The sequence below is a fragment of the Leptonychotes weddellii genome, chromosome 3, assembly GCF_054177405.1.
Source record: "Leptonychotes weddellii isolate Sample4059 chromosome 3, ASM5417740v2, whole genome shotgun sequence".
Lineage (NCBI taxonomy): Eukaryota > Metazoa > Chordata > Mammalia > Carnivora > Phocidae > Leptonychotes > Leptonychotes weddellii.
The window spans coordinates 151,096,520-151,240,698 of NC_138371.1; the positions used below are offsets into that span (position 1 = coordinate 151,096,520).

The following is a 144,179-nucleotide window of genomic DNA, read 5'->3' on the forward strand; positions in this document are numbered from 1 at the left end:
CAATTGGGAGCATGAAGTTTGGCTGAGTTGGGGAAAGGGAAGTGGCAGGAAAGAATATCTGAAGAAATAATGATAGAAAAATTTCCAGATTGATTAAACTATGCAAAAAAATTTTTTTTTAAAGATTTTATTTATTTGACAGAGAGAGACACAGCGAGAGAAGGAACACAAGCAGGGGGAGTGGGAGAGGGAGAGGCAGGCTTCCCGCAGAGTGGGGAGCCCAATGTGGGGCTCGATCCCAGGACCCTGGGATCATGACCTGAGCTGAATGCAGACGCTTAACGACTGAGCCACCCAGGCGCCCCATAAACTATCCAAAAATTTTAACAGTTCCAAAATCTCTACTAACTCCAAGCACATTACAGAAATACAGTCCAGCTAAGTGAAACATTGAAGCATCAATTACTAAATCATCTTAGCACCATTAATTAATGATTTGAACACTGAGTGCTTCAGATATTAAACTTTATCCTAATAGTTTCTAAGGAGCAGTTAAAAGCATTACAATAAGTAGGCAGTAATGTTAAGATTAGAATTAACATTTCAGGGACACAATTATATCTGTAAAAATGTCATCAGTCTTTATTACAAGTAGAACATTTGATTTAGGATGCTTCAGAACAAGTGTTGAATATATAATTTCAAAAATCAAGGTAAATGTGATAAAGAGAAAATCTTAAAAGTAAACAGAGGGAAAAATGCATTATGTTTAGGAGAACAAAGATAGTTTGCTGGAAACATTGCAAAAAATAAAACAGTTGGGAAGGGAAGATGGCAGTGGAATAGGAGGACCCCAGGTTACCTTGTCCCAAAAATACAACTAGACAACGATCAAATCATCTGAGATACCCCAGAAATCTATCTGAAGAATGGCAGAACAAACTCTGCAACTAAAGGTAGGGAAGAGGCCATATGGAAGAAGGTAGGAAGTGCAGAGATGCAGTTTGGGAGAGTAACAGATCATGGCCCCTGTGGTAGCAAGAGAGCCACAGTCACAGAGAAGGGTGAGAGACAAACTTGTACACAGGGGAGCTCATGGAGAAAACAAATCCTCATAACAGTTGGCTTGGAAAGTGAGAGAGGGTCCGAATTTTGTGAGTTCTTGCAACCAGTGAGGCTTAAAGCCTGGAGTTTTAAAAAATCAACCTGCTTGGCTCTGGGAGAACTCAGAGGACTTTGGGGCTGCTCTTGGAGAAAAGGCAGGGCAAATAGCATGCAGACATACAGTGTGGAAACAGTGAGCTGAAGATCACTGGGGCACACAGTGAGGAGGTTGGTTGATCATTATGTAGCATGTCCCAGAAAGGCAGAGTTCATAGAGAGACCCCTCTAGGAACAATGGAAATGGCAGCAGCGCCATTTCCCTCCCCCAACCCCTCAGCATAAGCACAGAGCCACCTGCAAGGACCAGTGCAGCACTGACACTCGCTACCTAATTGCTTACACCATTCCCCCCACTCCCACTGTACTCCAGAAAAACTGCCCTTCCCAGTTATATTTGCTTCAGCCCCAGCGCAGTGGGCCCCCTCCCCTGGAAGACTGGCCCAAACCCCTGCCAACTTTGCATCTCCCCACCTGGGAGTTTTGTGAGGCCTCACTTCCAGTGGCAGCAGTGACAGGTCTCATTTCACAAGCAGATCTGAGTATACCTAGTTAAAACTTGCCATATTCAGGCCAGAAACCAAACACTCCCCACAATAGGCAAAGAGAGCCTCTGTAGATGACTGGCCTGAAGGAAAGGGCTAGGACAAAATAGTAAAGCACATGCAACACACACTGGGGACACTCCCAGAAGCGCCAGGCCCTGGAGAACAGGGGACACTACATTGCAGGGCACTACAGGACCTCTTCATCATAAAGCCATTACCCTCAAGAATGGGAGATGTAGCTGATTTTCCTAACACATGGAAACAGGCCAAAGGCCACAGCCAGAGATATAAGCAAAACAGATATAAGTAACATGCCTGATGGAGAATTTAAAGCAATGATCATAAGGATACTCACTAGATTTGAGAAAAGAGTGGAGGACATCAGTGAGACCATTAACACAGAGATAAGGAATTACATGGCAGAGATAAAGGGCTCAGTATACAAAATGAGAAACATACCTGATATAATGAAGAGCAGGGCAGAAGAAGAAGAGGAATGAGTTAGAAGAAAGAGTAATGGAAAGTAATCAAACTGAACAAAAGACAGAAAAAATAATTACACAAAACAAGAATGGACTTAGGGAACTCAGTGACTCCATCAAACATAGTAACATTCATATTATAGGAGAAGAGGGGGTAGAGAATTCATTTGAAGAGATAATATCTGAAAACTTTCATAATCTGGGGAAAGAATCAGATATGCAGATCTAGGAGGCACAGAGAACCCCCAGCAAAATCAACAAAAGCAGATGCACACCAAGACATATTGTAATTAAAATCGCAAAATATAGTGATAAAGAAAAAGTATTAAAAGCAGCAAGACAAAAGAAGAGAGTTACATACAATGGAAAGCCCCATAAAGATATCAGCAGATTTTTCAGCAGAAACTTTCCAAGCCAGAAAGGAGTGACATGATACATTCAAAATGCTGAAGGGGAAAAACCTGCAGCCACAAAAACTCTATCCAGCAAGGCTATCATTCAGAATAGAAAGAGAGATAGAGTTTCCCAGACAAACAAAAACTAAAGAAGTTCATGACCACTAAACCAGCCTTGTAAGAAATATTGAAGGGGACTCTCTGAGTAGAAAGGAAAGACAAAAAATGACAGTATGAAGCTAGGACACACAAAAGCAATAAAGATGAATATTTCTGTAAAAAATTCATCAAGGAACTCACAAAATAAAAGGATGTAAAATATGACACCAAATACCTAAAATGTGGTGAAGAAGAGAGGAGTAAACAATGGGCTTAAACTTAAATGACCATCAACTTAATACAGATTGTTTTATGCAGAAGATGTTATATACAAACCTACTGGTAACCACAAAGCAATAAAATAGTTGAATAGCATCTTTAAAGCAATGGGAAAAAACCCAGAAAACCTCTCAGCCTAGAAACTATATACCTAGAAAAATATCTTTAATAATAAAGCCAAAATAAAGACAACAAAGACGAAAAGATGTTTAAAAACTTTGTCACCAGTAGGCCTGAATTACAAGAAATGTTAAAGAAGTTTTTTTTTAGGAAAATAAGAAATTTTCTTCTTATTTAAGTTCATTTTAAAGATATTGAATGATTAAAGGAAACATAGTAGCACAGTATTGTGAAGATTATGAAAAATATAGAAGTAAACATATGACAACAATAGTGTAAGGGTCAGGAGGGGAAAGACAGAATTAAATTATTGTAATTTTTTTTTTAAAGATTTTTTATTTCTTTATCTGAGAGAGAGAATGGGAGACAGAGAGCATGAGAGGGGGAGGATCAGAGGGAGAAGCAGACTCCCTGCCGAGCAGGGAGCCTGATGCGGGACTCGATCCCGGGACTCCAGGATCATGACCTGAGCCGAAGGCAGTTGCTTAACCAACTGAGCCACCCAGGCGCCCCAATTGTAATTTTTTTATAACATACATGAAGTATGTTATAAAGTCAAAGACATATAAAATAAACTGTAACAGAACCACTAGAGTAGCACAACAGTTCCAGTATATAGAAGATATAAAATAAAATTAACCATGAAAAATATTAAACTAAAAGAAAGCAGTACAAAAAAGGGGGGGGTGGTTAAAAAAGCTAAAGAGGAGGAATAAGGAACAGATGGGACAAACAGAAAATAAACAAGAAATTTTAGATTTAAATCTAACCATATAAGCATTATGTTAAATGTAAATGGGATAAAAATAACATATATTGCCAGACTAGGTAAAAAAGCAAGACCCAATTATATGTGCTTATGAGAAATCTGTGTTAAATAATAAGATACACACATGTGAATACTAAAAAGGATTAAAAATTACATATCGTGCTAACAGTAATCAAAGGAAAGCTGGAGTGGCTATGTTGATATCAAACATAGTATATTGCAGACTAAAGAATATTACCAGGGATTAAAGAAATTCATTTCAGCGTGATAATGGAACGACCTAACAAACCTAAATGTTTATGTAACTTGTTATAGAGCTTCAAAATACATGATACTAAAATTGAAGAATGTCCAGGAGAAATGGAAAAATCTACAACTATAAGTCAGAGAGTTTAATATCTGCATCTCAATAATAGAAAAGTAGATGGAAAATCAGTAATCACATATAGGACTTGAGCAATAGTATTAAACCTATTAATTTACACAAAAGAATATTCTGTCCAAAAGCAGGAAAACACACATTCTATTTATGTTCTCATAGAAAATTTACAAGATAACCTATATCCTGGTCTATAAAACAAGTTTCAGTAGATTTAAAGGGATTCAAGTTAGATATTCTCTGAACAAAATGAAATTAGGAATCATTAACAAAAATTTCTGGAAAATTACAGATATTTGGAAACTATATAACATACTTGTAAATTATTCATGTCTCCAATCTATTTTAAACTAAATAGTTTTAAAAAGCATATCAAAACTTATGGAATATTGCATATTCAGCACTTAAAGGAAAATTTATGGCACTAAATACTGTATTATTAGAAAAAAATTGCCTCAAATTGATGATCACAGCTTCCACCTTAAGAGTGTAGAAAATAAAGCACAAATGATGCCCAATGGAAGCAGGGGAAAGGAAATAATAGACACCAGAGCAAAAAATCAATAGAATAAGAAACAATTTTAATAACAGAGAAAATATGAAAATGAAAGATAGTTCTTTGTAAAAATTTAAAAAATAAAAAAATAAATTTCTAGCCAGAGTAGTCAGAAAAAAAGATAGAAGAAACAAAGTGCTCTTAGCAGAAATGAGAAAAATAACAGTACTAGAGATTCCATGAATATCCAAAGCATAATCAGGGATATTATAAACAACTTTATGCAAAGAAATTTGACAAAAACAATGAAGTGAATAACATCTTGAAAACAGGAAGAAATATATTGCTTGTATAGCCTATGTCTATTAAAGAAACTTAATTTGTAGTTAAGACATTCCAATAAATAAAACTCCTGAATTGAATACCTTTACTGGTGAATTAAAACAAAAAACTAAGGAAGATATAATTCTAATTTTGCACACTTTTCCAGAAAATTGAAGAGAAAGAAATACTTCCCAACTCATTACATGAGGCTAGCATTACACTGCTATCAAGCCCAAAGATGGCAAGAACACAAAATGCTGACTAATATCCCTTATAAACATGATACAAAAATTCCTAACAAAATTTTAGAGAACAAATCCATAAATATATAAAGTGTAGTTTATCCCAAGAATCCATAAATAATTTACCATTCAATAATCAAATAATATTATTCACTATATTAACAAACTAAAAATTGAGACTTTTGGTATATAAACCATTTCCTCTAGGTTTGGAATTCTACTTTTCTCCCGGAGAAGGTTGGAGTTGGATTCTAGTTATAGGTCTGGAAGTAATGAGGGGTGGTAAAAATGGGACACAAGCAAAATTGCCTTGTCTTTGTAGGGTAAATGCCTTAGGCATTCATTACAGAGACCTCAAACAAGGCAAGAAGAAACAAGTTGCTTCCTCAGATGAGAGAATCTCCATCGGATTTAGTGGTTCAGAGTGAACTGTTTTATGTAACCTAATTTTATGAGTTTATTCTAATTCTCTGTTTACTGCTCCCCAACCTGTTTCCTAAGACCAATGGATATGTTTGCAAGTATGAATAATATATATATATTTTTTTGCTAACTCACTTTGCTTCCTCAAGCTTCTGCTACAAGTGATAAAGACTTATTCAATGGGATCTTGAAGAATTAGGGCTTTGATCTTTTTGTTCTCATTCTTTAGGCCCCACAAGTCAGTTACAAAAAGGAAAGCTGACACCACAGTTCTAGAATTTCATAATCAACATTTTATTTAATAATAGCAGCTATTTAATCAAGACTTAAACTCCTGAGCACAGGAGAACCCTGGTAATAAGGCACTGTCGTGCCACTGCGTGTCAGGGACTGTTAGAGAACTGTTGTCTGATTGTGGTTGTTTTCTCACTGTGTTCTGATCCATGTATAGCAAATATCCCATCTGGGATTCTTATCACTGAATGTCTACTACCTTCAACCATTCCCAGGGCCAATATTCTTTCAGTCATTTTTATAGTTAAAAAAATGGAAATGTGCTGGCCAGTTTAAGAAAAATAGCATTCATTAAAGAATATTAGAATTTAACATGATCAGTAGGATAATTAGAGAAAACAAAATTTGAGCTTAAACTTGTAGATGAATATCTAAAAATATGCTGCAAAATTTAGCTCATAGGAAAACCTATTCTGGGCTTCCTCTCAAAATGAAATGGCAAAAAAAAAAAAAAAGAAATCAACTTTACTGCAATGCTTATTGTCTGTTATTACTCCCAAAACTGATGCCACCTCTCCATGAGAAATATAATCTTGCTACTACTACCATTCCTCAAGCCTAGAATTCAAAATTTCAGTTTTACTGAGTAGAACATGACTCACGATGTGCTGATTTTTTAAAAATACAAGCAAGTTATACAAAGATGGTTGGTGCCCAGGAATATGCCATATTTTCCTGACAGTTTGCTTCACCTATTTCTCCATGTATAAGTAGGGTTTCTTTATCATATTTATATTCCTAAGTTAGTACATATACTGTAGGATATAGGATCATGACAAAAATAGAGGACTGGTTGTCACCTACAGATCCTGTAGTTTGAGCTAGAGATAATATGTGATTGGACTCTGTTGCTTCACTTTTGACAGTGTGAGAAGATATTTTCAACTGTCTGAAACTTGAAAATATTATATGAGAGTCTTTACAGTAAAATGACTATGAAAGCTAGAGGCATGTACCTATTGAGTAATCAAAAAGATGGGATCTAGTCAGGATGTCTGTCATGTTTTGGCCACCTAGTTCTGAACTACCATCCTATTTAGGGAAAACTCTTTATTATGTGAGTTTTGGTGAATGGGGAGCAGATAATCTCTCACTCCCTGCAGCTAAGCTTTTAGACACATAACTTAGGCTAACTCAATCATATATTCCCAGAGGGACATTGAAATTTGAGAGTGCTGCAAAGAGAGGGAGATTTAGAATTTATTCACAGTGGCAGAGATGGAGTTGAGATTTTGTTGATCACAGCAGGGAATGTCATCTTTGGGTTTTTATGAAGATTTAATAAGTTGATGTAAATAAACTGGCTTGAATAATTCACAGAGCATATCCTAGGTGTTTATTATTAATAAGTGAGGGGCCACTTCAGGCATTGCCAAAATTGGACTTAAGAGCATTTTACTAGTCCAGGAATTCAGAATTAAAAATCACCCCTTGCTATAGTAGTTTTCAGGCTTTTGTAATTTAGTTTGTACTTCCTTAGATGTGAAATAAATATTTTATTAAATTGGATATATATATGAATCAAATGACTCAATGTATGACCTCCAATCAGTATAACTCATTTACTCTTGCAAAAGTTATCATGTGATCACTTTTTGTGTTTTGGGAGTAGACTTGCAAAAAGGGATGCAGAACCAGTGCAACAGATAGACAATTTCACTACATTAATCCTCTTATGGGAAGAAAAGGAGAACTAGTGTGTGGTATTGCCTAAGCACAAAGCCATACGCAGTAAGTGGAAGGGCTGGCTATCCAATGTAGCAGATCTGCTCATTTCACCATATCCAGCTTTTGTGCTAGTTGGAGACAGTCCTGGAGTATCGTGTAATGTTTCAGAAAGTCCAGTATGGGGAGTGCTGTTTGCATAGTATATACCATCTACTGCTTTGCATTTTGTTCTTAGAATTTCTGGAATTAGTGTTCTTGAGTACTGCCAAACTGCAGCCTCAGTGAAGGTAAATATATTTTATTCTCTGTCTTTGGAAGTATGAGAATTGTAAGTGTTGTTTGTTTTTACTTTTTCTTATATTTATGATAGAAAAAATAGTATAATATAATTGGACAAATTCTAAAATTCATCTCAATTTTTATACTAATAGTCTTCATTTTATACATAAGGAAGCTGAAATCTAGCAATTCTAATGATTTGTCCAAGGTCATACATATAATAAATGACAGAAGTGGATGAAATCTGGGTTTTGATGACCAGAGGTAATGTGCTTTTCACAACAGTCACTCATTAAGCTTCCTCCTAACAGAGAACACTTTATAGCTGACTAATGGTCATCACAAATGTAGATGGTCTTAGACAATTAAGAGTCAAATAACGTGAGTTTATTTTACATATAGAAAATGCATAATTTAATTGAAACATAAATCTGGTTTTGTTTTGTTTTGTTTTTATGTGTTATTTTGGTAAGTATGAAAAGATAATAGTAATCTGTAATATGTGCTACAGTGGCACAGTGTAAGACTGGAATCAAGATCTTTTAATTTTAAGGCAATTATTCACAATGCAGATGATATTTAAAAAATCATAAATATATATATGTAAATAAATTTAAAATTACACAAACATTATTATTTCAAAAACATTTTGCCCATCCTCTATCCTCTTCCCTCTGGCAACCAAAAGTTTGTTTTCTTTATTTATGAGCCTATTTCCACTTCTTGTTTGTTTATTTGTTTGTTTTGTTTCTTAAATTCCACATATGAGTGAAATTATATGGTATTTGTCTTTTTCTGACTGGCTTATTTCATTTAGCATAATATTCTCTAGGTCCATCCATGTGGTTGTAAATGGCAATACGCCATTCTCTTTTATGGCTGAGTAACGTTCCATTGTATATATATATCATACCTTCTTTTTTTTTTAAGATTTTATTTATTTATTTGACAGAGAGAGACACAGCGAGAGAAGGAACACAAGCAGGGGGAGTGGGAGAGGGAGAGGCAGGTTCCCTTCTGAGCAGGGAGTCCTATGCGGGGCTCAATCCCAAGGCCCTGGGACCATGACCTGAGCTGAAGGCAGACGCTTAACACCTGAGCCACCCAGGTGCCCCTATACCACACCTTCTTTATCCATTCATAATCATTATGGCTGAGATTAAAATCCTTTACACCACCATTCCTAATCCCAACTTCCTCTCTGCCTTCCCTTTGGGTAGTCATCTCTTAAAAGGTATTTTTCAATCCACATGATTTTCTAAGCATTTCTATACATATAACTTTGTCCAAAAATGAAGGTTGGGATAATTCGTTAAAGACCCTAAACTCTACATATTCCTATTTAATTTGCTGTGTTTACAAAATCATAATAATATCAATGGATATAATTAACTAATTCAGCAAAGCATTACATAATATAGATTTTATTTGGCCATTTTCATTCTGAAGTAATTTTAAATAATCCACTTTTCAATTGTATCAGTAATATTTCATAAATATTGTCCTTATACATAATTTGATTATCTTTGTGATTAATTAGAGAAGGGAGGTAATTGTTTTGTAAATTTCATCTCTGGAGATTATTAGAAGAAATATTGAACAGATTTTCAAATTCATGTGACTTTAAGAGTGGTTTTGTTTTGAATCAGAGTTAACAAATGACTAATATCTTTTCTGTTTTATAATTCTGTATCTTTTTTTTAAATAAACTTCAGAAAAAATAATAGAGAGAATAGGAGAGTCTTAAAACTCTCAACACTTTTCAAAAAGTTGTTTTTATAAGAGTAAATCAAAAGGTAAATCAAAAAAATATTTTCAGACAAATGAAAATTTAAACACAACATATCAAAACTTATGAGATGCAACAAAGGAAGTTCAGAGAGAAAAGCTTATGGCTATTAACACATACATTAAGAAAAAAGAAACATCTCAATTTACTACCCAACATTACACCTCAAAATCTAGAAAATGAACAAATTAAGCCCAAAGTTAAGAGAAGGAAGGAAATAATAAAGACTAAAGCAGAAATAAATGGAACAGAGAACAGGAAAGATTAGTGAAACTAAGAGTTGGTTCTTTGAAAAGATAAAGTTGGCAAACGTTTAGCCAGACTAACCAAGGAAAAAAAAAAAAAGAGAGGCTGAATTGGGAAGAAATAGAAAATCTGAACAGACCAATAACAAGAAAGGAGATCAAATCAATAATCAAAAACCTCTCACCAAAGAAAAACCCATGATCAGATGGTTTCTTAGATTAATTCTACTGAACATTTAAGGAAGAGTAAATACTAATTCTCAAACTCTTCCCAAAATGTGCAGAGGGAAAAACACTCCTAAACTCATTTTACAAGCCTAGCATTATCCTGATACCAAAGCCAGACAGGGACACTCCAAGAAAAGAAAACTACAAGTCAATATCCCTGATGATTATAGATGAAAAAGTTCTCAATAAAATACTAGCTAACTGAATTCAACAGCTATTAGAAGGATCATACTTTATGATCAAGTGGAATTCACCCTGGGATACAAGGATGATTCAACCAAAGAAAATCAATAAATACATCACAGTAATAGAATGAAAGATAAAATATGTATAATCATCTGATGGATGCAGACAAAGCATTTGAACAATACAACATCTTTTCATGATAAAAACTTGCAACAACTTGGGTATAGAAAGAATGTACCTTGACATAATAAAGGTCACATATGACAAACCCACAGCTAGTGTCATACTCAACCCTGAAGGGTTAAAAGCTTTTCTTATAAGATGAGGAACAAGACAAGGGTACCCACTCTCACCAATTTTATTCAGTACAGTAATGGAAGTCCTAGCCAGAGCAATGAAGCAAGAAAAAGAAATAAAAGGCATCCATATTGGAAAGGAAAAAGTAAAATGGTCTGTTTTCAGATGACGTGATTTTATATATGGAAAGTCCTAGACTCCACCAAAAATTTAGAACTAATTAATAATATCCAGTAAAGTTGTGGGATATAAAATCAATATATTTAGAAATCAGTTGCATTTCTATAAATTATAGCCAAATTTCTAAAAAAGAAATTAAGGGATTCATAATAGTCTTTCTGCTTGCATTGTTCAGCTTTCTCTGCTGCTTCACCTTGCATACCTTCAGGTAACCTTAAGTGACACCTTTTCACTAGCTTTCCAGACTAATTAAGTCTCAATGCTATCTAAAATTTTACTGCATATTTTACTCCCCTTTCTGATATTGGTAACACTTGTATTAATTGCTCAGTGTGTATCTTCATATTAGACTGTTCAGGAACTATTCTGTCATGCTCACTGCTGTGTGCCTAGATCTGTCACAGAGTAGAGGTCAATGATTAATTGTTGCTGATTTAATATCTTCACTATTTCAAACTTGGGTGACTTGGAATATGAAATAATTTATTTTATTTTATTTTTTTAAGAGATTTATTTTTTTTAAGATTTTATTTTATTTATTTGACAGAGAGAGAGACAGACAGCTAGAGAGGGAACACAAGCAGGGGGAGTGGGAGAGGGAGAAGCAGGCTCCTGGCTGAGCAGGGAGCCCGATGCGGGGCTCGATCCCAGGACCCTGGGATCATGACCTGAGCAGAAGGCAGACGCTTAATGGCTGAGCCACCCAGGCGCCCCTGAAATAATTATTGATAGAAATAAGGATCTAAAACGAAAAGCTAATTTTTCCAGGAAATAAGATAAATGTATGTTTTCATGCTCAATTTTAATTTAGATAGGACTTCCAGGTATAGTCATTTAGAGCCAATTATAAGCACGAAGCTTAAAAAAAGTACAAAAGGAAACACTAAAATGAATAAAAAACTTAAAATACAAATAGTCGTATATTGATAAGGAGAAAAAAGGAAACATGTGGCAGAGAACACAAAATTGCCTAAGCATGAGCATCCACTATGAGAATCTAATCATTAAGGCTATGAGAATTAATATGATTGCTCAGGAAAAAATACAGGAATAAAACCAAGGACTGAACTTTGAAGAATGGCTTAATTTTGGGAATAGAGTGAACAATAATAGCATGTAAAGGATAGAGAGAAAGAAGAGAGCAATGTTTGTATGAAGTTACAGAAACCAGAGAAGGGAGTGCATGAGTCAGAACAAGTGCTACAAAAGAGTCTGAGGCTGGAGACTGAGGAAATGATGGTGTTCAGTACATAGGAGTAGGAGTTCAACAGTGCTTTTCAAGGAACAGTTGGAGTAGGGTAGGGGAGTTACATTAAAGAGTTTTAAGAACTATTTGGAAAAGACAAAATGGGAGCTAGGACACAAATATTTTTCAAGGATTCAGGTCAAAAGTTTGAAAAATGAGGGGCACCTGTGTGGATCAGTTGGTTAAGCGTCTGCCTTTCGGCTCAGGTCATGATCCCAGGGTCCTGGGATTGAGCCTCCCATGGGCTCCCTGCTTAGCGGGGAGTCTGCTTCTCCTTCTTCCTCTGCTGTTCCCCATGCTTGTGCTCTCTCACTCTCTCTGTCAAATAAGTAAATAAAATCTTTAAAATAAAAGTGTGAAAAATGGGGTTTTAGCTTGAAAGGAGGGCAGGTTTTTTATTTTTCTTTCAAAGGAAAAGGAAGATTTGACCATGTATAAGGTAGAAAGAAATATCCAGTGAACTGGGTTGAGTTAGAGAATTAAGAAAGAAAAGAGATTAACTGAGGAAGAAACTTATTAGAAAAGGCATAGAGATTATTATTTACCTTTATCATCATCGTCATTATTATCATTGCCATCTTTATTAGGATAGATTCAAGAATGTAGGTTGAGAGCTTCAGCTTTTCAAATAATAATAATAGCCGCAATTTGTTAAATGTTTACAATCTGCCAAAATTCTGTTAATTACTCCTTATCCCCTGTAAGGTAGAAAATTGTACATCTATTTTGGAGATGATGACATTGAGGTTGTGAAGCTGGAAAACTGGTCAGGGTCACTCCATGCAAACAAAGAGTATTTAACTTTGACTCCAAACCCAAAGCACTCCACCACAGCATGATGCTGTTTCCCTGCAAAGGGAATGATTTCCTCAAAACAATGCAAAAGCAAAGAGGGAGAGATGCACGGATTTTTTGAGTGGAAACGAAGGCAATTGGGTAAGCTTAGGTTGGGATGGTTTCAATTTTCCCAGTAGGAGGTGAGGTTATGTGCTTAGAGGGGAGGGGGGAGCACTGGGATTAGGGACTTGAGTGCAGCGGAAACATTTGGAACAGCTGCGGCGAGGAATGCACTAGGGAGTCAACAAATGATAAATAAAAGATTTGCTGAGATACAGTGAGAGCCCAGTTGAGGTTACTTGACTTGGTCACTATTGTCTAGTGACTTGCTTCAGTTTACAAACATGGGAAGAGAAATTGGGCAGTAAGGGTTATTGAAATGTGGGGATTGGTAAGGTGGAAATAGCTGGAGAACAAAGAGGGGGGAGAAGTAAGTGGGCTGTAAGTGCATTATGACCTGATTGATTGTGTGGGTGTTGGCAGAGTAGAGAGGAAGGGTGTGGCTCACTGCCAGGAAGAAGTGTGCATGATGAAGCTACTAGACTGCATGATGAAGATGAAGACAGAAGAGAAGACATGAGAGAGGCAGACGGATAGCAATCCATCTGTAGTTTAATAATGATAAAATAATTTTAAAAAGAATTGCTAACATTTAATGATTGCTCATCTTGGGCTAAAACCAATACCTGTGTTACTGTGTTGAATTCTCATAGTAACACCATCAGTTTGATATCATTATCTCCACTCTATATGTGAAGAAACCAAAAGCTGGATAAATTAAGTAACTTGAAGAGGATTTTAATCCTCCTGGAAATGGAAGAGAAGGGATTCAAGGACAGATTGTTGGGCAGCAGAGCCCAGTGAACTTATCCAAGAAGGAATCTTTGATGAGGGTTGAGGCGCCCCTTTGTAACATATACACATGGTTGAATAACTCCAGTTCTTTGAGATCCTTTAGTAAAAAAAAGATATATATATGCTTATATGTAATTCTTATAAAATCCAAGTATACTACTTCATACATTTCATGTCATAGGAAAACTTTCTGGGGAAGGTACACACCTGCTAATTGTTACTAACACCCTCAGACATATTTTATTGGTCAGGCTGTAGTGCTCTTGCAAAGTTTTAGTTCTTGCAGCTGGATGAAGCTGCACGTTTTGAATGCCTGAAATTTGACCTAAATGGTGTTGACATTACAGTGACTGTGAGTGATGGAAAAGGAAACAAAAAATCTTGGATTTTTTTCCTCTACAGAGACCTCTTCTCCTCAAATTAATAACAACAACAGACTTAGAAAATATCTCATGAACCGTAGACTGCAGCCAGAAGTACAGCTGCGGAGTTCCAAGAGGCCTACAGAGACGCCTGCCTTTCAGGCTAAATCTTTCCACTCATAAAACTCCCCCTGTTGTGTTGTGAAAGTGTCCTCTCTGCTTGTTATTTTATTTATTTATTTTTGTTTTATTCTATTTTATTGACATTTAAGTGTCAGTGGAAAAGATCTCCAATGCTTGACATGGATAACTTTGGCAATCTATATTTATTGTGCTATGATTTCACAGAAACAGAAAGAGGGAAAGACAACTGAATTCAATAAGTGTATACTGACAAGTACACTAATGAGTGAAGTTCTAGATTCCTAGGGAGCTTACAAGGTGATTGAAGCATGATCTCTGTCCTCAGAAGCGATATGGTTTAGAGAGACAGGTGGGCAATACTGAGCAATGATTATAATATGAATCACAAGGTCACTTTATTTTGAAAAGTTTTGGAAGTGAGTTTTGGTAATATAGATGAGGAGATATTACATATGGTTAGTGGACCTGAAAAGTGATTGAGGCATTAATAGCAAGTAAAGCAAAGATTTTGATAGGTGTATGTAAGATTAAAACTCAAGCCAGGTAGAGAGTATCTCAGTATCACAGGCAGCAAGGCAAGACGGTGAAGGTAATTTTCATGAAACAATGTGGACCTGCTCTGTGTAGTAGCTCCAACTGTATGCATGAGAAACATGCACTGAGGCCATTTTTGAGATTTTTTTTAAAAAGATTTATTTATTTATTTGAGGGAGAGAAATAGAGAGATAGCAGGGGGAGGGGCAGAGAGAGAGGGAGAGAGAGAATCCTCAAGCAGACTCTCTGCTGAGTGTGGAGCTGGACGAGGGGCTTAATCCCAGGACTCTGAGATCATGACCTGAGCCGAAATCAAGAGTTGGCCATTTAACTGACTGAGCCACCCAGGCGCCCTGAGAATTTTTTAATGTATGGTTGACGAGTACAAGCAGCATTGTTTTCTGAGACTGTGAGCAGTGAAAGATTTATGAACAATTAAGTCATATAATCTGATATATTCTTTAGGCAACACATTCACTTAAAGATATGAATGAGGCAATTACCTGGAACATCACACTTAATTACTTTTTCATTGTTTACTTATGCATTTTGCTAAAAGTAATATGCAAACTTTAATTACATTGATATATGTGATAAGGGAGTTAAATAATTGACCCTATATAATGACAGAAACTTTGAATGAAGGAGCGTTAAGAGAGGTGTTCTAGATGCCCTTTGTCACTTCTCTTTCTGACAGTAAAGTAGACTTCAAACTCTGACTTTGCCACTTGAAATAGCTGAAAAGCTGGAGTGTGTGTGGCAGGAAGACTAAACATGTTTATACCTGCATTGCTGAAGTGGCAAGATAACAAAGAATCCCACAGAGAATAACAATGAGAAGAACATCCAGAAAGTAACCAATCATCAAAACCTACTTTGACCTTACTGAAAAACTTGGATACCTTGAATTTTCTGCTCTGATGGTTGTATGGGAATTAGCCTAAGGAGACAGTCTAGCCTAGAGTTAGGAGCCCATATAAGGGACTCCCACTATAAAGCTGGAAAAAAAGGGATTTTGTTGGCATTGTAAGGATAAGAGGGAAATGAAACTGTCAAACAGAAAGTGACCGAAAAACAAAAGAAAAACTAACAAGGCAACCAAAATCTGTCTCAACTTGGCATCTGGAGGAGAGGAAGAACAACCAACCCTCATTTCAGGTTGTGTTCATACAGGCTATCTGTATGCTCAGAAAAAAGTAACGAAAGTGATTTTAGGTTGGTAGTACATCCATGAAATAAAGAGACCCAACTTCAATGAAATAATACCAATGTATATGAAAAAAAGAGAAATTTTAAGAAACATTTTACTCCCAAATTAATTTTTTTTTGAGAGTGGCATAACTTTGATACTAAAACAGACTAGAATAGAAATTCATGAGAATTTCTCTTATGAAAAAAATGTCTTAAATCAAACAGTAATAAACCAAATCAGCACTGTTAAAAAGTATGATTCAGCATGAGCTAACTGCATTTATCACAGAAACACAACCTTGGATTAATGTTAGGAAATTGATTCCTATAGGTAACCATATGTATCAAGACTAGTTATTGTCCCAATATTTATTTTCTCCTTCTTCCGTATAAATGGAAGTTTTGCCGAGAAATACGAGTTTCTAGAAATACAGCGGGGTTTTTAAAAATTTATTTTGAATTTTTTTAGTGTGAGCATGTATTTTCCCAGAATAGCACACTAATTTCCCAGGCTTCTTTGCAAATACATGCTGTCTTGGGTCTAAATTCTGGCCAAAAGAATGCCAGATGGTGTGATGCATTTAACTTCCATTCAGTTCTCTTAAATAAAAAGGAGCAGGAGCATATCTGATTTCAACTTTTTTTCCTTTTTTGCTTGCAAAATGTTGATATCAATACAATACCCTTGTAAACACATTGAAGAATGGAGGCAAAAGGCAGAAAGAATCTGGAACAGATTCTATATCATACTTGAAGTCTTCATGCCTCGTCTACTAAATACGAAAGAAAGAAACTTTTATTAAGCAATTCTTACTTGAGATTCATTAACAGTTACTGAATCTATATACTGAGTAATACACCACATTAATATAAAGAAGAAAAACCATATGATCATCTCAGTACATAAGGAAAATGTATTTAAAAATGTTCAACATCAATTCATTAAATATCAAATTAGGGTTGGAAGAAAATTTCATTAAGCTAGTAAAAGGCATAAAATCATCTACAATATCTACAGTAAATATTATAATTACGATGAAATGATGTTAGCATTCTCACTAACAATGTGGTAGATTAAAGAGGGTCATAAATTGTTTGACACCCTTGCTGGGTTCTATGTCTCCTAGCCTTGAATCTTGGTAGGCTCTGTGAAGAATACGGTAGAAGTGAGGATACACCAGTTTCTGGGCGCAGGCTTTAAGAAACCAGCAGCTTCCATTTCCACCCCTGTGCAGTCTTCTCTCTGGGTGCCTTGGTCACCATGTAAGAAGTTGAACTACACTGAGAACAGCTTGCTGGGAAGGCCATATATCCCCATTCAGATGGGTAGTCCCACATAAGCTCAGCTGCTAATTCATTCTTGCCAAGACTCCAGACATATAAACGAAGCCATTTTGGACATTGCAATCAGTTCATGTGCCAGCAGAACATTAATTCAGGGCCACAGTTAAAATATATGGAGGAAAGAACTGCTCAGCCAAGTTCTTAACATAGTCTTAAGAATAATAGAAAAGGTGGTTTTATTCTCCAGTTACTTTAAAAAAAAAAAAAAAACAGACTTTAGTTTCTAGGACAGTTTTAGGTTAACCAAAAACCTGAGCAGACAGTATGTAGAGTTCCCATATACCACCTCCCCCCATATAGTTTCCCCTATTAGTAACATTATGCTTTAGTGTGGTGTTTGTTACAATTAATTAATGAGCCCCTCATTAACTAATGTTCATAGTTTATATTAAGGCTCACTCTTGGTGTTGTACAGTTTATAGATCTTGACAGATGCTTAATGCCATGTATACACTGTTAAAATATCATAGTTTCACAGCCCTAAAAACCTCCTGTATTTTTTCTATTTATCCTGTCACCCTCCAATCCCGGGAAACCACTGTTCTTATTCCTGCCTCTATGGTTTTGCCTTTTCCAGAATGTCATATCATTGGAGTAATATAGTACGTGGTATTTTCAGACTGGCTTCTTTTATTTAGCAATATGCATTTAAGGTCTTTTCATGGATTAATAGCTCATTTCTTTTAATCACTGAATATTTCATTGTACGGCTATACCGTAATTTTCCATTCACCTATTGAAGGACATTTTCTTTGATTCTAGATTTTGGTGATTATAAATAAATCTGCTATAAACATTATGTGAAAGCTGTTGTGTAGACATAAGCTTTCAATTCAAGACATCCTAAGATGTAATTGTTGATACATACAGTATGACTATGTTTAGTTTTGAAAGAAACTGCCAAGGTATGAGTTGTAAGACTGAACCATTGTGAATTCTCACCACTAATGAATGATAGTTCCTGTTGGTCTGTATCTGCACCAAAATTTGGAGGTGTTAGTGTTTTTTGTTCTTGTCAGTGTCTTGCATTTTAGCCATTCTAATAGGTGTGTACTGATATCTCATTTTTTTAAATTTAAAATTCCCTAATGACATTTAATGTTGAGTATCTTTTCATTGGTCTATTTGCCATCTGTATTGTGTATCTTCTTTGATGAGGTGTTTCTTTTGCCCATATTTAAATTGGGTTGCTTATTTTCTTATTCTTAAATTGTAAGAATTATTTATATATTTTGAAGGCATGGCTTTTATTAGATATGTTTTGCAAAACATTTTTCGCAGTCTGCAGTTTGCCTTCTTATTCTCTGAGTAGTATCTTCCTCTATGGGAGAAAAATTAATTTTTAAAGTTCAATTTGTTAATTTACATTTCAGTCCATTCAATGGTCCATTCTGCATTAATTTTTGTGAAAGGTACAAAATCTGTGTCTAGATTCTTTTTTCTCCTATTCTTCTTTTTTCATGTAGATGTCCCATTGTTCTATCACCATTTGGTAAAAAGACAATTCTTTCTCCATTGAATTGTCTTTGCTTACTTATAAAAATCAGGCTACTTTGGAGTCTTGCAGCTCAAAACTGGGGACTCATAGATGGAAAGTACAGGCTGCATCAAGCTAAACTCAGGAGGGCATAATTTTTTTCAATCAACACATGGCACTGAACATCTATATGTCGAATCCTGTGGAAATGAAACATTTTTTGCTCTCAGAGAACATCCAAGGTAGGATCATTTTGGCTGCTGTGCTGAGAATATACTGACAGACAGTATGGGAGGAATAATGAAAAAATTATGAAGTTATTGCAAAATTTGTCCATGTCATCTAAAATGCCTAATTTAGGCTCAAGACAAGCTTGATGTAGGAAGACTGTGAATTCATCTCCACCATGGAACACACCAAAAAACACCTATTAATAGAACAACTTCTGAAGAACTGAGGGCTGACTGAACAGCTACTGAACAACCAAAGATAGAGAGAATGGCAAGAGAACAGTCAGAGAGATGGAGACATGCCATGGTTTAAAAGAGTAACAAGCATATGCAATCACAGCTCCAGACAGCGACCAAAGGCACCAAGTACATACAGTCTGCATAGGGGACACCATACATGAGGCCACTCCTTCAACCTTAGGAGAGGGAGCCATTTCACCTAATCCATAGAAAAACACAAAGTCAAGCAAAATGGAGAGACTGAGGAATATGCTCCAAAAGAAAGAACAACAACAACAAAATGCAGAAAAAGAACTAAATGAAACAGAAATAAGCAATATGCCTGATAAAGAATTTAAAGGAATTATCATAGAGATATTTACTAGGCTGGAGAAAAGAATAGAAGAACTCAGTAAGACCTTCAATAATGAGATAGAAAATATTAAAAAGAACCAATCAGAGACAAAGAATACCATAACTGAAATAAAGAAACACACTAGATGGAATCAACAGTAGATTTGAGCATTTGGAAGAATGTATCAGCAATCTGGAAGATAAGATAATGGAAAGCACACAAGCTGAAGAGCAAAAAGAGAAAAAAACTAAAAAAATGAGAATAGATTAAGAGATCTCTTGGACAACATCAGATGAACAAATATTCACATTATAGGGGTCCTAGAAGAAGAAGGGAGAGAAAGGTGGAGTAAACTTATTTCAAGAAATAATAACTGAAAACTTCCTGAACCCAGGTACGGAAATAGATATCCAAGTCCAAGAGTCAGAGAGTTCCAAATAAGATGAACCCAAGGAGGTCCACATCATGGCACATAATAATTAAAATATCAAATGTTAAAGATAAAGAGAGAATCTTAAAAGCAGCAAGAGAAACAAAAAGTTACCTGCAAGAGAAAACCTAGAAAGCTATCAGCTAATTTTTCAGCAGAAACTTTGTGACTCAGAAGAGAGTGGCATGATATAATCAAAGTGCTGAAAGGGAAAAAAAAGCCTACAACCAAGAATACTTTACCTGGCAAGGATATCATTCAGATTTGAAGGAGAGATAAGCAGTTTCCCAGACAAACAAAAGATAAAAGAGTTCATCATCATTAAACCAGCCTTACAATAAATGTTAAAGGGACTTCTTATATGGAAAAGGAATGGCCATAAGAAAAATAATAATAAAAAGATGTAAAATAGGGGCACCTGGGTGGCTCAGTCATTAAGTGTCTGCCTTTGGCTCAGGTCATGATCCCAGGATCCTGGGATCGAGTCCCGCATCAGGCTCCCTGCTTGACGGGAAGCCTGCTTCTCCTCCTTCCACTCCCCCTGCTTGTGTTCCCCTCTCTCGCTGTGTCTCTCTCTGTCCAATAAATAAAATCTTAAAAAAAAAAAAAGATGTAAAATATAACAACACATACATAAAATATGGAGAAGGGAGTAAAAAAGGAAGAGATGGGGAAAGAAGTGAAAAAAAGATTTCTTTCTTCTTCTGTTTTTTTTTGTTGTTGTTTTTAAGAATGTGTTTGCACTTAAATGACTGTCATATTAACATGGACTGCTGTTTACTTAGGATGTTATATATTGACCAAATGGTAACCACACACCCAAAACCTATGATAGATACACAAAAGAGAAAGAGAAAGAAAGCCAAACAAGACACTATAAATGCTCACTGATCACAAAGAAAGAGAGCCAGAGAAGAAGAAAGGAACAAAGAACTACAAAATAACCAGAAAACAAATCTTTAAAATGACAATCAGTACATACCTACCAATAATTACTTTAAATGTAAATGACCTAAATGCTCCAATCAAAAGACATAGACCTGTGGAATGGATAAAACAAAACAAAAAACAAGACCCATCTGTATGCTGCCTATAAGAGACTCAACTCAGACTTAGAGCCATATACAGACTGAAAGTGAAGGGATGGAAAAATATTCACCATGCAAATGGATGCAAAAAAGAAAGAAAGAAAGAAAGAAAAAGCCAAGGTAGCAATTAATATCAGACAAAATAGACTTTAAAACAAGAGACAAAGAAGGGCATTGCATAATGATAAAGGGGTCAGTCCAACAAGAGGATATAACAGTTGTAATTATTTTTGCATTCAACATGGTAGCACCCAAATATTTAAAGCAGTTAATAACAAACATAAAAAAGTAATCAGCAGTAATACAATAACAGTAGGGGGCTTTAACCTTTCACTTACCTTAATGGATGGATCATCCAGGCAGAAAAATCAATAAGGAAACAATATCTTTGAATGACACCTTGGATCAAATGGACATAACAGATATATACAGAACATTTCATCCCAAACAACAGAATACACATTCTTTTCAAGTGCACATGGAACACTTTTTAGAATAGATCACATATTAGACCATAAAATAAGCCTCAATATATTTAAGAAGCTAGAAATTATACCATACATCCTTTTGACAACAGTATGAAACTAGAAATAAATTGCACACACACACACACACACACTTGAAAAAACACAGATATGTGGAGACTAAACAATATTATACTAAACAACCAATGGGTCAATGAAGCAATCAAAAACAAAATGAAAAAATACATGGAGACAAATGAAGAAGAAAAAGCAACAGACCAAAATCATGGGACACAGCAAAAGCACTTATAAGAGGAAAGTATATAGCAATACAGGCCTACCTTAAGAAATGAGAAAAACTCAAATAAACAATCTAACCTTACACCTAAAGAACTAGAGAAAGAACAAACAAAACCCAGTGTGAGTACAAGAAAGGAAATAATAAAGATCAGAGCAGATAAAAAATGACATAGATACTAAAAAGCAATAGGAAAAAAAAACAGTGAAGGCAAAAGGTGGTCCTTTGAAAAGATCAACAAAATACAGACCTTAGCCAGATGCATCAATAAAAAAAGAGAAAGGACCTAATATATAAAATAGAAATGAGAGAGGAGAAGTAATAAATTACAGCACAGAAATACAAAAGATTATATGAGCGCACTATGAAAAATTATATGCCAACAAACTGGACAAACTAGAATACATGGATAAATTCCTAGAAACATACAATCTTCCAAAACTGAACCAGGAAGAAATAGAAAATCTGAACAGACTGATTACAAGTAACAAGATTAAACTGGTAATAAAAAAAAAAAACCCAAAAAATAAAAGTCCAGGACTGGATGGATTCATAAGTGAATTCTACCAGACAATTAAAAGAGCTAAAACCTATTTTCCTCAAACTATTTCCCCCCCGCAAAAAAAATAGAAGAGGAAGGAAAGCTTCCAAATACATTCTATGAGGCCAGCATTACCCTGATACCAAAACCAAAGACTCCACAAAAAAAAGAAAACTACAGGCCAATGTCCCTGATAAACATAATGCAAAAGTCCTCAACAAAATAGTAGCAAACTACATGCAACAATACATTAAAAAGATTATTCACCATGATCAGGAGGGATTTATTCCTGGGATGCAAGGATGGTTGAATATTTGTCAATCAATGTCATACACCACATCAACAAAACAAAGGATAAAAAACATATGATCATCTCAAGATGCAGAAAAAACATTTGACAAGATTAAACATCCTTCATGATAAAAACTCAACAAAATGGGTTTAGAGGGAACATACCTCAACATAATAAAGGCCATATATGAAAAATCCACAGCTTAACATCATCCTTAATGGTGAAAAACTGAAAAAGAACAGAAATATTAAAAAAAGTCATTCATATTGGTAAGATGACTTTAAACTGTTACTATTTATAGATGGTATTATACATGGAAAATCCGAAAAACTCCACCAAAAAAATTAAAAAAACAAACTAGTAAAAGTAATAATTTCAGTAAAGTGGCAGGATACAAAATTAATACCCAGAAATTGGTAGTGTTTTTATACACTAACAACAATAATGCAGAAAGAGAAATTTTAAAAACCCTGCACAATTTATAATTGCACCAAAAGTCATAAAATACCTAGGAATAAACTTTACCAAAGAGGTGAAAGACCTGTACTCTGAAAACTATAAAACACTGATGAAAGAAATTAAAGATGGCACAAACAAATGGAATTTATTCCATGCTCATGGACTTGAAGAATTAATACTGTTAAAATGTCCATATTACCTAAAGCAATCTACAGATTCAATGCAATCCCTATCAAAATACTAAAAGCATTTTTCATAAAACTAAAACAAATAATACCAAAATTTATATGGAACCACAAAGACCCAAAATAATCAGAGCAATCTGGAGAAAGAAGAATAGCTGGAGGTACCACAATTCTGGATTTCAAGATATACTACCAAGCTACAGTAATCAAAGCAGTATGGCACTGGCACAAAAATAGAACATAGATCAATGCAACATAGTAGAAACCCCAGAAATAAACCCACATTTATCTGATTAATTAATCTATGACGAAGGAGGATTAATTAATCTATGACAAAGGAGAAAAGAATATACAATGGGGAAAGAGTCTTTTTAACAATAATTGGTGTTGGAAAAACTGGACAGCTATAAGCAAAAGAATGGAAATGGACTACTTTGTAACACCATACACAAATATAAACTGAAAATGGATTAAAGACCTAAATATGAGACCTGGAACTATAAAAATTCCAGAATAAAACACAGGAAGTAATTTCTCTGACATCAGTCATAGCAGCATTTTTCTAGATACGTCTCACAAGGCAAGGAAAACAAAAAGAAAAAAGAAAACTATTGAGTCTATATAAAAATAAAAAGGTTTTGCACAGAAAAGGAAACCATCAAGAAAAAAAGACAACTTACTGAATGGGAGGAAATATTTGCAAATGATATATCCATTAAGGGGTTAATATCCAAAATATATAAACAACTGACATAACTCAACACCAAAAAAACACAAATAATCCAATTAAAAATGGGCAGAGGACCTGAACAGATATTTCTCCAAAGAATGCATACAGATGGCCTACAGACACATGAAAAGATGTTCAACATCACTAATCATCGGGGAAATGCAAATCAAAACACAATGAGATATCACTTCATACCTGTCAAAATGGTTAGTATCAAAACCACAAGAAACAAGTGTTGGCGAGGATGTGGAGAAAAAGGAACACTTGTGCACTGTTGGTGGGAATGTAAACTGTTGCAGTCACTATGAGAAACACTATAGATGTTCCTCAAAAAACTAAAAATAGAAATAATAATTCCACAATTGGGATTTTATCCAGGGAAAATGAAAACACTAACTCAAAAAATACATGCACTCCTATTTTTATTGCAGTGTTATTTACAAAGTCAGGACACGGAGGCAACTTAAGTGTCCATCAATACACAAATCGATAAAGAAACTATGGCATATATACACAATGCAATATTACACAGCCATGAAAAAGGAGGAGATTGTGCCATTTGAGACAACATGGATGGATCTAGAGGGTATTATGCTAAGTGAAATAAATCAGATTGAGAAAGACAAATACCATATGATTCCACTCATAAATAAAATCTAAGAAAATGAATAAACAAACAAAAAGCAGAATCAGAATTATATAGAGAGAGAACAAACTGATGTCTGCTAGAGAGGAGAGGGCGAAAGGGTTGGGCAAAACTGGTTAAAGGGAGGACAGTTACTGATACAGTAGTAGTGATGTAATGGGACAAATAAATAGTAGCTACACTTGTGCTGAACATAGCATAATGTATAAACTTGTCAAATCACTAAAATGTATACCTGAAACTAATGTAACATTGTGTGTCAATAATACTCAAAAAAAAAAATAAAAATCAGGCTACTTTGAGTAATACCAAAGAGCATGATTGCTGGATTATATGGTAAGAGTATTTTCAGTTATGTAAGAAAGTGCCAAACTGTCTTACAACTGGTTGTAACATTTTGCATTACCACCAGCAATGAATGAGAGTTCCTGTTGCTCTACATCCTTTCCAGCATTTGCTACTGTTAGCCTTCTTTGGTTATAACTTTTATATGATTCCATTTTCTTTCATCTCTTAGTCTATCAATTATACTTCTTTTAAAATTTTTAAGCAGTTGCTCTAGATTTTTCCATATATACTTATAACTAATCTAACCCCAACTACTGCAAACTAATTACTTTATAATATAGTATTCCCAATTCCTCTCTCTGGTCTCTTAACACATTGCTGTTATTTAATTTATACATACACTGTAATCACCTAATAGAATTGCTATTATTTGTCTGAACAGATTTCTGGCAGATCATTAAGAATAAGAAACATAAACATTTTAATTTTATTTATTCCTTCTCTGATGCTCTCCTTTACATGGATCCAAGTTTCTGACTTATGTAATTTTCCTTCTCCCTGAAGAATTTATTTTACTATTTCTTGCAAGACAGTTCTGCTGGTGGAAAATTCTCTTAGTTGTTCCTTGAGAAAGTTTTTACTTCTCCTTCACTTTTGAAGAATAATTTCACTGGATGCAGAATTCTGGATTCACATTTTTTTCTTTCAGCATTATATTTTACTCCACCCTCTTCTTGCTGGCATCATATCTGATGAGAAGGCTGATATATTTCTTTTCTAAGTTAAGTATCCCCCCTAGCCCACCTCTGACTCCTTTCAGGATTTTTTTCACTTTGAATGTATGTGTCTAGATGCAGATTTTTTGGTATTTATTGTGCTTGGTGTTCTTAGGAGTCCCAGATCTGTGATTTAATGACTGTCATTAGTTTTGAAAAATTCTCATCCATTATTGCTTCAAATATTTTTTGTGCTCCTTCTCTCTTTCTTTTCCTTCTGCCACTTCTATATATAAGTATATTATACCTTTGTAATTGTCACATAGTTCTTGGATATTATATTCTTTTTTTTTCATTTTTTTATATACATGTCAGTTTGGAAAGTTTCTATGGACAGACATATCGTTCAGCAAATTGATTCTTTATTCATCTGTGCCCAGTCTACTGACAAGACTATCAAAGGTATTTTTTGTTACTGTTATAACAATTTTTTATGTCTAGCTTTTATTTTTGATTCTTCCTTCTGCTTTAATTAAATCTCTTCTTACATGCAGCATAACTTTTCTTGAGGGTTTTTAATATGTTAATCATAGTTATTTTAAAATGCCTATCTGAGAATTCAAAACCATTTTAACAGATTCAGAGATGTTTGCTTTGTCTCCACAGACTGTTTTTACTTGACTTTTAACATGTCATGTACATTTTTGTTGAAAGCCGGACACGAAGTATTGAGTAATAGGACCTGGAGTAATTAGGGCTTTTTGTCAGGCTTTATGTGACTATGGCTGGGAATTAAACTGTGTTTCATACATGATACTGCCATAGGTGCCAGAGGCTTTGGTTTCTTATGGTTTCTTTGTTTTGTTTTGCTTTTCCTCCCCTGTTGTCCTTGGGTTTCCTTAAGAACTCCTTCTAATATAGGGACTGTGTTTTATACACTCTAAGTTGTAATCCACTGTTATTATTCTATAGTCCAATTACGGTCTCCAATGTGCTCGCCTTTTGGTAAGCCAGTCTTAGTTCTGACTACACATATTTACCTCTCCAGATCTTGAGGTTGTAGTTTGCCTTGTGACCTCAATTCTCTGAGGGACCTATGAAAAATCATTGATTTTTACTTTGTTCATTTTTTTCCTTGTTGTGACAGTGAGAATTATGACTTCCAAGCTCTTTACATGTTGGAGCTGATACTAGAAATCTCCCCAATGAGCATTTTTGAAGTCAGTATAATTTTGACATCAAAACAGACTAGCAGAGTATGAGGAAGGAAACCTGTAAGTCAAAGTGGCCCACAAAATTGTGAGATATAATAAGATAATTATTGTTTTAAGCCACTATGTTTTAGAGGAGTTTGTTATAAAGCAATAAGCAACCAAAATACCAATATATAAAGGTGTTATTAGAATTATAAAAAGAATTTGGTAAAATTGCTGGATACCATCAATTCAGAAAATCAACTGAAGTTCTTATACATCAACTGTAATAAGAAAATGCGACTAGGGGCACCTGGGTGGCTCAGTCAGTTAAGTGTCTGCCTTCGGCTCAGGTCATGATCCCAGCATCCTGGGATCGAGCCTCGCATTGGGCTCTCTGTTCAGTGAGGAGCCTGCTTCTCCCTCTCCCTCTACCCGTCGCTCTGCCTACTTGTGCTCTCTCTCTCTCTGTCAAATAAATAAATAAAATCTTTAAAAAAAGAAAAGAAAATGTGACTAGAAAATATTATTTAAAATAGTAACAAAACAAAGAGCATTCAGATAAATGTGACAAAAGATAGATAAGCCTTTTAATAAAAAACATTAAAACTTTACTGAAAGTTAATAATGAAGACGATGGAGAAATATATTACTAACTATGAAAACTCAGTATTCTAAAGATATCAATCTTTTCAACCTATAGAATTACTAAAATCCCCATCAAAATACTTAAAGTTTTTAGTGGAAATTGCTTAGTAAATTCTATAATAAAAATGAAAGAACAAGAAGAAATAAAAAAGGGGGCAGCTGGGTGGCTCAGTCGATTGAGCTTCTGACTCTTGGTTTCAGCTGAGATGGTAATCTCAGGGTCGTGGGATCAAGCCCCAAGTCAGGCTCTGCACTAAGAGCGGAGTCTGCTCGTTTCTCTGTCCCTCCTCCCCTGCATGCTCTCTCTCTCTCAAATAAATAAATCAACTTTTTTTTTTAAACTAACTCATTCCTGAGAAAGAAGGAAAAGTTTTGGAGGTCTTCTCGCTTGACTTGGAAATAAAAAAAAAAAATCAAAGAAACTGTAGAATTGAGGAAGGAAGATCTAGGACAGAATTGGTAGAGTACACTTAAAACACGTTTGTCCCAGGTGTTCAATTCAGCCACTAAATCTCTCCTGCCCCTGATTCACACTCTGCTATCATTTAATTTCTCATAGAAACCTAAATTTCTATTACTTGTTTTTCAAGACAAGAGTGTTTTGGCTACCAATTTACTGCAGTGAATACTGAAGGGCATTGAGAGGTACACATAGCTATTATGAACAAGATAGAAGAAAAACATTTTTTTTTATTTTGAACATGTGAGGTCACAATAGTGACTACTTCCAAGCTCGAAGTAGAGATCTTGGCTTCTGCCCCAATGGTACAATGTTCTAACTTAGCCTTTATAGAAATGTTCCTATCAGAAAACTGGGAGAGAAGAATCACCGCTTCCTGTTCTCAATTTATTGTTTACTCCATTGTGTAGAAAATGAGTATACTCAGAGGCACAGGTATATTCCATGTAACACTGAATTAAGAGGGGAGGAGGTGGTAGAAGGTGGAAAACAGGTTTGGTTTTTCTTAGAGTATTTTAGTATTAAAGACTTCTTTTCCCCATTAAATCATATTGATTCAATTTTAAAGAAGTAACCACTAAAGTTAACTGATATAAGTCAGAATTCAAGGCTATATATATTTTTTTAATATTTAAAATAGTATAAATACTATTTGTATTCAAAGTTTCAATGTTTGGTCACAAATGAAGAATCTGAATGGTCACATCTGAAAATCCAACATTTTGAAATCATTTTGAAGATATTTGATTACTTATAAGAAAGGCCAATAAAATTCCAACCCCTTCTTTTTCTCTGATAATAGAGGAATTAGTTGATGCCCTGAAAGGAAATGAGATGCAGTACAACATAGATTTCCTAGTAGATTACATGTTTTTTGTTTATTTTCTTATTGGTTTAAATTAAGTTCAACTATTTGTAGGCATTGTCTACAACTCCCCCCCCCCCCCCCCAGTTTTTGGCAGGTCATCATATTGACACTTGTAGAAACGTGCTATGTTCATTGGTACCTATCAATGTAGCACACATCACAAAACACAAAGGGTTTTTATAATCCTGAGATGGTACTGTAGTTGAATTCAGTAAATTTCACTTGAAACATTTTTAAGTATATATATATTTTTTTTCATAATTTGTAATTGCATAATTTTGGAATTCACAAATAGTTGGCAAAGACACTTGCATTTGTTAAAGTTGCCCCATTCCCATGCATACCTAACCAAGACTGAACAAATATTCCAAGTGTCTTCATAGCTGGTCACTGGGGTCATTCCAATTGGAAAACAAAACTTCAGATGCTATTTCCTTTACCTAAGCTAATTGCAAACAAATGTTCCTTTTGTCAGAAAGGGAAAAAAAATGTTATGCCCAGTGGAAAAGCTCTTTCTGTGTTTGGTGCTAGTTTCTGGCAGCCAAGGTAGGCCGACGATCTCACTTTTCCTTTTGGTTCTTCTCAGTCAGGATTGCCTATGCATAATTATTTTACTACTAATTCAACTTCAATTGAATTTATCTTGGGGATATCTAATAACTAGAATTTATCTTGGGTACTAGGGATCACAGTGCTCCTCATTATTGTAATTCCCATGTCTGTTGCTTAAGAGGAAATGCAAGGCAGCCCCAGGAACTCAAACTGCTGTCCTGACAGCCTTCCAGAAGAACAATAAGATACAAAAAGTCAGAGGGAGGAAAATGCCCAGTTTACTAATAGAACTGCCCACACAGAAAAGAAGCCACTTTGAAAATGTTGATTTGAGCCCTTAAGCCGCACAAGGGAAAAGACTCAGAGCCCACTAAAGAAAGGAAGCCCAATAAATACAAAGAACAAGCTGCTTTATTCTTTATTTCATACTTGCATTACCAAGTGCCTATTCTGAGCTTGTTTTCTATTTGAAAGGCCTTGAGGGTTAGGGAACTATTCACCACTGTATTAATTGGTAAAGTTAAATCACTTGCCCGCTGTATTTGCTATAACACCCACATTCTCTGCAAAGCCATTGGCCACCTGTACTCAGCATGTTCTCACACATGGTCATTAACTCTGAAAACTAATGCAAGCCAAACAAAGCCTGAGGAATAAATGGGTTGCCATAAGAAAACAATTAAAAAGTCACCTGTTGTGAAAAGACATATTTAATCAAACCTGGGCAAAGAGACCACCCAAGATTAAACAGAAGTTTTTCTACCAGTCTGGTATTTACAATACAGGTGCATTTTTGTGAATGAGTGATTGTGATGAAAATGTATTTAGTTGATATGTGTGAACACTAAGAATAAAAATAGATGTTCTAAAAAAAAGAATCAAAGTTCCTGATATAATAAATATCCGATTAGTTTGTACTTTATTTATCAAAACTAAGGATCTATTTTTTTCTTCTTAAGGGACCAAAAGTAAATTATGTTTTACACAAAATTGATCATTAATGATACTGTGAAATGTCTGCAATTGCTGATTAGACTCATTGTATTCATCAAGATTTGGGTTATAAATTATATTAAAATGTAAAAGATGAATTCTTTCTCCATTTAGAAACAAATAATCGTAGTAAAAATACCTCTATACTACTTCTAAACATTCCAACTGATCATTTCTTTCCTCAGGATAGATTCTTCAGTCTTTTAGATTTCCAATAATAAACATTTGTTAGACATTTCAAAACAATTAAAATTATGGCATCATAGTTTTCTGTCACTAAATTTTACATTTCTAAAATTAATGGGGGATTTAACACATTGTTTTATAACAAAGACTAAGTCCATGCTAGAAGATATGATTTGTATTGAATGCCTTGGGAAGAAAATAATCACACTTTCATTCAGACATGAAAACACATATTAAAAAACAGAATGTGCATTTGTTGTTAAAAGGTTAATTCAATGATACTAAGAAATACATTAAGTTATAATATTAAACCAAATATCACCATCAATGTTAGCTAATTTCCCACTTAAAAATGGCAAGAGCAAAATTATATGATGGAAATAGTAAATCATTACTGTCCCTATTCTAATAATTTTACTAAAAACTATTTTTAATACCACCTGCTTTGCACAGATTTTATGCAGAACTTGAGTGTTTTGTCTAAAATTATAGAAAAGCAACAGAAAAAATTTGACTTGAGTTCCATATCTTTAAAATGGGAACAAATTGTGTGTGTGTGTGTGTGTGTGTGTGTGTGGTCACTATGGAATGCAAAGTGGTTACGAACATAGAGGGCCTGGGTCAAAACTTGCCATTTAGATGATGTGTGACTCAAGCAACTTTCTTAAGCTATCTGTGTCACACTTTGCTCATCTGTAAAGTGGGGATAATAGTAACACCTACCTGATAAAAATGTGAGGTTAAATTATTTAATATATGCTAAATGCTACTTATTAGTAATTACTGATATTGCTTTTGTTTCATATTTCATGGGTTTCTGATGATTCAGGAGATAAAACATAAAATCTCATTGTAATTTCCAAAGCATTTCTTTATCTAACTCATGATATTATCAGATATTAAAAAATTTTAATGATTTACTGTATGTTGGCTAATTGAACATAATAAAAAATGTTTTCATGATTTTGAACTTAAATTGGCCTTTCAAAGGCAAAGATCTTTTATAAACATAATGTTTAATGAATTATAGCAATTAATTTACTACAAATGAGATAGCAAGAGGTGGCAACTGTTTGTGTTTTAGAATATCTGAGAAGTGCAAGTGTATAAAACTGAATGATGTTTACTACTTCTACCTCTTACAGAGCCTTCGTAGGCCTCTCAAGGTCTTTCTGCTATTGTCTTCCACTCTTAACTACAGGACATATAGTGATATACTATAGATATTCCACAGACCTTAAACTCAGTATGTCTAAAACTGCCCTTACCAACTTTCTTCTTTGAAGTTTATTTACTATATGGCTTATAGTAGATTTAACTTTTTAAAATTGTCTTCAACAATTACTATTGACTACATTTCATCTGCCAGGGTTTCAATCTTCACATTTACTTCATTGCATGTTCCTATGTGTTCTACCTTCTGAACAGCTCTTGGATACTTCTTATTTCCTTTCTGATGCCTTGGTTCAGGCCCCTATCATCCTTTGTACTGAACTATTATGATAGTTCTCCACTTGTTCTCTCAAACTTTGGTCTAGTTCTCTTAAGTTTGTCCTCCACACTGTCAGTATGACCTCTCTAATATGCAAACTTGTCATAAATCAGCATTTTATAAGGGGCTTTGTGAGACCTCATCTTGGCTTTACTCCCCACCCCACCCCCCTTCCCTTCCCTTCCTCCTGCCATATCAAACTGTTAGCCATTCTTGGGAAGTGCCCATTTCCTTCTGTGGCGTTATGCTTTTGCATTGTTCCCTCTGCCTGGCATATTCTTCCTTTCATTAAATAATGGATTCTACTCATCTTTTATGAACCAGATTAGTGTCATCTCCTTTCCAGATTCTCCCTTGACCCCAGAAGAGACCATTCCTTCTTCCTCTGTCCCAACACAGTGGCATATCCTCACTTCTAGGATTTATTTCACTGTATTGAAATTGTTTTTATTTTTCCACCATTAAACTAGAAGCTGCATTAAGCCAGGTTTTTAAATATATTTTTCCTTTAAGGTTATCAAATTTTAATTTCTTCTGGAAAGGAAATTCTAAAAAATCCTACCATTTATTGTAAAATAAAGACTGTTTTTACACCAAAAGTTGGAAGAACATATCCTTATGTACATTCATAATATAGACAAAATTTTGATTAATGTTTGTTTGTTTGTGAAACCATGTAAAACCCTTCTCATTGACTAGTACAGATCCAGGGATTTGCTATTGGGAATCACTGATTAGATACACTAGTTTTAACTCAGGTTCAAGAATAATTGAAAGGGAATCCAAGAACTTATTTGTGTGGTTATTTGGGGGATGCTGTGCACTTAGCATGGGGCCAGGGGACTGAATACCCTTAATAAATATCCACTGAGTGAATGAACATGTAAAGAATGACCAGTTAGTTAATTCCTGTAATTTGTGGGAGAATGCATCTCTACATGAAGATCAAGTTATAGGTTATTAAGTTATTATTTCCATAAGTTATTATTATATAAGTTATTATTTCCAATCCTATCTCTTGCTTCTTCTCTGTCTACCCCTTTGTTTTCCTTATCCTACTTCATGTTTCTCTTCCTTTTTTCCTTATATTTAATGAATTTTTATATTGAAAAAATATTTTTCCTTAACCTAAAAATATTTACTCTCTAATATTGCAGAATTTTTGTATTATGTTCATTTTATACCAAATAAGCAGGGACATTATTTCACATCTGTTCATAAATGATATTGTTTTTGTCTATTGTCATAAAAGTCAGATTTTTACTCTTAGGATACCTTTATATATGTGGCTACATCATATGTATTATTTAATGGTTCTAAGAAAAGAACAGGTAGCAATTTCTGACTTCCCAAAGAGGAAGGGAAAAACATTTGGATCTTAGAGATCAGCTGTAATTCTTATCCTGCTCTGGAATGTCTAGATTCTGATCTGAGTTACAACAAAGAGTAAAGAGAGTTGTTTGATCTCTCCTTGTTCAAGTTTACTCATCCCTAAATAGGGGAAAATAGAGTTCCTTTTAATCTTTCTTTAATCTTTATTGAGCAAATGCATATTTTGGACTTCTCAGAAGAATCAATAAGAATGATAATAATACTAATGATAATAGTAGCATTATCATAAACTATTGAGGTATTTCATCAAGATACTGTTTAACTAAAGTCCACGCATAGTTCAAAGAATCGTTTTACACTGTTTTACTATTATCTGGTTATTATTAGTTGTGAATAGTTTCAAACAACAGCCTAACTGAATAAGGAATTTAATCTGGATCAGCTGTGATCGGGCTTAGGTGCCTTCTCAATCAAAGAATATATTTTATGTTCATAGTGTCTTCTTTTGAGGGTTTTCTAACACAAATTTTTCTTGAATTATGATTTTAAAAGACTCAAAGTCTACCAAATAATTCAAATTGAAATAAAAGTGGCAAAAGAAAGTTATTATCCTGTTTGTCCTTGGGCTCTGAGAAAATGCAGAGGGATCAGGAGCAGCAGAGACCACCAGCGAAGAACAGCTGTTGTGAAACAGCAGGAAGGAGCGTTCCAGCAAGGACAAGAGACCCCAAATAGAGGTCTGTAACATGAAAGGGTGTGTGTCTGGAGGGCGAAAGGCAGGATGACTGTGAACTTCTGAAACTGGCAAGTAAACTGGCACGGTGACATAAAATGAGAAAACACTCCAGATACAACATTAACCAAACACAGAAATGTCCAAAGGAAATGCCACTCAAATTTAGAATATTCTTTAGCTGCTCTTAACTAAACACCTGTAAAATGTTTTTTAAGTGAAGGTTAAAAGTCATCAGACACCAATATTTCCTTTAGGTAACATTTTCATGAACATTTGTGGGTAACAAAACAAAATACATGCCTTAACTTTGCATTTCTATTGATGATAACTGGTAGTTCTCATGCACCATCTATATTAGGTAAAACCTTTGCCTCTTCCCAACACACGCTCACCACTTAGCTTTTTTTTTTTTTATTTTTAAAATCTCTCCTTAAAGTGCTGTTCAAAAGCATCTTCTTTCTATTGCCTTCTACCATGACACTCATTCTCTCTCTGATGGGCAACCCCATCACTTATTTTATGAAGCTCTGTCTGGCTGCTTCTTGTTCTGTTTATATACCCAATATATTCCTGTCCCACATATTTTCATGTGTGTTTGGGGCTTGTTTTATCATCTTAACTGAATTTCAATTTGTCATTAAGTCAAGCAGTTTCATATGACCATTTTCCTTAAAGATATACTACATCTTTTCCTTTGTTTAGTGCATGGTCGTTTAAGTGTTCCTGAGACTTCTCTTGGCTTTTTAAAATGCAGCCCCATACTCTGAGGAGCTTGTTCTCAGACGTTGTAGATACAACTCTTCTGTAGGTAAGTGTTCCCATGCTTTGTCCTTAAAAGATACTCATTGAAACACACATGTATTTATATCCATGTTTCACTACTTTCTCATATATTTGATAGTAAATGTTTATGAATTCTTTCAATAATAATCCACACCTTGTTTCCCCCATATAGCCTTGGCTGTTGCATCTAATACTGATATCTATCTTCCTTCACTGCACTACTCTGGGAAATTTCCTGTACTATTCAGTAATAAGATCCCTTAATTGTGTATAAAGGGAGAACCCTCAGCTCAGAGGCAAGTTTCTGGGCTTGGAGTCATTAAATGAGATGATGTGTACAAAGTTATTAGTGTAAAGTAAGTACTCTGAAAGTTAGGTATTATTACTGGTATGGTGGTAATTACTTAATGGATCCATTTAAGATATTTTTATCTCCCTAATTAGACTCTATGTCCCTTTAAAGCACTTATTGAATTTTTACTGTCTTGTATAGCATTTGCAGCTCAGCAAAGTGGACAAAGTATTTGTTAATTGTTTGATTAATGGCAGGAAGGCAGAAGACAGGGAAAAGTATTAGAGGAACTACAAAGAATCAAACAAAGCCTACCAAGGCATAAAGTCTGTAAGATTCAGATGGTTACGAATTGGAATTGAGTGGGAGATGAAGGCTATTGGGAAAAGCTTCCCAGAGATAATATTTTAAAAGCTGAAAATTCTATTATTTTGACATTTTCTGGCCCAAATCACAGGTTTTTTTGCAAAATTAAAAATGTAAACATTATTTAGTCCCAAGATTGTGAAGCTCTGATCTTTTATATCCTTTATATTCTTCTATTAATCTATTTCATGCAAAAGGATGCACAATTATAATACAAAAGATTAAGTATAATTGTTTTCTGAAAGGCAAAGAATTCATTAAGAGAAAACAATATAAATGGAAACTGCAATGCACAGTTATAACAACAACAAAAAAGTCTACAAAATAGATTCCAGGAACATTACAATAAAATGTTAGACAAAGTGGGAACCAGGAAGGGAAATGAGTTTTAACAGAAAGAAAAGAACTTTACAACCTCCTGTGGCTCAAGGGAGAAAAAGCTCACCCACATTGCTCCCTTTAAGAGTTTTTCCAGGTTTAACTAGCTGCGTGGAGGTTCCCATATGGCTATTAAAGAATTATATTATCAAATAGAAAAAAAATAAGTATATTAAAAACAGTATATAATCATGCTATTAGAAGGGAAGGGCCATGTCATGAGCGCATTATATTTAAGAGTTCAGAAGAGTAGGTACTCAATAAACGCTATTCTCAGCTAGGCTTTGAGAGCTTACTTTCTAAATCCAATATATAAGTAAATAAATAATGCAGCCTTGATAACCCTCAAAATAGAAAGTAATGGTCCATTAAGAGAAGACATTAAGAAGTCTTATTGACTCATGCATGGACCCTTCAAGTGCCCATTATTAGCCAAATGCTCCCATCAATTGTATTACCCACATAGAAAACAGTCTTCTTAAATACACCTTCAGGCCATAAATTCCTGTTCTTAATCAGCTAGTGACCAATGTTTCTAATTTGAAATTTTATAATTTTATTTAAAAAGTTACAATTTTTGCTTTAAAGTTGCATTTTTAGGTGGTGTGGCTCATTTTTAGAAAGCAGTAACAATCAATTTTTTTTTTTTTAAGTAGACCTCATATCCAACAGAAAGGTCCTTAGTTGTGCTGCTGCTCTCATTCACGCTGTCACCACAAAAAGGAAAAAGCAGTAGGGTTCTTTTTCAGTGACACCGTGGTCATATATAAATCAGCATGCTAACGTAAATCATTCAAGTCATTTTCTGTCAAATGCCAAGGGTACAAAATAGACTTGATGGTTCATATGTACATTGTATGAGGATGTTATCTCTGCTTTCTGAATGAATGGAGGATTCATTTGATACAGACCTGGAAGACAGCTAATGAATCCAAATGCACTGGTCTTCAGTTGGATTGATATCCAGGCTGCCTACATTACATTGTTTTTAACTTCTGGCCATTTTAGCTGGGAAGGTTCTTCCATCTGGGTTTCAGGCACACACACCTCCGAAGTTAGTTAAAACTGTTCGCTTAATTGCCACCCTAACTTGACACTCAAAGGTCCTCTTACTACACTGGGTCATGTTTGATAGTTTCCTCAACTTCCAGCCTATAACCCTTTGCAAAATTATTCCTCCTCAGCTCTTCCTGATTAAATTTTAGCTCTACCTTTTTGATCTGTATTTCCCTGAGTTGATTGCATGCCAGATATCTTTTTTCACTTTTCCTTTTGGTATCACTTTCTCCCTACTCCCCTCAAGCTAGCCTTTAGTCATCTGGATTCTTTCTCTTAGTCATAGATTCTCTTTACTCCCACCCACCGCCACTTCTGGGGCCTTCCCTGGCGTGGACTAATGGTTACTATTCTTACAGCTCTAGTCAGACAGCTTCTGGCATGCTTCTACATTAGCATTCCCCAACCTCTTTTTCTATCAGTAGATAAATGATGGCTTTTTTTTGTCTGTGGAAAGGAGGTAAATGTAATACACATTTAATTTGAGAAGGGGTTAGTCATCACATAAGTCATTATTCAGATATAGCTGCTCAGCAATTTATACATCTGGGAACGAATTAAGTATGTGTCATGTGGAATCTATTTGACAGAACTTTTAATCTCTAAAACATTTGTGAGGAGGAAGTTGATGATACCCTTTCTTTTAGCGGAAAGGGCAAGGCTAAATGAAGGTTGTATGAAAAGAGATGGAGAAAAGTATCTGAATTATCTAGGGAAAGAAGGAAAGAAGGAAACATGAAAAAGGAGAAAGTAAATCAGGCTGGAAGGAAATAAAGGAGAGGAGAGGACAGGTGAGAAGAGGGGGGAGGGGAAGGAAAATGGAAAGAACATTAGTTTCACTGGGAGCATTGTTAGAGTAAAATATTTGTGGTATAGTTTACAGGCCAAATGAACTGAAATCCTCATTCTATAGCTGCAGAACTAGAGCAGAGCTTGGATGGAAGGCCCAGAAGATGCATCTTGCCTCTCCCCGCTTTCTGTAATGCCTTTTTTGACAGTGGCTTCCCAGTGACACCTTTATGTTCCTCAGTCAATATTACCTCATTCTCGGGCACCTGGGTGGCTCAGTCGTTAAGCGTCTGCCTTCGGCTCAGGTCATGATCTCAGGGTGCTGGGATCGAGTCCCGCATCGGGCTCCCTGCTCAGCGGGGAGTCTGCTTCTCCCTCTGACCCTCCTCCTGTTTATGTTCCCTCTCTCGCTGTGTCTCTCTCTGTCAAATAAATAAATAAAATCTTTAAAAAAAAATATATTACCTCATTCTCTTAACTCAGAATTCTGCCTTTCTTTTCAAACACAGAAGAGGGGAGCATATCTACATTTATACTAAAGAAAAGAGAGAGAAAAGAATTTAGCCAATGATATGTAATAAAAAGATGATATTTATCAATTATCATTGAACCAAATATTTAATTTAACTAGTTTAAGATAGTTTATTAATTAAATTATTAATAAAAGGTTATGGCCTTATTTCAGTCTGGTTCTTAGAAGGTAAACAGCAAAATATGACTCTCAATAGGAAAATGGTTACGTAAAAATAGTCCCTTTGCATTGTAAACTATTATGCAGGCACTGAAAGAATAACATCCAATTTAAGACTATTTCCATAATTTAATAATAAGTGAGGAAAGAAAATAAAGATAAACATGTACAGTTAGTATCATTTTTATAAATCAATGACAAAACTCCCCTCATATGTATGTGTATATACATATAAGGATATGTATATTGTCTTAATATATTCTTGTATAATGTTGCATGGCTATAGGCAAAAATAGAGAATAATATCTACTAAGTTGTTAATACAGATTTCATGGATGCGGGTGTGTGAGGGATATGAGAGGAAAAGAATAGGAAAGAAGAAACAAGAATCAAGTTGACAATTGAAGGGGGTGGTCTTTGGACAAAAAATATATATATTAGTATAATTAAGCATTTATTATATATACAATTTATTATTTATACACAATTATATCTATATATAAGTGTATATAAATGAATTCATGTGTGTCTGGGCACATTTTTTTAAAAAAACTGGAAAGGATAGGACTTAATTCTCTCTCCATCCCATCCAACATCTGCCAAAAACCACAATTACACATTTAGAGTTGTACAAACAGATGTGCAGATAAGCCTTCATATAATTCATCTCGTCTCCTCTCTCTACAACTTACATAGTGGGATGTAAACTTACACTTTAGGTTGCAAACCTCCAAGGGGCATGAGTAAACCTGAAATGTCAGAACTCTACAATGGCAATCAAACTTGTGAGAAATGTCAAGGTAATCACCCCATATGCTTGGTGAAAATAGTAACCCCTGAATGCAAAAATTAGATCAGCAACAGAAAAAAGAAACTGAAGGAAGAAATGTATACCAGTTAATAGTCAAAACTATTTTGTTGTTTTCAAAAGCATATGACAATCATTAACAGAGCTGACAATTTTTTTTTTTTTGAGAGAGAGCGGGCTTGTGAGAACGAGGGGAGGTCTGGGGGGGGGCAGAGGGAGAAAATCTTAGGCAGACTCCACGTCCAGTGTGGAGCCTGATGTGGGGCTCCATCTCACAACCCTGAGATCATGACCTGAGCCGAAATCAAGAGTCGAACGCTTAACCGACTGAGTTACCCAGGTGCCCCCAGAGCTGACAATTTTTTAAATGCATATTTGCTATTTGCTCCTTCAGCTTTTAGTTTTCTTTCTGTCCTTTTCTCTTGCTTTTTATTAAAATATTTTTCTCTTGTAAATTATTTTGAAATTGAAATTTTATTTTTATCTGATTAATATGTGCCCAGTTCTAATATTTAAATAATTCAATAAATCTTAAAATGAACAATAGCAGCCCCTTGCCTGTCCCCTGCATATACTGATTCCAGCTACTCCAAAGTCCATTATGTTATTTTAGTTATTTCTTTTAGGGTCTACCTCTATACACCTAAATGATATATTAAAATCTCTACATTCTGGGTGCTTGCTTTACACATTATCTACTGAATTCCTGTTATGGAAGTTGTATATTTAGCTTACTTTTACCTTACATTTCTCCCTGACTTATCTTTCAATATTGTCATGTAATGCTTTTAGTTTAATCAATATTTATTCACACCTGTACAATTAAGTTCTACACCAGGCAATTATTTAGTTCATATTTTTTCTTAAGAGGTCTTTGTTGAATTCTTCTGTCTGCCATTCTGATCTAAATTGGTCTCTCTGAGCATGCCTGCACCACTCTCATCTTGAAGCTTTCCTTACGATAAGTCACCATCTCCCTCTTAGATTGAATCTCCTATTTCCTGAAAGTCATGACTTCTTTCTAGGTACTTCTCTTGGGAGCATATCTTCTATTAGCTTTCTTTAAGAGAGTGCAAGTGAGATGATTTTTGTTAAGGTGACATGTATTAACTTGATCTATACTTATAACTGATTAATAGCTTGATGGAGTACTGAAGCTGAGCTTAGAGACTGTTTTTCCTCAGAATGTTGAGGATGTTGCTTTGTTTTCACTTGCCATCTAGTTGTTACTGAGGAATCTAACATGATGCTCAATCTAGTCTTTCCTATAGAAACTGTTCTTTTTTCTTTTTTGTCAAAGTTTTTATTTATTTATTTTAGAGAGAAGGGAGAGAGCATGTGAGTGTGAGCAGGGGAGAGGCAGAGGGAGAGAGAATCTGAAGCAGACTCCATGCTTAGTGCAGAGCCCCAGAGGGAGCTCGATCTCACCTGACCTGGGCCAAAACCAAGAGTTGGACACTCAACCGACTGAGCCACCAAAGCACCCCTGTTTTTTTCCTTTTGGGGAGCCTTTGGGATCTGTTCTTTTTTCTTGAGGGTCTATAATTTCATGATCATTTGCCTTGAGGTAGCTATTCTGAGCATTTAGTGGACCCCTTAAATTTGTAAAAGGATGCTCTCAGTTTTGCAAACTTCCCTCGATAAGTTCTTTGACAATTTCCTATTTTTGTTTTCTTTTTTTCTGTTTCTTATGTCTGAATTTCCTAATAGTTCAGTTTTGGATATCCTGTGTTGAGTTTCTAATTTTCTTATATTTTATCTCCTATTTTACATTTTTTAATCATATTACCTAGTTTCTGATATAATCCTTTGACAATCTTTTAGCTATTCTAGTTTTTTTAAATTTATTTTTCCTTGTTCTTTGAGTTTCTATTGTATATTATTTTTTCATGCAACTCAAAATGTTCATTTTCCTAACAATTTTTTTTAAAGATTTTATTTATTAATTTGACAGAGAGAGACAGAGAGCACAAGCAGGCAGAGCGTAGGCAGAGGGGAAGGGAGAAGGAGGCTCCCTACTGAGCAAGGAGTCGGAGGCGGGACTCAATTCCAGGACTCTGGGATCATGACCTGAGCTGAAGGCAGACACCCAACCAACTGAGCCACCCAGGCACCCCAAGAACTTTTTTTTAAAGATTTTATTTATTTATTTGAGAGAGACAGAGATCGCGACAGAGATCATGAGCAGGGAGAGGGAGAAGCAGGCTCCCTGCTGAGCAGGGAGCCAAATGTGGGGCTGGATCCCAGGACTCTGGGAACATGACCTGAGCCAAACGCAGATGCTCACTGACTGAGCCACCCAGACACCCCTTTCCTAAGAATGTTAATAACAGTTTTTGTTATTATTTTCTTTTATCTCAGAATTGCAGAATTGCTTCTATTTTCTCTAATTCCCACTCCCCGCCCCCCCCCCATTTATTAGCATTGGTATCTGTCTTTCATGTACTTTCATGCCTATTAATTCCTGTGCATCCATTCACTTTTAAGAATGAGATGCTAAGGGGCACCTGGGTGGCTCAGTCGTTAAGCGTCTGCCTTCGGTTCAGGTCATGATCCCAGCATCCTGGGATCAAGCCCCGCATCTGGCTCCCTGCTCCGCGGGAAGCGTGCTTCTCCCTCTCCCACTCCTGCTTGTGTTCCCTCTCTCGCTTTGTCTCTTTCTGTCAAATAAATAAATAAAATCTTTAAAAAAAGAAAAGAATGAGATGCTAAAATGTTAATTGGAGACTTGTTTGGAGTGGGACAAAGCATTTCAACAGAGAGTCTACATGTTTACATAGTAGAATGAACAAATGTGGATATGGCTTTTGATTGTAAAATCCACACATATTGGTATCTGTGTCATTTTTCTTGGGCCAGATTCCTCCAAAGAACTCCCTCTAATTTCCTACTTGAGGCTTAGATGAGGGAAGATAAAATCTTGACTTATAAGCACTCAGAGATCCCAAAGGGGAAAGGGGTTGGAGACTACATATTAATATAGAGATTTTCCATTTTTAATCACTACCCCCCTTCCCACCTACTGCTATAAGTGGGGACTGACTCCATATCCCCTCTCTTTCAATCTTCTTATGAAAGTAAATGCCTTCTCTTCTGACAGAAATGAAAGGAGACAAATGTTTGTACCTGACCTAAGAGGGAGTCTGGGGTCATAACTTCTTTATGTAGTCTTCCAAAATTTTAAATTAATTTATATCAATGTTTCATATAATAAACATATTAAATATTTTTGAGATATGTTACAAATATTCTTCTCAAGTTATTTGACTTTTTAATTATTTTTTGATTCAAGTAGAACCTCTAAAACTAAAAGAGAATCTACAACATAGTGAACACCTGCTCTCAGCTAAGTATTAACTACTTTCACCCAAATTATCTCATATGTCATATTTAGTACAGGTTGTTAGTTTTCCCATTTTATGCATGATGAAACCAGTGTTCTGGGAAGTTAGTAAACCCCACTGTCAGTGTGCTAAATATGATCCATGAAGTCACCAGTCATGTGAGAATGAAGGCTTGTTTGGTTATTATCTTTGTTTTGTATCTTTGGAATTATGTCCAGTAATTCTAATTGAATACAGGAACAGAGTTCCTGTTGTTACCCATAATATGTACAGAGGATGTGGCCCTAACTTTGTATAAAACAGAAAAGAAAAAGCTGTTTTTTTACTTTGTTCAGAGTCTTATCTAATCAGATTGTGTTCTTTAATGCAAATTGTTTGGTATAAATGTACAGTAATCCAAGAAGATATAAACTGCCATGTTATTGTGAATCTGCATCATTCAGAGGCCCTAATTCAAACAAGTGCTCATATAGTGTTTTCCTCAGTGTCTCAGTCAGATAAGCTTGACATTTCTCTCTTCCTGGAACACTGTTGATTCTGGTTTGTCAGGATTCTATAAGATTCTGCTGGTCCCAGTTTCTCTACTGGGATTTACATCAACCTGGTTATTGTTACTTCAATGACTCTAGGCTACTTGACAAAAATCTGGCTAGCTGAATGCTCTATAAACTGTTCTAGACATGTGAGAATGAGTGAACACTTTGTATTTTTATATAGCAAATATATTATTGATAACTAAATCTGACAAAGATATTACAAGCAAGGAATGCTGCAGACCAATATTACATATTAATATTGATGCAAAATACTAAGTGCAATATTAGCAAACAGAATTCAAAGTCACATTAAGAAAATCATACACCATGACAAGGTTGAATATGTTCCAGAAATTCAAGATTGGTTCAGTATTAGTATTTCCATTAATATCTCACATAATAATAAGGTATATAAAAAGTCTTAGATGCTAAAAATCTTCAAGAAATTCAACATTTTTTCCTGATTTACAAAAAAAGATTCAAGAAAATAGGAGTTTCCAGAGACTTCCTTAACACGATATAATACATATGCTTTAGTTCTAAAGTCACTTTCTTATTTAATGGGTAATCCACACAGACATTTCCACTAAATAAAAAACAGGGGAAGAATGCCCACAATTTTCAATAAGGTAGCAGGATATAAAATTAACATATACAAATCGATGGCCTCCATACACACAAATCTTAACCAGTTTGATGGCACAATGGTAAGGAAAACTCCATTTACATCAAGAAGAAGTAAGATTAAAATTTTAGGATAAACAAAATAAGAAATGTACAAATTTATATAAGATAAACTCTAAAATACTCCTGAAGGGTGGACTTCTGCTCCCATCTGGTAGTAAAAAGCATCCTTCCCTCTACCCGCTGGGGTGTTGTCAGAGGAGGCCTAGTGGTGAGTCAGGACTTTCATCACCCCCAGAAGTAAAGAGGCTACACCCTCTATGGTGTCACTGGAAGCCATAGAGAAAGCAGTAATGAGGAGCTTCTTCTCCACAAAGCCTAAGAAGTATCAGTGGAGACCTGTTTGGGAACTAAATTGTCACTTACATACCAAAGTAACTAGGGGCCCCTCATCAGCTCAGGTGTCAATGAAGACCTATTGGAGAACTAGACTTCTAATCCAGTAGTAACAAGGCTGCCCCTCTCCTTTCCCTGTTGGAGCAGCGTCAGAAGAAAAATCTAAAAATTTTAAAGGGGTGCCTGGGTGGCTCAGTTGGCTAAGTGTCGGCCTTCTGCTCAGGTCATGATCTCAGGGTCCTGGGATCGAGCCCCACGTCGGGCTCCCTGCTCAGCGGGGAGTCTGCTTCTTCCTCTGTCTCTCTCTCTCTCTATTCCACTCTCTCTCTCAAATAAATAAATAAGTAAGTAAATAAATAAATCTTTAAAAATTTTAAATATGCACAGAGAGTTAGATGCCGATACAGATGTATGTGAATATGTGTGCATACATATATTTCTTTCCTAGTGCAGCATATCCTAAAAGGAATCACACCCAAATAGCAATGAGAAAATCTAGTACTCAGAAATTCATTTATAAATACCATTTCAAACAAAAGGAACTGATGCTCCTAGGTCTGAGTCAGGGAAAGTATAAGATGAATTTGGAACATCAATCATATGATTGCAGAAAGGAAGAAGCTGTTTTAAAAAAAAAAAAGTGCCACGTCAAAAGAACTCAGAAGCCAACTCCAAAAAGCTACCAGTGCCCACATCTGGGACATTTTTAGCCCCAAAATAATAATGATAGTAATGTTTTATAGTAAGTATCCATGAGTTTGCACTAACATAATAAACAAACAAGTAAGGTAGGTGGGTAGATAGATAATAGATAGATAGGTAGGTAGATAGATGATATATAGATAGATGAATAGCTATATTTTAAGATAAAAGGGACAACTTTTCCTTATAGTACAATTTGAATATATAAAGAATCATGGAAATAGAAAAATCATAATTTTGCAGACACACTGTAGTAACTGTTCTAGTCAAGTATCATCAATGTACGCTGAAATTATTTGGCCAAAGTATTATGAGAAATAGGATATTTGCAAAATTTCAAACTATCTCCCCGTAAGATGCTTATTAAAAGTGGAAAATAATAATTTTATGGGGCAAAAACTTGGCACACACCACCTTAACAAAGTTATCAAAGTTAATATCACTAATATGAGATGTAGTCATCATGTACTTGATGTGATGCCCTGAGAAGGGTGCAACTAATTTGTGTTACTCTTGCCAAAAAGTGAATGACTCAGACTCAAGGAAAAATGTAAATTAAATGCAACCACAGTTCCTGGATTGGGTATCAGAACAACAACAACAACAAATAGTGGGACAATTGGTAAGTTTGAGTAAAGTGTCTAGATTAGTTAATAGTATTGTATCAACATTAATTCCTTAATTTTTATAATTGTACTATGGTTATGTAATTTGTTAACATTTGGAAAAGCTGGTAAAGGATTTTCGGGAACTCTTTGGTACTGTTTGCAACTTTTTGTAAGTTTAAAATTATTTCTAAATAAAAAGTTTAAAAAAGCAAAAGCAAATAAAATGATTAGTTTGACTTCTGTCTCCTCATTGCAACCTGATTGGTCATCACCTATGGTTTCAAATTTGTTGGTATAAATATCCTGAAATATTTGGAAATTTAGGTAAAGAAAATGGGAGTTACACTGTATAAAATAAATTCAATATCTTATGCTTGTATTTGGTCCTAAAAGATTTTGAGTTAAAATGGCTGAATTTATGACCATAGTTATATTATTAATCTTTAAATTTAGACATATATTACTCTGTAGCTTATAATTTTAAAGCTTTGTTGCTTCTTCCTTTCTTTTATGTAAACTTCTCATGGCTGAATAAAAATCAAGGATAGATTAGGAAGTACTAAAATAGAACAGGCTCTTATCATCACATTTTTTCCAAATAAAGTTATCCCAATATATAATCTTTACAGGCAAGCCCTATTTGGTAAAGAAACTATGTATAAATGTTTGTGTTTCAGACATAAGAATAAATTATAAAGAGTGTAGCAATTTCTTATGATTGGCAAAGAACAGAGCATACTGGGGTTTTGAACATTCCACAGTTTTATTAACATTTATCCTGATTTAGACATTTGGTACACGTGTAGGCAATATTGTAATTGAGATAAAATATTTATACTTAATGTTTTGTGTAAGGCTAAAAAGAAGATAATATCTTATTTGATAACTAGAGCTAGTTGGAATTTGACCAGTTAATATGAATAACTTTGCTTGAAAATCTTTATCTAGATGATCAGAATTTAGATGGGTAAGCTGCCTGATTAATTCCAGATTTCAAATATTTTCATTCCAAATTCTCTTCCTGCCAAGATAATTATCAGGAACAATATAGATGAGCACAAATTGTTTGGGAAATTTTATGTTGTTTAGGGTTAAAAATAAGGTCACGATATTTAAACTTCAGTTGTACTTGGTAAATATATCCTTTGTCAAATTCTAATTTTTAAACATTTTTGGAAGTAATTCTTGCAAGGTTTTGTCACACTCAGTGTCATTTGGAAGATGAATCCCAGTTGGCTGCATTTCATAGCACCTGCAACTTTCGGAAATGACTAAGATTTTCAGTTGACATGTCCCAGATATCAATTTATGTTACAAGTTAAATGATGATATCTGTATGCTTGTGAGGCAAGGTGCCTTTGTTAAGGAGAATATCTAATGATGAAGAGCAAATAAAGTCAAACAGTGATTTAAATCTCTACTCAAGAGGGAAAAATATAGAAAAGCTTAGAACTTGACCTCAGATGTTAAAAGGAAAATTAATTACAAGGCTATGTAGAAGCATGTATCTTAGCTTTTTTCAATATTGTTGATGTATAATCAGCTAAATAAAATATATCTTTGGTAGTACTGCATAATATATGTAAATCAAGCAGTATTTTACTAAGTCAATATTCTACAACTAAAGTTTGTAACATATAATTATGCCTCAATTATTTTATGAGTTGACATTCTGAGATTTAAAATAAACAATGAAAGACTAAAAAGGGATGCAGATTGCCTGCAACTCGGGCCCAAATCTCAAACTTTTAGTGGGAGGAAGTTCTCTTGAGATTGGATACAGAAACTGTATTGATTTAATTTGTTTAGAGCCCCTAGAACAAAAATGGTCCAGGAATGAGCAGGATAATAAATTAATAAAAGATTCAATAACAGAATCACAAACCAATCAGAAATTTTGTATAAAACCATATACCTGGGTCACTCTTAAAAAAATTTAGTTATTATTTGGAAACCTGAAGATGTTGGGGGGGGGGTCTTGAAAATTTATTATGTATGTTCAGCACTAGGGGTTAGGAATGGATATTAGGATTTTAAATAAGAATATTTGAAAAGGTATCAGGGATTTTGTCAAGTCAAGATTTTACCTGACCTTAAAATACTTTTAGGAGATAACAACTGACCCTCTATAGTTGGATTTTTGAGGGAAAAAAATTTCTCAAAATGCAGACATCTTTGACCCTAGATCTTCCTTGGAATAGAGATAAGGAAAAAAAAAAGAATGGAACAAAGGACAGCTAGCGGGGCAATTATAAGTGCCAAATTCTGGGCTTTACGGACTTGTTTCTCTAATACAAACCTAGAAAGATAGACACAAAGTTTGTTGCTGGGTAGAAGAGATGGGTAGAAGCACAGATGCCAATGAAGGGCCCGTATGCCCCTGCAAAAAGGAGCTTTAGTCTCTGGAGTGCTTCAGTGACAAGGCAGACTTTGAGAAACACTGAGAAATACCTGAGAAGAGCTGACAGAAATATGTCCTTCCAGGGAGGCATGGGCTGTTTCTCCTTGCTCAATATTATGTTTCCAGGCCATAAGGGAGTATTTGACCCTTAGATAGCACTTAGCAAAACTTCGTTTAAGGAAAAAAATTTAGTCACTCCTTTTTCCTTCCTCTACATTTTGGGACTTCAACTACAGTATTCATTACAGTATGTTGAGTTATTATACAGCGTTCTGAATATTGAGAGAGAACTGAATTTCAAGCAGGATAGAAATGGCTTTCAATCAAATTCTATTCACTACTAGTTTGAGAATTTAGAAAAGTTACTTACCTTCACTGATTTTCAGTTTCCTCATCTGTGAATTGAGATTAATAAAATCAAAATTATATATAAGAAGTGTAGCACAATGCCTAATGTAACATGGAGTAAGCAGATTGAATAACATAGATGATAAATTCAGATTAGAGAATATAGAACAGAATAATTACAAACTTGGGGTATTACATCTGCTGAAAAACTGGCCTAAATGAAGAGGTTGCTTAGGAATGTAGCAAATGGCATATTCACTCGTGATGTAAGCAACAGTACTAGTTACAAGAAGGGCAAGCTGTTATATCCCCTAACAGTGGTGAATATTTAGGAGTTATTTGGGCAATGCTCTAGCCCAAGGGCAAGGAAGATCATTTCTGTCATTGGCTGGTACTTAGTACTCCATTTCTAGAGCAATGCTAGTGTTAGGTTATATAGGGACCTAAGCTGAATCTCTGTCCTACTGCTTCTCCAGTGAGAGTAAGAAGAGAACAACTGGTAGGAGCACCTTTGGAATCCAGTATATCCCTGCAGTGAAGTGCATCTGGAGACTCATGGACAGAGGGAGACATGAGAGAACAGTGTGCGAATCTAGCAGTTATTCTGAAGACAACAAATAGAAGCTAGGGCGAGGCTTTAATTTCTACCCCCAAGTAGAAGACAAGGAGTATGGGAGGTGGGCTAAGGTTGTTGATGTGGTTTCTTCTGGGGTCATGTTGGGCTCTGTCATGGACAAAAATGAGAATAAGCTTGTGGTGACAAGAAGGAGAATTTGATATACTGTAATTCCAATTCCCAGGGAAACCAGAAAAAGAGCAGATGTCTAAACACAGATAGAATGTCTTATAATTTAGGCTCATATTTCTAACACATTTGGCAGAGAGTTTCTAGAAGAAAGGCAAATCTTAAGGATACAAAAAATGAGGGAAGAAAAGTTAACATTCAGAGAAATACTTTAAAATATGGCTGGCCTTAAAATGTAACAGGCACATTGAACTGAATTTGACCTTCTTGGTAATTTTTAACAAAAGATGAATACTTTCATAAAAATAGAAACTGTTTATCTAAATTAGATGATAACCATTATTCTTTCTGAAGACTTCTTTGTCCTAGATCTATAATTTTCAACAATGAATGATGTCTTCATATATTTTTACCCAAAGCCTTTCCTTCATTCTTCTGAATACCCATTGTCTCTTTTGTGCTTAAAGGAAAACTAATGGAATGGGACTGGTGCTCAATCATAGTTGTAAAACAGCTCAATCATAGTTGGACATCTGTATGTGTAATCTCACTTCATTATAGCCTTTATGACTTTGATTTATCTATCTCATAACTCATGGAAACTATAATTTTTATTTTCTTGATTAATAATTTTTTTTCTGAAAAAAAGATATGTTCCAAATCATAAAATTAAAGCTGTGTTTGTTTATAAAAAATAATTCTGTGCAAAGCTCAGTCTTCCCATTACCTAGCAATATTGGTTATCCTAACAACTGATGAGTCTCATGTTAAAGTCTCATCAGTAAATCTAAGCTGAGTTTTAAAAAATTCTCCAAAAGACATTCAGTTCATATATATATTACAGCATCTGTTGTAATAGGCCCTGAAATATAGTCAGTAATAATTCTGGTCTTCCTTAAGAAGCCTCTATAGTTTGGTGAATCATTTGGAACATTGGATAAGGTGCATAAAGGTAAACCAAGAATACAGCACTGTGGCATATCACATAGTAAAGAATCGTATCTGTAGGATTTTCACAACCTACTTCGATCAGCTTGTGGTCCAAACTTCAATGTTGATTTTTAGAAGAAGCCTAATGGTGAATTTTAGGTAAAATTTCAAAGAGAGCAGGTGAACAGGACATTTTGTTTCATTCCCAACCAAATCGTAGGCTGTTTGCCTTCCTTTTTAGTCAGCTTGTCCAAGTTGCTGTGGTAAAGTATTTTGGGTGCTCTTGATGAAAGAGGTACTACCTAAAGTCAAATAGCTCTTAAGTATAAGAACTAAGATAAGAATCCAGGTCTCCTGACTCTAGTTTTATGGCCAAAATATATACTAAAGGGCTTAAATAACTAATCCTTTGCAAGAGAGTTAAGTAAATTTGGGTTTTATTTAATAATCAAGAGAGCACCCGAGTGTGGTTCCGTTAGAGAAAGAGCACTCCTTTTGACGTCAGTGGAAACAGGACTTTATATTGAATTCAGGGTAGGGCTCTAAATGGACATTCCTGTTGCTTGATCATATTTCTTGGTAATCTCTTAATATTTACAGATAGAATGCCAAAAAAAGTTAAGTGTGTGTTAATCAGTTCCTAAAAGGATTAGACCTTAACTTTAAGTATTAAACCTTTGCTTATCCTGTCAAAACCTTCAGTTTCGTTGGAATCCTAATTACTAACCTATTCCCCTGTGCAGATGGTCATGGGGAGGAAGTTCCTTCTCCCTTGACCAAAGTAATTTATTAGTTTGTTGACAGATTACACAAGGCTGAGCTCTCTGCTTATCACAGTTAATGTCTCAAATACGCCTGAGGAGTGTGTATTTTGTAATTGCAAGGTCATCCTGTTACCACAAGCTCTAGCCTGTTTGTTTGAACAAGGGCAAGAACATATACATAGATCATTCAGTAAACTTACTAGTTAGAGGTATGGTGGTTAACAAAGATAAACACTCTATCTGCACAGTACCTGAAGAAAAGCTCTCAAAATTCCTAGCTTGTCTTCACACTCTAACACCAACACAAATTTTATATAAACTTATTTATCTGTCCTTCATTTTACATACATGCAAATAGTTTATATGCATTATCATGTATTTGTGTCACAATAGATTTAATCCATGCAGAATTATTTGTTACAATTAAGAAGTAAAAAAAAATCTGTTACCATCACATCTACTACTCATGAAATGTCTCTAAATTTTTCTTAATATATATAATATTTTAATGCAAAACTATGGATTGATGAGTTTCCTAAATTTGCTACCTAATAGGAGAATTTACTCTTATATGTCTTAAATCTGTTAATTTTTCTGAGGCCTTTCATATAATTTTAACATTCGGGATTCAAAATCCAGTCTAATCCATCTCTTCTCATTAAATTTAAGAAAAGTAAAAGGGATGAAAAATTCCTTCTGATAGTCACATGGGTTCAGGTCGAAATCCAATTATTGCCTGATGTGTTTCTTAAAAAAATCAATTAAGCAATCAGTGAGTGTGTCCACAACCCAAGAACATTAGAGTTGTGAAGACATGATATAAGCAAATGAAAAAAAAAAGGAAAGATAATTTGTACTGAGGGAACATCTCAAGATGAAAAGTATTAATTCTCCCATTTCGATAATTTTTTCCCAAATGCAAAAATTACAATTCACTGATAGCCAGGGCTCATTGAAGAATGATAAGTTATAATTTGGCAGTGACTGAGGTAGTAAAAGCAATTCCTTCACCCTTTGGTTGAACAACTGTCTACTTCTGAAGGACCATTTGGTCTACAAGCCCCCTCAGGCGACTAACTCAGTGACAAAAGGAAGAGAGTTTCTGACCTGTCTGCCTTGGGACTCTTCATCCTGAGTCCGCATATTCCTGGGACTCCTGTCACCTGCTCTTCCTTTTTTCATTGCCTATTTTTCCCATATTTACTAAGAACAAGTCTTGCTTTGTAGTTCAGCATTTTAAAATTTTTTCAATTCATTACCATGAAGAGTGTTATATATTTTTTATATTATTTTATTTTTTTAATATCAAAGCTTGTGAATTTCTTGATTATTTACTTCTTTTGTTTTATACCTTTACTTTAAATCTTCTGTATGGAAAATTTATATTATTTTTACTCTTTATAACTTTCTCTTGTTATATTTATTCTCCATTGTTATAGTTATTCAACTACTTCTTTGTCCACTACCTTATTATTTACCTTTCTTTTCATATTTTATTTTCTTCAAAACATGTATCCTCTTTGATTATTTAACTTTCTCTTTTAATTCTTAATTTTTCTTTTATTTAATTTTGTTGCCCCTTTTGATAATGGCCACAGCAGTGTAGCAGCAGAAGAAAGTAATATGGAGCATTTGATTATTCATTCAGAAAAAAAAAATATTACATGACCACAAATTACTAGGCACACTATTCAGGAGAAATATTGATTACTGAATAATCATTTCCTCAAGCTTTGGAGTTTATGTCATCACCATAATAATATGGATTTGGTGCAGTTTCTCTCAGCCATTTCTCTGAGATTGAGTGCCCCCCCACCCATAACACCAAATAAGAGATTATTCTCTCAGGACCACTGAGTGCAGGTGATGCACATAGAGCTTTGGGAAATGCACTCATCCCCCTGTTTCTCTCCTGACAAGAGAACAGATATTCGAGAGCACCCTTACAGGGCCATAGATAAGCCTGCTGATGAGCATGCATTTGCCAACTTGTGTTCTTCTGAATAATGTTTTTTTACTGTGTGTGCTTTTGTGAACGACAAAGCTGACCGTATTTCCCACTTTGTTTTGACTGTTGGAATAGTCACAGTCAGATTTGTGGCCCACTTCTTGCAATTTTATGGCAGGGATTTATAGGATGATCTTGGTGTACTAAAATTCACCATTGGCTCTTTCCATTTCTTATCCTTAGGTTCAATTTGTCCTGATTTCTTTACTAATTAGTATTCTTTGTGTTGTCTTCCCTCTTCTTTGCATTTTGAAAGGTGCTTTAAATTAGTTTTAAGAGTGAGACAGAGCCTTTTTTATACTATAAAAAGTTTTTAACAGATTGTGTATTTTTGAGCAGAAACTATGCTCCATCTGCCTCTGTTGGCACTCAGTGGTAGACTACCTGATAGAAAAAAGGTGTGAATTCTAGCTTAATTGATTCCAGAGCAGTTCTGTGTTCTTATCGTCATATACAAACCAAGGGTTTAGATTCATATACACCCTCATTTCTGATTTTAAAAAAAGTCATGTAATGAACATTGTTTCTAGGGTTCATCTTCATTGGGCTGGTGTTCTCAGGACAACAGCTTAAACAGCTTCTGGTTCCTATTCCTCTACCTCCTCCAATATCTCAGGCTCCACTAATCTAAGGCATTTTCTTTCACAAGTCAATTGACATTCACAGATTTTTTGCCCACTTAGTATTGTGAAGTTTCCTTATAGCTTTCTCTGTTACCTTGGAAAAAAATGTTAAGTATTTTTCCTAAGACTAAACATTTCTTAGGGATATGTGTAATGAGGAGCAGACTGCTGTAAAGTTATGGAGAGGAATAAGAAGAGGGAGGTTTTTAGGGAAATCTACATCAAACTAGTTAAGCAGAAATGAATCTGAACTATTCTTATGGAGTAAAATAGCTTTATTATCCTGTATATCCCTAAACGTGGTGCTATATCTGGGGGAAAGATTTGATTAGAACTAATGGCCAAATTCTTCAGGAAATATCTGGAGTATAACCTCGTGCTTTCTCTCACCCTGAGGATATAGGGAAATTATTCACATATGCTCAGTACAATGAGAAGATTTCTTTCTTCTTCCTGTGCACAGCAAAACCAGCTGCCGTTGAGGGCACAGACCAGAGAACTCTTCAGAATGAGCAGATTAACACTTCTTTCTATAGGAAGAGTTAAGCATATATCTCTATTCTTTAGAGTGCGTTTTAAGTTTAAGCTTAAATGCAATGCATCCGTGTTGATAACAAACTGGAGAGTTATGTGTATTTTTCTGAAAGCTCTCAGAACTTCAGATGGAAAGGCAAAGGGGTATAGAAGGTAAACTACAGCATTGTGTTTATTTATATGAAGCTGAAAGTATATTCTAGAAGGAAGTGTTACAGGCCTACAGGCACTCCCTTTAATTCCCTGTAGAATATGATAGTTGCCACCAGCCAAGAGGCAACTATATAACAAAATCATCATTTATCAAAGGTTAGATACATAATTTAAATATGTTTTAGAGAAATTCAAGTAATATAAAAAAATTAATGTACAAACCTTTAAACGTAGGAAATTCCATTCTGGATTTCAGTTCATGTCAGTTTAAATATAGCACATAAATCATTTTATCCTAAAATCATTTTTTTCAGCAATAAACATGATATGTTCCATTGTAACCAAACATTTCACTGGGATCAAATTAAATAGTCTAAAATTTATTATTACCACCTTAACTACACAAATGATCTATTTTTGAATGTCTGGTCTATTTGGCTACATTTGGCCTTTACTATAGATTATTTATGAAATAATTTTATTTAATTCCATCATATAAACATAGCTTGAGTGCTGTCCATCAGATATTTGCATTTGTGTATGCTAATGTGAGACACCTATCTCCCCATCCTCTCTGTCACCCTTATACATACTGAAGACCAAACTCTAGAGCTATATATGGTGGGTGCTGGCTAGAGCCCCATTTCTCCCTTCCATGACCACACTGACAGCTTCAACATGACAATAGACAGGTCGATCTATCAGGGCTCACCTTTAAGTATGCCAAATACCAAAACAACCAAATTTTCTTGGTCATCCTTGTTACCCACAACATCACCCTCTCCCTCCCCCTCTCTCTCTATATATGTATATTTATACTTATATACACACACACATACATATATGACTTTATTTATAACAAGAGCTGCAACAGTCACTATATGGCAATGGCCAGCTTTACAGGGATTTTTAAGCCAACATTGCCAAGATAGTGATTCTAAGAATAATATGTTGGGAAAAATTCCAATTGCCTGTTAACCACTGGCTTGTTGATATTGGGAACAGGTGCCCCTAGAAATAGTTATTTTTATACAATCCATTTTTACAGACTTGCAAAGACATTCTTGCTCCTAGGATGCTTTTCTCAGGGTGAAACCAGGATAACATCATAGATTTGGATATATATCATAGAATCCTGAGTATGAGTTTGAATAATTTTACAGATAAATTTTGCCTATCTACAAATTGCTAAATAGAAGAAAAGTGTCTTTAATAGGCCATTTTTGAAATTTATTATAAATTTTCCTTTAGTGAAGCTATATTCTTTTTCCTTCAAAGCCTGTAGTTTAAGTCAGTGGATGATTTTTAGCTGTATGGAAGAAAAGAAAAATGATTTTTCCACATACGCATAAGATTGTAACCATATGCACCCAATAGTGCAGTTTCTACTATGGGTTATATTACACCAAAATAAATGACAAAATTTCTGCCTGGAAAGCGAATATTACAGAGGAATAAGTGATGTAATAAAAAAAACCAGAGTGTTGTCTGTTAACTTTAATTGGAATGTACTTTCACTGCAGTTTCCAGAATAAGATTAATATATATATTAAGCAAAATAAAGGAAATTCAAATATATTAAATAAATTCAATAATTAAAAATATGTGCTATTTGTATTTTTATAAACTTTGCCTCCCTTTTTTGTATAAGCATTATTTTAATAGAAACTAAGTAGGGACTATGACTGATTAATTATATTGATTAATGAGATTTGTGACCCAGAATAAATAAGGTTCTCCTCTCCTCCTTGCTCCTTTATTTAAGTTTTATTATTGAGATTTGCCTTAAGATTAACTTGTACATAAAGTGGTTTTAAGTATTAAGATTTGCCTTGAGATTAAACTTTTTTAAGAAAAAGAGTTCTTCTTTTAAACATTCTATTTATTTATTTATTTATTTGGGAGAGAGACACACACACACAGCGAGAGAGGGAACACAAGCAGGGGGCGTGGGAGAGGGAGAAGCAGGCCTCCCGCAGAGCAGGGAGCCCGATGCGGGACTCGATCCCAGGACCCTGGGACCATGACCTGAGCCGAAGGCAGACGCTTAACGACTGAGTCACCCAGGTGCCCCAGAAAAAGAGTTTTTCTAATACAATGTTTGAAAACTACTGGAGAGGGTTAGAGGAGAATATTATTTTCCCAACTCTGGTTTTCTTGAGGAAGGATTTTCCCTCACACATTGGTGGCACCTTCCCACCTCTACTACTACCCTGGAGTTATCTAGTTGACTGGAGTTACTTAGCTGATGGGAGCCAAAATTGGCCCACAGTTCTCAGTGAGATGGGTTAAGCTCCAGAAGTCCAGTGCATGGGATTTCATCACGTTACTATTTCTTTCTCCATTCAGGTTACTGACCCAAATAAGTGTGTTGAATCTGAAGACTTAAAATGTTCAGTGGTGGGATGCTCCAAGGTTCAGGCTGGGGGTAGTCTCCTTTGTTGATCTTATTTGGCTTTCATGACATTATCTAACCTGGTTTTATCTGTAATAAATGGGATATTGTGGGCTTCCATCTTTGTTTTAGTTCTTAAATTGATCAGAATCTGGTCTGAGGATTAGAATGATGGTTGCTTCCAAAATCCCAATTGATTAAATGGCTTTCAAGTGTTTTCTCCTCTATACAGAGAGAATAAAATTTGCTACTAACCAATGATTGATTATTAGGAGTCATGCTCTATTCTATGTGATTTTCACATACCATGTCTTTTAACTCCTCTGCATTCCAAAATAGTTGCTATTCTTATGTTCATTTTACTGATGAGAAAACTGAGACCCAAATATGTTAGTTACTTGCCAAAGGATAAAACTAATAAGTGGAAGAGCCATGACTCAAATTTATAGTTTGGTTTGATTTTACTTTTTAATTTTTTTTGAAAGATTTATTTATTTGAGAGAGAGAGCACCCATGAGCAGGGGAGGGACAGTGGGAGAGGGACAGAATCCTCAAGCAGACTCTCCATTGAGCACGGAGCCCCAGGCAGGGCTCTATGCCAGGACCCTGAGATCGTGACCTGAGCCAAAATCAAGAGTTGGTCGCTCGACTGACTGAGCCTCCAGGAGCCCCTAGTTCGGTTTGATTTTAAAGACTGTCTTTTTTTTTTTTTTAATTATAAGACATTTAATGTGAAAAAATGACATAATATGACATGATTAAATTAACATGTGAACTTTTCTGTATTGAGAAAAATGGAATATTAAAAAAAAAATAGGTGCCTGCAGTTTAATCATCTATCTGATCCGCCCCTTTCGATTTCTCATCTTTGATCAATCCAATGCTAATAAGTTGTTGTTTATCTCCTCAGAACTTTGTTCTTGCTCTTATAGAACTTATAAACACACCTTGATAATTTGGGTTTTTAATTTATATATTCATAATCATAATCTGCAAATTACTACAAAACTCTTTGTTTCTCACTAACTATATATCATATGTCCAATTCTATTTTTAAGTTATTTCACATGAATTAGATTATGTCATACATGGCTGACTATTTTTAAAGTTTTATAATTCTCTTTAATTCCCTCTGTCCCCTCTTCCTTCTGTGCCACTGTATACAGCAACCCCACTACCTACATAAACAGAGGAAAGCCTGGCTGTACTTAAGTACTCCTCTACATGTTTATGTATTTATATAAAAAATGTAGATTTATAACTTGAGTTTAGATAAATCAGGTTATAAGAACTCAACTTTACAAGGAGTTTCATTTACTACCCCTATTTTACTTGCAAAGTTTTCTTATGATTTAAAAGGCTTCTGAAGGATTTCCTTTGCTTCAGGAACAGATGGGCACTATCACATGAGAGCCAACCACACAAAGTTTTATAGTTAATGCATTTTGTGGCAAGTTTTCCATTTGATGTCTCACAGTTTATAAACTTGTAGCAATAAAGATATTGTGCAGCATGTGTCCCATGATGTTGTGCCTTTTGTTGATTATGGTATCATTTGCATTCTTTTCATGGGTTTCTTTAGTTTTTACTCTTTTTTTTTTCCATTAAATGTAGAATTACATAAACTATTTGTAGACACACATATTTTGCTTATAAGTATGGTTGAAAAATGCAAAATAGTTACAAAAAATTAAAGAGAAATGTTGGCAAGATAGTAGAATGATTAACTAAAAGATTTATAGGATTACTCAGCTTTTCTCTTTGATTTCAGTTTTGTAAGTTGTATTTTTCTAGTGATTTGTCCATTTCAAATATGGCAGATAATTGTTTATAACATTATCTCGTTATCTTTCATATGTCTGATGTCCTTACATTGGCTAGTTGTGACTCTTTTTAAAATTTCCTCTGTAAGACTTGCCTGCGATTTAGCAATTTTATTATCTTCTAAGAACTTTTGCTCTCTTGATTCTCTTGATTTTACGTCTTATTAATATCTGCTCTTATTACTTTCCTCACTTTTTCATTTTATTTTATTGTCCATTCTATAATATATTGAATAGGTGCTTAATACATTACTGTTACAGCCTTTCTTCTTTCCTAGTATTTGCACTTAAAGATGTTTAAGTGTTCCTCTAAGTACTGCTTCAGTACATCAAAAAACTTCTGGTATGTAGTTACTTTATTGCCACTTATTTCAAAACTTTATTATTTTCTACTATGACTTTTTTATAGGTAGGCTATTTAGAAAACTACTTTTATATTCAATAAATATGGGCATTTTCTAATATGTTTTTGCTTATGATTTCAAATATAATGAATTATGGTTAGAAAAAAATTTGTATCATTTCAATCTCTTGGCATTTTTGTAAGACTTACTTTATTGTCTAACATATAGTCATTATTTTTAGTCAATAATTGCAAATGTTTCTTGTATATGTGCCTGAAAAAAATGCTACACTGCATTTTTGATGGCTAGCATTCTACATATGTCCGAGAGATATATTTTAAAAATATATTGTTCAAACTTCTATATTTTTATTGTTTATATATTCTAGCAATTATTTAGTAAAATGTGTCACTGTTATTTTGGATTTGTCTCTTTTAGTTTTATTAAATTAATAATAATTACTAAATTAATAAAGTTATTAAATTAATAGTTTCTATATTTTAAATTCATATTATCAGGTACAAATACATTTATTACATTATTAAATAATTATTACATATTTCTGGGAAACTGGCAAAAAATATCATTATGATGTGGTCCTTTTAATTTTAAGTAGTGATTGTGCCTTAAAGCCTATTTTGTTAAATTTCAACAAAGCTCCACCAGCTCTTTTATTTGCTGCTCTTTGCTATAATTTTCTATTCCTTTATATTCGAACTTTCCACACCCTCATGTTTTAGAATATATAGCTATGACTCTTGCTTAGGCTGCTGCTGTTGGTTTTTATTAGTATTCAACTGAATAAATGACAAAAATCAATCAACTATATGGAGATGGGCAAGGTGTGTAATAGGTCAGTGTTTGCTGTGGCAATGGGTTCCGTGTATATAAATTGTAGCTGCATATTTCTTCTTCCATAGCTGCTGTGGGGTTTCCCAAACACCAGATCTTGTAGACTGTATCTGAATATGTTCAACACTAGTGATAAACAACTACAGGTGAGTGCATGGTTTTGAAATACTCTGTTCAGTGTTCTCTGTGTAAGTACTTTGTTAAGATGCTTGCTTGAGAAGGCTGACTTAAAGTTTAGACAGATTATAAAGTAATCAAGTAAATGGTCATATTTATTCTTAAGGTTTAGAATGTATTGTTCTGTGAGCTGCAGTTTTTCTATACCTCATATTTTTCTATACCTCATATTTTTCTATACCTCAAAATGCATTTACCAACTACATGTATAATAAATGCAATTATAAGAAATTCAGACATGGAAAGTTTGGAAAAATTGTAATAGAAACAGATGAACTAGAGAGGCACCTGGGTGGCTCAGTCTGTTGAGCATCAGCCTCTTGGTTTTGGCTCAGGTCATGATCTTAGGGTCCTGAGATTGAGTCCCACATCAGGCTCTGTGCTGGGTGTGGAGCCTGCTTGAGATTCTCTCCTTCTCCTTCTAGCCCCTGCCCCCCCACCCCCAATCGACACTCTTTCTCTCTCTTTTTTCAAATAGATAAATAAATCTTTTTAAAAAAATAAACAGATCAACCAGAACATTTGATCATTTATTTTACTTCCTATTTTCATATTTTAAATAAGTTTTCTATATTTTCTCTTTTAACTATTCTTAAAGCATAGAACAGGAAATTGAAACATTTGTAGAAAACTCCATGTTCCAGGAAGGTAGTTAAGTTTTGATGTCCTTCTCCACTTTCTGGAGGAGACCACTTTGAAAGGCCTTTGGTTTTAGAAAGAAGTCATATCTGGAGATAAATCATTAAACTTAGTGTTATGAATTTTTCTTTGCTGTTAGGATAAGATTTTAACCAGATTATTGATATATTACATTATGGGGAATTATGTTAAGATACAATTAAGAGTCCAAATTATATGAGATTATAGTTAAAAGTAGATTAAATATTCCTAACTCAGAAATACACTAGTTTCGCGAACATGATAATTTTATGAGGTACTATATGGGAAGGGAATTTTCTTTTCTCATCATAAGTGATGGTTACTTCTATTCCAAATCACAAATGATACTCAGAATGTGATATTTTGAAAAGTGTATAATTAGAGAACATGTCTCATGTGATTATTGATCCTCCTTAGAAATGCTGGGTTGAAATGAAAATATAGTAAGTACTAACAATGGCCTTTATATTTCAGGGTACCTAATTATCTGACTGACCCAGATGGAGTTCCTTTTGGAGGAAATATAGTAAGAAGACAGAGTTAGACAGTTTTATAGCTCAATACAAATTTTAACAGGAGATCACAGTTAATCATTAAAAATAAACTGAACACATTATTTGGATGCAGCTAACACAGAGATTGGACAATGCAGAGCAGATAAAAGAGAAGAGTAATAGAAATCAAGATGGTAAAGAGATTGAGCCAAAGGAAGCAGGAAATCAGTGTGAAAACACAATTCCTCAGAAAATTCACTGAAACCTTACCTAGGGCATTGGATATTCCATAAATCTAGCCATGAGGACTTGAGCCAGCTTGATCGTTTGATCTAAATGTCAAAGCACACAGTAACCTCAGCTGATACCTTGGCTAAATTTTGACTAATTAACATTTAAATTGGAATTATCTTGGTTATTTGACTAAAATTCTCCCAGGAGATCAGAATGAAAATGCTTAATAGTTAAATTTGACAACTGAGAGGATGAACAGGTTTAAAAATAGGAGAAGTATTATATAAAATGGGAACATCTGTCTTCTGAGCTTTCAACATGTCAATGACCTTTTTAGAACATGTTTATATTAAAAATTCCTTTTGTTCCCATTCATAAATGCCAAAAGGCATATCTCACCTAATTTCATTTCAGAGAAGGACTAAAAAGACTATGTTTCACACCTTATTTAAAAGCTGCTGCAATAAAGATTATAAAAAATTGAAGCCTTGTTCTTAGGTACTTGGGAAAAAAAAGCATTAATAAAGAAAATTAATTGAGAATGAAATAAAATATCTCTCAGAAATACAAATATTTTAGATTTTAAAATACTGAAATACATATATATATATAAGTACACAAATTATATATGTACAGCTTGATGAATTTTCAGAATGAACACACCAAACTTGTCAGTACACACACACACCTGTTGTGATTATTTGGATTGCTTTAACTCCATGAACCAATATGGGAATAACTGGCATTTTTACATCACTGAATCCTCAGTGATGCAGTGATGAAATCCTCAATGAGAAGTTCTAGCTCTTCTAATTCATCCATCCACCTTAATTTTTTTAAAACTCTGGATATTCATTTATTTATTCATTCATCCACACATACATTTAGAGATACAATTATGGATAAGACACTCTTTAGTTCTGTGAGTAGTTTTAAGCTAACGGGGTAAGTGAGATACACACATAAATGACAATAATGCAAGTCGAGTCATTTTAAATTTTTGGAAATGGTACACATAAAGTAAAAATGAAATTGAAAGAAAATAATGAATAGAAACCACAATCAAGAATGACTTCATGGAAGAGAAAGCTTTTGAATTAGTCCTTGAAGAAAGGAGCCAATTAAAATATACAGCAAGAGGGTAATAACATTGTAAGCACTGCATAAAGTCATGTCGGCAAAAATGTCCACAGTACAGGTGGATTGCTGGGTCTCACACCCAGAGTTTTTGTTCCAATATGTCTGGGGTGGTCAAGCCTGAGGATCTGCATACCTTACAAGTATTCATGTGATTATGATACTGCTGGTCCGAGGACTACATTTAGAGAACCACTGCTCTGTTGTAAAGTAGTCTCCCTTGGTGCAGGCAGAAGGCTCCCTGAACTCCTGGGATTGCTCTAATCATTGTTACCTGGATTACATACCTAGCCTGAACAATACTTGGAGCTTGGATGCTCTTGTTGTACAGGCCTGGATCCTATGCCCACCTTTGTATCTTGGGGCAGATCCCATGGACTGAGGGAAGTAAGAATCCAAAAAGGATATTTTAGATACCATTGCAAAAGGGAAGGAGTACTAGGCAAACACAAATATTCATCAATGTGCTTTAATTCACAGCTCTTCAAATTCATTGAATTATTAATAAAAACATACATTATACTGCCCATTAAAATAACTTTAAATGATTACGGCTTCACTGAAAATGTGGCATTTGGACTTTAAAATGTAGTAACATCAACCGTAACATGGAAGAGCGTATGCGTTTTCAAAACATTTCAATATATAATGCATAATGGTTGAGAAGAAACATTTATTTGTAAATTACATCCTGAAGATGAGGTTAGTTCAGTATCAACATGTTGCCTAGCTGAAGGTGGGTAGCATTCACTTTGTAGGTTATGTGAATGGAAACCATGCAGTTGTGCAACACAGTTGATCCTTAATTACATTCAGAATTTTCCATGAGGTATAGCTCATTAGGTAGATAACTGGTTTTGTGGATTGGACATTTTATTGGTCACTGTTATAACACAGTTTTCTTAGAGAAAGTATTTTTTATTAATCTAGAAAATATTTCTTCCTTGGCAGGTATGATTTCCACCAGTCTAGATGGAGCCTGCTCTAAAAACCCTCAGTGTGGATCTGGATTCTTTCATATGCATCCTTTCTTGAAACATGCTGACTAGAGTCCCAGAATGTCTGCATTCTCCACAAATCTACAGTCTCCCTATGGGACTGTGATAAAGTTACTTACTTTATGGTATTAACTTAAGGAGTTATAGAGTAGCAAATTTTTTATTTCTTTGGACATACATTTAGCAATGGCATACCAGCAACAGATAGAAAGCCTTGTACCAATTTTACCACCAGCAAAAATGGCTTACAGAGAAAAAAAATATTGAAGCTCATTTCAAGTTTAAACTTGTGAAAACTCACTGTTCGAACACAGATAAAGTGTTTTCCAAATAAAATGATCACGTGAGGGATATTTTCACTCATTTTAATTCTTTGGGAAATGGATAATTTGAGAATAAATAGGGAAAGCAAGGGAATAATTCTTCAGGCAGACATGCTATCCTGTGAACTTGCCCTTGTGAAAAACTGCCCATGAGCATATTTAAGGGTTTATTGTTCTGTTTTCTGTGTATATAAGGTATGATCATACATCTGGGGAATGAGTTATGAAATGGAAAATGTCCCCTGGCCTGAGACTACCGACGTAGCTGTTTCGGTGTTGCTTTGGCGAGGTGACAGCATTCAAAAATTCTTCTTAGTGCAGCCAGAATTGAGAGTCTCAATTTGTCTCAAAAAAGCAAGGTAAAAACAGTCCTAATTTGCACACTTTGCTTGTTTGATTTTATAATTTTGACCAAGAAATCACAACAGCAACTTGTGTGTTCAATTATATAATTTTGAAGTATCCTTTTTCATCTTTTGAATTTGCTTTCAAATGTTATTTAATATCCAGCTAAACAAACAAGTAAAACATGTGTGGATATTTGTATCACTGTCCAAAAGACATAGATGAGTAGCAATGAAATAAATACCATGACTTTTTCCTTGGCTCCAGGTTTGTTGGTTATGGACAGACAAAGTTAAGAAGTGTGATTTTTTTTTCATAATGCTCTGTCTCTATTATTTGGAGATGATTTGTTCAGTTGTCAACATATTTAATCTAATTTCCTAGTAGTTTGTAACTGGGTGATATGAAGAGAAGCATGAGGGGATTTTAGCATAAACCTATTAATTTTCTATTATTACTACTTAAGTTTATTGGAAGAGAAAAATGTGCGTGTACTAAAATATTTATGAAAATGTTATTTTGTAATCTCTTAATACTGAATTATTTTTTCTAAGGTTTAAAGATTGTAAAATGCTCATGAGATTCTTTTTTTTTTTTTTTAATTTAGACATGCTTTTTAAAAATTTGCTTAAACAGGACATCAGCAAGATGGTGGAATAAGAAGTCCCCTGCTCATGTCCCCCCATAGTGACAATAATTTGGCAGCCATTTATGGACAAAAGTGCTTCTGTGGGAGCTTTGGGACCCAGGTAGGAAGTTTGGAAGCCATGGTGGAGCCCACAACAAAGGAAGGTCATTTAAGAAGGCTGGCCCATGTCCAGATGGCTGGCTTATGAATCATGGTTCTGGTTACAGAATAGCCATATCCCCTAGGAATTTGGCTACAATCCCACTAGGTCTTGGTCCTGTCATCAGCACCATCCACTAAGGGACCTAGGAGAAGCCCTCCCTGCTTATGTGTTGGGTAACAAGTCTGCCAATCTCAGTCCCAGCTGTGCACCATGAAGCAGCCCATGGGCCCCCTCCAGCCCCTGGATACATATCATAAAGTAATGTAAATAGCAATATGGATAACATAAAATACGGTGGGGGAGAATAAAAGTATAAAGTTTTTGTGTGCAATCAAAGTTAAGTTGTTATCAGCTTAAAATAGATTGTTAAAGTATAAAATGTCTTATGTAAGCCTCATGGTAATCACAAAGAAAAACCTATGATAGATATGCAAAAGATAAAGAAAAAGAAATTATAGCGAAAATAAAATCAAATCAGAAAGGGAGGTAACAAGAGAAGAAAGGAACAAAGAAACCATGAAACAGTCAGAAAACAACAAAATGAGAAGGGTAAGTCCTTACCTATCAATAATTACTTCAAATGTAAATGGATTAAATTCTCCAATCAAAAGACATATAGTTCCTGAATGAGTAAAAAATACAATCAACAATATGTTGCCTTCAAGAAACTCACTTTACCTTTAAGGAAGCACATAAGCGAAAGGTGAAGGGATAGAAAAACCCTATTCTATGCAAGTGATAAACCAACAAAAGAGAACAGGGGTGGCTATACTCATTTCAGATGAAATAGAATTGTCAAAATCTGTCACAAAAGACAAAGAAGGTCACTACAGAATGATAGAGGTGTCAATTCATCAAGAGTATATAATAATTGTAAATATATATGCATCCAACATTGGAGCACCTAAATACATAAATAAAGCAAATATTAACAGGTCTAAGGTAGAGACAGCAATGCAATAATAGTAGGAGACTTCAATATTCCACTAATAACAATGGATAAATCATTCAGACAGAAAATTAACAAGGACACACTGGACATCAGTTACACTTTAGACCAATGGACCTAACAGACATACACAGCAATCTTAAAATTTATATAAAACCACAAAAGGCATGGTGTAGTCAAAGCAATCTTGAGTAAGAACAAAGCTGGAGGCGGGCGCCTGGGTGGCTCAGTTGGTTGAGCAACTGCCTTCGGCTCAGGTCATGATCCTGGAGTCCCGGGATCGAGTCCCATATCGAGCTTCCCACTCGGTGGGGAGTCTGCTTCTCCCTCTGACCCTTCCCCCCCTCATGCTATCTCTCGCTCTCATTCTCTCTCTCTCTCAAATAAGTAAATAAAATCTTAAAAAAAAAGGTCTATGAAAAAGATTATAATCTCACCCTGTTTTTAAATGAATTATTCTTCTAAATTTATTGCCCAAAAATGTCATTAAATATGTGCTTAACTATTATCAGAAAAACAATATTGCTCATTTGAAGCATAATTTGCAAGGGTACATTTGAAACCTCTAAATTATTCACAGCATTTAAAAGATGAATATGGGGGCGCCTGGGTGGCTCAGTTGGTTGAGCAACTGCCTTCGGCTCGGGTCATGATCCCGGAGTCCCGGGATCGAGTCCCGCATCGGGCTCCCTGCTCGGCGGGGAGCCTGCTTCTCCCTCTGGCCCTCCCCCCCTCATGTGTTCTCTCACAAATAAAAAAAAAAAAAAAAAAAGAACAAAGCTGGAGGCATCACACAACCTGATTTCCAACTATACTACAAAGCAGTAGTAATCGGGCGCCTGGGTGGCTCAGTTGGTTGAGCGACTGCCTTCGGCTCAGGTTATGATCCTGGAGTCCCTGGATCGAGTCCCGCATCCGGCTCCCTGCTCAGCGGGGAGTCTGCTTCTCCCTCTGACCCTCCCCCCTCTTATGTGCTCTCTCTCATTCTCTCTCAAATAAATAAATAAAATTAAAAAAAAAAAACAACAACAAAGCAGTCGTAATCAAAATAGCATGGTATTGGTGTAAAAACAGACAACCAATAGAACAGAATACAGAGCCCAGAAATAAACCTGTGCACATATGGTCAATTAGCTGCGACAAAGATGCGAAGAATACACAGGGGAGCAAGGATAGTCTCTTCAATAAATGGTGCTGAGGAAACTGGACATCCACATGCCAAAGAATGAAATTAGGCCCTTATCTTACACCAGGCACAAAAAATCAACTCAAAATGCGCTAAAGACTTGAATGTAAAACCTGAAACTGTAAAACTCCAAAAAGAAATATAGAGGCAATCTCTAAGCTTAGCCTTGGCAATGTTTTTTTGGGTATGGCCGAAAGGCACAGGCACCAAAACCAAAAATAAACAAGTGAGACTACATAAAGCCAACATGCTTTGGCACAGCAGTCAGTCAATAAAATGAGAAGGCAGCCTATGGAATGGGAGAAAATATTTGTAAACCACCTATCCGACAACAATTAGTATCCAAAAATATATAAGGACCTCATACAACTCAAGAGCAAAATCCCCCCAAATTTTATCAAAAATTAGTCAAAGGACTTGAATAGACATTTTTCCAAAGAAGGCATACACATGGCCAAAAGGTATATGAAAATATGCTCAGTATCATCAGGGAAATGCAAATCAAAAACCACAATGGATGTCTAACCTCACGCCTCTTATAGGATGGCTCTTCTCAAAACCACAGAGAGAGCTAATCCTGATGAGGCTATGAAGTAAATGAAACCCTGTGTACTGTTTTGGGGAATGAAAATTGGTATGGCTGCTATGGAAAAATAATATAGAAGTTCCTCAAAAAATTAAAAATATGGCTATCGTATCATCCAATAATCCCACTATGGGCATATATTCGAAGGAAATGAAGTAAGTTTCTCAAATAGGTGGCTGGACTCCTACGTCTGTTGCAGTATTATTCACAATAGACAAGATATGGAAACAATCTAAATGTCTATCAGCAGACGGATGGATAAAGAAAATACAGTGTGTGTGTGTGTATATATACATATATATATATATAGTACATTTTGAATAAAAAGAGTTCTGATATTTATGGTGTGTTAGATTATAAAATCTCTCTCCTACTTCCCTCCTTATTTGTTTGTTCTCCTTTTCTTAATTGTATTTACAGTAACAATCATATGGGAGTTTTGAAAAATACAGGCAATAGTGAGCGATTTTATGATTAAAAAGAAGAAAGAAGGAATCCCTGGATGCTTCTCAATATTTGGTAACAGAAAAACTCGAAGCACTTTATGTTTATAGAGAAAGAGTCATTACATGTTACCCTGCAGGTGCCCTTCAGGATAACCTAGGATTGGGTGTTTTTATCAGAGAAATGGTCAACACAGAGCTATTAAGTCACTGAAGTCAAGGTCTATTTGCATCACTTCTGGGGTAAAATGGTGCTGATACCAATAATGGCACGTAATTTTTTTTTTTAATTCAGCAATTCAAAAAATTTTGACATGTGCTTCAACAGTGATGAATAACTTGGGAGTTCTCTTCACTACCAAATAATATTAAGTCCTAACTTCAAAAATTTTAATGAATTGGGTACTTTTGTGGATTTTGAATTTTAGTTTCTTTTTTGGCACACCAGGAATCACTCATTCATATCCGTGCTTACCTAGAAAACGTCTATATAATATTTTTCATAATAAAGTATATTTTGCCTTTTTGGCTTTCTCTAGCAGATACTGAGAAACAGCATGCTGCTTTTTTATAAATGTGTTCGCTCTTCATGTATAAAGGCATGAATATCGTTTTCTAACTTGCTCTTATAATCTGTGCTCGTTCCAAACACATCTCTGGATTTCACAGTATTATTCCTTTTTGTCCTGTTCTGTCAACTCAAACTTTTACAAACCAAGCCCTGTCTTCAGCTTCCAAATATTAGTCTAAGAAATAGAGATGGGGACATTATTGTGGGGACATCACCTTCTATTGAAGCCAGGGTTGATTCTCATAAGGAATTCAAACTGTGGGAGATTTTAAATACTGATCAATAACTTTCAACGTTATCACTTAATTAAGAATATTTATCTTCCCTTGGCAAAATGCAAGCAACAACATATCCAGGGTATAGATGAATTCCATCACTTGAATACATATTTGCAATAAGAATGATGTCTTTCCTGAGGAAATTAAAGTGAAATATATAATGGGTCTGATAATACATGTAAGCTAAATATTTTCCTTCAGAAAAAGAAGGCACAGATTAATTGATATGAAATCTGCTCCCTCTCCTTTCTATTCCCCTCTCCTCATGTTTAGTCTCAGAAAATTGACAGAAGCTGGGAGTAACTGAAGTTGCTATGAAGTCAACATCTATCATCAATTCTTTCCCTCCTCAAGTCAATGAAAAAAACAAACCAAAGAAGGTCATTGCCCACCTTCTTTCCTTTCTTCCCCCTTCCTCCCTCCCTCCCTTCCCCCCTTCCTTCCTACTTCCTTCTTTCCTTCCTCCTTCTTTTCTCCTTCCTTCTTCTCTTTCCCTTCCTTCCCTTCTTCTTTTCTTTCTTTTCCTTCTTTCTTGCCCTCCTTTCTTCCTTCCTCCTTCTATCTTTTTTAAATAAACCTTATGCCTCAGAGAAAACTCTTTAACCAGAAGGTCATTAATGGCATTCTGTTTGACATGACTTCTGAAATCGTAAATTGTCTTTGAAAATCAACCCAGGAATGTAATTCTTCTAGAGGTAAATAGTCCCCAGTTTTCCAAGAATTTGAGGCAGTTATAGTTAAAAAATCCTCTTTGTCCTTCTCCAGGCAAATCTGTGAGAAGTCTAGCAAGGGCAATTGGCTGATGATCTTTTTCAACAGTCTATCTGAAAGAGCCTATAGCAGCATATAGCTTTAATGTTCCTAATTAGTCAACATTTCTTTACATCACCCTGAAAGAGAAGAGCAGTAATTCCTGTGCAGAGGCTAAATTATAATCATAAAGTGATCTATTTCTGATACACTAAAGTGGGCATTAAAGACTTATCATTTAAACTTCAAATTAGGTAATGGATAGATTTTTGAAAATATTTTTGAAAACACTCACTGAAAATTGAAGTTAAATAATTTGACTTATTTAAGGGGTCATTTTAATAAATATTAACATTATAAATTAGACACCCATACTTTCTATTCAGTCAAGATGTAAAGACTATATAACAGAAAGTTTTGGAATATAAAGACACATTTCTAGTACATAGAAAATAGTCTGAAAGTTTTATAAACATGGAAATTAAAACCCAAATGACTCAGGATAGAAGTGTAGGTCATTTATCAATTATACATGCAAACAATTTTTCTCAAGCAGACCTTCTAAACGAGCTTTTGTTTCTGATTGAAAATTAAATCTGTGTAGCATACAATATTGTAAAACCAAAAATGAGATAGTATTGTTTTTAATTTAGCCTAGGTGTTAAAAAAGGTCTTTAACTTTTGTTAATCTAATTATCTACTTTGTCAAAATATGTAGTGGTCAGTATGCTTTTTTTTGTGTAGTTTTTGGTGATGTGCACTTCCTACCTCCCTCATTGTGTTTAGAATAAATGCACTGTTTGTGTATACAGCAAAAGACCATCAGAACCTCTCTACTTAATGGAGTTTAGTCTAGAATGGCTTGCTGTAAACAAACATGAGAAAAAGGTCACTTGCTTTCCCCAGGAATGTGGTCTAGTGTCTGAAGTTTTGGTTTTATGAGCTTAGCATGTTCCTCAAATGAATTTCAATTTTGTAAAACAAGCTGTAGATATTTTTATGCATGATTTTTTTAATGTGTGATAAGCTCACTGGTACCTAAGACAGCAATTTAATTTTGACTTATCAGAAATACATTTAATTTCTTTCAGCAGTATTGAGGAAACTGGAAAATATACATTGCTTCTTTTATTGAGAAGTTGAATTCTAATCAGTTATTTATATATGATAAGCTTACTATGAGCCAACCACTGTCCTAAGTGATGTAGGAACTTCTCAGTGGCAGTAGGTTTTGTCACCAAGAAAGTGGCAGTTTGAAAGCCCAGTGACAGCTGGAGTCACAGAGTTAGAAATTACTCATGTTTAACTGCTTCCTTCCCAATGTAACCTTTAACTACATGTTGTGGCCAGTGTCTGCCCGATAACTGACATCAAGATGAAAGGACGCTAGACATTGCACTGTTCCTGATGCTACCGTGCAGGTCTTTTCATTTTTCTGGCTTTTCCTTATTACTTCATATAGAGAAATAACTAAAGCTTGAAAAAAAATCTCATGAGCTAAATAAAAAACACTACTGTTTCTTTTTGAAAAATACATATTTTGGAAATGTTCAGCTTAACTATACAGATGGTTGATTCAGGTATAGCCACTTCTACTAGAAGCTGTTAAGACAGAAGACAGTTGGAAAAATAATTAGGAAAATAAAACCACACATTTGAAGAAAGGCCTTGTTTTTGTCAATTAGCATAAAGTGTGGCATTTCAACTACCTCTTAACGAAGCCATATAAAACTTATTTTTTACTCTATTTTCTTCTATATTTTCTCAATAACTATATTTTTGACTTTCAGCCATCATCAGGAATACAGATTTGAAAGAAATAAGTTCCTGGCATAAATATTCCAAGAGGAGGATAGTGAGTAGCAAAATTGACTCAGTAGAGAGCTATTATGAATGGCTGTATTTTACCTCAGGGAATTTCTAATAATTGTAGGATCTAATATTCTGGTGCCCCCTTTGAGGTCCAGGGTTAAGAGGGGATCACTGAATTTCTATGTCTTGAGCAACTGAATATGAAGTAGAGGTGATTTATGAGCTGAAGAGGAAGTAAACACATATGTTTTAAGGCTCAAGCAACGTACTGGATATGTTATCTGGGGAAAGTCAGTTAACCTTTTAGTTTTCCCACTTGCTAAAAAAAAGTATGAAAATACATGTCTTATGTACTTCATTGGGTTGGTATGAGCTTACTTACATTAAAATGTTAGGAAAGGTCTTTGAAAACTTTAAAGCTTACTACCAAAAAAAGGTTCTTAAATTTTACCATTATTATTATCAACATCATTTCATCCTTCTTTTGTCCCCAACTTTTATATTATACTACAGAATACAATGTTTCAAATCTGAGCCTCTGAAGTGAAAATGTAGAATGGGAAATTGAAAAACCAAACACGTGCTCTCATTGAGTGCTCCAGCACAAATCAGTTAGGTTGCACATAGTCCCTGGGAGTGAGGGGAGCTGGCCGAGTGGTGGCATCCCAAATCCACACTGTCCTAAGAGCAGGAGAGCTGTGGTCACTGCAGCTCTCTCACTACTCAAAGCATTCACCAATTCTCTAGAAGGCTGAACTAGCTGATCTATGAACTTATTTCAATGGCCAAATTCCATGCTAGTATATATCACAGTTAGAGATGAACTAGTGATGTTGAGTAAAATATTTTGGAACACAGGTAAAACAAGTCAAGAGTGGAAGTTCTGAAACAAAAAAAAAAAATGAGTCAAGGGACTCATTACTTTATGCTGAGATTTTCCATTTACAAAATACTTTTTATTAAATTAAATTAATTAATGTGAAGGATACTTTAATACAACTGGGTATGTAGAAAGTCGTATCAAGGGAGCTTTTTAACATATGCAAAAAAAACTTATTTTAAAAGGCCATATATATTTTAGAATTTTATCAGAGAATTTAATCAATATATATATATATATTTTTTTTCTATTGATACTTGGGAAAATAAAGAATAGTGATTAAGAGCTTAAATCTGGAATCAGAAAATTCTGAATTAAATCTTGGCTCCTCCCAGTCTACCACTTACAGCTATATGGATTTGGTCAACTTTCCCACTTCCTCATCCTCAGTTTCTCATCTGTAAAAGAAGGATAAACTAGACCCTAACTAATAGGGTACTTAACAAGATTAAATAAGAATATGTATAAAGAGCTTAGTAAAGAAACACAGAACATGTGAATAAAATATAGCTATTAGTATGACCAATGATAATTTGATTGGTATTTAATGTTAAATATTTTTAAGACAGGAGATTTGGAGATTTTTTTCCTAAACATTCTAAAGTTAAATAGCACATTGATGAAGAACATGATCATCTCTTTTTTTTATTGACTCTATACCAATCTTTTATATTGCTACACTCACTTGCACTAACTACTTTTCAACAGTTTTTTCATCACTTACGTGTTTTTGGTAAGAACTAAAGAAGTACTGGATAATGTACTAAAGTAGAAAGTGAAAGACTGTTTTGAATCAGAAGGGGAAAATAGAAGAGGAGGGTTGTGTGCTTTCCCTTCTAGTTCTGGTATTATTTTTGTTTGTTTTAATAGCTGAAATGGAAATGTAATTTCCAAAATGTGGAGATGTGATTAAGTAAAATGAAGATTGAAATAAATACTAATTTTAAACTACAAACTGGTAAAGGGGCACTAAGCTTAAGTTACATTTATAAGGAAGAAGGAATGCCTGCTTTAGGGATCTTGTTCTCACAAGGTTTTATGTTAAAACATAGGAAAGCACGATAAAGAATTCATTAGGTATCTCCCAGTTTAAGGAGATGCATTTATAAATACATTCCTAAATATCAGACTGGATAATGTACTGTTGGACTAAAGTAATGGAAGTTCTGTATTTTCTTCCAGAAAGTAGACAGGGGGATGTCACAGGAAGCTTTACTGAGAAAGTGACCTTGGAGCTTTTCAGATATTGATGTTACACAGTAGAAAAGAGATAAATACATATGATTGTATAGTTACATATGTGGGTAGAGCATTTTGGGGAATGTGGTGGTGCAGTAATCAAGCCTGATATTTTCTATATATCTTCCCAAATTAAAACTGCATTCACATACATTACATTGTTTAATCCTCAAACATCTTTAGAAATTACTATATTTTTAATAGATAATGTAACTCAGACTGAAAGCAGTCCAGTGACTTAGCCAAGCAAATGCATCTAACACAGCTGTTTTTCTTATTATTCTGAGAAATTATTTTAAAGATATATGGTTTTAAGAGTAAAATTGAGAGTAAGTTATAGTAAATTTAGACACATTTATATAAAAAGAAAAATTATTCAAAGGAAATGAGGATATGGTTTATGGGTTTTAACATAGTCTAAGAAATGTGTAACTATATATACAGTTCTGCCAGGCTCACTGAGTGAAGTCCTAAGTCTCAAAAAGTGCACCAAAACATTTGTTTAAGCTCAGTATTGTTTTAAAATGTTATCATAAGTGGCAGAGAGATTATTTATTCTCTTTTTCTTATTTTTCACCCCATGTTTGGTTGACTGGATCTTCTCCAAAGAGAACTTAAGTACAGGGCCAGGAGTAACTACATTCTAAAATATGGTCAGTGAGATAGAAATCTAACGACTCTATGGAAGAACCCCTCAGCTTTCCCTGCATTTTGCATGCTGGGGAGAAGATAACGATAGTAAGTAGGCGGATGGAATCATGAATGTTACACTATATAAGAAAATTCAGAAGTTATTTCCAGTCCAAGTTCTGCCATGAAAAAACTATGTAAACTTGAATACATTATTTTAACCCTCAACAACATTGTTCTCATCTACAAAATAAAATCATTAGAAGAAAAAGAAAAAAATAATAAAAATAAAGATCATGAAACACAGAAAGATTAAAAAAATCATTAGACTAGGGATAAGTTTTAAGACCCTTATTACCTTTAATTTTAACTTTATAAGCTGCAGAAGGTTTTTGACATGTATTTAGAGGTAACGGGGTGACTTCTAAACTATAACTTCTGTAACACTAAAAGAAAATGTTAGAAAGAGGAAGAAGAAAAAAATGTATCAGCAGGTCAGCTGCAAAACATTTCCATTGTAAGCAATTCCCAAGGATGTGCAAAAAAGAAAATACTAAAAAGCACTTAGGGGTCTTTTAAGTATTTGAACTTTAAAGAAAAATTACATTTAAAAAGCTGAGAAAAGCAGATAAAGAGACAAGCTAGAATAAGAAAATTATTTCTTGGAGAGTTAAACTGTTTTATCAAATCTACTTAAAATTTGAAGAAAATATTTTAATTATTAGGAAGAAAATAAGAGGATAAAAAAAGTGATGTATGGATGTCCCAAGGGAGATATCAGTGAACAGTGTCTTCATCTAGAGTTACAGGGAAAAAAAAAATTAACTGAAATACGTCTCCAAGACCAATTTTTAGCAAACGTACAAATAATTGATACAGCACTAAAAGATGTATATTTAACTCTATTATTTTGGTGATATTGTATACGTAAACATGAGACCTGAGTTACCTGATAGTCATAAAACACATTTCAGTAGTGAAAAAAAAAATGATTTGGCCAATCATTTAGACTTCAAAATGTCTACATGGACCTAGAAAATAGAATTTGAACCTGCCTAGGAGGATGAGGATGAGCGTTTAGGAGAGGAAAGAGGAAGAAAAAAGTCAGGAAGCAATTTCAGGAATTGTATCACAATTGTTTTTATACTTGCTTGCTTCCTCTCCCGAGAAGGTGCACTCTGAGCAAGGTAGTTTTTATCCTGAGCACAGTTTTGCATTGCACTTGGCACCACCTTGCCACAAAGTCTGCCAACATAATGAACTAAGGATCTGTGGTAGCAGAAATTAAGCTAGTTGGTGGAGAAACAAAATATAACAAAACAATAAATACAGTAAAAATTAGGTGTGAGAACAGAAGTGAGGTATTCAAGAGCTGAGGTTCTAATAAGAATGGGGTGTTTGTTTGCTAAATCCAAGTTGGGTCACCTACTCTGTGATCAAGAACCACTATTTTCATTTTTCTAAGAGTTTCCAAATTGTAAATGGACACAATAATATCTATCTATAGGGCTGATAGGAAGTTGAAATGAAGTAATATAAATGCTACTATTGAGTAAATGCTTACAAAGTATTAAGTGTTATTTTTATTAACTGTAATTTCTACTATAAATGTCATAAGGAGTAAAAAAAAATACTGAAGGGTTTTCCCCCAAAATAAAGTACATTAAAAATAATAGGAAATATTTTGTGTCATGAAAAAACGTCTTTGGGATTTCAAAAACGTGTCAGTTTCCATTCTGAAAATTATATCTTAGAAATCGTATTACTCCAATATTGTAACAGGACTACAGTATCTATAGTGTCTGGCACATAATAAGTATTCAATAAATAATCTGTTGAATATGGGAAGGTCCTTCCCTGCCATCTTAAAACTCAGAATATTATAGCCCTATGCATTGGAAAGGAGATTTCCATTATTTTCCTTTTTCTTAACTAGTTAAACTTCATATCTTCTTTGAGAAGCAGGTTGTTTGATGAGTCACTGGTGAGGACAAAATCTACTAGAAAAATACAATATTCTATCTTTTGGTCCATCATTGCAAGTTTCTACAAGGTACATTTCAATTTATGATTATGATAATCCCTCTCTTAAGAATTTAAAGGATGGTTCAAGCTTGCATGTGCATTTGTGCATTTGCATGTGAGTGCTGTAAGGAAGCAAATTCAAGAAGATTATGTAATTCAGAAGAAGAATAGATGCTTTGATTTTTTTTCTTTTCTAAGAACCAGGGTGTTGCCTTTTCTAATACCAGGTTGAGAAATCTTCCTGCAGCTGTATGGGCTGTACATCATATAATCACAGAGCACATAATGACAATATGAAAATGTGCTTCCAGCAAGAACATCAGAGATGGACCACAAGACATGTTTAACAACAGGTAGAAATTGGTTCTTTGGGGCTTTCATTACACTGAAAGTGTCTAAAAAGCAATTTATTTGCTCTGTATCATACAATAAGTCTTCTTTTTTTTTTTTGAGTCTGTGCTATCCTAAACTTTTTGAAGGATCTAGTTTAATAGTTCTTAATATATCTGATCCCTCCATATGCTTGAGGAATATGTTTCAAAAAGGAATACCATCTAGAATAACTCTCAATAGCAGTGAGTATGTGTGTATGTGCACTTAATGCATTTAGTGCACAATGAAAAAACTATTCCAGATGAATTTGACTTTTACTCCCAGGAAGTAAGAATCATGACCGTGGCTTATGGTGATATTTCTAGTTGTTCATTCAACATCTAGCCACCTTCCCCTTTCCTCAATATGTGAACTACTAAACTAATATATTTTCTAGTTTCTCTTATTAAGTATAGGTGGCCAAATCATATTTTTAGTGAATGGGGTTTTTAATCAAAGACTGGTGGATATTTCTGGAAAAAAATTGTGTTTTAAAAATTTGGTTCTACACTTCTTTCTCCTCTTGACTGGAATTTAACATGAGTTTGGAATGGAAGTGAGTATCTTAAAACCATGAGGGCCAATGTTGCGTGATAAGGAATAACTTTTGTGAGACAAGAAGGAATCTGGGTTGTTGAGATTTTCTGAAGCAGCCAAATCCATGTTGGAATGCCCTAACTGGAGACTTCCTGTTATTTGAAGTAAATAAACTGGTTTCTGACTACCATGGAAGGTTTTCTACATCATGCAGATGAAGACATGTCTGTTACATAAATCATTACTGTGTGTTTATAAATGTGGAGACTTAGTCCCAAAGTATTTCATCATTTGGATCAAATGGTCTATATACTAACAACTATTATATTTATATCTCCATCTTGAAACTTTTAACAGAATTTCCAGCTGTCATATCCAACTGCCTCCTTGGCATGGTCATGTAATTGTCTAGGAGCGTTACAAAATTAACAAGCCCAACATGAACCCTCATAATTCCACTTATGCACTAGCAGAAGCTGTTCATCCACTATAGTCCCCCAATTCTTGTCACTGACTATCCATCTGTGCTGTAGTGTAGGCCAAAAATCTTGAGATCACTCTTCATTACCTTTACTCAAAATTCACATGTATCAACTCACCTGTTGACTCTCCTCTAGAATACATTCTGAAAAAAATAAAATAAAATATATTCTACTATAACCATTTTTCATGACTCCCATTGCCATCACCATGATTCAAACCACTATTACCTCTTTTATTATTTAAAAATTATTTAAAAATCCCCTAAATTTTATTCTTATTTCCAGCCTATCTTTCCAATGTTTGAAACAAGAGGGATAGTACTACTGAGTAAATCAGTAATGTCATTTCTCTGCTCACAATCATCTTATTCAAAGTAAAAATCAAATTACTTGCAATCACTCATAAGGCCTGGAAGATATTCTCCTCTTATAATCTCTATCACATTATTTTCTAACATTCTCTAGCTCTCTCACTCCATTCCAGAGAAATTGATTTGTGAGTGCCTCTAAAAGGTTAAAAAAAATTGTGTTTCTTCTACTTTTTTGGGTTTTCAAAGATGTCCTCATTTAAATTATTTTACCCTTTTTCAATCAAAGCTATAATTTACTAGGTTGAAAATTTAACTAAGTACTATAATATATCAACCGATATGATGATAATTAATCAGATTTTCTTTTGTTTTCATCAATTCCAGCTCTGTACTGCAAAGCTTTTTAACATGTTCACAGAAATTGCCCATTTCTCTTCACCTTTAGGGACTTGTCTGCATCAGCTTCAAGTTATTCACCACTGTCTTTGATCAGTAGCTACCTTATTTGTGGTCTTCTGATCCTTAATATTCTTTATAACTTTCTATGGTGGCAGCAACCTATGGGTCCAGTAAATAATATATTAATTATTTCATCACTGCACTTTATGTTGTCACTTTCCATTCTAGAAAATGAATAAATCATGCTTCTTTCACCCATTCTTGAAGAGATAATTCCAAATGCTGTATATTTCCTGAGGATCTGTGGCTAATATTCCATTCTCTCACACTCATTTCTGATTCATTTATGATTCTTTGGTTGTAAGTTTAAGCTGACTTTGACTAACTTCTTAGGAAAGCAAAAACAAAAACTAAAGATTATCAGAGGTCTGAAAAAACTCAAAGACCATAAGAGCAGGTTTAGAAATCAGCAACAAAGCGGGACTAAGTGAAAAGCATTATGAAGTATTCAGAATGGTTTCATAGTAGGAACAATCTTGTTAAGGCTCCATCATGAAAGAAAAAGAAAAAGAAAAAGAAAAAGAAAGAAAGAAAGAGAGAGAGAGGGAGGGAGGGAGGAAGGAAGGAAGGAAGAAAGAAAGGAAGGAAAAGAAAGGAGGGAGGGAGGGAGGAAAGAAAGAAATCTAAACATTACTTAGTGGGTCAGTTGCTCAAAATTCAAAGACCCAAAGGAGAGCATTCTATTGGCTGAATCTAGTTATGGATCAACCTCTGGCTCTGTCCATAGTGAAAGAACACATCTATCTGGCCCTTTGGCATCCATAATAGAGGGTTTTACCATCCCACCCAAATGGAGGAGAGAATTACCAAAGGATATATGCTGCTTAGAGGGGGTGAAATAAAATATGGGTGATCAAAAGATATCAAAGAACTACCAAAGAGATTCTATTCAACACTGCTGTCATAAATAGCACATGGCTACTATTAAAATTATTATTTTAATCTTGCTGGTTAAGAGTTTCCTCATCTTGGGGCACCTGGGTGGCTCAGTTGGCTAACTGTCTGCCTTTGGCTCAGGTCATGATCCCAGAGTCCTGGGATCAAGCCCACGTCAGGCTCTCTGCTTGGTAGGGAGCCTGCTTCTCCCTCTTCTTCTGCCTGCCACTCTGCCTGCTTATGCTCTCTCTCTTTCCATCAAATAAATAAACAAAATCTTTAAAAAAAAGAGTGTCCTCATCAATGTTTTATTTACTTCTTAATACTTGAAATCTTACCTACGGGAGAATAAACAAATACCATTTTTTTTTATAGAGACTAAAAGAAGACATGGTCAAAACAAAATGTGCTTTAAAAGACCTTCAAGAATTTAAGAAAATCTTTTTTCATAGCAAAGTATACAATGTGAGTAAAAGTGCCATCTTGAGATGTGTCAGTATATTATAGTCTGTTATTATTTCCAATTGGGGAAAGTAGTTAATGTAAAACAAATAGCTGATAAAACTCTTACTATATATTTAGTAATGGAACTATTGCTATAATTACTTTCACTTTTGTCTGTTTTTTTTCCCTTAATCCATGTAATCTACTTAATCCACAAAAAGTTAAATAAATTGCCCTGCTTACTCTCTCCACTTTGAAAAGCCAATAAAGAAGCTCATAGCAAATTAGTAATGTTAATTTTAAAGTAGGGTTTGGACTAATCTAGATAAAAGTAGCAAACTAGTACAAAGAGAAGACGCATTAAAAGATTTAAATGCTAACAGGACCCGTAATCATACTTAATTTTGGATATCTTTACTCTTGAGCAATTTGGGGAGAGATTTTGAAGGACAGTCAAAGTTTTGATCCCTATAGCCAGACCCGCTGAACATTTCCTTAAAAAACACTCTCACCTTACTAAAGACAAATAGCAGGAGTAAGGAATGATGTTATGTAAGCAAGCAAAATATTTCTTCTGTTGTCAAAGTTTACCTACAGGAACAAGTAGAAAACACTATCTTTTCCAGAAAGTATTTGATAAAATTAAAATATCTTAAACTACCATAATGGTCCTACCTGTTTTCTTGTGGATCTTTAGTCTTTTGAAGCTCACAGATCTTCTCTTATTTTTACCACTATAAAGATGTTGTTTATTTTCTGTCCTAACTGCATAAGAAAAATAGGATTCCAAAAATAAAACCAATGATTCTTCATTGTTTCATAAATATAATCATAGAATATTTAACTTATCTATCTTTACAATATGAAGAACTGAAACAAGTTTATTCACTGACCTAACACATTTTAATAAATATAGTCTGTTGTTTTTTAAAGAGGCTAAATAAAGTGTTAAAAATATTTGAAAAGATGGGAAATTTGATTTTGATCATTATATTCTGTTTAGTAAGTTCAAATAAGGGAGAACTTCAGTTCAGACATGTAAAGTCTATCAAAAGTTATCTGTTTAAGATGAGCAGAGGAAAGATACCAGTTATTTTAAAAAGGGCAAATCAGTTGGAGGTAAAATTAGAGTGTCATGGAAATGATAGAGGTTCGGTTGTATGCAAATTATTTAAATTCTTGAGTTTGACTTTCTTTATGAACAAAATGGAGTTATTTATTTATTTATTTATTTATTTATTTATTTATTAGAGAGTGAGTGGGAGAGAAACAGCATGAGAGGGGAGAGGGTCAGAGGGAGAAGCAGGCTCCCCGCTGAGCCGGGAGCCCGATGTGGGACTCGATCCCAGGACCCTGGGATCATGACCTGAGCTGAAGGCAGTTGCTTAACCAACTGAGCCACCCAGGCACCCCAAAATGGAGTAATTTGACTCGTCATGTTTTTATGTGGATATAAGATAATATACTGAAATATATGTGGTCAATACAAGAGATGAGTTCTCTACTTCCTTTTTTTTCCCACCTTTATTGAGATATAATTGACATCTAACATTGTGTAAGTTTAAGGGATAGAGTGTGATTATTTGATACCCTTATGTAATGTGTGTTGTTTTGCAAAAGCTGCAAAGTAAAAACTACATTTCTTAGTCACCCTTGGAATTCTGAATATGATGCATATTTGGCAAACTTATGTGTTTGCCCAATATTTGATGGAAATAAGGCAGAGGTCATCTTTCTGCTGCTGGGGAAATTTTGGCTATCCACTCTCCTGGATATACTTGATTTTTCTGCGGCAATATTAGCATAAAGTCACTGGCTTTCTGTATGACAAGAGACAGAGCTGCAGTTAGTGACAAAGGTTTGCAGAGGTGTGGCATGGTCTGGAGCTAGGAACAATTGCTGATCACGGTGACTTCCAGCTTTTAGGGGTTCCTGACTGTGGCAGTGCCCTTGTGATTCCTCCAGCTGCCAACTGCAGGAATAGCTTCCCAATTCCCTGTCCAGTTCTCAAATGTAGAAAAGACAGTGACTTTCTTTGTGGGTTGGTAGTCATTCATGAACATCCAACCCAGACTTTATTTCTTATACCCTCAAATAAATTCCCTTTTTAAGTGGCTTAAGGGGATAAATGTGCTCTGAAAAGGAACCTGGATCCACACAATGCTGAGCAGATACTGATGCACAGTTGATAATTAATGGCAACATTATACCTGTAAAAAAAATACATGTGTATACAAAAGAAGGTGCATTTAAAATTGTAAGTGCAATAAAATTCTTTGGCAAATTCTGAATGAACTTATGCTTAAAAATCTCTAACTAGTCTGTTTCCTTTTACCAAATCAAATGTTATATACTAAAATATAATTGACCAGTGGATGCAGTATAAATTAATTCTTCTCTGAATATAAAATTGGGTTCTAATCATTATACATTTGTACATAGGTTTTCTTTTTAGCAAATCCTGATAAGGAAGTTATCTATACACTATGTGTATGGTCTATTGACAGTTCACTGAAGAATGGTCTCATAGGTTGCAGAGTTGATATAAACATTTGAGTAACATATCTCAAGCATATATAGAGTGAGATAATTTGTTTCAAATCCAAATGCAATGTAGAAATATAACTTAAAGAAATTAAATCTGAGCAACTTATACATTGAAACCAACTATGTCCCTTTTCTCTAAAGAAGTTTACATTAACTTATGGCTACATGTGTGTAGTCTACATTTGATTGCTCCCAAGTTATTTGAAAGTCTCAAAACAAGACTGAATGTGCTTAAAAACATGTGTTGCTACTAATGTCCTTTGGGAAAACAACTATAGTAAGTCACCTTGTGGTCATCAAGAACCAAGTCACCTTAAACAGCAATAACCAGCATATGTATAATAAAGACAGGAAAACTGAAAGTTTTTGGCTTCTGCCTCCAGCAAAGTAACAGGAAATGAACAGTTCAGGACATATGGGCAGACGAAATATTCCACTCTAATCTTTGCCTAAATCAAGAATTATTGCACAGGATACACTTCATGCTGTTCATTTAAAGCAGCTATAATCACCAATATTGCAATGTGTTGTTTCTAAAAGCAATGCTTTTGTATCAGGTTATTAAAGACAAATGGCTTCCATTGTTTTATGTATTTTCAGACTGCTACTCAAGTTTTATACATTCCAGGATTCTTTAAAATAAGGCAAATATATATTCCTTGGTTTATTAAATTTATATGATGAAAATATAAATTAAAATCCTCTAAGTCCCCATAAAAGCCTGCATCCTGAATCATTGATGGAAAATTTAAAATTGGATACGATCTTGCAGCTTATCATGCCTCTTCCCCCTTCCCCTGAAAACCTGAACAATTTCAAAATAAGGAATTAGTTAAGAGATCTAACTAAGGTCAAACCTATTGTGTGTTAATCAGCCATTTTCTTAAGTAGGCCACAATTATGGGCATTTATCTATAAGCATATATTTTCTTTACCTCTCTATCTATTTATCTCCACCTAGTCTCTTACACATAAGTACACTGGAGGTACTTTTGCACAGTAAAACTCTGTTACAGCAAAGCACAGGGATTTTTTTTTTTTTTACTTTAACTTTTATAGCCATAACTTTTGAAGTCAAGGCTAAGTAATGACAGAGAAAATCTTATACATTTAAAACCTGAATGGATTTCCTCTCTGTCCTAATCAAGGGCTATTGCTGGTCTTCTCTTCATCCCTGCTTGGAACACGAGAGTGACAATAACTCTGTCTTGGTTTTGGATCTTCTGCCCTGAGCCAGAGTAAGGGTAATCAAGGAAAAGACATGAGTAGTTTGTGTGAGGTAGTTTGAAAGGGCTCAGGAAAATGTTGGAGAAAAGACAAGTTCTCTTTTTGCTAGACAATTTAGGTACAACATGGGACGCTCTGAATAGACAAGAAGGTAACTAATGGGGCTCTGAGTTCATCAACACTGGGTGAGAAAAGATGGTCTGCAGACCTTGGTCTGCTTCTGTCAGACTTCCCTGTTCTCGATGGGCAGAGAAGGGGCCCAGCCATTCTTTTTTTTTTTTTTTTTTAATTTTTTTTTTAAGATTTTATTTATTTATTTGACAGAGAGAGAATGAGAGTGAGAGAGCACATGAGAGGGGGGAGGGTCAGAGAGAGAGGCAGATTCCCCGCCGAGCAGGGAGCCCGATGCGGGACTCGATCCCGGGACTCCAGGATCATGACCCGAGTCGAAGGCAGTCGCTCAACCAACTGAGCCACCCAGGCGCCCGGGCCCAGCCATTCTTAATACTGACTCCACTGCTCTCTTCAGGACTCACCAGGGCCAGCCCTTTCATTTGATGCCTCTAGACACATTCTAAGGACAGAATTTCCCTTCCCTTCCGGGTGACCTTTACCTTTGCTCCCCAAGGAGCAGATATAGGTGACTTTGCTCCCCCAATTCTCTTTTTAATCTATTACTCAGCTTTCCTCCAGCATTTCCCTTTTGATTCTAAAAAGCGTATCTGTGGGGGGCACCTGGGTGGCTCAGTTGGTTGGGTGTCTGCCTTTTGAGCCCCCACGTAGGGCTCCCTGCTCAGCGGGGACCCTGCTTCTCCCTCTTCCTCTCCCTCTACCATTCCCCCTGCTTATGCTCTCTCTCTCAAATAAATAAATAAAATTAAAAAATAAAAGCATATCTGTGAAATATAAAGACATTTGTTTGTTTGTGGGGATTTTTTTCATGCCTATGCTAATAACACTGATGTTCCTCCAGTGTTGACGATGCTAAGTGACCATGAGATGCTGAATGACAATGAATGCAAAAAAAAAAAAAAACCCACAAAAAACAAAGCATGGTGATTAATATCTCAAGACACATTTCTCTGTCTATATAAGCAGAACATTTCTTTTTGTCAGCCTAAAGCCACTGAGGATTATCAAATTCCCACTTCAGCCACAGAAGGCATTAACTTTTATTTACAGACATTCTCCAGCAGAGAATTTGGTGGAAGTCATCAGCAGGACGTTCATCTTGAAGAAGATGCCATCTTCACGTTTTCACAGATTTATGAACCAGCTCACAGAAACAGCCTGATGTCTTGAAATGTTTTAGGAAATTGTGACTTTAATCACTATGTTTAGAGTGATTTCTGACAAACAGATTGAAATTTTTTCATGGCTGTTGTACCAATACAGACAGAAGCAGTGTTAAGCTTGACAAGAGTTAGTGTGAGTAATGGAAACAGGTCAGAAGACAATGCAGAAGTGATCAGTTTGTGTGAAAGACATAGACGAGTACCGAGACAGGCACATAACCACGGCTACCTGGACAGTTCACCAATATCCTTGGGAGGCAAGTATCAGGATCATGATACACGTGCCCACTTTTCTACCTTCCCACGTGTCAGCTAGCAGAGGCTCTCCCAAACGCTAATCCAGTCAATCCTTGTAACAGTATTTTGCATCTGTAAGATCACCTCCATATTTGAGATTAGTGAACTAGAGCAAAAGGTAGCCAAGGTCGCACAGCAAATGTAAAAACCCAAATCCTCCACACCTTCTCCAGACTCCAAGTGTAGTGCTGTTGGCACAACCTCACAGCTGCCTCTGGAACTGCTAGGACCACGAGAACGTGTGCTGCGTGCTGCGTGTCCGACGTGAGGGTTGCTTCAAGTAACAATCATAGACATGTACTGACCACTTACGACAAACTCTTGCAAACACTTTGCATGCATTATTTTTATTTAATCCTTCGAGTAATCTAAAGAGACAGTCACCATTGTCTGCTGAAGGAAACTGAAGCTAGGAATGGTTCAGTAACTTCCTAAGGTCACATACTTATGTCTGAGGTATGTAAGACACAGGCAGTCTGACTCAGCACACTTACCGTGAAACATTAAGTTATAAACCAAAAGATAATGCCCAAAATGCCCACTGTCTTCCTTGCTAGTCTTTCAGGAAGCATTTGTATTACTATGCGCATTGTAATATGTGTTCTATCTACAAACTTTGTCTTTTTTTTTTACCAAAAGCATGAATGAAGTAATTGTCAATTTCATTAGAAAAAGATTGGATTTAAGAATATATGTTGCCTTAATTTCACCTGTAGTCTGTAAGTGTATGGACTCCAGAAGTAATTATGCTAAATGCAGATAATGCATTTTAGATTTGGTGGCTTTGCTTATATAGTTATTTATTATTATTCCACGTCTATGTTTCCTTAATACTATAAGATATAATGATTAATTATTGAAATGCAAACATATTCTGTTGCAGATTGGAAACCCCGGGAAGCATACTCTGAGTCAGAGATTATCCTGCAGCAAGCGTATGAGGGAGTACCCTTGGTATCAACACCTGTGGAGACAGAGTTGGTGAGGGAGAATTTGACTCTGACCCAGCCACAACAAAGATCTCAGTCTACCTCAAGAGGGACATCAAAGCCATTTGGCTCTTCAGATGTGGCAGGGAGAGTGGATTTTATACTCCTACACCAAGCAGTCATTAGATACAGGCTGCCCCCAAGAAGGAGGCATGGCTGTGGATGAGGCAGTGACCACGGGGAAGAAAACTTCCAAGAGGACTGAGGGCTGAGGGCCAGCAGTGCTCGCAAAGCTGGAGCAATAAGGCTAGGTTTCTCATTCTTTGAAATGGGAGCTATAAGTAGGTAAAGGGTCAAATCTAGAACAAATTGATAAATGTGATGAGAAATGTCTTCCTTAAAAAAAAAGAAAAAAAGGAGGAGAGAGAGAGAAATGCCTTCCTTAAAATAGGACATCAACTAACAAATTTAGAAAGGATGATATAATAAGAAAATCACCATGTGGCAGCCATCATATTAATAACTGATTCAAGTAACAACCATCAAGGGACTCTAAAACTAGGGAATATGGTTTTGAGAAGAATGACATTATTCCTGTACCCTCAAATTAGATCCTCCAAAATACTTAAAAATTACAAAGGTGAAAAGAGTTCATTCATATTGGCTAAGACTGGCACCATTATTCAAGTGATCAGAGATAAAATAACTTTGATGGGCAACTTGATATTATGTACTACCTCACAGGAGTAAGAATATGGCATCACTTCTATAATACTTCTACCAGAAAAAGCATCACCTGAAATTATACTTGAGGAAACATTAGGCTAATCCGAACTGAGAGAAATTCTACAAAGTAATTGGCCTGTAATTTTCAAAACTGTTAAATTTATGAAGATCAAGGGAGGTCAGAACCATCCCAAATGAGGGATACTGAAGAAAAATGACAGCTAAAGGCAATAATTGAGAATTGGATCCTTTTGATATAAAATACATAATTGGACAGTTGGTAAAATTTCAGTGAGGCCTCCCAGTGAGGGATATATGAGAATTCTTTGTACTACTCTTTCACTTTATCAGTGAGTTTGAAATATGTCAAATAAAAAGTAAAAAGTTGAATAAAGGAAAGAAAAAAAACCAGATGCAGTCTTTTGAGTTCCTAGAGTAAAATAAATGACAATTACAAATCAAAGCAAAAATACTTTTGGCTTGCAAAATTCTTTGCAAATTTTTTGATTATTTGCAGCTTAGCACATTAATGGAGTCAAGTCATGTTTATGCCTGATTCTAAAAGGAAATAATTTATAATTCATAAGAAGCAGATAAGCACTCACTTTCAATTCCATTTTCAGATTTGTTTCCCAATCCCATGGCATCTTGAGATACGAAATGCATATGGAGAAAGGTTTTGTTGCTAACTTGTTTGTGAGCACTATTTCCTTTGATACTTTATGACATACTACATTGTTTAATATAACCAGCACAGAACTTTCAGTATTAGACATTATTTAAAAATTTATATAAATTGAAATAGGTTCCTTTTAGAGTAATGCAGGAAATAGGAAGCATTACAAAGCAAATGGTTGAGGCAATAGAGAAATAAGGAATGAGAAACAAAACAAGAGAGCCACTATATATGTATATGAACATATTAAATATGTATATATTCATTCATAACCATTCTCCCTATGGGAGAACATATCCTTAACAGAAAATGAGAGAAGTTAGAGAATAATATTTTTTTGCTAAGTACAATTTTATTGGTATACTAACCTTCATATTGTTACTATTAGGTCTTCATAGGCTTTTGCAAAAACAAACATATTCTTCAACTGTTAGTTTAATTGGCTAGAATCAAAACAATTTATTCATAACCTTGACTTTTATCACCCTTTGATGACATTCCTTACAAGGCTCTGACTGAGCGTGTTGCATGCATCATATTTAATCCTCAAACACTGTAGAGAATATATATGTTATTACCTTTATTTTGCTGAGGATTAGAGATAATAGTAGTTATGTTGTCTGACCAAGGCCACACAGTAGTAGAGCAAATAATTGCACATGGGCAGAATTATTCTTGAACAGTTTCCTTAACTCCTCATAGGGAAATATATGCTTATGTTAATTTGAAATAAAAAAAATGATTTTACATTTCTTTCCCACTTTTGTATCAATCTTTGTGAGTTTCGCTCACTTTGGTTTTCATAGGCTTAATATTTTATATGTTATTGAACATTATAAATATGCATTATACTCCTAGTACAAATATTAATTTCAAGAAATAAAAGGTGATGCAATTTGAATAAGATAAATTCATTGAGAGCATAGTAAATATGGGAATCTTACATATTTAGATATATCAATGTTTTAATATATTATATGTGCTATTGTATAGTTATTTAGAATGTACAATATTTTATATATCATTATATATACACTATATGCTGTTTTATTACATCTAAACAACATATATATATATATATATACACACATATATATATATATATATACACACACACACACCCATATATATACTATACAGATAGGTAGATGTTTCAGTATAAGGAATTAGGTCTGTGTACATTTTACACATGTGTGCTTTTTAAGATACCTACAACAGCAGCTTTCCTACACAAATTCAGACTGCTGGAGGTATGGAGAGAGAAGCAAAGGGCATAGAGAAAGCAGAGACTAGATCATCACTTTGTGACTTACCAAGTTCTGGCGGTAGGATTTTTTCCCTCTCTAATGAATAATGTAATTACATGTTTCTAGAGGGAACTTAACATTTAATGATGGAGAATTGGCTTGTTTTTTTCCTAAATAAACAGAGAACCTCTCAGCCCTCCTTTGGATTCATAACCACCATTCTATATGTGGTGTTCTACAATTCAACAGACATTTGCCAGAAAGAATGCAATCACATACAATTTCCCATTTGGATTCCGATCTATTGAAATAAGGTAGAGGTATGGGCAGGTAAATTCTAACCATGATTTCAGAGGGCTTAAGTCTTATTTCAAATATGGAACTAGAAGGAACTACACAAAAATCCAGTCATCCTCTTATAGCTAGGTCTGTTGATTCTTGAATAACTATTAGGGCCAAGCTTCATAAAGTAAAGTGGATATTGAACAGAACAGAGAAAAAACATTTCTTTTTGCATGTATCATCTTCACTGGAGCTGAATTCTCATTCCTCCATATTGTCCATAAACAGTGTTCATCTAAAGTTTCAGTGTCCAGGATGAACTCGCCAGACACTGTGGAATCCTACTGCTTAGACATCCACCTAGCAGCTGACGTCACCTTTCTCGGTCTGTGGAAGATGAGCTGCATTTGTGAATGAGCTTTTCTTCAGGACTGAAAAGAGACTGAGGAATCAATTGTGAATGGACTTGGGCAGCTTTGTTTGTTCAGTTTATAAACAGTTTGAAAAGTTCTGAATCTTGCCCGGAACACTTTGGCTTAGAGACAGCTGTGTAAAATTTGTAAAAACAAGCTTAGTTTTCACATTGTCCCTCACTGTTGCAGTATGACAAATATTTTCCTTTTGAAATTTAAAAATATTTGTTTGGCTATGTCATACAGATATGCCATGAAATATCTCTGTTTGCCTTCAATGATCAAAAAAATCATTCATACTACATAAAATGTTTTCCTAATTAGTGTAAATTTTACCAAAGAACAAAACCCATTATGTTCATTTGAGAGTGCCTTTTTATTTTTTTTAGGATCTACTTTCCAGAACAGTTTTAGATTTACAGAAAAATTGAGAAGATAGTATAGAGAATCCCCATTTAGCCAATGTCCAGTTTCCCATATTAACAACAATGCACATTACTATGGTAAACTTGCCACAACTAATAAACCAGTATTGATTCATTATTACTAAGTAAAGCCACAGTTATTCAGATTTCCTTAGTTTTTACCTACTGTCTATTTATGTTCCAGCACCCTGCCCAGATATAACATTGCAGTCAGCTTTAAGGTGTTCTTAGGCTTCTTTTGGTTATTCCAGTTTGTCAGACTTCCCTTGTTTTTGATGGCCATAAGAATTTTGAGGAGTACTGGTCAAGTACTTTGTAAAATGTCCCTCAAGTAGAATTGTCTAATGTTTCTCTCGTTATTAGACTGGGTGTATGGATTTCAGGGATAAAAAAAAAATCACAGAGGTAATTACCATTTTCAACACATTCTAGCAAGGGCACACAGTATCAATATAATTTATCAAATGTTAATATTCACCTTGGTCACCTGGCTGAGGTAGTGTTTGTCAAGTTTCTCCACAGTGTTATTCTTTCTTTTTCCCCATTTCCAAATTGAAATTTTTAGAAGTCACTACACACAGTTTACCTTTAACCAATGAGGATTTACTCCTTGAGGACAGAGTATTTCCATACTTTATTAGGATTTTCTCTGTAAGGGAGATGTCTCTTCTCTACTGTTTATTTATTTATTCAATAATTTATTTCTATCAGTATGAACTCATGAATATTTATTTATTACATCGGGTTTCAGTCTAATACTGCTTTATTTTATTGCTCAAATTCTGCCAGTTTTGGCCATTGGGAGCTCTTTCGGTTGTCTCCAATGTCCCTACGCCATGTATCCATCAATGTAGAGGTGGGCTTTGTTGCTGTTTTAGCACTGACTTTCTTCATGTTATTACAAGAAGATCCAGGCTCTTCTTGAATCTTTTCTGCCCCAGTCCTAGAATCCGTTGTTTCTTCAAAGAGCCCTGGAGCCTCCTTTTTGAGAATGGTGTTAGAAATCAAGATCTGTGGGCACCTGGTTGGCTCAGTCGGTTAAGTATCTGACCCTTGGTTTTGGCTCAGGTCATGATCTCAGGGTCGTGAGATTGAGCCACGTCTTGGGTTCCATGCTCAGTGGGGAGATTCTCTCTCTCCCTCTTTTTCTGCCCCTCTCTTTGCTCATGCTCTTTTTCTCTCTCAAATAAATAAATAAATCTTAAAATAAATAAATAAGTAAATAAATAAATAAATCTTTAAAAAAAGGATCAAGATCTGGGGTCTCATTATGTTTGTTGCTACTGGACTAAAGTTGCTTCTAGGCCCTAATTTTAGCTGATAGAGAAAAGAAATTTGTTTGTATACTAACCTGTACGGACACATATCTATAGATACTGCTCTATGTCATTATCTCTATGCATATTGAGCTAAACATAAATGCATACTACGTCTCCAACCCTAAAACATTACCGCATGGATCATTTTAGCATTCTTTCCTTGCTTTACTGTGAACTCACACTACAACACAAAGAAACCTGGATCCCACTATTTGCTGTTTAATTAATCATTTAGTTCCAGTATTTATATATAACAGTATCAGAAACAACTTTATCAGCTAGAGTACAGTGAAAATGTCTTGTTTGCCTCCAGTCTTACAGGCTTCACTCATTTTCTAAGTTACTTAGCTCATCACCTTTGCCCACACCCCCACCTGCATTCAGTGATTTTCTTTCACATATTTGTGATACAATTAGATCCTCTTATGAAAGTCTGGGTTCCTTCCTTGAATTTCCCCAACCTCCCAAACATTTTTTTATTTGTATACATTAAGGTCGACTTTTGTGCTGTTAAATTATATGGGTTTTGACGTATGAATAATATCATATTTCTGTGACCGGATCACACAAAATGGTGTTAATGCCATAAACAAACAAAAAAACCAAAAAACCCAAATACCGGGTTCTATTTCACCCTCTCCTCCTCCCCTAGAACTTCTGATCTTTTCATCTTTTTTAGTTTTGTCTTTTCCAAAATGTCATATAGTTGGAATCAAACACTATGTAGCCTTCTCTGACTGGATTCATTCATTTAGCACTATGCACTTCAGGTTTATTTCTGTCTTTTCGTAGCTTAATGGCTCGTTTATCACTGAATATGATGCCATTATCTGTTATATCACGGACTGTTTATCCATTCACCTACTAAGGACATACTAGTTGCTTGCAGTTTTTGGCAATTGTGAATAAAACTGCTACCTACATTTACATGCCTGTGTGTGTGTGTGTGTGTGTGTGCGCGAGCATGCGTGCGCATTAGTTTTCAAATAAGTTGGGTAAATACCTGGGAGTGTGATTGCTGCATCATGAGATAAGATGATGTTTATTTTTTAGAAAATGGACAAACTATGATCCTATTCTAAAGCATAGGAGGAAAGTGTCCAGTCTCTTACCATTAATTATGACTTGGAGATAGACATACTTTATCAAATTGAAGATACCGTCTATTCCTAGATTGTTGGAATTAAAAAAAATCATTAATGGGTATTGGATTATGTCAAATGTATTTTCGGCATCATTGATATGATCATATGATGTTTCTTCTTTACTCTTTTGATATAGAGGATTATATTAACTGAATTTCTAATGTTGAACCAGTCTTTCCTACTTAAGATAAACCCCATTTAGGTGCTTCTTACACATTATTGGATTCAATTAGCTAATATTTAGCTGAGGATTTTTGCATCGTTAGAGAGATTGATCTTAGTTTTCCTTTCCTATAATGATTTTATCTATTTTTTGCATTAGAGTGAGGACCTAAATTATGACTCCTCCCACTGAGAAGCTCCCTTCTCTGTGGGGAAAACAAGTCATCCGCAGGAGAAGCAGAAGACAAATGACTTTTTGCCCACTGGATAATTTTTATTGTTTTGAATAAGTCCTTAGCTTTTTACTAACAATCAATCCAGCAACCCTATTAAGACAGGCATGATAAAATGTTAAGTTTGACTCTTTGACATGACTCTTTTTTATCAAGAGGTTTATCACCTTATTATATTACATTTAGCTGTTGGTGTCATCATCGTCATTATTATAAATATGCTTTATATGAAATGCTTCACGAAATATGAGGAAAGGTAAATTTGATTTAAGTGTGTTTCTTTCAATTTGTCTATGTCCCCTTGGGACTTATTGGTATTCGTGTTCTATAAACCAATGATACACTTCTGAACACATAATTGCAGACAACATGATCCCTCTACCAAAAATATAATTTGTCACTGTACCACACATGTTTTATCTTTCAGAATAATACAATCTTTAGTGGTACTTTGAAATTTTGCTTTTTTAAAAAATCAAGTTTGCCACTAGTATGCTTAATATTCAATTTTAGAGGTCACAGCTCTAAATAATGAGTAGAGCACACTAGCTTGTAATAAACATTAAAAGTGTGTTAAGGTTTTAAACAGAGCAACTTTCTTCCAGACAATTTACTTTATGTTTCTCCCGGCACTGAAATGAAGAGAAAAGTCAAGTAGCAACTCACACTATTATTTCTTGTCAGTAACAGTAAAGATATCTAGAAAATTTCATTAGAACAACTTCTTTAAATATACTTCTCTGACTTTCCTTCACATACTAATTTTAATTTTGCTTGGGGGAAAACTAAAAGATGTTTCCATATTAATTACATTTTAACAATTTTTTTTTTCAAAACTATTGATGTTTCTTTTCCCATTCCTAGTTTTAAAAGTACATTGGAAGTCACCATCTGTCAATTAATGATCCTTTTAATTTGATCTCTATGCTTGTCTGTATAATTAACAAGAAACTTTTTCACACTGTTAAAGTAAACTAATTTGTGCTTTCCAACAATTCTCTCAACTGATTTATTTTTTTTTAAATTGGATTTTACATATACTCAGAGTCCAGAAGGGGGAGAGTCAAAATAACAGAGAACATTGCAATGGATGTTGCTGAATATTTGTATCGTTGGATGAGCTCAGAAAGAAGGGGCATTCTTAAATTCCTTGTATTTGGCTTAAAAACATAATATAGTCATTTGTAACTACTGATGACTCTTGAGAAGTGGAACAGATAGAGTATCTTTGGGACTGATCTCCTAATCTTGTAGGCAATAAACTAATTACACTGCAGGACTGAGGGCATTCAGTGCCGAGACCTTTCCCAGGCTCTGAGCCTACCTTTTTCAAGGTGAGCTGCCAGCCTACCAGCCATTAGCAGTGTCTCAAACATCCGGCCTCTGGGGAAAGGTATAAAGGGCCAAGTGATAGGAAAAAACTTCAAAATGCCTAGAATTGCCAGAACAATGGCAATTTCATTCTTTGAGTTTAGAAAGATTTAATAGAGAGCGTAAAGGGAGGAAAAAAAATAAATTAATGTGGCCCTTATGTAATATTCCACTTCAGTTTGACATCATTGCACAGATCACTTTTAATGTGGCTTTTTAAAAAAAATGCCAGGGCAATAGCAACTTCATTCTTGGAATTAAAAAAGAAAAACAATAATGGAAAGCACAAGTATAAAAAAAGAATTAAAAAAATATATTGTTGAATTTATCATTCCCTTTCAGTTTGATACAACTGCACAGATATATTTATGTCACTTTTTCTAAACTTACAATTACTTCTTTATTCACGTGCCACTGAAAAAAAAATCTTGAAAAATCTGATATGCTGATTAATAAATAACCAAGTGGACTTTATAGAGAAGACTAGAGATTTTCTGGTTTGATTTTTCCCAGCTAAACCACTAGGTGGCGTCACAGCCATCAGGTGACTTAATGGATAAATCTGTTTTTCACAACTGTGGGTTAATGTCCTTTTTAAAAATTACCTACTTAGGTGTTCTTCCACTGTTTCCTAATCAGTTACAAACTTCCACTATCTCTTGATTAATTCCCTTCTATCACTACTTATAGTAATCACTAATTAAAAATAATGGAAAATAATAAGTAATCTTTTGATTATACCATTATCTTTGGTAACACATCAAATCATATAGTGGGACACATTACAATTCTTGAATAAACTATGAAAATGTTAGAAGGGAAAATCTTTATTTGCTATAATGAATATAACTTGCAAAATATACATTTTAAAGTTAATACTCTGTTTATATTAAGCAAAAGTAAAAACAAAAGAATGAATTTGGGTTTACATTGTTTTATTAATCTGTCTGTTATGACTAAATCAACACAGTATTACTCAACATGTAATGCTATATGTAACTATGAAGTTGCTGAAAATTGCTCCTAGAGCTTGTGTCCCATTTAACAAAAGTCTAACCTAACACTGGTATATTAAGATATTTGATGTTCGGCCCCTTAGATATACGTATGAAAATTGAAAAAAATACAATCATCAGAGTGTCTTGTTAACAATTAACTTCTAGTTATTTGAGGTGAAATGTTGGTTTAAACGGTTTGCCTCTTTTTCAGGTAGGCCTGGAGTTTAACTTTTTGCTACATTTTTGACAAGTATAAGCAGCCCCAAAACCCCAAAACCAAACAGAAAAAGCCACAGGAATCCTATAATCATTACATTACTTCAGGTATACGTCTAGCATTTAATTTGAGACTCTATGGGACTGTTCTGAGATTTCATTTGTTTGATTTAATGAAGACAGGGAATAAATTGAATAATCACCAAGATGTTCTCAAACATAATAACTTCTTCAAAATAGTAATTCTAAAGGCAGATATGCAAAAATTGCTGAAGAGACAAGATGGGTATAGACTAAATGATAATCTGTCCCTCTCAAATCAAGGTAAGTTAGAAAATAGGGAAAAAACCTGGAAGACAGAAACATGGAAATAGAACAAAGGAAAATGGGGAATATGCTGTTAATGGAAGATATCTCTCAGCTCATTGTTGAGGACTTTGGAAATCTTGGGGAGGGTGTACTTTATGTAAGAATTCCACTGCAATAGGAGTTGGCTACAATTCAAATTTAGAGAAATGTGACTGTATCTTTTTATTTTATCCAAAGAACATCTCAAATACTCTATACCCCAAATTATCTACAAAGAATGCCCTCTAAATGTTGTCCCATAAATCTTCTTTTACAAATTAAACCAAGAGGGGTGCCTGGGTGCCTCAGTTGTTAAGCGCCTGCCTTCAGCTCAGGTCATGATCCCAGGGTCCTGGGATTGAGCCCCGCATCATGCTCCCTGCTTGGCTGGAGGCCTGCTTCTCCCTCTCCCCCCCCGCCCCTGCTTGTGTTCCCTCTCTTGCTGTGTCTCTCTCTGTCAAATAAAAAAAATAAAATCTTTTAAAAAAACCCAAAAAACAAAAAAACAAATTAAACCAAGAGTTTCTCTTGTTAATTCTGTTTCCTTCTCTCTACAGCTCCACATGCCAATAATGTCTCCTACTTTTCATAAATGGAAATTTTCTACGTTCATTTTAAACAAGCAGCAGAAAATATGCTCATTTCAACAAATAAATCATATCTTGAATTTTTAAATTTGGTTGATGTCTACATAAAGAGACAGCAAATTATGGCCCATGGACCAAATCTGATCTACCATCTGGGTTTTTTTGTGTGTTTTTTTTTTATGATGTGCAAGGTAAAAAATGTTTCCCCCACTTTTAAATAAGTAAAAAACAAAAAAAAAAGGTGACTATTTAGATGTAAATCTAATAAAACCTATGTTAAAACTACAAAATGCTGATAAAAGAAAATCAGAGAAGATCTAACAAATGGACAGACATACTGTGTTCGTGGAGTGGAAAACTCAACAGAGAAAAGATGTCAATGCTCCCCCAAATTGATATTTACATAGGTTTAAAATGATTTTTATCAAAACCAGCAAGTTCTGGTGTTTTGTTTTTTTTTTTTCAGACAGGATTATTCTAAAATAAATATGGAGATGCAAAGGAACGAGAGTAGTTAAAACAATTCTGAAAAGGTAGGAGAGAGTGAGAGAACTCTGTTTACTTAATTTCAAGACATTAAATATCAAAGAAATCAAATATATGTAGTATTGGTGGAGGGACAGACATACAGATCGATGGAATAGAAGACAGAATCCAGAAATACCCACACAAATATGCCCAACTGATTTCTGACAAAAGTTCAAAAGCAACTGAGTGGAGGAAAGACAGCCTTAGAAACAAATGTGTTGGAGCCACTGGACATCCATTCATTAAAAAAACAAATAAACCTAAACCAAAACCAGACACCTTATTTGGTTAAGTATTGTATTCTTATAGGAAAGTTAATATAAACTTCAGAGAAGGATGCTTACCAAGTAAGATTTAAGCTTCCTTAGATTGACACTGTATACTATCATTTTAATATTTTTAAAGAGGTGGGTAGTGTAATTACCAAAAAGCTGTAATATTGCTAACTCTTCCCCAGATTTTTCCAGATGTGTGAAGAGCTTCAGATGCAAATGACTCCATTTTACCTGATGAGTTCAATCTCACCGGTAACTCAGGAAAACTGCAGGCCATTTTCAATGGCTGCTTATTGTGCGCTTTGCTTTTAAAAACATGTTCTATGGAATTTCACAACACTGGAAATAGAATAAGCAGGAAAATATTTATATTACTTTTGTTGCTCTCCTTTATTTTCTCTTTAACAACTAAAAATAACAGCTCAAATTCCCAGGGGCTGAAGATTTTGTTATTGTTTTTGTTTAGCCTGAATAAACTGTAATAACTTCAACTATCCAAGGAAAATATATTTTAACTGTAATGGTACAATCACATTTTTTAAGAATGGGATATTAATTGAGAGTAATAAAAGGTTAAAATAATAGTAAAATTTTTGTGTAATAATTACCTATTTTTTGGAAAATTAAAAGTGATTACTAGTAATATGAGTCTTTTCCACATTTATTTATGTTTAATGGAGAGTCAAATCAAATTTCTTTCTTTTGGTTCAGTTTTAGTAATTTTATTATCTTGTAAAATAGTAATGAGGCTAAAATTTTAAACTAACTTGACTAGAACCGCAATTGATATTGCTTTGTATTTACTTTTGTTTCAGAATTTATAGTTATATACCTTTTATATATAAATGTTTTGTTTTCTTTTTTCTAATTTGACTTTCAGGTTTTTTGTAATAAAAAGAAACCTGTTATTGAATTTATGATTTTTATTTTTCTATTATTCTTTTCATTAATGTTTGGTTTCTTTGCTATCACCATTGGGATTGCTTTGTTGCTCTTTTCTGGCTTCCCTGCTGAATGCTTAGTCATATATTTTCAGTGCCTCTTGTTTAATTTGGGAGCATTCATGACTTTGAGTAGAGATATGACAGCATTTTGAAAGCCTTGCAATATATATGTAAATGTCAGATTACTTTCCATCATATCTTATATATCTCTTTCCTATATATATTACATATATTATACATGTTTATAAAACATATATACATATACATGTTTATATAATAGTATATACATATACATGTTTATATTATATATAAAAATATATACATATATATGTTTATATTATACATATATACATGTATTTGTTTTCTTTTTTTTTACATGTATTTGTTTTCTACATAGTCTGATTATACTCCTGATTTCCTCTTTTCTCCAAGAATTATTTGAGAATGTGTTAACATTTATAACTGACTTAACCATTAACAGATAATTTTGTAATATTAGAGACAGAAAACACAGTTGCATTATGGATTTAACACAGCATGTTTTCGTGTGTCATATATGTTTATTTTTTAATGTTCTCTAGGCACTTGTAGAGGTCATATGCTTACTCGTTGCAAGGTAAGAAGTTTGATACACATTTATAAAAATACATAATTCAGGTTATTATCTCAATTGCTATTTATTAATTATCTGTAATTATTAATTATATGTAATTATATAATTATAATAAATTTCTGTCAGTTTTATAATTAAGATTATGTATATTGTATCAGATTGTTATCTACTTGATCTATCAAAAGTAAGGAATGTATATTAAGGTACCTATAAAGAATATATATTAACCTTCCTAGTACCATTGTGAATCCACCAACTTCTACTTTTTTTTTTTAATTGTTTCTTCTGAGATAATTGTAGATTCACAATTGTTAAGAAACAATACAGAGAAGGTAGCAGGAGGGGAAGACTGAAGGGGGGGAAATCGGAGGGGTAGACGAACCATGAGAGACGATGGACTCTGAAAAACAAACTGAGGGTTCTAGAGGGGAGGGGGGTGGGAGGATGGGTTAGCTTGGTGATGGGTATTGAGGAGGGCTCCATGCTCTGCATGGAGCACTGGGTGTTATGCACAAACAATGAATCATGGAACACTACATCTAAAACGAATGATGCAATGTATGGGGATAATATAAGAATAAAAAAATTAAAAAAAAAACAATATTTAAAAAAAAAAAAAAGAAACAATACAGAGATCCTGTATGGCCTTTACCCAGTTTCTCTCAATGGTAACATCTTGCAAGTCTATAGTACAATATCCCAACCAGTATATTTAGATTGACATGGTCAATATACAGAACATTTCCATCAATTCAAGGATTCCCAAAGGCTACCCTTCTATAGTCACACCCACTTCCTCCCACCACCACACCCTCTTTAACCACTGACAACCAATAACTTGTTTTCTATTTCTATAATCATACAACCATTGTACAATCTGGCTATTCTCCACTCCTACATTTAATAAATAGAACAGCTTTACTATTTCAGGTTCAAATCCATTAAAAATAGACTAGAGAGTTTGAGCAAGTCATGCCAGTTCTAAAATTACTACGAATCTGATACTAGACAGTTCTTTATCTGCCCTTTGTTACCTGTAATTTTCTTGGTCTTTGATACATTTGGAATTCACTCTGGTTTTTTCTTTCTTTCTTTCTTTCTTTTTTTTCTTAATCCTCTCTTACATTTGTGATTAGCTTCTGAAGAGAAGTACTTCTCTTTAGGACTCATTGTATTTCAATAAGATTTATTTCTGAATTTCTCTCTCTCGTTTTGCATGACCCAGTCTCACTAGAGAAACCATATCCTGACCCATCTGGTCCACTCCAATTAATCTTCCCTATAAGGAAGCAAAAGTAAGGCTTTACTATGTTAATTGCCAGAAGTATGCCAAGAAAAGGTCATTGGACCGGGGAGTCAGGAGCACCAACTTAGTCTAAGTTTTACCTATTTATTTAGCATCGGGCTTCTCTAAATCTTAATTTATATAATAAACATAGAAAAGTAATATCCTTGTATTCTTAACATTTTTAAGAGATTGATACTTCGGAAGATTTTAAGGTCTAAAAAGTCTTTAAAACTTTAGGAATAAAAAAATAAGCTATAGTAATGTGATGTTTAATAGGAACATTGACCTTGAAGTAGAACCTTTGGAATAACGTCACTTACGTAGCTACATATTCAACCTATATGTGAAATGTAATTTGAAGAAGTGCTCAGTAAAGTCTCGTTGGGTGTCTAATGCTCAAATTACATAACCTATGTAATAAAAAAAAAGAAAAAAAAATTAACTGGATGTTTTGCTTATACAGTGCCAACCAAAATGAGTGGTGAAGTTTACCCAATATGACCAAATGTTTTTAAAATGTTACTTAACTTTCATTTCCAGTAACTTATTCAGCACAAATCTCTAAGTAGAGCACGTAAGAGAAAGGATAATGTGTTATAAGGTTGTTGAACTAAAAAAGTTACATAATCAAGTTATAATTTACTGTCCCAATGTAATAAAATACAAAGATTTCACTGTATCTTCTTTTTTTGTCACTCAAATAAAAAGTTCTCCAACATCAAAATATATCTACATTTATCTTATATTGTGTTTTAAAACAGTAATATTGAGAGTTAAATAGGGTATTTCTTGAGTTAAATTGTGAAATTGAATATAACAGAGTTAAACTAAATATTTACTATGTAAAGAATATTTGTGAAACACTGAAAAAAAAGATAGGTACTGCTATTTTTTAATAGATTGTTCTTTTGCTATTCATTACATATGATAAAAAGATCTTTAGGTTAGATCATTTATTTTCCAAAAGAAATCGCTGTTTGAATTTCATTTTATGATCTTGGAACACAAAGGGTCATGGTTCTAGGGCACGAAAATATTTAGCCACCATCCCATGAAAGGTTAACAACTTTTTTTTTCCTCTAGAAATCCCTTAATACAGAGAGAAAGTACATTTATTTTTAAAAAGCATTTAGGCCTAAACAGCCATACTTTCTGAGTATTTACTAAATATAAAGAAAGTTACAGTTCCTTTTAAATGTACATTATTACTTTAGTCCAACCCATTAAGTTTTCTAAACTAGGGTTTGTGGTATTTGGCATCAATTCTTCTGTTCTTTTGATAAGTACCTAAACAGGATGTCCTTGCAAATTAAATGAAAAATAGCTCTGGAAGTTTTCCTCCCTCAGGAATAAGCATTAAGATTGGCAGATGGCTTAAGTGGAAACACACAAGAATGCACTTTAGCCAACATTAGAAAAGTGTTCTAGCAGATATTACGGAGGTTCATTCATGAAGGCCCATCTCACTTCCTTCTGTACTGAAATGTTTTAAATGGCCTCACACGGAAGAGGCTGAATTCATTTTTGTCTAAGCTGTTACAAGACAGCCTCAATGAGGAGGGGAGCTTCACTGTAACTAGTAAAAATAAAAATAATGGCTTATTTCTTTTTTTTTTAAAGATTTTATTTATTTATTTGAGAGAGAGAAAGAGCACAAGAGGGGGGAGCGGGAGAGGGAGAAGCAGACTCCCTGCTGAGCAGGGAGCCCGATGCGGGACTCGATCCCGGGACTCCAGGATCATGACCTGAGCCGAAGGCAGTCGCTTAACCAACTGAGCCACCCAGGCGCCCATGGCTTATTTCTTATCAGAGAAATTATATTCCTTGATACTGAAAAAAGAGAGACACCTCAACTCAAACATGTTTCCCAAACCTTGGACTACCCAAAGTCTATGCCATTCTTCATACAACTTAAATGCTCTAACTTACTTTTTTTTTCTCTCTCTCTCTCTCTTTCCCCCTTTTAGGCTCATTAAGTTTATATGGCAGATATTATATTATTATTCTCTCATGATTAAGTGTTCATAATTTTTTAAAAAATTAAGTGTTCAGTAGTGATTTTGTACAACCACTAGAAATACTTCAAAACCATTAGTAATACTTTAATGTTTCAACTTAAAAGATCTCAGGTATTGGAAACAACTGGAAAAAAAATTCCACGAAAATGGGAACTGGGGAAATAATATTTGAAAGTAAAATGCTATTTTTATTTAATTAAATAGTTCATACATAGCAGGTATTCTTTTAGACTGTCATTATTTTTAAGAGTTGACATTTTAAAAAATATGACTATATATATTTAATGAATAAGGAAAGATCCTAGGAATAAACTCAAGTGGGGAAAAAAGTGCAATTGTCCAGCATAGCCCAGCAGTACCTTTTTTAGTGACATAAAATGAGCTTTTCTGATCTTGTCATAAGTACAAACTATGTCCTAAACATAATGAAATACATATAGAAAATATTCAAACAATTGCAGAACTTTTTTTAACTTATATTTTTAACTTTCTTCTTCAATCAGCTGGCCTATCAAAACAACTAGATTATCAGCAAGTTAGCTATCCACTTTATTCCTCATGAGGAAGTATACATATTTAGTGTGAATGAAGGTCAAAGAACGGAGAACAATTAAAAATATATATTGATAATAGACAGATGTAACTTGTAGTATTTGTCCTTTTTTTTTTTTTGAAGATTTTATTTATTTATTTGACAGAGAGAGACACAGCGAGAGAGGGAACACAAGCAGGGGGAGTGGGAGAGGGAGAAGCGGGCTTCCTGCTCAGCAGGGAGCCCGATGCGGGGCTTGATCCCAGGACCCTGGGATCATGACCTGAGCCGAAGGCAGACGCTTAACGACTGAGCCACCCAGGCGCCCCAGTATTTGTCCTTTTTTGAACAACCCAAATTACATTAGACAATTCTCTTTTACTCTCTCTAACCCCCCTAAATATAGCTACCCTGAAAATATGTGTATTCTATTCCATACCATTTTAACTACAATAGCAACAAAATAGAGTTGAACACAGCTAATTGCTAAACCCTGAGTGAGCACTTATTATTATTTATGTACTAAACGTTCACTACCAAGCATCCCCTGGCTTCATTTATCCTTACCCATATGTCCTTACCCGAATTCACTATAATCATCTCCAATCCTGATTTTTCTTTTGTATTTGTAAGATAGCTCAATGGCACTATCTTCTGTCTAACTAGCCAATACAGAGAACTCAAACTTTCATTACTCTCTCAAAGCAATTATCCAATCAATAATTAGGTCTTTTCAATTCTGTTAATCAGATAGCACTAAGATATTCTGTTTTAAAAACAGCTTTATTTAAAAATTATTACAGTATCTACATATCTAGTTCCTCTCTCCCCTGGCCTGCCTCATTTCAATACACATTACATACTATTGCAAAAGCAATCTTTTTCTTTTTTTTTTTTTTTTAAGATTTTATTTATTTATTTGATAGAGAGAGAGAGAGAGAGTGAGCGCAGGCAGGGGGAGTGGCAGGCAGAGGCAGAGGGAGAAGCAGGCTCCCTACAGAGAAGGGGGAGCCCGATGTGGGACTCGATCCCAGGACCCCGGGATCATGACCTGAGCTGAAGGCAGTTGCTTAACCGACTGAGCCACCCAGGTGCCCTGCAAAAGCAATCTTTTAAAAGCAAATATGATCATGTCATTTCTATCAAAAAACGAAAACTCCCTTCCAGAGCTTCACTGCCCACAGGAAAAAGTAGAAACTCCTCCTCTTTATGGTATTCTGCCTCAAGGACCTCTTAACCCAAGACTTGCCCATCTGTCCAAACATACCATCTATACAGCCACAGAGAATCACCCCAAATCAATCATATTTGTAGCAAAACCTTGTTTATTATAGCATATTACAGTGAAATCAAAATGTCCAAATTAAATCATCCTAGGATGGTTGTGCATTTGTCTCTTTCTTCGAGCTCTATCAATTTTTCCTATATATATTTTGATCCGACTCATTAGCTGCATTAAAAAATTATGAAGTTTATACCTTTGTCTTGATCTGTATGTAGGTAGAATAAAATTTTTTCATATAGTTATTGTACACAAAGTAAAAAACATCCTGAAGATTGTATTCACAGTAATTGAGTAATGAAGAAATCTCGCTGACCTCTTAGGTTATAATCAACTGTACAAATTAAAATTTAAAAACTGAACTAAACGCCGTCTTACAAGGTAGTCACAAGGGGGCCTTTTGGGCTTCAGTGATCCTGAGTGTACAAAAGGGGAGAAGAGCCCTAGGGAGGATTCTGGGCAGCTGTGCCCTGGGGCTCGTATTCTCTGGATTAGGAGTAGACACCTCTGAAACGTCCACCCTAATGCTTGGAGCAAGACAGAGTGCATATGAGCCCAGCCCAAAGAGGAGCAGGAATGTGTGAAGAACAGCTTCTTTCCTTAGCCAAAATTTGTGATTTTGCTCTCTTTGCCCTGCCTTTTACCTTTTCTCTCTTGCTAGAACATCTATTTCCAGAGGTGGTATTCACCTCCCCAGCCCCAAGTGGGCAGAACATAGTGGGAAAGAAATGTACAAAGGAAAGACAAGGGTGTCAGACACTTAGGCGCTTTTTTTTTTTCTTTTTCTTTTTTAGAAAGAGAGAAGAGCTTGTGAGCACACAGGCAGGGTGGGGAAGAACAGAGGAAGAGGGAGAGAGAGAATCCTAAGCAGGCTCCATCCCCAGCAGGGGCCCATGCCAGCTTGATCTCATGACCCTGAGATCATGACCTGAGCCAAAATCAAGAGTCTGTGACTTAACCCACTGAGCCAGGCAGGCTCCCCTTTCATTCTGCTTTTTAACATGTTTCTTTAAATGTTTATAATGCACCTTGTTAAATATTTTCATGAAATTTTATTATACCTTTTCAGTATATGTGCACCTTTTCAATAGCAAGCATAGTTTACCCTTTATTACTAAATTATGTTCTTTTACCTAACAGAAAACAAATATGTTTTGTTCTCTATTTGTTAATATGCTTGCAGTGGTAAGGAACGGATTTCAGGTCTCAGGAGATTTCATTTTATTTTTGCTGGTCAGATATCATAAAGGCTAGGAGTATATATGTCATGTAACTTCCTAACTAGGTGTAGGGCATGTTCAAGAAAAGTGAAATCAAATCCTTTGATGCTGGACCCAATGGAGGAAATTGTAGCTAAATGTTGATTTACTTATACTAGATGTCTCTGTGAGAAAACATACGTATAGGATATGCACAAATCACTTTTATTTATCAGGCCTTATTCTACTTATGAACCACAATTTAACTGTTCTGCAGCAGCTGGTTTATGATAATGGACAGATGCCCAGTATGTGTTGCTTTTTTCCAACTACCACTATAAAGACACACTTAATCACATATATACATGCAACTTCTTGGCTTCATATCTATGAAGCTATTTAAATATTTTTATTATACATTTGTCTTTAATGCTGCTTCTGTTAACAGTGATCTTTTTTATTTTTTCATTCTTATATGTTCATTATTGCATTGGTGCACAAATCTGTCCAACTGGGGCCTTAGGACCATGGTAAGATATGCTAGAATCAGGGTTTTGTATTTCCTTACCTTATTAAAAGGAAAGTGTCATAATTATCTTTTAAAGGAAGGACCTGACTTGCTTTCTCTCTGTACTATTTTTGTACTTTACTAGCCTTTAAACTATTAAAAAAATTATACCAATAATTTAGTAATTTTGAGGCATAGGTTAGTTTAGGTAGTAGAGCATGTGCTTATTAACTTTGTCTTCAGGTGCCTTCTTCTCAGCCAACTTACGACTAAGATAAGTGTCACCTGATTACTCCAGCTATTGACTGAAGATCTATGTAGGTCCAAGAAATGAACTACAGTGCATGTCAGCCATTCTCAATAAAATATAATACTGGTGTGTGTTATGAATTGTTTTTTTTTATGGTAGCTCTGTCCGTAGGAAAAAATACATGAATCAAATAGAATTATGTGTAGATTAAAATAGAACAGTTACCTAAAGTTGGGTGGCATGGATTGTAGCCTTGAATCGTTTTCTAGCCAATTTTGTGTCCCTGTGTCATGTGAGTTTGGACAAGACACTTCATCTCTCTGGGCCTCCATTTTAAACAAGGAGCTTGAAGTAGATGATGGCAGAGATCCCCCTCTGCTCTCGGATGCCTTGGCTCAATGGCCTACCCCTCTACAGGTCCCAGCCAGTATGCTGGTGCTATAAGCTGCTTGAAATATAAAATTGGTTTGTCTATCATATATGCTCATTTAATGAGCATTCTGAAAGCCCTTTTCATTTTATAGCTTTTTCTAGTTTTATGGACTTGACTGCTGTAATAATGTCTTGTTTTTAGCCATGTAGCTCTAAACATCATTAACTTGAGGTCTGAGTAATCTGCACTTGATATATAGTTGATGGGATTTTGGTATACTACAGCATTCTTCGGTTACATATCTGTCCAGCATCTTATTACCCTAAGCACTGTGATCATTGTTTGGAAATCTGTCCTATGGAAAGAATAAAAGCATTTTTTTCACATGTACTTCACAGATTTGAAAGAAGTTTCATTAAAACATCATTGCTCTCTTTACTGGAAAAAAAATTATAAACTATTAAATCTTTTCTTTAGATTGAGTCTTTCATCATTACAAAGTGTACCTTTTTACCCCTGCTGTCACTACTTGATTAAACTCTTCCATCAAAAGAACCACCACTCACTCCTTCGGCTGGGGTTTACATGGTACCATCCTTACTGTCCTTTCAGCTTCAGCTTTTTTTTTTTTTAATCTTTATGTTTAAGGCATTCCATGGTAAGTGACAAATATTTGTGTTTTTAGTTTAATCAGTAATGAACATTTTTCTTTTGATTAAATTTTAATATATATTTAATATATTTACTAAGGTATTTGGTTTCAAGTTTGCCATACTATTCTTGCTCTCCTATTTATTCTTACTTTTGTTATCCTTCCTTGTATTATTTTGAATTAATTAAATGTTCTTTTATTATTTCACTGGTTATCTCTCTTAGCTTGTTAGTTATATATTATTTAACAAATCTTTTTGTTATATTATACATGAATACTTGACTTACTAAAGGATTCATGTACAATTAAAAAACTTATACTAATAATTTAGTAATTTTGAGGCATAGGTTAGTTTAGGTAGTAGAGGATGTGCTTAACTTTGTCTTCAGATGAATCCTTGACTTAACTAAAGTCTTGTATATCTCAGACTTATTAAAATCTAGCATATATTATTATATCTGCAACTTCCCATAAAATAAAAGGATGTCAGAACACTTTTTTTTTTAAAGATTTTATTTATTTATTTATTAGAGAACGAGAGAGAAAGAAACAGCATGAGAGGGGAGAGGGTCAGAGGGAGAAGCAGGCTCCCTGCTGAGCCGGGAGCCTGATGTGGGACTCGATCCCAGGACTCCGGGATCATGACCTGAGCTGAAGGCAGTTGCTTAACCAGCTGAGCCACCCAGGCACCCAAGGATCTCAGAACACTTTCAGTTCATTTTTTCTCTTTTAAAAGACAGTCTTTTTTTAATATCTTTATTTTTTTAATTTATTTTATTTATTTTTTATTGTTATGTTAATCACCATACATCATTAGTTTTTGTTGTAGTGTTCCATGCTTCATTGTTTGCATACAACACCCAGTGCTCCATTCAGTATGTGCCCTCCTTAATACCCATCACCAGGCTAACCCAACACCCCACCCCCCTCCCCTCTAGAACCCTCAGTTTGTTTCTCAGAGTCCATAGCCTCTCATGGTTCGTCTCCCCCTCCGATTTCCGCCCCCTTCATTTAAGGAGAACTATTTTTTTAATTTAAATTCAATTAATCAATATATAGTGTATTATTAGTTTCAGAGATAGAGTTCAGTGATTCATCAGTTGTATATAACACAAGTGCTCATTACATCACGTGCCCTCCTTAATGTCCATCACCTAGTTACCTCATCCACCCCCACCACGCCCCCTCCCCTCCAGCAACCCTCAGTTTGTTTCCTATGACTAAGAGTCTCTTATTGGGGCACCTGGGTGGCTCACAGGGTTAAGCATCTGCCTTCTGCTCAGTTCACGATCCCAGAGTCCTGGGATCGAGCCCCACATCAGGCTCCCTGCTCAGTGGGGAGCCTGCTTCTCCCTCTGCCTCTTCTCCTGCTCTCTAACAAATAAATAAATAAAATCTTAAAAAAAAAAAAGTCTCTTATGGTTTGTCTCCCTCTCTGATTTCATCTTGTTTTATTTTTCTCTCTCTTTGCCTATGATCATGTTTTGTTTCTTAAATTCCGCATATGAGATCATGTGATAATTGTTTTTATGATAACATTTTTTTGTATTTTAATTTTAAATTTGAAACCCTATAAGACACTGATTTTTTCCCCTTGTATTTACCCTGTCCTCTGTCCTTTACTTTTCTTGTTTTTCTAGATTTCCTTGTTGGATAGTTTTCCTACTGCCCGAAGCATTTTCTTAAATGTGGTTCTGCTTGTGACACATTATCTCAATTAATGGATGCCTGAAAAACGTCATTATTTGCTTTCATTGTTGAAGGATATATTCCTAGTTTACAAAACTCTAGGTTGGTAGTTATTTTCTTTAAAAAATGCTCTAAGGCATCATTCTTTGTCTTTTATGTTTTACTGTTTCTGCTTAGAAGTCAGCTCTCAGTCTTAGACTTGTTCCTTTTAAAGTAATATGTCTTTGCCACCACCTTGACTGCTTTTAAGATTTTTCCGTTTTCCTGTTTTTCTTTGGTCTACTTCACTTTTCCAATGTGACCTAATGCACAGTTCTACTTGTATTTATTCTAAAGTTTTGTAGCACATCATTATTATATTCTTTTATATAGTTACAGGAGCTACTCAATTATTAATTCTTCAAATATTGCTTCCTGCCTCATTCTTGGACTCCTGTTCTATTGGGACTCCAAATACATGTATATTTTACACTCTTTTCTACATGTTCTTTCTTTTGTCCTTGTTTCCAAAGATACCTTTTATTTGTTCAATCTTCCAGTTAATTAATTCTCTTTCCATATGTTTCTAATTTCTTGTTACAATTTCTTGTTACTGCATTCTTAACTTGTTATTAAATTTTTCAGTTCTAGAGTTTCAATGTAACTTTATAATAGTTTCCACTTTTCTACGAATATTCTCCTTCCTGTCTTTGAACTTACTGAATTTCTAGTTAAAATCATTTTAAAGTTCCTTTCTGATCACTCTTGTGTCTGATCTTCAGTGGGTCTGTTGCTATTCTTTCCTCATTAGTTTCTGGTTCATTCCTATACTTTGCTTGCCTGGATATTGTTGATTGAATAGAGAGCTTTTGGAATGAGACAGAGACTGAGAAGTTGAGTCTTGCAGTCCTGCACATCGCTCTATGTTCTTCAATAAAGGATTTACCTTCTGCTTATGGAAGATAGCTGAATGGCAATCTCTTGAATTAATCAGAGATTGAGCTGATTCAAAGCAATCCTGGGCATAGGTTTTTGAGAGTTAGTATATATCTTACTTACACACATGTAATCTTTTTCATGTTCAAATTGGAAACCCAGGGTGCTTACAAGTTCTCTCTTCTTTGGCCTTAAACTATAATTGCCTTTAACAGCATAAAATGGTAGAAATCTTGCTTTTACGAGTAAGTCTCTCAAAATGTATGCTCTCAGGTTGGCACATACTTGGGGAGGGGGAGAATCATGATCAAATATCAAGACTTCCTCTGTCAGCTGCACTGCTCTCTCTTATCTTGATCCCTTAAGTCTTTATGCTTTAGAAGCTTTCTTATAAGCCCTACCATCCCCCTCTTTATCCCCTCCTTTTTTTACATTGTGTTCAGCTATTCTATTTGCTTTTGGTCATGAAATAGTTGCTTTGAAGTAAGCTAGCACAGCATTACTGGAAGCAAAAATTCCACAAAATGCTCTAGCACTGGGTCTGGGTACAGTGCTAATCATAAAGGGTAACTAATACAGGGACATTCTGGTCTAATGGAGCTTACAGTCTGAAATGGAAAGATAAAAAAAAAAAAAAAGTAGGACTAGCATGTGGAAAACCCCTCAGAAATGCATGAATTTCTTGTCTTTTATGAGGCTAAACATTAGTGCAGCATGTGGATGATGAGTGAGGTGGAGAGTAGAGGCTGACATCAGTAAGGAAGGCCTCTTATTTTATAGTGGTAAGCTTTGAAGGCTTTAAACAGAGAAATAATGAGTTTATATATATTACTGAATGATAATTCTGCTTAATGTATAGAAAATAAATAGAACGGAATAGCCGAATGAACAAGGGAGAACAAAGGCTTCCTGCAGTAACCCAGGCAGGAGATGACTCTGGCTTGAATTACAGTGATACCAATAGAAAGATGTGTAAAGATTTAGAATATGTTTTGAAAAAAGCACCAATTAAAATTGTTAATGGATTTAAAGCACAGAGGTGAGGGAAAAGAAAAGAATCAGGAATAACTCAATTGTGTTGTTGTTGTTGCTCCTACCATGGAATATATAGTGACATCATGTGGAGGAAGAACCGTTATGGACAGGAAAAAACCCAAGTGCTAACTTTTAATAACGTTAAGTTTGAGATGCCTCTAAGATAAACCATGTAAGATTGGAGATGATGTTTGAAACTGGATATAGGAGAAAGAAATTCAGTGTTTCAGTGTTGAATTCAGAATGGCATTCAATGTTTATAAATATTTAGGGGCGTCTGGGTGGCTCAGTCATTAAGTGTCTGCCTTTGGCTCAGGTCATGATCCCGGGGTCCTGGGATCGAGCCCCGCATCGGGCTCCCTGCTCCGCGGAAAGCCTGCTTCTCCCTCTCCCACTCCCCCTGCTTGTGTTCCCTCTCTCGCTGTGTCTCTGTCAAATAAATAAATAAAATCTTTTTAAAAAAATGTTTATAAATATTTAATGTTGGGAATTCACTAATAATGAATAATTTTTCAATTACAGAAAATTACAAATTAAGGAAGTATGTTTTGACTTATTACTTACCACACAATTTAAAATGCATAACTAAAGTAAATGTATTATCTTCTTCTATTGGTTTTAATCCTTATATTTCCAATGTGAAAAAAATCAGACAAAAATACCACTTGGTTTGAAACAGATTATGAATATTTCTCAGTACATCAGCCTGAACCTCCCCAATGTCCCAGCCTTATCTACATCTATGCATCTTTATCTCTTTCCACCCAAGTTTCATTTCTCATTGCTTACACATTTGGCTTTTAACTTTAGTATGTTTCCAAAAATATTCTCTATAAAATCAGCAGTAAATTCTTTGTTGTCAAAATCAATGACCTCCCTCTGGTCATTGTTCTATTCTACTTCTCTGTAAGATTTTTTAATTTTTACCTTTTTCTTCTGGAGGCTTTTTCAATCTTGTTGTTTATAACAGCAATCTATCTTATGATGTCCTTAGTCTGTATCTTCTAAATCTTCATCACTTATTCTTCTTTCCTTATAAATTACTTCAAAGAAAGACTTTATTAAAATCCCTCCCTGGGGCTGCTTCTCCTTTCCCTTGAGACACTCTCCTTGTGTAATGAGTTCTCCTTCAAATGTTTCATCTACCACTTTCACTCAGAAAAATCCAAAGCCATTTACCAATTCATACAAAAACATTTACTGATGCCTGAGGTGTATGCAAGACTGTACTATATCATCCAGAAGAAAAATGAAAAAAGAGTAGCAAATATACTGGAATTAGAAGTCAAATAAATGGAACTGAAAAACACAGACAATGAAACTACTGTGTGATAATTATTTATAGAGCACCAAATGTTACGAGAGGACAGAAGAGACATGGCTATTCTGGCACAAAAAAGGAGAGACCAGAGAAAAGGAAAGTGGGTTCAGTGTTTAATGCTAAGAATTCACTTGGTCACAAATCAGGATGACAATGTAAGTGGAGGAATAACTTGCAGAAAATGATAAAGGTCTGAAAGAACTTGGCATCCACAGGACTGGGAACAGTCCTACGTGATGAAACTTTTTTACTGACTTAACGCAGTAAAAAGGCTAACGGGCATCTTTACAGCACAGTCTACACTGTGGACTAAGTACTACAGTACCGTACAGTACTACGCTGTGTCCCACACCATACACTAGTAAGTATTCTTAATCTCTACAATTCCTTGATCCTATACACTGGTACACCAATACTATGCACTAATTATTCATAGAATTTCTCCAGCTAATTTGGCAGGGACGCTTTTCAGAACGTCTCTCCTGGGTACTAGTCTTCCAGATGTCACTAGTTAGGAAACTGCAAATTGGATATGTGTTCTACAGGTGCCTTCCTGTTTAATTATTCACTTTTCAAAACATGGCAAATACTGCTAGCACATAGGCTCTATTGTCTTGTTTCTCTTTGGTTGAATAAACATGAAACATGACACATGAGACCTGTCCTGACTTCATGCTATGTTACCCTATGTACCTCTAGTTAATCCCTTTCTCAGAAAAAGTAAAATAAAATCTTTGTCTGCATTTCCTGTCTCTTCCTCTCCACTTGCTATTCACTTTTTGTATAATTATGTTATCACATATATTGAAGCAGTACATAGAATAATATAACCCATTAAACAAACCCCAATTAATCACATATTAAGAATCTGCAATTATTTTTTTAGTAAATCAGTAAAGTATGGAAATGAGGTCAACCCATCATCCCCAATTCCTAGAAAACCATTGATATCTCATTCCAAAATATATATTCTATGAAGCTGTCGTGAATTTTTCTCAATAAATTTTATATGCTTATTTATACCAAAACAATACATGTAATATATGAAAACAAATACACAATAAAGAACTCATACACTATTGTTTAGGGTGATTTCAAAATTTACGTCAATGGTATTACAGTTTATCTACTTGTTGCTTTTTCCTAATCAGTCATTGACGTTTTGAGACTTTTCTATGTAGATATACTTAGTACTAATTCAGGCATATAAATTTCAGCAGTATGGTATGAGTACTACTTTCTATGGTATGAATATGCCCTAATTCATCTCTTAATTTCATTTCCCTTTTCTAATTAGTTCAATGATTCTGTCAGAGACAAATGTATCCTTCTGCTTGTGCAAATGTCTCAGAGTTTATCTAAGAACTTAAAATTGCATTGACTGTCAGTTAGTTTGGAAAGTATTGCCATCTACTATGATACCAAGTCTTCTTATCTCTAAGCATCATGCTAATACACATACTAGTAAACAAAAAAAGTCTATATTTGACTTACGGGATCATGTAAAATTCACTGATTTTCTTCAAAGTACTGATCAAAGTTTACTATCATGCTCAGTTTTCTCAAATACTAAGATAATGTGTTGTATCACCAAATATCTCAATAATAATTATAATATGAGGTATTATCGTTCACCCTGACCCAAAACTGGCAGAGTCCTTCCACAGAGCAAATGGTCCATTTGCATGCATTAATAAAAGATAGATTAAAATAAAATAAAATAATAAATGCAAGAAACAAAGCAAACTGAAAGAATATATTCTAATATCTTATACATAAACTATTAAATCCTACACACTGATAAAGGGAAAATTAGAGTTGCACCCGAAGACAATATTAAAACTAATTTTGTCATTTGCTCGGCATGACCGGAGGTGTGTCTTCCCCTCCAAAACATGAATTATAATTATCCCTGGAATTCTACCTTTTGAGAATCATCCTTTTTTTGTCAGCAGAACACTTTGGAATGGCTTTCTGTTTATATGCAACTTCTGAATGATACCCTGTATTTTCCACTGATTAAAAAATTCACTATTATTCATTCATTCATTCATTCATTCAATCATCTAGCATTTATGAAGTGTGTAATATTAGCAAGACATGAAGTTGACATGCATTACAAAAGTAAGAAAAAAGATATATTCCTGATTTCAATTAACTCACAGTTTACTGAGCAATAATGTTTTCCTACATCAGAGAGAGAAACTGAAATTACAGAATTAATGAAAGCAAGCAAGTAAGCCAACAAAAAAGAATGAATGACAAATTCTAAGGGGCTATGAGAATAAGTATATAGTACTGAAAAGTGAGAGAAAAGCAGAAACAGAGGAATTTTAAAATATGAAGTCATTCATAACTTCAAGTAATTAAAAACAGATTCATCAATCTGATGCAGAGAGTATTTTTTTAAATAAACAAAACTTTTCTCTGCTATAATAATGATTTACTCCACATCTACTATGTGACACGCTCTGCTTGATGCTTTACTGATACAGAAATTGAGATTCAGAGCCATTGGTAAATTCGCCTCAGTCAACAGAATTCCTAAATGGCTAGTCAGTCTGGCTTTAATATCTGTATTTTCCCCCTCATCCTACATTGTCATGTAATGAAGACTGACAGTGTTGGTTCAATGATTAAAACATTATTGGCTTTAACCTTTGTAGTATTAGTAATCCTCATTTTTCAGAAGTTCAGAAAGATGATGTAACTTGGAAATATTGCTGGTTAAACATTCATCCTTACCAAAGAGTGGTGTTTGCCATTTCGAGATCAGAAACACAAGGAGTTAGTGTTCAGTTCTATGTTCTTAAAATCCCCTCATTGAGCTGCTTCCCTCATTCCTACTCACTATGCTCCATCCCTCTCACTTACGCCTGGTTCTACAGTACCCAAGACCTTTCTATATTCCATTGTTTAAAGCTTAAACACAATATTTCAATGTTCAGAGTTCTTGTTCCCAAATGATAATATACAGTCAGAATATACTTACATATTTTAGTTTGTGATTTAGTTTTAAGAATACATACCACACAGATAGTTGAGACTATTTTAGAAGGTGTGCATAAGAGTATTTTTTGTATTTTTATTTTAAAAGGCTCTTGAAGAAGGAAAATCACACTTTGAGTCTAATGTTTGATTATTTCCCCCAAAACTAAAGCCTTTGTCCTTAGCTTGAATCCCAGTCACTAAGTACATTGCCAAGATCAAGTAGATTCTCAATAAATTTGTGTTGACTAAACAAACTAATGAATTAGTGAGTAAGTGAACAGATAATGGCATTTGATGTAGGATCCTTGCCCAAATCTTCAACCCTGCAGAATAAGCAGGGTAGAAAAAAGTAAACACTTCTTAATAAGCGGTAAGGCAAGATATCTCTTATAACTTATTTAGCTCCCTCAAAGGCACACAGATGTTCTTCTCTCATAGGGAGAAAGGAGGAGGAAGATGAAATTGAAGAGATAATAGTATGTCTTGCCAGGAGTTCCGGAGCAACTGCTAAACAGATTTGCTCTTAGCAAAGAGGGCTGAGAGATCAGACAACCTCACAATCGTGTCTTCACACAGGAAGTAGAAAGCTGGCTTTTTTTTTTTTTTTTTAATCAATACTCCACTATTTGCAATATACTTACAGATGGACTATGGCAGTAAAAATATATATAGCTAATTAATTAAGTAGTTAACGTAAAAAAGAGAGAGGGAGAAAGAAAATTCAATTGTTACACAAACCTTGAGAGAACAGGTATTTGATTAAAATGGTATTTCTTTATATTTCTTCTCTTAAGTAAAATCTGGAAAGTTAAGTTATGAAAATTTGGAAAATATAGGCAGCTGTAATTCTCATGAGAAAATGGTGCAGAAATGCGATAGTCTTTTGCAAAACTTTCTTCCTTTTCTCTTCCTTCTTCCTCCATCTTCTATTGCTTACCTTCTCTTTGTATTTTTCTTGCTTTCTGTCTTTCTTTATTTTTTGCTTTCACTTTTTCTATTCTCTCTCTCTCTCTCCCTCTCTCTGGTTCTAATGCTGTCTTTCCTTTAATATATATACATAATATATATATAAATATATGTATAATATATATATTTATATATATGTGTATATATATATTTTAAACACCAATTAAATTCTTTTCAAGGTCATGGCTGGTAGCATCTGGTATACTTGATGAAAGTGGGAACAGTAAAAAAATTTGTGTAGAGAGAAGAGAAGGAAGTCCCTGGGCTCTGTGAAGCAGCAGATGCTTCTTCCATCTGGCTGTGAGCAGGATTCCTAGGGGACAGAGGACAGGAAAGAGACCGTGGTGCAAATTCCTCGATGCTCTAAGATCTGTCACTTTAGCGCTAAGCTTTCTTACATCTAGATGATGAGTGGAGTTTCCATTTATAATTAGGTAAGAAAGAAACTGTATTATGTATTGTTTTCAGAAGCAGAAGTTGGGTGGCAGTTTTAGTAGCTAGGAAAGAAGATAAAGGAGCTTCAGAGTGTGTTGTAGCACCTGGTTTTGCTGACATTTTAAAATAAATTGTCAGTGTTAACATGTGGCTTATTTCAGACTTGTCAGGGGCATTACTCTTGGAGTTTCTATTTGTTCAGTATTTTTTTTAAATGTAATATATTATAGATATTCATGATACATTTCATTTTGCATATTGGTAACTAATAAAGCACTTTAGAGAATTACTGTTCTCCATTTTAGATAAGAGATTTATGTGAAATAGGTATTTCTTTGATCTATATACAGGAAGTCCTTGATCTGCTGTATTCACCTGACATGATGAAGGGAGAGCTGTCTAAAGTGACACCAGCAGTTGAATTAGCAAATACTAGTGGATCGGAGTGAGGTACATTTCCCAGGCTTTAACAAACTTAGCACTGATTGGAATTGGGTGGCTTATTTTAAAACTATATTTAAAAATATTATGTTTAGGGTGCCTGGGTGGCTCAGTCGTTAAGCATCTGCCTTCGGCTCAGGTCATGATCTCAGGATCCTGGGATCGAGCCCCACATCGGGCTCCCTGCTCCGCGGGCTTTCTCCCTCTCCCACTCCCCCGCTTGTGTTCCCTCTCTCGCTGTGGGTCTTTCTCTGTCAAATAAATAAAATCTTTAAAAAAAAAGTAAATAAATAAATAAATTAAATAAATAAATAAAAATAAAAATATTATGTTTATGGGGCCCTGCTTCCCCATCCATCATGTGACTATACTATACATATGTTTCTGTGTGTGGGGTTTGTGTGTGTGTATGGTATGTGTCTTCTGATCTCCTGAAAGTAGAGGCTTGAGATGGTCACAAGTTAATACATATGTGTGTATGTTTTGTGCATTTGCTTTGAAAATTGGGTCAAACCAAGGTTTCCAATAATCACGTATAAAATAGAATTTAATGTTTTAACATCTGTCATTTGCATATACCATTTTCAGTGCATTCCCATTATATTGTAGGAGATAATAGAGGAGGAAAAGAGAATTTCCAGAGAACTAAAGAGAATACGGCTATTTGTATTTGGAAACAACTGGGGACTCCTTCAGTCTGGGACAGTAAAAACAGAAGGGAGCCATTGCTGCTGGTACAGAGGGACAAACTCAGAGTCTGGCATTCACAGTCGACACATGAGTGAGTCAACAGAGAGAAAGAGTCTGTGTGTAAACATACACTATGTCTGCTTTAACAATCACCTGAAATGAAACTAGTGACTCTAACTCATTTAAAAAACAGTAGATAAGAAAGGTCACTACTGGTGGATGGAAAAAAAAAAAAAGAAAGAAAGAAAAAGAAAAAAAAACAAGCTTTGGCTCTGAGTGACTATATAATCATTTAAACAAAGATGGCCAAAACAGAAGTTTTTGGGGTGATCTGTCTCAGATACTGGCAGAAAAAAATATAGGGAATCTAGAACAAACTTTTATCACATTAAAGTTTGATTTGGATCACGCTTCTCTCTCATTATGTGCTACACCCACCCATGGACCCCTACATTTTTTTCAAACTGGTGATATTCACTATTATAAAGGTAAATAGACTCATTTTTTAGCCCAGGGGTTTCTGCACTCAGTTATTGTACATTTACTTAAGACTGCTCTCTGTTTATGAACAACACTACCTGGAAGGAAGTGGTAACTTTATATCTTTAAGTTAATAAAAATGCTCATTAGTAAATAATATTCTGCATATTTGTATGAGAGGATCAATCCCAGACCATCTCATTAGGATCTTATCCTAAGTGAGAACATACTCCTCTCTAGAGATGACAGAATTCTGATCGCCTTAAAATATAACTTGGTCTTTTTGGCCACTATTATGTCTGGTAGAACCAAAACCAAACCAAATGAAATGAAGTATCAGAAAATAAAACCTCCAAATTACATAAATAAGAAGCACATTTCTTAAACTGATTTTCTTGACAAGTATCAAAAAGCAATTTTTTATTGCCCTTTATTATACCCATTTTCTGACTTTTTGATCTGTAGGGTTTTTTCTAGTATTTCTCTTGCATTTCCCTTTTTTGCACACAAAAAAGCTCATGATATTGAATCTTTCTTTTTTATTCTCATATTTCTTTTAAATCCTTCAGTAGATTTGAATATTTTAAAGAAAATTATGTTTAAATTATTAAATAGTACTTGTTGATATGATTTAGGTTAATATAGAAAAGAAAGGCTATTTTTAAAAATTTGAGCTATTGGTAAATTAATTTAGACAATTTTTAGTATTTTGAAATCTTCAGTGATAAACTATTTGTCAGCTCAATTGTGAAAATTTTATAAAATGAGTAAGAAGAGAATCCAGAAAAAATTAATGTTCAGAGAGACTGTGTTAGTGTGTTGATAATGTTGAACTTTGCCTGAGTTCTTGCTACTGGAGAACAGCAAAGATAAGTAATCCCCTACCTTTACCCTTTTGTGTTTCAAAATATTTAACTTTGAAGGACCTCCATGTCGTCACAGTCTCTGAGACAAGACTCACCCCACTCAACTTCAATGACTCAGATAAGACCCCTCTCCATCTTTACTCATGATGTCTAGTTTTATAAAAACCTAGGTTTTCAACCTCTTCCTTGAGACATGCCCCATTCATGAAAAAAGTCTCTCTTTTGCAATAACCCAGGTAAAATCATCTCCTTAATTGTCTGGCGTAGTTTGTCTTTCATGTTGAATTTATATTAACACCATTGGCAGCAATCTATGAAGAAGAGTAAACGCCATTTAAGATTCTGCATTTCTCAACCAGCATTTTGGATATGGAATATACTTTTAAAAAGTAGTGGATATTTTAAATATTCTCAAAGGAACTCTATATACTACATAAGTGTACACAACATAAAGGACAGAGGAGATTTGGCATTTCTTCACTTTGATTGGCACAGATTTCATTCAGACAATGATATACATGGTCACGGCTCAATTGTACTCAGGAATGAGTTATGTGACTCACCAGTTACATGACTTACTAGTAGCATAACCTTCAGGAAATTACTTTACCCAACTAAGCCTTTGTTCCCATATATCCCTATGTCCTACCTCATGAGATTATTGTGAAGATTCAGATAAATAATGTAAGAATGGTACTTAAATCCTGTGGTAGGACTGCCTGTTTTTATATGATCTATCACTTTATTAAAAGTCTAAAATCCCTTATTCCAAGTCTCATCTGAAGAGATTTAGATAGGGAGGTACCAGAAAGTCTTCATTATAGAATTGCTATGTCCCCAAAAATGTTAGCTAAAACTACTGTATCTTTCTGGTTAGGGTGAGTGACTATACCACACAATGTTGCAAATTATAAGTACTTCTCTTTGTCATTTACAGCATGAATTATTCTCTTTGAGTTCAGAAGTGAATGGATACTGACTAGACATGCAATAGCTATTCCTTTAAAAAACATTATTCAATAAAGTGTTGTGAACAATATTTAAATGAGTCATTCAGTTTGGAATTAAAGTTTCCATGCATTTATAAAACTGAACTATGCATGAATATTTGCAAATTGTATGTGCTTATATTAAGCTATAAACTCCATAGCTAACTGTTGACATAACCCTCCCACAACTACCTCATACCCTTTTTCCAGGATAGCCTATCCTTTAAGATGTACTTAGAAAGAGAGGAATAGTACCTGGCCAGCCTGGATAAGAGCAGAATTAATTCTGCCAAATTAAATAAGGCAGTGGATTTTTAAAACAAGGCTCACCATGGAGGCTGACTCTCTAGTTTTTATGGTTTCAAATCAGATTAGCAAGAGAAAATAAAATGAAAAATATGGTATTAAATACACACATGGGAAACTTTTATATACTCATATATATCATTCTATTTTTCTCTTCCTTTTTAAGTTATATGTAACTTCTAAGCTATATTACAATAATAATACCTAATGTATATTTCACAGTCTCTGTAAATCCAGCATCATGCTAGGTGCTCATAGAGATTTTATTTCATTTAATATTCTCATTATCATTTTGCTCTTCAAAAGCCTGTCTAAAGTTGTTCCTGAAAGAAACATTTATAGAAAAGAATACATTTAGAGAAAGGTAATGTAAGTTGTAATTTCTGATATGGCTATTTTAATATCATACTTATCACTCATGGCAAATTTTCCCATTTCTTTTCTTTTTCCTGTTTGCCAAGTTATCCTCAGCAAAGAACACTTAGACTGAAAATAGTTTATGGGAAAAATATCAGCTTAATGATGAAACATTAAAAAATGTTTTATATATTTGTTATATTATCTTGTTAACATTTTTGGAAAATAAATTTCCTGTAAGTGAGAACATTTATTTTACTTTATTTTCACAATAATGTCTAAAATACCATACTGAGCACCAAAAAATTTTCCTGATAATATGAACCAAAAAGTAATTAAATCACATTCTAATATGTTAATTCAAAACCAATGGGGAAAAAGAGGACTACTTCATAAATCTTACATAAAATGTGTTCAGATAGCAAAATGTATGAAGATATGATGGCTTATGAATGTTCATCAGTTATCAAACAAAATTGTAGGTATTTATTTTAAAAAGATAATATAATACACAAATAAACATGAATTAGATTCCATTACTAATTAGGATGCTTTATAGATGATATTTATTTACAGTTATGATTGGATTCAAACATTCACTCATTAAACTGGATAACCTATCATTCCTCTGGTAGCTTATCAAATTATATTAAGCAGTTAATAAGTATCAGGCACTTGTAAATGTTAAAATATTACCTAGATGAATGTTTCTAAAAGTAATAAAGACAGCAGTAAGAGGAGCTTTCTAAGGCTGTCAGAAGGAAGGCAGAGGAGGAGAAGGGAAAGAGTGATGGAAGAAATGACAAAGAACTTCACATCTGCTAATAAATTACCCTTATAACAATTTTTATGGTTTCTATAAATGGTATTTGTTATATCATTTTTTATGGTTTTTCCATAATGGCATTCAGTTAAAGAAAGTAATAAATATTTAAATAAGAATATATATTTTAAAATATTATTAATGAATTTGGCTTTGAGTTTATTCAAGAATTGTAGTAAAAAGTAATTAACTCATCCTTTCTGAGGATCACTGTCTTGATTGGACAAGGAGAAACATCTACTGAAAATCTGTATAGTGACTTTCTAGGCTGCATTTAAGAGCAAGTTCTTTGAATGTCATGGGCTAAATTACCACTAGAGGGCATTCAAAACATGTACTCTGTCCATAAAGGAATGTTAAGAGTGGTGTCTCTCACTGTCTCTATTTGTGCTGTGAGACCTCAAGACAAAGCTATCAGATAGAAAACATTATTATCCCTGCTTGTGATCAATAATCACGTGAGCATGATCATCCCTGCTTATTCTGCTTGTGAGAAACTAAGACACAGAGAGTTTAAGTCATTTGTATTTCTTAAAGTCCCAAGTCTTGCTATGGATTTAATATGTTTATGCCCCCTCCCCCGACACATCAATTTATATGATGAATCCTGATCCTAAATGTGATAGTATTTCAGAGGTAGGGCCTTTAAAAGGTAATTAGGCCATGAGGGCAGAACTCTCATGATGGGATTAGTGCCCTTTTAAGAACAGACAGGAGACTGCTTGCCTTGTCTTGCTCTCTTTCTGTCCTGTGAGGATATAGTGACAAGAGCCATCTGCAAAAAAAGGAAGAAGGCTCTCACCAGAACCCAACCATACTGGCACCGTCATCTCACATTTCTGGTCTTCAGAACTGTGAGAAATAAATTTCTGTTCTTTTAAGTCATCTGCTCTACGGTATTTTTGTTACAGCAGCTTGAATAGACTAAGATAAGCATAAAGTACCAAAGTACTTAGCCTGTCCTTTTATTTATATATTTAATTTAATATTTAAGTGTCTCCTGTCCTTACATTTAATCATATAATATATTTTTTCCTTTGGCTCAGAGGTTTAGAACTCCACTGTCATTATTTATTAATAATTAATATCACTGTCTTGAATTCAACTGCTGCCTGATAAATACTTAACTGATATTCCTCACTAACACTTCCGTGGTTTACATAAAGGACAAACATAATATGTCCATCATTCAGATTGTTTGTGAAATAGTAACAAATTTATATGCTAATAACATACATAACTTTCCAAAGACATTTCAGAATTCAGAAGTAACCAAAAATAAAAATATCATCTGATTTGGGAACCTTAAATGAACCTTAATGATTATGTAAATTAGAAAATAATTTACTAATGGTATAAAAACAGGAGTTTTCAAAAACAAAGAAAGTTGGCCTAAACCATTAAATAAAAATTATATTAGATTCTTTCAATTTACAGAAAATAAAAACTAGAAGTTAGCACATTAGGAGTAAAAAGATCTGATGTATGTACAAGGATAGGGAGAGGGAGAAAAATAGACACATAGAAAAGGATTATGATAAGCACAACAGTAGGGATAATTCAGATGTTCTGCTGTTGTGTAATTCTAAGGTATATATGACAGATTTTTTTTGTCATGATGCATAATAAAAATTGAGTTAGAAACAAAAAACACCCTTTAATTAATTTTTATTGCAATGACAAATTGTACCATTATGTAACTTCTTGTCCTTGTAAAACAAGAAACTGTCACTGGGAGTCAACATGGAAAGTTCACTGAGCAGATCAAAGAAAGGGAACACTTCTGGAAGTAATAAATAATTATTAAAGGTGCTAAAGAGAAGAGTATCGATGCATTAAGTAAGATGTGTATGGAAAACTGGAAATAGTCAAGAGTGGCACACAATTGTAAACATCCACCTTCTAAAGAAAGGACAAATGAATGATTGATCAAATTACCAGATCTATTTCTCATGTATGTTTTGATCATCCACAGAGAGAAAGAGAGGGAGAGAGAGAGAGAGAGAGAGACAAAGGAAAAAAAAAAGAGGATAGAATTAGAATTGGCACTAACATGTGGTAGAGTAAGTTGAACTGAATTGAATTGAGCTGCTTTGAATTGAACTGCATTGAATAAAACTGAATTGGGGATTTGTACTGATTGTGAATAGCTGGCTGTGTGAGAGAGTGGCTGAGTGATTGGCCAGGAGCTTTATACTAAAGCCAAGTGTGTGAGATTGCTGCAGAGTAAGTGGAAAAATAAAATGAGGGTTTGTGTCTAAGAGGAATTGGATATTAAGACAGTAAAGTATAATCATTAGAATAGAAGAATAATCATTATCTTGTATATTCAGCTATTCAGAGAAAGGAAAAGAAAAGAAAGTTGCTACAAATAGATGCCAGAAATAAGAAAAAATGAAGACAAAAAGAAACATAAGATACTGGAATAGAAGTCTATTGAAAGATATATATTAATGATTACTTGGCTTACTATTTTCTAATTCTTGGATATTACCAAATTTGGGTCCAAATGTAGCTCTCGTTTCTTCTTCTTTTTTTTTTTTTTTAAAGATTTTATTTATTTATTTGACAGAGAGAGAGAGACAGCTAGAGAGGGAACACAAGCAGGGGGAGTGGGAGAGGGAGAAGCAGGCTTCCCGCCGAGCAGGGAGCCCGATGCGGGGCTCGATCCCAGGACCCTGGAATCATGACCTGAGCCGAAGGCAGGCGCTTAACGACTGAGCCACCCAGGCACCCCACTCTCGTTTCTTCTTCTAAGAGTTGACTACAATGTGCCAATCCTTACCCCCAAATCAGATGAGCCACTAAAGAAGGAATTATCCATTGATAGCTCTTGAGCAATGGCAGAGCATCTTTGAATAAATGCATTGAGGTTGACAATGTCCTGTGTCAGTTCTTCATAGCTGCACATCCATTATCTTGCCAAACACAGAAAAGTGAGAACAGTAGTCTGTGGCATTTAACTTTTCATGGGTGTCAACTAAGAGCAAAGCATAGATAGTCCTACAGGTCTATTATAAGAATATTGTTAAATGGAGTCTTCATTCAAAAACCATCAAAATATAACAAAACTATATTCTTCAAGTAAGCCATACTACTTCACAAATAACTCTTTGAAATGGGTAATTATCTGTTCTCCTTGTTTTTAAAAATACTATATTTTGTGACAATCAGCTCTGTCTGCCTCTTGGTTCTGGGTAACTTGTGCAAACATGAAACACTGAGTTGAGGTCTTCTGCAACTCTGGACTGCAATGGGCTGCACCAGCCTGAGGGAGCTGATGACATACATCTTGTCCCAACTCTGCTTTTAGTGACTTCAGATCTGTGGCTTGAAATCAGCAATGACCTCAGAAGTCATCGAAGGCCCCAAATAGAAGTTCCCTCTAACGCCAGTACCCAATCTTTAACATTTATCAGCACACCACTTCTAAATGAGCTTGAGGGCAATGAAAACCAGTAAAACAAGTCATATCCACAGAAAGAATGTGTCTGTCCCTCTATCTTGTACTCTCTGTTTACCATAGTGTGTTGGCAATGGACGTTGTTAATGGCATTAGATATAGATTTAAGTGCCAACTCCTCATTTAATAGCTATGTGACCTTTGCCACATGGAATACTTTCTCTGAGCCACTGTTTCCACACTTCCTCTTTCTCATAGGACTGTAGAGAGATATATAGGAAATAATGTACGTAAAATGTTCAACCCTAGCCTTGGCATATAGTAATTAATAGTGCCTAGCAGTGGGTACACTGATTAACTACTGCCTTAAATTTGTTCACTATCTTTTTGATTCTTTGCTTTTCTCCCTCAAACTCCATTATAGTATCTATCAGGATTTGGTTGGATGCTTGATTCTATTAGCTTTAGCTCTCAACTAGGCTTATTTCTTCCAGCTAGATCATGAACTCTTCGTGGTAGATTACCCACCACCCATTTGATGTACCTGCCACCTCTATGCATTTCGATCAGATCCTGTCTGTATATCTTAATCTATAAAATGAGCACAGTGTAGGGGCACCTCTGTGGCTCAGTTGGTTATGCGTCTATCTTCAGCTCAGGTCATGATCCCAGGGTCCTGGGATCGAGCCCTGCCTCGGGCACCCAGCTCAGTGGGGAGCCTGCTTCTTCCTCTCCCTCTGCCATTCCCCCTGCCTGTGCTTTTTTGTGCGTTCTCTCTCTCTCTCTCTGCGTCAAATAAATAAATACAATCTTTAAAAAATAAAATAAAATGAGCACAGTTTAAATGTGGCATATTTATAATTAATTTTCATGTACAAATCATGTATTAAAAACATGCATGTATTATAATTACATTGAAGTGAAATGTCACAAAGATAACATTTAAAAATAATTTTGTTAAAATATACAAGCTTGTTTATTTATTAGTCATTCTGTTTAATAGGAGTTTATTTCAGATATTTAAAAGAATATTTAAGGGGTGCCTGAGTGGCTCAGTCATTAAGTGTCTGCCTTTGGCTCAGGTCATGATCCCAGGGTCCTGGGATCGAGCCGCGCATCAGGTTCCCTGCTTGGCAGGAAGCCTGCTTCTCCCTCTCCCACTCCCCCTGCTTGTGTTCCCTCTCTCACTGTGTCTCTCTGTCAAATAAATAAATAAAATCTTAAAAAAAATAAAATAAAAGAATATTTAAATTCTTTAAGTAATTTTTAAATAGTATTTTTACTTTTGTTAAAGAATAAAAATGTGCTTAGATATCAAATATGAACATAAATCACCTATTTCTAAGGTAAAACAATTGAGAAAAGGAAAATTTACTTTAACAGCAAATCATTAGACAAAGAGAAAAGTTCCATGAGCTGCAAGTCAAATCCTTCTTTGTCACAAGAAACTCAAGAGTGACGTCAACTTATTTTCAAACTAGGTGTTTTATTATCTCTAAGTTGAGAAGCATGAGTTACAATAATTTCTTCCATTTCTTCTGCTCTAGCATTTTCTAAATCGCATTATCTTGTGTATTTCTACCCAGAAAAAAGCTTTCTATTGTTAACCAAATAACAAAAACTAATATTAATGCAACATAAGTATACTGTAAATATTATGGTGACTAAAACAGGAAAAACAGTAATACGTCAGAAAGATATATACATATAACATATTTTAATTGAAGGTTTCTAAGAGGTGGCAGCAAACATTTTGATTCACTTTTAAATAAAGCTTTAAATCAGTCATGAAGAGTTAGCAGAATTATAAATATGGGACACTTCAGGAAAGTTCCCATCACAGAGGCTGGCAACCTATGACTCTGGGCAAAATGCAATCCATTACAAATTTTTATAAACAATCTTTTATTGGAACCCCACCACACCCATTTGTTTATGAATTGCCTATAGCTGCTTTTGTGTTTCAGCGGCAGAGTCGAGTAATTGTGAGAGAGACCATATGGCTTGCAAAGCCTAAAATACTAGACTATCTAGTCTTTTACGACTCCTATTCTTTGTCATTGTGAAATGAAATGCACCACCAGCAGGTTTTATCACAATGGGTAATGAGATTATTCTATGATAAAAGTACAAACATTTTCTGCAGAAAAAGTCTGTATTGAAGAAGAATAGGTCAAGATGCTATTCAATAAGATAAACATGCAATAGATGTGAAGCTTTAACCTTGGTATTATTCTGTTTTCTATCCTTTCCCAGTAAATACTCCAACCACAAATTCAATCAACAACTTAGACTTCTTCAGCTACTTGGTAGATTTCTTCTCCCCGGTGCTTTGTTTTTTTTTTTTTTTTTTTTATTCATGAGAGACAGAGCGAGAGAGAAAGGCAGAGGGAGAAGCAGGCTCCCAAGGAGCAGGGAGCCCGACGCGGGACTCGATCCCAGGACCCTGAGATCACGACCCGAGCCGAAGGCAGACGCTTAACCATCTGAGCCACCCAGGCGCCCGGTGCTTTGTTATCTTTTAGTGGCTTAAAAGTCTTAGAAATGTCTCAGTTTAGGGGCGCCTGGGTGGCTCAGTCGTTAAGCGTCTGCCTTCGGCTCAGGTCATGATCCCAGGGTCCTGGGATCGAGTCCCACATCGGGCTCCCTGCTCGGCAGGAAGCCTGCCTCTCGCTCTCCCTCTCCCACTCCCCCTGCTTGTGTTCCTGCTCTCGCTATCTCTCTCTCTGTCAAATAAATAAATAAAATCTTTAAAAAAAAAAAAAAGAAATGTCTCAGTTTAAAATAAATAGATTATCCTGGGATGCTGGGTGGCTCAGTCCGTTAAGCATCTGCCTTTGGCTCAGGTCATGATCTCAGGGTCCTGGGATCGAGTCCCGCATCGGGCTCCTTGCTCAGTGGGGAGTCTGCTTCTCCCTCTGCCTCTGCCATTCCCCCTGCTTGTGCTCAGTCTCTCTCTCTCTGACAAATAAATAAAATCTTAAAAAATAAATATCTAAATAATAGATTATCCATTCATCTCCACTACATTTTCTTTTATTTGGTATTGTCTCTTACTTTCTACTTCAAAGGACATAGGGAGGTCAAAGTTAATTTATGGAAAATAAATCTAATCGGAGACTGTTCAAAAATAAAAGATTCAAACCTTGCCTGGGTTCAAACTCTGTTAGTAACAGTAAAGAAAGAAGTGGTGCATATGTGTTTCTGTGATACAGTACCTCTGCACAGTTTGGGCGGGGTAGGATGTGGTAGAAATGGGTTGATGAGGGAAGTGGGGAAATGCCACAGGGGGACTTCTCCCCAGTGCATAGTAAGCCCTGAGAAAGATGAACATTATTATTTCAGAAAAGCCAGAGTAGTGTTTTCCCTATAGGCCTATAACGAGGTAAAATATTTTCATGATACTTTTATTGCTATCATTTGCAAAAGGAAAATGATGATCTTGTAAGGAAGAAAGAATATATTAAGAAAATGTAGCAAGACTTGGATATACTATTTTTTAATCTTTAAAAATATAGGTTACTTTAAATTGATCAAAGCATATTATGGTTGCAGTTTATATGCCATTTTTTATTAATATTTTCTGTCCTTGTCTTTAATTTTCTCAATTCTTGCTTTCTTAACTTCAGTATTGGTCCATAGAAAACCTAAACCTAAGTCTTATGGTGCATTATGCATTTAAGTGCATTTATCTTGAAAGTCCTTAAAGTTCACTGATTTGTACATATTCAGGTTTTTTAAAGGTCATTTTTACCCAATTACTCGTTAGCTAATTTTTATCCCTACAGTCTAGTAGATCATTCCAAGGACTGATTTATTTTCCTCAAAAAAAAAAAAAAAAGTGTTTCCTTCCACCACTATTACTACTATATTTGAAATACCCTCAAATTCCAAAACTGTGCAATGCCAGCAATTCAAGCGTATTTAACACTAGGAGTGCAGTATTTCTTGAATCTAAAAGGAACTGGGCTACAGAATGAGTTTGTGTTGAGTTATACAATTCTTTTACAGTTGGATCAAGTTAGAACGCATACAATAAAAAGGATGACGATGCCTACAAACCTAAACGGTGAATCAGCCTTGGGAAGCACGGGAAAAATCATTCACAGAAGCAGCAATACATATTTTCTCGTACAAGGTAATTATTCTTTAAGGGAGGAAACATGTCAGCATACAATATATGGTCATATGATTTGCTGAGTTCCACCTAGAGTGATTGCCTAAGTTTTCTTGTGTAATTGCTTAGAAGCTTTATTTAAGTTCTTTGAAATCCTCCCTGCAGCCAACAATTACGGCAACTCTAGTTTCATCTGAAGTCATACCAAAAGAAATATTATGTTAATAATTCTGGCCATAAACACTTAGGGGATGTTTGACTAGAATAGTAATTCAGTGTGCTTCTCAGACTCCATAGGAAGTTTCATACTTAAAGGCAACTACACTTCATCTATGATTCTAAGAGAGAACAGATGATTTTGTACAACATATTAAAGTTGTTCCAATAGAAAAAAATGTATTATTCATTCTGATATGGAAGTATGTTATCTGGGAAAGGAGGCTGATGTTCTTCCAGGATGCCCACTTTCTTGGTGAATTTTTAATGTCTATGGCTCAGCTCTCAATCTCTTAAGTCTCTACAGTTTGACGTTCATTTATGAATTTATTCCTTCAATGACTAAAAATTGAGGGCCTACCACATGCCAGGAACCATTTTAGTCCTAGGCAAAGAACAGTAAAGGAAAAAGTCCTAAGTCCCTCAACTCATGGAGCTTACTTATATTCTTTTTTTTTATTTTTTTATTTTTTGAGCTTACTTATATTCTATTGGTGAAATTCACAACATTTTCTATTAGGGATCATTCTTCTAAGCACTTTGTTGAACTCATTTATTTATCACTATGACCTATGGAATGAGATATTAATATTTTACCTATCTTAAAAATGAGGCACAGAGATACTAGGTAATCTGTTAAAGGTCAAACTAGTAAATGACCATGCTAAGGACTCCAGAAGTTGGCTCCATGGTCTGTCCTTTAAGACACTGAACTATGCTGTTGATTTTGGCAGCATATTAATAATACAAGAATGAATTCAACTGTCATAGATAGAGATCCATTAGTCAAGGTCGTACTAACTTACTAAGGCCTTGACAAATATATTAGTTCATAATCCTGTGCAAAAATTCAATACTGTAACCTGTAAATTCTTTAATTCTGGAATATGTCTATTCCTTCAATTATTCATGTATTCCCCAAGTAGCTTTGTGAGTCATTGCTCAATATATCAATGAGGAGCCTGTCCTGTCAGTAAACAGAAATGACCAGGGACTGTAATAGAGAGAATTTAATATGAAGAACTGTTAACTAGGAATAGAATTATTCACCAGGTTATTGAAGAAGCAAAAAGAGAACACGAAGGTATCAGAGAGGTAACAGCTTCAGGAAGCAGCTGAGCTAGGATGCAGAAAACAAGGAAAAGAACTTGGAAGTTCTAAAACTCAGAGATTTAGAGGAGGGGTCCTACGGAGCTGAAAGTCAAGTTTCTAGGAAGTGGGTGTTACTGTGCTAATATTGGGGTCTCTGAACTCATGGGTCTGGGCTCCAGAAGGGGGAGGCAGCTGGCTGGTGCTGATATCCTCAGATAGAAGCATTCTTACGCTAAGAACTAATATTTCCAACCAATGTAGTTTAAAGTTGCAGGGGCAGGAAACAAAATTTCTGCAAGAGAATAAATAGCTTTAGTAGTGAGAGGAGCCTCACCCACTTCCACCCCCTGATTTCCAGACCAACGCATTCCCGTGTATTCTGGCTTATGGGAAAGACATCTCCATATATTGGATGCTGATGCAAAATACACACTGCATCTTATAAGACAGAACCAAATCCTTTCAGGATGCTATCTTGTAAATGGCACTGTAACTGATCCTTGTAGTCACGAATCCATATCTAGGATTGTGTCTATTCTAGTGAGGACAAATATTTGCCCCTTCCACGATGAAGGAATCCACTATTAACTTGTTCCAGGTCCTGGCTGGTCCCCCCAGTAAATGGCAATGTATCAGTAGGTCAACATTGGTCTCTGCTGATGGTAGGTTTGGCCTTTATCAGTAGTAGTATCCAGGCCCTGCTTGGTGACAGGAAGTTTATGTAAGTGAAATCATGCATAGTCATCAACTCTGCAATGGTGGCCACTTTGTATTTGGGATTACTGAGCAATTATTGGGTGGCTGGGGAAAGAGGCTGACTGACATGTCATGTTATCCACTTGATTCCTGAGAGTTTCTTTTTAGTGGATGCATTAACATGACACGCAATTATCCTCCCATTCTGTGCGCATTCTGTGAGGTCCAATCACAGACATGTCTTCACCAGATGCTCTTATAACCAATCTTCAGATCGTGTACTTTTTATGTCTTGTTTACTCATCCAAGTTGATAGCAACAGCTCAAGGATGAATGTATATTTGATTCCGGGCTACCCCAGTGGGGTAGAGCAGTGGTACCGCTGTCTACTTCTGCTCAGCAACACTGTATAACAGAACTCTTTGGAAACCAGGACTAAGTTTTATCCCCTTCAGTTAACTATCACAAAGAACTGTATTTCAGTCTGATACACAACAGTGGATCAATAAAACAGTACCTTTCATAATAGAAAATACACATAGAATAAAACTGGTATCCAAACACCAGTGCAATTCTCTTCTAGAACCTCCAGAAGAAATGCAGTTCTGTCAACTCCTTGATTTGAGCTAGAAGATTCATTCCAGATTGCTGAATATCTGAACTGTAAGATAATAAATTTATGCCATTTTAAGAAGCTAAACTTATGGCAATTTGTTACAGAGGCAACAGAAAGCTAACATAACAGTTTTTCCACTAATGTCCTCTTCCTTTTTTAGGTTACACTCCAGAACCCCACACTGAATTTTTATGTCATGTCTACTTGACATCCTCCAGAGACTGAAAATTTCTCAGTCTTTGCGTATTTTATGATTTTGACACTTTTGAGAAGTACATTTCAAGTATTTTGTAGAGTTTTCCTCAATTTGTGTTTGTCAAATATTTTCTCATAAATAGACTGAGGTTATTCATTTGGGGAATAAATACCAAAAAACTTAAGTCTTCTTTTCTTCATATCATATAAGGGTACATATGATATCAACACGACATATTGCTGGTGATGTTCACCTCGATCACTCTGTTAAGGTGGTGTCTGCAGGTTTCTCCACTGTAAATTTACTTTTACTCTTTCTCCATACTTTCCACATTTTTCCACAGGAGTCATTTGTGGACATACATTAAAACAACTAGAATTTTTAATACATATTTTGGGGGAGATGCCTTGATGTTATGCAAATATCCTATTTCTCCTTAAAGTTCACCTGCTAATTTTTCATTGATTAGAGGATTTTGCTTGCAGCAATTATTACCATGGTATTCTAATGGTGATTTTCTATCTTCTTCATTTTTTCTACATGTATTATTTGGAAGTCTTCTGTGAGGAAGATTGTCCATTCTCCCTCCATTTTAAAGAAAATTATTCAACCATTTATTTATATTAGTATAGACTCCTGGATTTTCCCTGTATTACAATATAATACTATCACTATTTATTTTGTTGTTAAAATTGCTCCAGCTTTGATTATTGGAGCTTGTTCAAAATAATTCTTTCTCCTTTTGACATGAGTCCGATGCCCCCCACCTTTTTTTAACTTCTTTTTTTTTAAAGAATTTTTTTAAGATTTTATTTATTTATTTTTGTGAGAGAGAGAGAGAGAGAGACAGAGAGACCGGGGGCGGGGGGCTGGTGGTGGTGGTGAAACACAAGCAACGGGAGGAGCAGAGGGAGAAGCAGACTCCCTGCTGAGCAGGGCACCCAATGCAGGGCTCCATCCCAGGACCCTGAGATCATGACCTGAGCAGAAGGCAGACTGAGCCACCCAGGCGCCCATTTTTTAAAACTTCTTTACTTTCTTCTTTTTTTTTTTAAGATTTTATTTATTTATTTATTTATTTATTTGAGAGAGAGAGAGAATGAGAGAGAGAGAGCATGAGAGGGGGGAGGGAGGCTCAGAGGGAGAAGCAGACTCCCTGCCGAGCAGGGAGCCCGATGCGGACTCAATCCTGAGACTCCAGGATCATGACCTGAGCCGAAGGCAGTCACTTAACCAACTGAGCCACCCAGGTGCCCAAACTTCTTTAGTTTCAATAAAACTACAAGATACTCAAGTTTCATAGTTTATTTTTCCTGCTGAAATCCAAGAATCACCCATTTCTTTAAGGGTCCCTGGCTCCTCATATGCTCATACAACAATTGGATTTTATTTTATTTAAAAATAAACATTTATATTTATCTTTACAAGTATTTATTGTGAAAAGTAAGAAAAATAGAAAACTTTATAGAAAATAATAAAAATCATGGTATAGCCTATCATCCTGTGATAATTACTATTAATTTCTTCATGCACTTTCTTGTTTGTATATATGTTTTTTTGTAATGGGATATGATTGTGATTTGAGGTAGGCCTGTAGTTTTTGCTTAAATGGTTCTTAATTTTTATTACTATTCATTATTAAACATTCTTTGAGGATTTGTATATATATAATATCTGAACTTCTGTGTAAGAGATGTGCGAAAGTCAATTCATATACAGGCAATGACCCAAATAAAAGAATAATACAAGAATGTGTTCTTAATTTAGATGAAAAGGAAATTGATATCGTCATGTAGATTCTTATCTGAGTAAAGACATTTAAAATAAAAATCATCAGTATGAGACTCCTGGAGCACAGTATCATTAAAAAAGTCTGATCATAGCCACAAAGAGAAAAATAGAAAATTTGACAGTTACTCCTAGCTTTATGTATCTATCTGTGCTTTGTAATTACTTATGTATTTGTATTTTATAACTTTTATTGCTTTTTTATTTTTTACATATAGTTTCTGTTTCAATAGTGAAAGAATACAAGGTGACACAAATTGCAAAGTGGGATTAGTGTATCTACTTATGTAACCCCAGTTTAATGTATATATTTATTGATAGTAATTTTTCGACTTTTAAAATCAAGAAATAAGAATTTACTCTAGTGTTGGATTTAGTTTCTTTAAGAGAAAATGAATAGAAGAATGTTTCAAAGAGGACTAAATCTGTATCAAGAGAGATGGAGGGGTGCCTGGGTGGCTCAGTCGTTAAGCATCTGCCTTTGGCTCAGGTCATGATCCCAGGGTCCTGGGATCGAGCCCCGCATTGGGCTCCCTGCTCAGCGGAAAGTCTGCTTCTCCCTCTCCCACTCCTCCTGCTTGTGCTCCTGCTCTTGCTATCTCTCTCTCTGTCAATAAGCAAATTAAAAAAAAAAAAAGAGAGAGAGATGGAATGAATAAAACCTACTGCACTCTATCTCTTCAGCAGCAAAACAGAATAGAATCTGCAACAAAAGCAAAGAGTAACAATAGGAAAAAAGAAACAATTATTATATGATATTGGTGATACACAAATGCATAATTAAATGTTAAGCACAATTTGGTTTATGTGTTCCATAACTGGTGGAACAATGTCTGAATCAAGTAGACTCTCTATTGTCAAGGTCAAGAACAACTTTTTTTTTAATCTACTTATACATTATTTATTGTCAGTATTTTATACTCAGTATTTTGTTCTTCCAAAGTAATTTATTTGGAGTACACTAAAGCAAACAATAACCACCCCTACCCAAATAAATTTGAAAATAATTTCCCAAATAAACGTGAAAATGAACAAAACAAAGACAACTTTCACTTTTAATTGAGTCACATGAAGCCATGCTATCTGAATGCTTTGTAAGTATATCTAGGCTGTATCATATCAGCTTCTGGGGAAAAAAAATCATCATGAAAGACTGATATTATATAGGTAAATACAGAAAACATCAACATAAATGTGTTAATTTTCTACTTCTGCATACAAATTACAAGCCTAGCAACTTAAAACAACACACATGCACTCTCTCTCAGCTGCTATAGTTCAGGAGTTCTGACATGTCTTCGCTGTGTCCCCAGCAAGGCAGTAACCAAAGTGCATGCCAGGGCTCGGTTCTCATCAAAAAGTAAATGAGAATTTACTTGCAATAGGTCCACATCCAAATTCACTCTGGTTGTTAATAAAATGTATTTCCTTGAAAATGAGAGCTTCTTTCTGACTCTTGGTTGGAGGTCTCTCTCACTCATACAGGCACCGTAGTTTCTTGCCACAAGACCCTCTTCATAGGCCACCTCACAACATGGAGACTTGCTTCTTCCAAGCCAACATGAGATAAAGATAGCAAGTCAGCTAGCAAGACTCAGTCTTATAGAATGTACTATAATCACGGGAGAAATATTGAATTACCTTTCACATTTTCCTGGTTTAGAAGCAAGTCAAAGGTCCTTCCAACACTTAATGGAAATTATACAAGTGTGTGAACACCAAGAGGTGGGAGATCAGGGAGGGGTACGTTAAAATCTGTTTTCCACAGTCTGATACTTTGTCCCTATGATTCATGTCCCTTCCACATGCAAAACGCATTTACCTCATACCAAATGTTCCTAAGAGAGCTGTGTTATTAGATCATCAGCTCAGAAAATATAGCATCAGCAATGTCTAAAATCTCATCGTATAACTAAGATCCAAGTGCTGATAATTATCTCGTCTATAATCCTTTAAGTACCTCCTGGGATATCGTTTCATCTCTCCATGGACTTATGTAATTAAAGACACAAGTTATCTGCCACTACACACCCAATATACAATGGGGGGAGAGGCAAGGGTTGACAGCTGTAGAATCACCCTTCAAAAAATGAAATGGAGGGTGAAAAGAAGTTACTGATCCATAGCAGTCATGAAATCTAGCCAAGTAAATGTTGGGAGTTCCTTGATTAGATTTAAGGCCTGGGAATAACTTCACTAAAAAGGAAACTCTCTTTCTCCTCATGATTTGTTTTGTGTCTAATAGAATATGACTCCACTTTCTGGGCTCTTGATTCTGAATTCTGGGCTCTTGGTTCCACCCTCTGAGGAATCTTTACTTTTCAAGCTGTGGCTCCTTTTTTGTTGTTTGTTTAAATTCTTCAGTCAATTAAATACCATCCTCCCACGTTTTATTATAGGCAGAAAATAAAAATACAGGTGGCACCTTCAACATTTTCCTTGGAAATCTCTTTAAATATAATCCCAAGTTCACCACTTTTGTCCACCTCATTTTATCCCTTCCCTTTTCTTTGTCCTGGAATAATTCAAAGTAGTCATTATATTATTTTGCTTGCCAAATACTAATGTATACATCTCTTATTGATACAGATGCTCTAAAAATAGCCACCCTGCCATTATCACACACTATAAAATTTCTAGCCTGCTTTTTCCCCTTCTGAAAATTGTGTAAATAATGTTCCTGAGTGGTTAGGAAAGCATAAGTACCAAGATCTCTAGTCTTAACACTTATCTCAAGTCTGAACTTGTAAAAAATTCTCTGTGTAGAATCATATGCTAGACTCAGTGGCTTTTTGCTGTCTATAGCAAAATACAAGGATTTTTATTGAAAACTGGTCACAAATGACTGATAAATTTTCATTACAAAGATGCCTTTAAGAAAAGCAGTGCTTTCTTTTAAACTTTCCAAATGTCTGTTGTTTATTCTGTGGTGTGTGTGCATATGTGTATTTATCTGTGTGTATGTGTGTGTGTGTGTGTTGTGAATACTTGAATTCAATAGGGAGCAGACATAGCGAGTAGGTGCTCAGATCCGACCCTGATGAAGACCGAGGACCTCTATAAACCTGTGCCTTTTGGCAAGTCAGAGTCCAGGATTTGACACATATTCTCTAAGAATTTCTATAGTTTTTTGGTCACCAAAAGGCACAGAATTCCCTCCATGGTAAGGAAGAGTTGACATCTGAGGACACAGAGCTTTGCATACAGCACTTAGTCTCTTTAAGCCAGTTTGCAATTCTGTCTCCTTGCAGATGTGCATTTCTCCATCCCTTCTCAATTTTGCACAACTGTACTGGGAGTTCATCAAATCTGTGACAGGATACCGCTCTACGTTCCACTTGAGTCCTCCTCCATCCCAATCTAAAACCATCTGGGGAGTGTGCTTCTACTACAGTCTGGACTTATGTTTCAACCTAAGTATTATAGACTAGATAGCACATGAAAGTGAATAACCTAATTTCCTCAGATTTCTAACTGTATTAGATTATAATTAACGGGATACCAACGTGCTTTGGTAATCACTGAACGTTATCAAGTTTACCAAAATATATTCAGTTGCCCTCATCCTTTGCAAATATCACACTCCAATCCAACCCCCATAGCTACAAATAAACTCACAGAACCTCAAAAAAAAAATTCTGATCCTTTCTCATCTATACTGAATGAAGACAAATCTTCACAGCTTTCCAAAATGTGTAAATATCATTTGTGTTGAATACAATAGTACTACTCTCGTACTACTGTATCTTTGTTATATAGAAAATGAGAATAAAAATAGTAATAACTCTTTCAAAAGATTGAACATGTTATCGATGAAATTATGTAAGTAAAAATGCTTACGTGAGTGCTTGATATAATTGATGCTAAATAAATATTGGCAATTATTACCACTAGCTGGGTCCTCGCTGAATCCTCAGTGCCTATCCTTTCCTCCAGGCCAGTCTCACTGGATTCCTGCTTAAAACGGTGAGTTAATCTAGCAGTAGTGTACTATTCATTTGAGAACATGGAGAAGAGGGAAACACATTTAAGACAAATAACCCCTAAATCTAAACACAGGGATTTTAGTCTGGCTTATTCTTACATACACCCTAAGCAGTGTCAAACTTATTTTCACTCCCCACACTTATTTTCACTCCCCAAAATGGCACTAGAGGAACATCTGGCTCTTGAGTAGGACGTTTGTGTCTGTGACACTGACTTTCTGGCCTATCATAATGGATTTCAGCTACAAATAAACTAAATATTATTTAAAGCAATATGCTGTGACTTGGGGATCATCAAAAGTAAAATGAGTTAAATATGGAATCAAGTCCACAAAGTTAAAAATAAAAAGGATATTATTTTTACATGGCAGCAGTTTAAGTTCTACTGCACAATTCAGAAGCAAAAAATGTTTTAACAGAAGGAAAGGGTGCCCTCTAGTGTTTTAATTAAAGATGAACAATTAAGCTCATTTGAATTTATATCTATATAGATATATATATTAGGTTCTCCACTGTGTATATACACATAATATATGTATATATATTAGGTTCTTAACTGAAAATAATATTATATGGAGTATAAATCAAGAAAATAAAGTAAGCAGGGCTATTAGTATAAGGTGTTAGGAAAATACACGGTGTTTCTGATTCAATTTTTTTGACATTAAGCACAGAAAGGATTGAATGAAACATTAGATTCATTTATGCTGATTTCCTCTTCTGTTACCTAATAAAACACAGCTCCTCTGCCTCTGAGGTCTGCCCCAAGTTTGGGATTGCTACACGTTTCTGAATACTACTACAAATGTCAGTGTAAAAAATTACATAGACACATTTTTAACACGGAAATGTTGATTGCACACTAGTACATTTCCCTTAAATGGACTGCTTCCATAAAGTGATAATGTTAGCCTCATTAATCAGAACTTCATGTAAATGACGTAAAAATGTTCCATTAAACGTGGTCAGGATTTCTATCTCTCATTTCTATTAGAATAAAGAGTAAGATACTGTATTGTCAATTTCCCCCCTCATTTGGATACATTTTTTCCATGGCTTACTCAAGAGAGATTTACACAGGAGAGTAGCTGTGCAACGGTCTCCCCCATCTCCCTCACAGCGCGGGGGCTAAGGTGCTGTGCACATTAGAAGATGAGCCGTAAAACACAGATTATTTGCCATGTGATTTTTTAGCTCTCCGTGATCCTCTGCTATGTGCTGACTTGTGTCCCTGAAAATTCGTGAGTTGAACTCTTAATCCCTTACTACCTCCCAATGTGACTGTATTTGGAGAGAAGACCTTCAAAGAAGTACTTAATGCTAAATGAGATCTTTGGAATGAGCCCTATCTCAATATGACTGGTGTCTTTATAAGAAGAGGAGATTAGGACACAGACATGCAGAGGGAAAGCCTCGAGGTCACAGGAGGAGGCCACGCACAAACGGAAGAGAGATGCTCCAGAAGAAACCAACTTTGCCAACACCTTTATCTCAGACTTCCAGGCCCCAGAATGGTGGGGAAATACACAACTGTTATTTAAACCACTCAATCCTCGGGACTTTTTGTTACGGCAGCCCTAGGAAAATAATACATCCTGATGCTTTTTTTCTCCACTATGTAGAAATTTGAAATTTATTTTTTCAGAAAACATTACTTTCAAATAATTTTTGTGCTCCAGTAAACTTAAAAATAAATCGTGATAAAGCACAACAGATGCTAAAAACATATCAGCAATCTTTTTTTTTTTAAAGATTTTATTTATTTATTTGAGAGAGAGAATGAAAGAGAGAGAGAGCACATGAGAGGGGGGAGGGTCAGAGGGAGAAGCAGACTCCCTGCCGAGCAGGGAGCCTGATGCGGGACTCGATCCCGGGACTCCAGGATCATGACCTGAGCCGAAGGCAGTCGCTTAACCAACTGAGCCACCCAGGCGCCCCTCAGCAATCTTTTTTATCAGCTGGGCCTCTGGCTGTACTTTATCTCCACCATGAGAGTGTCCTCACTGTGTCCTCTTTTCTCCTCCTTTGGCCCAGGCCAGCCGCACGGCCCCCTCCCTCTCAAGAAATGAGTGGCTCCATCTGGCAGCGGAGGACAGAGAGCACAGGAAGTCTCCACCTTCAGCCACTGTAATCCTCATCACATACAGTTCTCTCAGTAGAGCTCAAAGCGCAGAAATTATAACTCACATCTCACCTGAACTTATATTTGTAATCATGGTTCTAGGGGAACTAGCCAAAACTAAACCAGAAAACAATGTATTCTCACACCAGTCATTTAACATTTAAAAATAACTGTGATTTGGGGTGCCTGGGTGGCTCAGTCATTAAGCATCTGCCTTTGGCTCAGGTCATGATCCCAGGGTCCTGGGATCAAGCCCCACATTGGGCTCCCTGCTCAGCAGGAAGTCTGCTTCTCCCTCTCCCACTCTCCCTGCTTGTGTTCCCTCTCTCGCTGTGTCTCTCTCTCTCTCTGTCAAATAAATAAATAAATAAATAAATAAATAAATAAATAAATCTTTTTAAAAAATTAAATAACTGTGATTAAGTTGATAATAATTTGGAGAATCTTTCACTCAGTTTTGACTGTTACTTTTTTTTTTTAAAGATTTTATTTATTTATTTGAGAGAGAGAATGAGAGAGAGAGAGCACATGAGAGGGGGGAGGGTCAGAGGCAGAAGCAGGCTCCCTGCCGAGCAGGGAGCCCGATGCGGGACTCGATCCCAGGACTCCAGGATCATGACCTGAGCCGAAGGCAGTCGCTTAACCAACTGAGCCACCCAGGCGCCCTTGACTGTTACTTTTAACAAGACAGAAATGTCTCCAATAGATTGAGATATCTAATCTACTTTCCCACATTAGTATTTTAAAACACATTCTGTTAGACTGTATAGAAAATAAAAGGACACAATATTCTTGTGTTTATTCTTCATTTGTCATCTTTTTAAAAGAGAATTAGTGAGCACCTATTGTTGATCTTATATTGTAATACAAAGATGGATAAGGCACTCTTGATCGATTGGTCTTAAAGAGAAGCAAAGGAAGTAGTGCCTGGTTATGTAACTCTTTCACATAAAATGCATTTTTCTGAGCATGCGCGTGCAGCACACATGCATGCCTATTTCCTAGGGCTGCTGTGACCATCATACAAGTTAACATGTGTAAGAGTAACCTAATACAAATTAAGTGCTTAATAAACTGAGAAAGTGGTATAACCTGTATCAGCCCCAGTTTCTGCATCCATAAAATGAGACAAAAATATATGTACTTCACAGAGCTGTTGTCAGGATTGAATAAGATAATGAATGTAAAGCAAGATTTAATTCTTTTTCATGGCTGAGTAATATTCCTGTGTGTGTGTGTGTGTGTGTGTGTGTGTGTGTGTGTGTGTGTGTGACATCTTCTTTATCTATTCATCTGTTGATGGACATCTCGGTTCTTTCTGTAGTTTGGCTATTGTGGACATTGCTGCTATAAACATTGGGGTGCAGGTGCCCCTTTGGAGCCCTACATTTGTATCTCTGGGGTAAAGTCCTAGTATTGCAATTGCTGGGGCAGAGGGAAGCTCCATTTCAACATTTGAGGAACCTCCATACTGTTTTCCAGAGTGGCTGCACCAGCTTGCATTCCCACCAACAGTGTAGGAGGGTTCCCCTTTCTCCGCATCCTCGCCAACATCTGTCGTTTCCTGACTTGTTAATTTTAGCCAACGAAATGCTATTTTTGACAGGAAAATTTCTTTCTCTTTCTTGAGGTCATCAGTTTAAATGCTCAATTGGCAGGCTCATTATCCTTTTATGAATAAAACTACTACACAAATGCAAGAATATTTTACTCAATGACATTCTGTAGTAAGAATTGTCAGGTATATTACTGAAAGATTATAATCACTACTAAATTTATACTTGACCTACAAAAATCTCAAGGAACTTTTCAAATAAAAATTGATAAATCCATGCTAGGCTGTTGGGAAACAACTACTTCTGAAGTATATTACATCAGCCGTCACTATTACAGATTTTTCTTTTTGTGTATATATAATGAAGATTATGTAAAAAAAAAAAAGTCAGAAAAATTGGAAACCAAAACACGAACTACTAATCACGAAATTGTTTTTACCTTAAAAGTCTCCCCAAATAAGATAAAACCCCTCATAAAATGTAAATAGATTCATTTCACATTAGCATATATGACTGGGTTAAATGAATTTCTTTTTTCAAAATTAGGCATCTTCTGGCTAGTGCTGCAGTCTGTGTGTTGGTAAATGAGAGTAAATAACATTTTTATTTGGCACATCTAATGGTTAAAATGCTGGGAATATTTTTATATTGTGCTTTATAGTCTTCATGCAAAGCTTTTAAGGTTAACATTTACTCCATAGTTCATCACTGCAGAATTGGTAATGGGGCATCCAAGAAATTACAGCTTTTATACTTCTAATTGTTTTCACCGTACTTCCTCACTGTTTGCTTGTATTTTGAACAATACTCTCCATGAATGGAAAAGATGTATGGTTTTCATAAATGTTTACATATTTAATCTGGGAACAGAGTTTTAGAAGGACGGAAGGAATGTCATGGCAATTAGAGCTTCTGGCGTGCAAATACTGTTGTTGCTCTTCGAACCCCTTTTATTTAACATCTGCAAGCCTTCTGAGACTGATTGTATCTTCCAGTTCCCATTAAAATACAAACAAACAAAAATAGCCCTCGTTATGACTTGTCTTGAATATGTCAACCCCATTTCTAGAAAAAGACGACTCTAGAAAATGATGACTCCAGCTCCTTGGAGTTTTATTTGTCTCATAAAAGTCATATGTTGAAAAAATCTTTAAATGTAGTGTTTGTTTTTTAAATCTAATGAGAATGATTTTCAAAGTACCCATGCCTTACTATTACAGCATTTACCAGTCTGTTAAAAAAAGACATGCATATATTTTCACCGTATCAAGTCAAGGAGAAGTAAGAGTTAGGTATGCAAATCCCATTGAAAATGGTATTCCAATTCATTACCATGTAGGGTAAAACAAGCACTATATAGTGCTTTAGGTCAGGAGGTAGGAAATGACAGCACAGGAACCAAATCTAGGCCTCTTGTTTTTGTAAACAGTGTTCCTGAAACACTGTCAACTTCATTTCCATATTGTCTATGGCCATTTTTGCACGACAACAGTAGAAATGAACAGTTGCAACAGAGCCTGTGGCTTTCAAAGTCTGAAATACTTAAGCTGCTGAAACTTTACAGAGAAAAACAAATTGCTAACCTCTGCTCTAGAGTTCCAAAGACCTCATAGAAAGCTTGAACACTGTTGCTGGGGCACATAAAGAATGTTTACTTTGGGAAGAATATGAAAGATCTCTGAAATTACATGAAGGAAAATTTTTCTTTGTTTTTGTTTCCTGGTCTTCACCTCACAGCTATATGGCTAGAAAATCTTATCAAGAAAACAAGCTGTCAAATGATGAAGAATTATTGATTCAGATATAAAGCTGCCAGTTATGATGTGCACTCAGGTTGGTTATATAACTTCTCCAAATTTCAATTTTATTATCCAATGGAAGAAAAATATTATCTAATTCATAAGGTAGTTCTGAGTATTAAATAAGCAAATGCATACAAAGTACTTAGCACGGGTTCCAGCAAAGGGTAAAAACTCACTAAATAGTAAATACTTGACTATACTGGGGGCTAATTCCGTGGTCTCTGAAAGAGGAAGAGGAATGTTAGTGTTCACATTCATTAGTAGCGTTTGCATACTAACACAACAGACTTTGAACATTTTTCATATGCCAGGCACTTTGCAATGTGCTACAAAGATATTTATTAAATGTACACCTTCTTAAGATACCTCATTATAGGGGCGCCTGGGTGGCTCAGTCGGTTGGGCAACTGCCTTCGGCTCGGGTCATGATCCCAGGGTCCTGGGATGGAGCCCCGTCAGGCTCCCTGCTCAGCGGGGATTCTGCTTCTCTCTCTCTCCCTCTCCCTCTGCCCCTCCCTCTGCTCATGCTCTCTCTCTCTAGTAAAAAAAATAAAATCTTAAAAAAAAGAAAAAAGATACCTCATTAAAGTTATTTATTTCTCTCTCTATTCCTCTCTGTTCATTTTAGAGATGACTTTGTTAGACAAGGGGTCATCCTGATTATTTTTGTCTGATGAGTTTAATGATATTAAATTTTCCCTAGTACTGAATTTTCAAAATAAATCCCTAGAGGGATGCCTGGGTGGCTTACCGTTACGTGTCTGCCTTCAGCTGGGGTCATGATCCCAGGACTCTGGGATCGAGTCCCACATTGGGCTCCTTGCTCTCTCTCTCTCTCAAATAAATAAAATCTTAAAAGATAATAAAAAAAAATCCCTAGAGATCCATGTAGAGCTTTAAAAGTTATATCCCCTTAATGACTCACCACATAAAATCAGTCTATTTGCTTACAGTGGAGGAAAGCGTAATCTTGTAGGTTTCCCACTTTCCTCTCCTTGCCTGTGTCAACTGACTCCTTTCTTTTCTTTTTTTTTTTTTTAAAGATTTTATTTATTTATTTGACAGAGAGAGACACAGTGAGACAGGGAACACAAGCAGGGGGAGTGGGAGAGGGAGAAGCAGGCTTCCCGTGGAGCAGGGAGCCGGATGTGGGGCTCGATCCCAGGACCCTGGGATCATGACCTGAGCCGAAGGCAGACGCTTAATGACTGAGCCACCCAGGCGCCCCCAACTGACTCCTTTCTTTCCAGAGCAGAGGTTCTTAAATAAAATTATCAGGCATCTCAACCTGGTCGATTTATTTTTTTTCTTTCATCTGATCTAATTATAAGTATTTGTTTAAATTTACAGTGTCCCAATTGGGAAGAGCAGCAGCAGGTATTTTTGAGCAGATATTTAAACGGTAGTATATACATTCTTTTAAAAATAATGGGACTAAAAAATTTCCTTCTCTTTTAATGATAAACTTAATAATATTATGAAAATAAAAATGTACCACTTAATAGGTCATTGGGAACCACATTATGGATACACTGGACTCCATCTAGTAATATCATTTGAGTTTTAATGTACCAGCTACATTAAAATGTAAACATTGTAAGCCAAGGTTTAAGTTAGAGTATACATTTCCAAAAATATTTAAAAAGTCAAAGTGCAAAGAAATGAAACATTTTTCTTAATATAGATAAAATATATGTCTAAGAATTTTTTTTAAATGCTGCTTAATCATACTGGTATAACATTTATACCTGACTACTGCAGTTTCTTAAAATATTGTTATAAAATTATTTTAAAAGTTGGGAAATGGTAATTCATAGTTACTTAGTATTTGTTAGTAAGTATTTGTGAAAGAAGTATATTTGGTTGAAGAAGTAAATACATTAA

At 35.0% G+C, this 144,179-nt stretch overlaps 1 long non-coding RNA gene across 4 annotated transcripts; it reads left to right on the top strand.

Annotated features, from left to right (window-relative positions):
* The first annotated feature begins 7,577 nt into the window (after positions 1-7,577).
* LOC145720677 (uncharacterized) lies at positions 7,578-88,136 on the top strand. 4 transcript variants are annotated; one of them, XR_014143846.1, is made up of 5 exons: positions 7,578-7,906; positions 59,576-59,653; positions 60,819-60,870; positions 63,161-64,624; positions 85,746-88,136. It is a non-coding gene; the product is annotated as an uncharacterized LOC145720677 (long non-coding RNA). The 4 variants fall into 4 exon arrangements; XR_014143845.1 differs by lacking the exon at positions 85,746-88,136 and having other exon boundaries at positions 7,591-7,906; positions 63,161-63,889; positions 64,483-66,303; XR_014143847.1 differs by lacking the exon at positions 85,746-88,136 and having other exon boundaries at positions 7,760-7,906; positions 63,726-66,307.
* Positions 88,137-144,179: the final 56,043 nt, after the last annotated feature.